The sequence below is a fragment of the Lagopus muta genome, chromosome 12 (genome assembly GCF_023343835.1).
Source record: "Lagopus muta isolate bLagMut1 chromosome 12, bLagMut1 primary, whole genome shotgun sequence".
Classification (NCBI taxonomy): domain Eukaryota; kingdom Metazoa; phylum Chordata; class Aves; order Galliformes; family Phasianidae; genus Lagopus; species Lagopus muta.
In genome coordinates, this window is record NC_064444.1 from 13,129,998 (window position 1) to 13,237,254 (window position 107,257).

The 107,257-nt window shown below is 42.3% G+C and overlaps 3 protein-coding genes across 3 annotated transcripts; all 3 read left to right on the forward strand.

Moving 5' to 3' along the window:
- The first annotated feature begins 34,614 nt into the window (after positions 1-34,614).
- Positions 34,615-39,340, forward strand: CNEP1R1 (CTD nuclear envelope phosphatase 1 regulatory subunit 1). The gene is made up of 6 exons (XM_048958385.1): positions 34,615-34,755; positions 36,370-36,441; positions 38,309-38,382; positions 38,685-38,794; positions 38,928-38,982; positions 39,237-39,340. Exons 1-6 carry the CDS (start codon positions 34,731-34,733, stop codon positions 39,276-39,278), a joined length of 378 nt encoding a protein of 125 aa, XP_048814342.1. The 5' UTR covers positions 34,615-34,730; the 3' UTR covers positions 39,279-39,340.
- A 1,495-nt stretch (positions 39,341-40,835) lies between these two features.
- HEATR3 (HEAT repeat containing 3) lies at positions 40,836-64,066 on the forward strand. Its single transcript, XM_048958364.1, has 15 exons — positions 40,836-40,996; positions 42,135-42,307; positions 42,424-42,511; positions 43,558-43,670; positions 45,325-45,434; positions 46,153-46,293; positions 47,078-47,361; positions 48,041-48,131; positions 51,125-51,282; positions 52,332-52,414; positions 52,669-52,805; positions 55,691-55,779; positions 56,469-56,612; positions 56,710-56,886; positions 57,768-64,066. Exons 1-15 carry the CDS (start codon positions 40,877-40,879, stop codon positions 57,885-57,887), a joined length of 2,028 nt encoding a protein of 675 aa, XP_048814321.1. The 5' UTR covers positions 40,836-40,876; the 3' UTR covers positions 57,888-64,066.
- Positions 64,067-64,593: 527 nt separating this feature from the next.
- TENT4B (terminal nucleotidyltransferase 4B) lies at positions 64,594-101,409 on the forward strand. The gene is made up of 12 exons (XM_048958363.1): positions 64,594-65,300; positions 82,642-82,765; positions 87,588-87,634; positions 90,264-90,384; positions 91,380-91,487; positions 92,629-92,757; positions 94,046-94,259; positions 95,140-95,266; positions 95,365-95,468; positions 97,237-97,424; positions 97,986-98,150; positions 99,422-101,409. The coding sequence occupies exons 1-12, from the start codon at positions 64,747-64,749 to the stop codon at positions 99,599-99,601; spliced, it is 2,061 nt and encodes a 686-aa protein (XP_048814320.1). The 5' UTR covers positions 64,594-64,746; the 3' UTR covers positions 99,602-101,409.
- Positions 101,410-107,257: the final 5,848 nt, after the last annotated feature.

Below are 107,257 nucleotides of genomic sequence, written 5' to 3' on the forward strand. Positions count from 1 at the left end.
AAATTACAAGTTGCATAAAAGCAGCACAGCTATTTGAAAGCAAAAATAAAAGCTTCCTGGAAGCTGGGGTTTTCACAGAGGATCTCGGTCCTGCTGGTCCTGGGCTTTGACACCCAAGAGACTGAGCCCACTCCAAGAAATGTGGACCCTAGCAGGACCTAAACTTGCTGAAGTCATAAAGAAAACTGTTTTCAACACATAAAAGAACCAATCAGCTGGATGCTCAATGAGTCACCACACAGGGATTATCTTAATCGTGGAGTGCAGATTCTACCTTAAAGAACATATCATACACATGGACATAAGAGATGCTCATAATTCCTATGAGAAATGTGGCAAAATGCTGACATCCCAGGAGAAGCCCTGCAGCACATCCCATCAAAGGGTCTACACACAGACAAAAAGACTGAGCAGAGGGAGCCGATGCCCAGCTCAGGCCCCAGCAGCATGAGGGGCAGGAGGCAGCGGCCGGAGGCTGCACGGAGGTGGGTGAGCACCTGAACTCTCCATGGCAAAGGCAGGCAGGCACTGGGAAGCTGTTAAAGGCTGAATTAGTTCTTAAAAGAGATAATGTTTCCAAAACACACGGCACAATGCGCTCATTCAGTCGAGAGTCAAATGTCACCGTGGATACAGCTGCAAGACAGTGTCGCTCTTTATTTACAGTAAAATATGTCAAATGGGGAACACAAAGGCATCGTCGGGATAAACGCTGGATTGGAGCACACAAAGGCAGGCGGCATCCACAGCGCATCAGACAACCTGAATAAAAGCCCCGACTACAATACCAGCCCAGTTTCTATGGTGTTTGTGAGTTAATGCCTCCGAACATTTTACATAAATAAATAACTGGCATCCCCCATTTCAGCCCTAGCAGAGGACTGCCACAGCCAGAATTTAGGCCACCGGGAGCGGGAGGGGCAGGAACGCTGCGCAGAGAGGAGAGACTGCACATGATGGAGGGCTGCAGGCAGGACCCAGCAAGAGCAGTCATGCCATGTTGTGCTCTGGGAGCTTACAGCAAAATGGGATCGAGCTGCTATCCCAGAGCACTGAAAAACAAAGAGAAAGTTCCACTGCGAAATGTATTTGGCCATGCACAGAATTACATTTGCTGCGTGCACCACATTAGCACTCACACATCTCTAATGACAGTAGTGATTTCAAATTTTTTTCCTATCGTCTACTTGTGTACGGCACTTACTTCTATCAATCATCTTTCCTTCTATTAAAAAAAATAGTCTAAAATCAAGACAGAGTAAGTGGTGCAGTTAGTGACACTTTCTGTAAAATACTATCATACACCGGAGCTGAATTTAGCTCAAATGTCACAAAATACCCATCTGTAGAGGAATCACACACACACATCCCTGCACAGTTCCAGGAAAACAATCATTACTGATAACTGGGCTAAAGACACAGGCCGTGCAGTGCCCTGCAAACACAAACAGGTATTTTGTCCTTTCCAGCACTCGCTGAGCAAACTGTTCATTGCAGCTTCTTCCAGTTAGGTGCCCCAGGAAGCAGTGTGGGAGTCAGACAGAGGATCTGTACTGCATGACCAAGTCTCCTTTAGGTCTAAGGATTTTCCAGGTTCTACATCTAATTGCCTTTGAATGTTCCCACAAAGACAATTTATAGCATTATAACGTTACTTAACAACTTATGATGCCTATTACAAAAAAGTGCTGTTTCCACATACCTAATCACAATGCAGAGAAAGTATCCTCTCTGTCATCTACTTACTCTGGGTCCCTTTCATTACAGTTGGACATGGTTCTGCAGTGCTTCTCAAAGGCTTTTTCTAAAGGAATAGAAAACACGTTCAAAGTTTGGTTCATGAAAAAGGCTGGAGCTCCTGTGCAAGGCTCCAAGCCACCACTCTTCCTTACACCTGTCCTGTTCACACTAGAGCAGGGCTATCTCCTTTAGCACAAGGTGCGTTGTACCTCCTTGGAAGTACAGCTGTTCAACCTGGTCTTTACCAGCAGGTTCAGTAGTATTACAAGGTGCTGGGAGCCCTGAAGTGAGCTCACCCACCTGCGATCAGGCCTGGCAGCACTCCTGCCACAGAAACCACCCCAAAACGCCACACCAAACATCACCAAACGCCAGCTGGGCAGCCACGGTCTGGACCATTCAGTAACAGCAGTCAAGCAGCAGCCTGTCCCCAGCATCTGGGCTCCTACACACAACTCGTCTAAAAATATGTGTTTGTGAAGGCTTCCACTCCTCTGGAAAATCCCCAGTACAGTAAAGGGAGAAGCAACGGAAATGAGAAGACTCCTCCAGCACTGCTGTCTTGGGGCATTTAGCTTCAACTCTCCCCATCTCTGCATCCTTATAAACCAAACAAAACCACTAATCCTGGACCATACTTCCATTCCTGCCGGTGTTTGTCAGCTACTACCTCTTTCTAAGAAAGTGTGCAGCAAGCCAAGATGCTGATCCTCCTCATCAAAACCTTCTCACCATCAATACCATCTCTGCTGTGAAAATCATCACCAAGGAGCTTTGGACAGCTGTTTGTGGTTAACCACAGCGGTGCACTGCCAGTACTCACCTCATACCACGGCACATTCCAGTGCTGGGCTGTGTGCTCTGCCCCGTCCCTGCCAGGGTGAGCGGTGTCCTCCCCTGCTCCTGCCCCATCACAGCTGCCCCAGAGGAGGAAGGCCAAGGCCAAGCCCAGGCCACGGCCTTGTGCTGCACTGAGTAACTCGGAGATGGGCAGACAAACTGTGCCGTCTCCTCCTCCTGCAGCCCCTTCACTTCGCACCAAAGAAAAGAAAACTGAAACACAAATCAAGTCTCCTTCTACAAAATTCATGGTTTCCACTCACTTCTTTCCTGCATCTGCTTCCATTCTGTAATCATGGCGAAAGGAGCAGCGCACTGCTCAGTGCTACTGACAAACACTCCCCACAGCTGCACTGGCAGACCCCCAGGCACTTTTGAAAGTGGCATTTTAAAGAAAGTTAGTTCTTTAACATGAAGGTATTTATGGTCCCCCCTCTGAATTGGTGTGATAGCAGCAATGAGCGTGTGGGGGAGCAGGTGGCACTGTGAGAACATGCAGTTATTATTCTCATGAAAAAGTTCTATAAGAATTAATAGAAAATTATCTTGCTATTGAATACTGTCGGATGATGCAAAAAACCCAGGGAAAAGACTTTGTCCTCTATTAAATTCACTAAGATTCCTCAAGCAGTTACTATAGAATCTGATCACATTTTTACAGATTTCTCTTCGTTCCATTCTTCCATAGGGTTTCTGGAAGGGTTATGGAACATTTTCCTATTATCAGACCCACTGACATTATGTCCCGTTTAAAATCCCCTTGTTGGCAGTATTTGTTCTGCTCTTTTCAGGATCCCTTCCTATCTATCAGCCATAAGACTTAGAGTCAGCTGGGCAGCAGGGGATATTAAGAGTGGATTTTGTTTACATCTGTTAGGGATTTTTAATTTTTAATTTGTTTGTTTTTAACATCCTAAAGCACATTTTTAAACAAAGTAGTGCAAATTTTTAAGATGTGCTAACATGCTACATTGCCCAGAATTCCTGCTGTACCCTCAAAGACTACAGGCACTGGGGCATGGTGCTTCCCAGCAGCATGCAGACACCAAAATGGCTGAGGAGAGCTCCACACATGCAGTGTGTGGCTCTGGGAACAGCAGTGCAGCCCGGGGCAGCCCCATACCCTGGGAGCAGCCTTCCAGGGACTGCGGGTGGCATGGGGCCTTCGTGCCCAGCTCACTTCCTGCCCACTGCTCAGCACTGTCAGAAGGTCCTTGCCAGGTGCCAGTGTGGCCAGCCTGACACAGCACAGCACAGCTGCACAGGGCCTGTCTGAAAGCTATCCCTCCTCTCCCCAGTGCATGGGTGCAGTGAGGCTCCAGACCACGCTGGTAGTCAAGCCCAGAGCAGTCCTAGTCTCAGGCTGGGAGCCACCTCCACTAGGGACCAGCCTGTGACCGAGCAGAATCTCCGAATCTCCTTTTGAGAGAGGAAAAATATATCCCAGTATGACAGGCCGCAGGATGGGAGCTCCTTCTGGCGTATTTGTGTTTTGAGCCTGCCAGGGCAATGGGGGGGGGAGGGGGGGGGAGAGGGGCTTCAGGGCCAGCACAGCAAGGAGCAGCCGGAGGGGCATGAATTCCTGCCAGCGGCCAGCCCAGCGGGTCATGGCAACGGGAGCCAAGGGAGGAAAATGAAGCAGCGGGAGCTGTGAGAAAGCAGTGGCATGGCAGGGGGTGAGGAGCACACAGTGCTGGCAGCTCAGCCCTGCAGCCAGTGGGAGGGAGCTCACATGGGCTGCACCAGGCCATGCGTCCACTGCTTTGATTCATGCTCCAAGCACAAAGAGGCTCAGGGTTTCAAGCATCACACATGCCCAATGTTAGCAAAACCCAAATGTTTCCCACATTTTCCCAAAGAAAGCTGGTGAAGCCATGAGCCTATGGCAGCACTGCCTGGCACTTCATGCCCACACCAGCACCTTCCACACTCTTCCACAGGCACACAGCTGCTTTGAGGTGCGCTGGAAGCACAGCTGTGTCCCTGCCCTGTGTGCTGGTGCTGCTCCATGCTGGTGCTGTGAGAGGATGAACACAAGCTTTGCAGAAATATGTATTTTTATATCAGAGTAAAAAAGTCCTGTAGGCATTTCAGCCAAATGCATGTTATTAATGCAGAGCGATGTATTCAGCATGGGCATGCCTGATGCAGGAGGCTGAGAAGGAGCAATAGATCTGTGTGATCCCTACTCAGGGCTGGGGCAGAAGGGGGCAAATGGCAGTGAATCCTGCCAGCTCTGCTTGCGCCTGTGCTGGATTGACCTTAGATGCCTGTTCCAGTGCCACGAGCAAAACATGTTACAGGCAACACGCTTTGGATATGGAAATGGTTGATGGCAACTGCTGGCAATGTTTCTGCACACAACTGAAAACTGATGGGATTTAGCTGGCAGTTGCTATCTAGCCAGCGTGGCAGTGGTGCGAAATATTCAGTCATCCAGTGTGCAACATCAACTGAGTTCTGGATAACCACATTTCTGAAAATGTCATGAAATGAAATGAACTCTCAAGGAAATAAGCTTGAAAATCTAAAAACAAAGGCAAGTGCTGCATCCCTGATGGGGTACACATGCTGCAGGCACAGGTCCCTCCAGGATGTGACAAGTCGCATGTCCCTGCTGAGTCTGAGACCTCACACTGGGCAGAAACACATCTGGAAATGACAGATGAGGCTTAGACACCAACAGAAACCAAAACATGGGAGGCTGGCAAAGAGTGAGCTGCTACATGTTGCGAGTCCAAATAAAACCGATGTTTCATAGGGGTTCTAATCTATTATTCTTGTGCAAATTATACGTGCATCCTCTAATATATACATCTCCACAGCCATAAACACAAAACAGAAGGACAGAGAAAGAGAAATCTTGCTGAACAAGGGAGTTACACACTGTAGGAATGCAGGAGCCTGTGATCTGTGTTATTTCTTTGCTTAAGGCCACCTAGCAACAGCACATAGGTTAATCCTCCACAGACTGAGCAGACAGCATCAGCCAACAGGAAAACAAAACATCCCTGCCAGAAAAAAATCAGAACAAGAATTGCCCATTTGTGAGAGGGTTGTAGGAACAGGTATACACCACAATCCTGCAGAAGAAAGATTTCCTCATAAATAGAGTTATTGTCCACCTCGTTATTAAAAATACAAAAAGAGCTTTGCAACCTTCCCGGTACAGCCCTGTGGGAGCCCAGCTCTGCAGGGAGCTGGGGATGTGCTGAAGGCTGTTTGCCACCTCAGAGCACTGCTGCATCCCCTTCTGCAATGACCAAACCTCCGGAGACAACCCGCTGCCTGGGGCGTGCAGCACCCACACAGGCAGGTTCAGCTTTCTACAAACACCTCTTGGATGTTAACACATGCCATCACTTTCTTTAAACCACCATTTGCAGTAACTCAGCCCCCCCTGTGGTGGTTCTCTTGTTATTTAAGATCTGGGAGGCCTAGCCAATCAGTTTGTCCTAGCTAAAAAGGCATTCTTTTCCATACTGGCCCAAGACCAGTGCCACACGATATGCAAGCTGTAGGCAGCTTTGCTGTTGTGCCCTTTCTGCTGCCCACCAATAGATGGTAGCAGCACCGCTGCCATCACACCACACTCAGTGGCAGGAAGCAGCTTCTGTTCCCCACCTGGGTGCAGATTTACTGGCCTTGCTCAGCTGAGGTGTTCCTAGAGCCGCCCTGCAGATGGGCACAACTCCCAGTGCAGTGGCTCCTGATGCAAGGCTGTGGTGAGGGACGTGGGCAGGCAACAAGGCCACGGCTCCATGCACCCAGGTAGAGATGCTCCCACAGCTAGCATGGAGCCCGCTTTGACAGACTAAGCCCTAGCCAGGAGGGAGACTTGTGCCAGTCTCAAGGCACACTTCATGGTAGAACAAACACACCAGCTCTGCTCCAGGGGCTTTCCCTGGCTCTGCAGAGTGCCTGGAGGCTTGCTGTAATCGACAAAACCATTAACAGAAATGCAGCTACCTCTGATTAAAACAGAAATGGCCGCATGGTCACATCTCCAATGAGAGGCAGTTCTTTCCTAATGCAAAGTAATTCATGCTCAAATTGCAGCAATAAGGCGGACTTCCTTGCAGCTGTTCAGATGCCTTTGGAGGGTGCCGTTATATTTCACCTTTTTGATGCTTTATGTATTACAACTTTATTATCACCTAAGGCTGTGATCCTAAACTTCCTTACAGCATTGTCTACAACCCGTATTTCAAAGCTTAATTTTCCTTCCCCTAAACGTAGAAGAAAATAGCTTGCAAAAATGGCTGCAAGAAAGCTGCACGTTCTGTGCTTTCTCAGCCCCTCTTCATAAGCCCTGTACAGGTACTATTCCTCACGGAGCCAAAAACTTCCTGGAGAATGACTAGAGCTAGAAGATATTTCTTGACCCAGCGTAACACTGTCCACTCCGTCTGGTGGAGAGATTATGAAATTTTAATTGGTCTGAAAGCGAGATATCGCTATAATTGGAGCCCAAGCGCCGACGCGAGCCTGGAGCTAGCACTTGTTGGAAATCCTCAGCCCCCAGCAGCAGCCCCAGTGCCCGAACGTGCCTGTGCTGCTGAGCGGAGTTGATGCACACCCTCCCCTCTGCTTGCCTTGCAGCCACCGGCTCACTTCCAGAACAAAAGGTTCTGCAAAGGAAGGATGCTTGGGCTCCTCCGGGCTTCCACCTCCCTGCGGTGCAGCCAGCAGCAGGGACAATGAGAACATCCCAGCCCTGGGGGTGCAGATGTTCTTTGTCAAAAACGAGCATATGGGCAGAGCTGGTGGCTCAAAAAGATATTTTATTTTATTTTAAATACAGGATACACACAGATTCATTAAGGCAGAACTGGGAACAGCAAGCATGATCCCTAGCTATGTCCCTGTCCCACTCCACTCTGTCCCCTCCCTCGCTCCACAAGTGCCCAACGCAGCAGAGCAGGACACCCCAGCTCATGGAAAACACAGCAGGAAGGCAAACAAGTCACCAGGAATAAACACTTGGCACTGGCAGAGGCATTTTCATCTGAATAAAGCATTTTGCGAGCCATGCTGAATTCAATTACCGTAGCCTTTATTTCTTATTCATTAAGAAGCACAGACTGCTTTAGGATCTCATAATTGAAATCAAGTTGTAAGATACTGACTATATTAACTTTTTCTCCTTTGTGAAAAAAGTATTAAAACGAAGTATTAGAAGTCAGTCTATATTGAGTGTGAAGGGAAGGAAATCCTCTTTGTGGTTACAATAAGCTCTATTTCCACTAAGACTTTTTCTAATTGTGCCATTCAGGAGAGGCATTGCATGAACCTGAACCCAGGCCCAGGACCCTGCCCTGGAGAAACTCAGCACGGTTCCTGGACGGTCGCAGAGCTCTGCGGGCAGCACCCAGCCCGTGGGGTTGGGACAGCACAGGGCAACCCAGAGCTGTGCCAGGAAGCCCCAGTCCCCAGTGAGCACAGACCCCAACACGAGGGCCCCATGTTGCTTTCCCACTGAGGAACTCTATGCTACTGAGAAAATTAAAGGTTGGAAGTTCATTACTGGGACAAATAGAGCACAAACTTTTGCAAAACGTCTCATTAATTGGCATCATCTTGACCTGAAAGAGAAACTCTAAGGAGAGCTAGTAGAAGGCTGATTCCTGCCAGAGCTCGTTGTTTTTAAGTACTATTATTATTGATTATAGCTTATTATTTTCCTTTATTAAAAAAAGGAAAAAGGAGAAACAGAAATTCAATGGATTATCCATCAGACTGCCTTCAGGTAAGTCTATTCACATTACAAGGCAAAGCAGCATTGCACATGCAGGTGCTATTAATACTTCCTTTCTAATTAAATTCCACCAGAAATTGTGCAGGATATTTCTGTCCCCATACTCATTCTAGCCCAATCACCTCTTGATTAACCACCCTCACACACTAGGAATTAAGGTGTGACCTCTAACGTTTTTTTGAGGGAGATGTGCTGTTTTTAATATTAACAGCTCCATCTTTTCACTGTTCCTTGAGCAGGGCTGGGAGGAGAAATATAATTACACACAATGGGGGTATAATTCCTGCATTAGAAGTGACATTACAATGACAGGTAGAGAAATATAACAGTACAACAGCTTGCGTATCACTCCTTTATGGACTGCTGGCAGCCTACTGCCCCACTGCAAACCAGTCCTGGGAGTGACGGTGCTGAAGATCCTGAGGGATTAAACACAAATGTAAAACACTGCTGGAAAATGCATACCGGGTGATTCTGGAGGCGCTGAAAAGGCAGAGCTATTTGAGAAGAGAAGTGAAAATCCAGACAGATCCAGCCCGAAACTTTAGCACAGCAGCCCAGCGAGAGCCTGGCAGCAGGAGCTCCACCAGAGCCATGCTATTACCACTCCCACCAGAAGCCAGACTCTGACACGTTAATTACAGCAGCCATTGTGCCGCCGGCGCGGTGCAAAACCGCATGGCAACAGCCCCTCAGAAAGCACATCACCGCACTGTGCCTCCTCACGTGACGGCGTTGTGAGCTGTGAGGAAGAACTGGGTTTTCTTTAATGACAGAAATTTAAACCAGTTTGGTTTGTGATCTCCGTACGGAGAGCGCTCACAACAGCAGCCCAGGCAAGGGGAAGCTCAGTGATCTCCAGCCCCTGCCACGTCCCTGTGTTCCACGCAGGTTTCCAGTTCCTTGCAGAGCTCAAATGTAAGCCAGTTGCATAAACCAGCAGCCAAACCCCTCTGCACTGACAGCCTGGGAACAGTGAGCAAACATCAGCCTTCAAGCACACTTAGCATTAAATAGCACTGCTTTTGATGTCACCATAACTTTTAAGCAAGATGGCAAATTGTGATTATATAGAATAGGGCAGTCACAAATGTACACAACACAAATATAAAACCTAAAATGAATGGTTATTGCATCATAGAGTAATAGATGGCTGTCATTCTTTTTTGGAAACCTTCTAAGTCCCCAAAATAATGGACCCTTGGAAGACGTAGTACAGCTGGGGTTGCATACAGACTAAACATCATCACTTACAGCAGCTGTCACTGTGCACAGCCTTTGAGCTTCGTTTCCTTGATCTGCTGGTCACTGAGGCCCAATTTGTGCTGACCAGAAGCAAGAGGCACAGTGGTTCTCATTGTGAGCCTTCCTGGAGCCAGCTGCCTTGCAAATAAGGTGAACCAAGATAGGTGAGGATCTTATCCCAAAGGGCTCATTTCTGCTCTTTCTCTCTTTAGTTGGTTGGGGGTTTTTGTTTTTGTTTCTGTTTTTTCCCTCCCAGTTGAACAAACAGCTAGTGAAAGTATGGATATGATGAACCCGTTCCATAGCAGGAGACGGACTGAGCCGCTCCTGAAATCCCTTCCACATCCGCACTCCTGTGTTTATCTGGTCCTAAAGCTTCCCAAATCCTTTTGTGTCAAAGTTCATCAACAACAGCATGAGTTTCAAGTGGATAATTCACTTAGAGCTTCCAGGTCAAGCAGCCCATTTCGGTGAGTTTCAGGATACTCATCCTGTAACACGTGGTGCCAGCAGGTTTTTATGCCTGGGTGGCTTCACAGGGATGAGCTCAGAGCCTACTTGGGACAAACAGCGTTCCCATGCTGTCCCCTGCAGCCATCCCCATCATGCTACATCCAGCTGCAGCTCTGATTTGCCACCCACATGTGGCCAGCAGCAAAGCTCCTGGCTGGATCAGGAGGCACATGGATCCCGAGATGTGGGAGCATTGCATGTGCGACTGGTGACTGGCCAATGCAACACCTGCAACAGCACCGATAAAGTCTCCTCTGTGCAGGCAGCCTCATTTTCTGTGTTGTATTCGGAAGCTACAATACAGTGCTTCTCCCAGGCTGTACAAATTGGTCTGCATTTTTGTGAGGATCATCCCAAATGAGTTGAGAATCCAGAGCTCCCATGAAGGTCAATGGCAGCTGTGGGCACTTGGCTCTTCCACATATGGAAGGTGCTTTGCCTTTTCTGTTGCCAAGGCAAGAAGTCAACAGGGAAGCTGAGAGGAGAGTCCACACACACTTCGAAGTGCGTTGCAGCCTGGTGAGATGCAGTGAACGCAGAGAGCACTGACTGCTGGAGCTCCCAGCCCTGCCAAAAGAGGTGACATAGCTGTATGCCACTACCACAGTCCTGCTGCTGGAGAGGCTATGATGTCATCATGGCTCCATGCTGCTTCTTGGCCACACAGCCCACGGACAACTGCAGCCACAAACTTGTTGGACACAGGCTGTGATTTCTTCTCTTAAATTACTCTTAAAGCATATTTTCTCTTTACAGAACTGTTTTGTGGCTATAAGTACTTACTCTCTGTTATACTCCTTTCCACAGTTTTAAGAGCCAGTGGCACATGTTTCTACCACTCATCTATTTGAACATCTTCTCAGGAACACGTGCAACCAGTTAGGAGTCAGCACAAGCTGGGTGACTATGTGAAACAGAGGCAACAACAACTTGCCACAAGTTTTCTTTTTCTGCCTTCTTGATACAAGTTTCCAGAGCACTGACAGCAGTTTGTCAAAAAGCATTATTGTGAAGTGATATCTACAAGTGCTGATATTGACTTACTGTCTGGGCAAAACGTCTTCTTGTCTCCTTCCAACAGAGCTGCACACAGCATGGGCACTGTCTCTGGGGAGCAATCCAAATCAAGTTTTAAGCTGGCCGCCATCACGGCAGGAACATTTCCTCCGCCTTTTCCCTTGTCCTCTGTCTGCTGCGGTCCCTACTCGCTCCACAACGCGGAGGTCAGCCAGACCCATGCAATTAGAGAGATTGTCTGCAGCTGACCTCGAGCCTGCCAGGCCCTTTCAAGCACGGGCAGTCTTTATCAGCACGGTACAGAAAATAGTGGAGATGTGCGCATAGGCAGGAGGACGAGATTGTTAAGACGTTTTTCTCCTCACACTCCGCAAACTAAGACAGTACCTCTGCCACTTGGGTGAACTCAGGTTATTCCCACTCATATCTGGCAGCCCATGGCTTCCTCCTTCATCTCAACTGCTGCTATTTTTGTCCTGTGATGTCTGTACTTTGGCACTATTGGGAGTGGATTGTGTGTGGATCACTAACTTTTGGACAGGTCAGCCGTCTCAGCCTGAGCACCACTAGATGGATACTAATAAGAGGAAACAAATACATCAAAGATGAGACTCTCTTTTTCTCTTCATATCCTTCTCACAGGCACACTGCTTTCTTCTGCTCTTGTCACTGCCCTTTCTAGTTCTGTGTTCATGCTCTGATTTCTGCAGACGGTGCCATATCAAGGAGGGGAACAGCTGACTTTTCAGATCTGCTGGAACCATCCAACAGGCCCACGTGAAGCCTCCCTTCTAAAGGGAGGATGCAAAAAAAGATGACAGATGGGACAAACCGCATGCAAAATGTAACAAAACAGAGCCATGGCTGGCAGCGGACAAGCAGAGAGGCTGCAGGGAACCCTGGCGGCACCCATATGTGATGGTGCAGCACCAATGCAGAAGCTCCAGGGACCAGAGTCCCCTTGGCCATGCTGACCACAGCTAGAGGCATGCACATGTCTCAGCAGCACTGGCACAGCTGATTCCAGGGCCTAATGTGGACAGAAACGTCTTTGCTCAAGTGGCAGTGCCAAAAGAGAACTTGTTCCAGTTTGGCTGATGAGCAGCTCCAGTTGGGAAAAAGCACCTCTTCACTGGTGATCTGGCAGTTTTAACAAGGGATCTGGAGCTCTGGTCCAGCGGATTTAAGTAGATTACTGCCAGCAGTTCTGTGGAAGTGTTCTCTGGGAATATATCCCAAAGCAGGCTGTGTCACCTCCATGAAGTCAAGAATTCCCTGTGGAGCAAAGGTAGTGCCAGGCTATTGGGCATTTAGTAAGGCACAGGGAACAAGGTGGCAAACCTGCTTACTTGCAGCAGCTGAGTCAAACTGCAGGGTACTGAAAGATTCACAGCACATTTGCCTAACTGTCTTTGCTCATCCCTGGCTTTTACCTTTTCTTTTCCCCTTTTCCATTCCCAATTTAAGTATGACCCACAGCAGTGGCAAGGCAGACAGCGTGAATGCACAGCTCCACCCAGCCCACCCCAAAGTGCTCCCTGCACTCCAGCCACACTGCCCTGCAGCAGCTGGATGTGCCAGAGCCCCTCAGCACAGCCCTCGCCAGGACAACTTCACAAGGTTGTAATTAGATGCAGTGGGGAGAAGCAAACCAGGAGCGCATGGCAAATTAACAGCTTTGCAATTTGCCACTACAGAAACTCAGCAAGGTCAGCTCTGCAGACCAGTCTGGCCAACACCAGCCTCAAGGCTCACTGTGCAGATACCATATGTGACATGCTCTTAAAAGACAGACTTTCAGAAACAGCTTTCCAATCTGCTTTCAAAAAGTGTAACCCTACATTAAGCTAATTGTTTGAATTACTCATCATTTGCATTATCTCAGCAAACAAGAGAGTGCAGAAATGCCGAGCTCTGGTGCTCCTTTCTTTCTCCCCAGCTCCCACCCTCGCAGCTTCAAACTTTGCTCTGTGATCTCAAATCACGTTTTCGTTTTCAAATACGCATTTCATACAACATTTCAGAGACAAAACACTGGTTACCTCTGACGCTGCTTGTTTTTAAAGCCTCTTTCTACATTTGTATGTGGGACAGTATTTTCCCTCGTGGCTGTACCAGAAAACTACATTAGATTTCAATTCTTCCAACACAAATATTTTCCTGAATGCTTCTGCTAGATGAAATGTAGTACATAGGAGGAAAATAGAAAAAAATGCAAAATGCTCATGGCAGAGGTCACTGAGCACTTCCTGCATGGCACAGTACTCTCCCCAGTGCCCAGCAGCTCACAGCCACCCACTCCAGCAGACTTCCTGGCCCGGCCCTCTCAGTCAAACGTCACTGCAGCATCAGGTGGATGTACAGCTGAGGCAGCAGGATGCAGAACCGGAGATCGTTTTGGTGCAAGTAATAGGAACATTGGATGATTGGCCACCCCTGATTCCAGCAGTGCCTGCACAAAACACAACCAGCCTTGGCCAGATGCTATTGCAACCAAGGCAGACTCCCAGCTAAATGGTTCCCTCATTGTCCACACAGACAAGCCAGAATGATGGAAGTTCAGCCAGGCCAGGTGAGCGCAGAGGATTCGTACACCCATCTGCCAGCAGGACCACTCGAAGGGAACATAGGGGAACAGCACATCACTCCCACAAGCAGATGTTACCTGGGACTCATCCCCCACTCCACTGACCTGCACCAGTTCCCAGCAGATACTCTGGGAGGCAGTGGCTCTCCTGGAGTGGCCCATAGCAAACCCTCATGGCAGCAGAGCTCTCCTGCCTGGCCACCCCCATCTCACCCAGATCCCCATTCATTCACATTCCTATTAGTCAGTAATGAAGAACATTTAGAAAATACATTTCCTCCCACACACTTCCCGAGGGGTTTGCAAGCTGAGCCAGGAGCACACCCAGTGGGGACTGCTGTTCTCTCCAGGGTGAAGCATCGCTGTGGTGCAGGGTCCCCACACAACAGTGCTGCTCAGGGTCGTAGTGATCCCAGCTGAGCGCCGGGATGAGGTGCCCCCGCAGGGACACAGCTCCAGGCCACATCAGCAACTGCGCGCAGTCGGTGCCCAACGGGCACAGGGTGCCCAGAGTCACCCAGCACTGCAGGGGCTCTGCAAAAAGTCGGCAGCCAGGGCAAGCTTCTGCTGCCCTCCTAATTTTTCCTAAATGTCCGGCCATTTTGCATTTGTTTTGAATTTCTTGCCACGAAGTCATTACGCATTCAGGTGGAGAGGAAAGTGAGCTCAGCAGGAGTCTGACAGTAATTCTGCATTAGTTAAGCATTAGTTGACAGATGTACAAAGCAAAACCATTACTCCTGTCATACGTTGGGCCCTGACTTTCTTTTCCCCATTGTGGTTCTCCTCCAATCAACAGCTTCAGAGAGGCACACAAATGCCGAGACGAAAGCCCTGCAAAAGCTGTTATCGGAGGGGCTTTCAGCGGTAATTAGAGGTGAATGAAAGGGGGAAAAGAATTTTGTCTGGAACACAGTTTGGCAAAGTGTTGCCATTGCATTTATTTATTTTTAATGCTTTTCTATTAAAGCAAATTCGGAGACAAACATCTCTGAACACACGCCATTTACACACACCAGAATTGCTGTTCACAAACTTCAGGTTGCTGAATATTAATCACATTTGAATTTATTTGAAATTCAGTCCATTAATAATGATACTGTGAAACCACAAGAATTCCCTAGAAAATTTAGCCTCCAAATAGCTTTTACTAAACCACTTACTACATTCTAATTACTATTAATAGTGAAAGAAATACACAAAGAGATCACTGGGTACCTTGCATCGAAGCAGGCAGGATCCATAACTGCATAAAAAGATTGATGCTGCTTTTCTGCAGAGCAAACTTTAAAACACACGAAATACATAGGAAATCAATGCAAATTACAGTTTCCTATCATTACTGTTGTTGGGTGCAAAATCAAAGCTATGTGGAGCAAATAATTCCGTAGTGTTTCTGGGCAGCTCCATAATGAGCCTGCCCAAATGCTTCCCACCACCGCACAGACTCACCAGTTCACAAATACATTCAAGGCTGTTAGGAAGAAATTTTCAGGCAGATGAATGATACTGGTGTCTTGAACACCACGTTCCATGTAATTCCAAATTAAACCCAGGAACCTACACAGCATGTTAAAAAGTGCATAAAGATATCATAGGACAAAAGCACGCAGACAGCCTTCTATTCTTGGTTCTTATCAAGATGATGCTTGTGCATGTACAAATGGAACAGCGCAGGTAAAACAGGGCCTGCGCTCCTTGCACATCAGTGTGCATACATACTCCCACAAACCCAGCAAACAAGGTTCATGAAGAATTAAGGTGTTCCTCCCCACAATTCTGATGAGACTCAGTTGAGTATTTGTCAAGCATGTGAACAAGATCGGCTAAAGTCACGTATGCGGAACTCCTGCTATCAGCTCACACTGTCTGCCCCCATACAGACACTGCTGTGGGTTTCAGCCCACTCCCTCCCTGAGGACAATAAGTGCCAGCACAGAGATGCTGGCCACGGCCCCTTGCCATCACGCTGGGCAAGAATGACAAGAGCCTTTTTGGCAGTGGCCTTGTCCCACTAGGAGCCAGCCAAAGCTCTGGCGTGCAGTGATGCCTGGACAGCCATAAGCATCCAAACCCCATTGTGCCACATTGCCCATGGCTCTGCTCTTGGGATGCTTAGTCTCAAAACCAGCAGCCTCAGCCACACACAACCCTTTCTGGGAAGCAAGTAGCTATGGAGGAGAGAAATATTTTTGAGAACCTGAAACCTTCAGTTTTGAGGTAAAATTAATTTCCAGATGAAGGTTCCTATAAACCCATCATTTCCTTTAGGATTTGTATGGAAAGGCAGGGAGCAACAGTACTTATAACTGCTGGACTTTCCAGCAGTCACACTGTGCTTCTGATCCAGAGCTCGAAGCCCCTAGTTCCTTCTTCATCTCCTATCTTTAACTGCTCACCCACCTTTTATTGACCAGCTTTCAATATTTCATTGCCTTACACTGCTTTCTGTTACACCACCCTTTATTTTTCCCCTCCCACCTGTTAGATGCTCCCTGTTACTAAATTATGAAAGCATTTATTTATATCACAGAAACAAAGAAATTAGTTTACATTGATCCATGGATGGATTCTAGATACAAAGCACCATTTTGAAGGAAAGGTTCAGCGCTGCAGGAGACAATAAATGGAACCAACTGTTCAGTAAGCTCAGGTGAGGAGGAGAAACACCTGACAGGACAGGCAGGGAGATGCAGGCACAAGCTGTGACTGCTAACCAATGGGGAATTAATTGCACCACACCAGCTATTGCCACACATAAGTCCGAATCATTGGATTTTCTGCTCTGTCCACTCATCTGGATGATTTCTGTCAAGCAGTTAAGTCTCTGGACCCCAGCCTATAGAAAAAGCACGAGAGGAATCAATGTATCAATGGTGGTTTCAGCAAGTCCCAGCAAGGACATACAAAAAAGAGTTGTCAATTCACCTGTAACCCAGGGCATGTCACACCCTCGTCAGCTGGGGTAAGAAGCTTCCAATTATTAGATGTGTCTCTTCTGCCAATGTATCTGGGCACTCGTATCTCACCCAGTCATCTTCCAATGAGAAAAATCAATCTCTTAACACTTAACAGCACAAGGCTTGTTCTCACGGCCAAAGCTCAACTCTGCAGGCTCTAATAGGCTCCCAACATATTCCCAAATCTTCCCTGAAATATGGACTCAAAACAGGCAATTTTATTTTTTCTCTGAAAACGGCACTAATAAAAACCTTCTCCCTTATGCTAAAGGAACCAAAAGAAAGACATGCAAGGCTCGTATTTTTCTTTCACTGCAACACAGCACTCAGTCTCAAAGCCACATCTCCAAAGCAGCATCTCCCACCTGAAACACAACTTGCCTTCTTTGTACTCAGACACACAGCAAGAGCCAACTCCTAACACAGCCACGTTTGCCAACTGAGTCTGCTGAGCCAGACAGAAGCAAAGCCTTAGTTATTTACTACCTCTGAGCTTTGCTACTTGGAACTTTTGCCAGAAGAAGGGTTTCTGTCACTAAGTGCCCAACCTGTAGCACACAGGCTGTGCTCAACCTCTGGCAGACCAACTCCTTCTGCCCACAGCCTGTGTCTGGATCAGACCTTTCTATACAGCTGTCAGTGGCAGAAATTTCAGTAAGATTTAAAACAAGGACTTAACAGCTCAGAGTGAAATATGAAGATTGGAATCTCACAGCTTCCATAAGAAACACACTACACACTGCTGCAGTTTCAGTGAAGCTCACAAGAGGCAGCAGATACATTTCCAATAATTTCTACTTCCACTCATCCCATTTGTATGTTTGTCTTGCTTCAGCACATCTAATTACATTACACAAATCACACAGACTAGCACTGATCTTCCCTCCAGAAGTCAGACTGAAGACCCAAGCAGATGTTAATAAACTATTCTATTGCTTGCTTGCACTGAACTGCATAAGAAATTGCTACTCAATAAAATAAAACTGATGTAAAGCAACACAGTGGTGCTTCTGTTTGCTTTTCATATCTCAGGAAGCCTCATACAACCTGTATGAGAAGTGCTTTCCAGATGCAAGCATTCATGCAGACATCAATACATGCCTGAACTGGAGGCATGTGGCCCAGCACCACGACCCTCCAGCACCACAGCAGTATGGCACAGCCATAAGCCATGGGTTATGTGACCGTGTATTTCAATGGAGACACGGCACTCCCACAATTGAACGACTGCCTGGCTGACAAGGAGCAGTGTGTCATCTGTTTTACCATCCGCTTGCTTTGTTATTGTTGTTGGTTTTTTTTTACTGTTATCAAGAACAGAGAACTAACAGAGTACTTCCAGTCACCTCAGCCTCCTGTTTCCCTGGACTTTTCTCTCATGTTTGTCTCTTGCCATCAAGATCATAAGAGCCAGAGGATGCTGTGTGCCCAGTGAGGAGGTCCTGTGAGCTGCTGAGCGCTTTGCTTTATGTAACACCATAAGTAGTTTCATAAAGCAGGGCTTTAAAAATATACCCAAGCAAAACTGCACCAATGGAGACCTACTCTCATACATACATGCTTCATACTTGCACAACCTGCCACTTCCCAAAAAAGAAAACAAAAACAAACCCACAAACCTTCATACATGCATATCATGAAGAAGCCTTTACCTACAGCAAGACTTTTATCCCAGAGCAGGGTGGCAGTGTGCAGGTGGTGGGATGCCCATCCTGGCAGGAGGCTCCCCTGCCCATCACTAGCTGCCAGCTGGTGAAGCAACAGAATAAAAGCAAATACAGGTAAAAGGAACAGCACACTTATTTTTCTTGTGCTGGAAATTTGTCTGTATGGAAATAAAAGGCAAAGCTAAGGTAAAATTTCCCTCACCCTCATTAGACTGCAGCAACCGCTGGGCTCAGTCCTCCTGCAGTATTTTGATATGCTCTGCTTGGGAGAGAGAGCAGCTTTAGCCTCTTCAGGGCCCTCTGTTGTATTCAATCCCCAAATTCCAGGTGAAATGGCTGCTGAGCAGAATCGTGCTTTTCCCTCCCTCAGCAGCTCTCTAACCAGTGCAGCTGCTACCATGGGACATGGAACTTTCCCTCTCCTCAGTGCTCTTCCCTCCTTTAAAGACTCACGGATGGCACAGAGAGCAGCAGACTGATGTGCAGTTTGAAGAGCAGGAAGGTGGTACACTGCAAAAAGTTATGGACCATAAAATACATGTTTGAAATTATGAGGTCACCTTCTCAAGCCTTGATTACTCAAACTTCACTAGACCACAAGAACCCTATGCAAAATCAGCTGAATATCAACATCATTTTTCTTTTAATCCCAAAACCTCAAGTTTAAAGATAGGTCAGAGCAGCACTGGTATTTGTCTGAGAAGTACTTCAAATCTAAGCTGTCAGAAAAGTAAATCCAGCTAAAAATGCAGAAGCATAAGATAAAAAATACAATGCATTTAAAATCTGTCACTACAGGTGCTCCAAGGACAGCTAAATCAACTGCAGTACTGGTAATATGAAAAGCACTCAATAATTCAAGCACCCTGAGCCATATGTCAGCCTTAACTACACATGAAAGTTATCTTTCCTTTTTTTCCACTTGATCACCAGAGCGAGGTTCTGGTTAAAATCTCATCTGATGTGTTTTCCTCTTTGTAAAACGTGGCCTGGGTCTCAGGTGACTATTACAAAACTAAGCAGTTCAGAAAACAAACAGCATATTCTGGAAGCATGAAAACACTGAATAAAACTGAACAAACGATGCTCTAAGCATGATTAGGTGTCCATAATATATCTTCCACAGGCCTTTGAAAAGGGTGATGGTTTGTTTACTCTCATTTTCAGGTTTAATACAAAGCTTTAAAGAACAAGAGGCAAACAACTGATAACGTTTCAAGCTCCTCCCTCCAGGTGGCTTCAGTGAGGTGGATGTGTCACAGAGCTGCACAACTTGTTCCTCCTTTTTTATTTATTCATTTTGAGAACATGAGAATCTCCAGAAACCCATGGGTGATAAAAAAAAAATAAAAAACAAAACCAAACACTGTAAGAAGGCAAATTGCAATTTGGGCCCTTTTCTTCACTTTTCATAACACATGGCCTATTACCGTTTGCACTGTAGGATCCATAAACACACTTTTGATGAACTACCTCCTTTCCTCCCTTCACTCTTTAGAGGAGTCAGATGGCATCTGTCTTTGCCAAAGCACAGCTCCGTGTGATTTCTTAAGTTTAACACAGAGACAGAAGACCCACTGCACCATGTTTCATCACTCCTCTTCTTCTATAAGGAAGGCAATATCAGCTGTTATAAAACGCAGTTGAAGTTTAGTTTGTTTTTTTCCCCTCACCACCTGTATGGTTTGATATGCTGCACATCATTCTGCTCTTACACACCCTGCAGTACTATGAATGCTTGTTAAGGACCATTTGCCTTTTAGTCTGTTTCTGTGCTGATTACTTGACTTATACATGAGCAAACATCATATAACCAAAATCATTTACAGACAAATAAGCATTTTAGGTTATGATAAAGTTTAAGACCACTTTTGAGAGTCTGCAAACAGTAGGCAAAAGAATTGGAGCAACCATAAGTTACTCAGAAGTTTCTTGAGAAAAAGAAAATCAAATTTACTCTCTTTAGACAATGATGTCCTACAGGGAAGATTAGGGTTTGTGGTTTTGTTTGCGTTTTCTTTTTTGGGAGGTGGCAGGTTGTGCAAGTGTTTTCCTTTTTTTTCTTCTCATTCTGTTTTTCTGTTTCAAATGCTATTTCTTTCATGCACAGGTATGCAGAGTTTAGAGCTTTTCATTGTTGGTTCATTCGCTCTGATTAGATCAGTAAAGTTGTTAATTCAAACTTAATTCTCTTGACAGGTCAGCCTCCAAAGAAACTCTCCACTTGTCTCCAAACACAGTTGCTAACTGCTTTCACTTTGGTTAGCCTCCTTAATTTTTTTCCATTCTTAAAGCTGGGGGCTCAGAATGGTTCCTAAAATAGCAAGGTAACACTATTTTTTCCCTTTCTTTTATGCTCACTGCTGTTCCCAGCAGGGTGCAGGTATATGCACCACTTTCACCTTCTGTTCCCCGAGGATACTTAGATTTACCCTCTCCCCAGTGGCCCAGAGGGATCAGGGTTTCTGTGCCCAAGTGCCAGCTCTCCTGAGCCAGGGTTATACACGTTGCAGGGCTGGGGAAGGATGGCCCTCATCAACCCTGAACACAACAGAGCAGCACTCAGCATCTCACTCTCTGCTTGCCAGAGGAGATTTTACACTGTGAGAGAGAACTCTTTAGCAAAGTTCACCTCAAAATCTCAACTTGAGATGTTAGAAAAAACCTGAAATGATACAAGTTGTTACATTTAAACCCTTTGGGGGAAGTGGGGAATGATTTTGTGATTAAGGACCTACTATGGGGCTCAGGAGAATTAGTTCAATTCTGGCTTTGAAACAAGCTCCCAGGTTCCCATGGGAAAGCCTCCTGCTCTCTCCTGCTCGCATGGACACTGGCAAGGTAATTTGTAAGTGCTTGCAGCCTTCAGATGGTGTAGTACCAACAGCCACGTAAACATGACAGTGAGCTACAATCATTCTGAGATCAGCCTACAGGATGCTGCCACTGTACTATCACACTTATCACCAAACAAGCCAAATCAATATTTTTGAAGAGCTAACATTAGGAGTTGTGTTGACAAAGAATAACTTACATTTTTTCTTATATTTGGGCTGACAGATAGTTCCTGATGGTTTTAGTTAATGTGTTTGATGAGTGAAAACAGCAGCAAGGTAAAACAAGTTGACAGGCCTTGCAGAAAGACACCACTTTTCTTTGACAGCTTGCACTGCGGGGAAATTTTGCTTGTTAAGATCTATAATAGGTATTGTTTCTTGGAAAAATTAACTTTACAGATTGATTTAATTCATAAAATGAGCAAATGCCAAAAAGAAAGTTCATCTGCCAACATACATAATGATGAAGCAATCAAGCAAACACTATCAGAAAAACATAACACTGAAGTCACTGTGTAACCTAGATTAAGTTCCCTACTACAGAACTGTGAAAGCATCAAACAGCTTCTCTTGCAAAAACAAATAAACAAAACCATTATTCTGATATGCTGATAAACACACATGTCAGACAGTTCTTCTCTATTTACTACAAGCAGAAACGTATTATCTGGAGAGGAATAGCTGCATGCATCAATACAAGGGGACGACCTGCTGGAGAGAAGCTCTGCAGAGAAAACTGATTTTGTTTAAAAAAAAAAAAACAACCAAAAAAGCACAACAGTACAACCTGCTTTTGTTTGCACAGGATGCTCTTAACTACGAGTATGTGAAAACACCAGGCCTTAGTAATGCCCATCACCTGCCTGAAGTGCACAGAAAGCTGCGCTGCAGACAAAGCAGCTTCACCCCACGCCCAGCAAGGAGTGCCGTAGCTGTTATCATCCAGTGTCCTGCTTCAAAAGACACACAAGTACCGAGCTGCAGTACAGCCTTCCTGGGTGCATGTTACACAGAGCACACTGGCCTGTGGTGTTACTAAACTTAGCACAAGCATACTGTGAAGTAAATCTCACCCTGATACTAATGTTAACCTTGCACACAAGTTGAAACAAAATGACGAATTAATACAACTGTCGTGGAAAGTTAAAGTCAGATTTTATTTCTTACTGATTATCCAAGACAAACATTTTAGATGAGATCTGTGGGCTGTTCTAAGCAAGGTTTTAATCCGTGACCATAATGTAGGTCACAAGTTCCAATTCAGTATTCATGCCAAGGAACCAGACTCAGCAGTAATATCAATAGCTGTCAAGAGTGCACACGCTGTTTCTTTTTACACTACCATTTAATAAAAGAATGTAGTCCAATTAAGAAGATTCCACAACTTTTTAAAAACTGATTTACCTATTTATTTAAATCATGAGAGCAGTATTTAATTTACAACAAAGCACCGTACCCTAATCCTATGCATCTAAGAATATTCATGTTTAAAATCTGAACCGCCCTCACTGTTTCTGCCACGCTTTTGGTTTTCAATGAGCTTCAGTAACTCAAAAGAATTGCAACCAACTTGGTAACTGAAAAAGAAAGCTTTGTGGAACGGGAAAGTTCACAACGGGAGAAGAAAAAAAGCCTTTCTAAAATAGCCAGGTGTTCACCTCAACCCATACCAACTTCAAACAGATGCAAGGACAGTAGTTGAATCTGATTTCAGACTAAGGACATAAAAGATAAGCTTTATATTCTTATGCTTTCATAATGTTGGAACGAATTCATTTTTAGATGAAGAACAGTGTACTCCCCTACTCTCCTATCCTTTCACATAAAGTTTGCTCTGAAAATAGCATGGCTGAGTTCCAGTCTTTCAACTATTATTTGATCACTGCTAAGTATTTGCAAGTTCAGATTTTTCCAAGTCCCACTTATCGACTTGATGCAATTCACAAAGTATTAACCATGTATTGTTCTACTTTTACAAGCAAACGTACTGTGGCAAGTGATCACATTAGTCGTGAAAACAGAGAATGAAATACTTGGAAATACAAAGGTTCAGTGGTGTTGGAAGACCACCCCCTAACGGTCTAACACTCAGCAGTGCAGGTTTAAGCTGAGAAAGGGGTGATTGGCCTAAAACAGCATTCTTGCTTGGCAGTGGAAGAAAAGATGGAAGTTTGCTTAAGGTATGAGTGGCACTGTTTGTACATGGCCTTTCATATCCATCATAAGTTGTGTTATCAACTTAAAGGACCAGTGTGTTCAACAAGGCATGATTTGTATGATCAAGAGGTGAGCAATTCTTCAAAATACATTAAGAGCACAAGTAGAAACTTTTAAGAATCTCACAAATCCCTTGTCACAAAGGGAAGTTTCCATAGAGTAGCTACTGAGGTAAAAAAAAAAAGCACAGATATTTTAAGTCTATAATAAATGTATGATGTAGCTGGTTATAGTTTATCTTTTGGAGATGTTCTGTAGAATTCTAAACCTCATGAATAACTTAATACACCATCCAGTTACTGGACACTGTCAGAGCAAAGTTTCGTTCTGTTTAATGGGCTGTTGGATATCAGCAGCTTAAACACATACGTGTGTGCAGAGTTTTTAAAATTTCACTCAGTAGCATTAGCAGAAGATGAAACACCCACAAGAGCAATTGTACATTAGGGCATCTGCGTATGCTCTTACACTTCTTCCAGTTTTGTGAAGAAATGTATGCATCCTACTTCAGGACGTACATGACCATGAATGCTCACACTGGCATTCTCTGCACACGCTTTATCTTTACTGCTACAATTTATTTACTGTTTACTTACACAAAATCTATCCAGACTCGTATCAGATTTAAAGGATGCCTGAAGTTGTATTTCAGGGAAAAAAAAATACCTTCAGTCATACCTTTCCTGGTCTTTGCATAGTCACTTACCGAGCCCAAATCCTCCCAATTCAAGTATCTTTCTCACTGAACAGAAAAATGTCTAATGGCTAAAGGCACACCATAACCCTCACGGAGCTTCTGTGCTAGGCAGCCTTGTAGCCTTCCACCATATCTGTTGCCTTATGTAAGATCTTGGTATTCACAGTCAGCAGATATATTCCCAAATGCTGTAACTATGATAGGCAGTGATCCTCCATGGGCATATCATGATTTACTACAGAGAAGAGAGCATGCTGGCTTAATCAAGCTTGTGCTTTCATCTACTTCACACATTTGCAAAAGGATAAAAAAATACAGCTATTAAGTCTGTACGTAACAAAGCAGATTTTTAAAACCTTCAGTTGAGTTCTGATATAACATCCCTGCAGCTGCAGAGGTCACTTTGATTCAGCACAGGTCTACGAACTGCACTGGAAATATAAAAAAAAGTTGTATTTTCTCCTTCCTGCTCTCAGAGCATTACTGGTCACTCATGATTTAAAACTAAATTTAAGATGAAGATTTCCAATTCCATACAAACTTTCACAAATGCCTGCACTTGAAATTAGTTTAATATTATCACAGAATTCATTTAAATTCAGATTACTTTTTTCCTGATTGTAGAACAATCTACTTTCCAATCAGCAGAAAATGCCTTTCTACTACTGTGCTCCTGACGCAGGAAAAGATGCAAAGTTTAAGTGTACAATAAAGAGTTCTGAAACAAAGACAGACAGCCCCCCCAGTGTTATTCTATGTAAGTGGATCAATATAAAATCCACATGAGAAACATCAATTATGCCACTCCTACACAGCTTCCTACCACTAGTTATTACATCAGCCTGCTCTAGTTGCATGCGTGTCACGTCATTCAGAAAGAAGAAATCCAGGACAGATGTTTAATCACTCCATATACTATGAGTTATTAGAAATTAATTTAGTGAACAATTTCAAAGCTCTCTCATTTTAACTAGGTCAAATTTTGTTATCAAGTGCAGTGAATCAGTGTTTTACATTTCTTTCAACACATTAAAATTTTAACTGCAGTTCTGAATAGGGACTGTTTTAAGAGACATCTCTAAACCAAGCTAAATTTACTTCTGATAGAATCTTGAAGCATGGTTACAGAGTAAGAACAAAGCACTACACGTGACTTTTTAGGAACACAAACCCATCATTTTAACTTCTTGGTGTGCCTGTGCAAGACCTGACTCATACAAGGTGACTGCCTGTAACTCCTGCACACTGCCATGAATCAAAGAAGAGAAGCTGTTCATATTCAAACAGAAGCCTGTTGCCACTCTTGCACTGTTGTCACTTTCTTACACATTCTGCAAGTCACAAATATCGTGTCCAGTGTTGTGAGGTATAAAAATCAAAAGCAGCATGTTCCTCAGATCAGATGCACTTCCTAGGATATTAGGAAGCAACTGATCTTCCTTTTTACAGGAAAATAAAATTAACACATTTGCCAAAGTATAACAGGACATTCTCAACTACATATCCAGAATTCTATGTGCCACTCAGTTAAACTGCTAGAAAGTGTATACTTTTGATCTCAAAAAATACCCTATTTTGAAAACTACTATCACATTTCAGATCATAAATATTCAAAAATGCTTTGGCAAGCAAATATGATGAAAATGGGCAAAATAAAGCTTTACATTGTTTATTTTTTCCCCATGTTAGACTGGACAATAATCAGCTTTAACTGAATAGCTATTTGTTCATAGCATTACGAAATGTAATTGTCAAAAAATGGACAAGTATTTCATTTCATATGGCTATTCTTACATTTCAAGTCAAATTCTGAGTGACAGTTTGATCCAAGAAAACCCATGTAAAGATGTTAAGTCAAAAGAAAAACACTTTTCATCAGAGGTGAGAGTTCAAGTTGCAAATGGAAGGCCAACCTGTTAAAATCAGGTCAAATGCATGTTAGTTTTGTGCTCAGTACAATGATATTCCTGTCAAGCTGGGCATCTTTTTCATATATTCTTTTAAATAACTCCGTAGTAGTTCATTAAAAAGGTCTCATTGTTATCTTCCTACAAGAGCTGCTATAACCACAACAGTTCTTAAAGGACCACACCATCTAGTCCCATTCCAGCTTTTTTTTTTTAAACTGGATGAATATCACATTAAAACATGAAATTCACTGATAATCTGATTTAAAAGTGGTGAAAATGTTGAGAAATTTTCCTCAAGCTTGAGAACCAAAATGTTAGAAAATAATCATTTTCAGGTAGCTTGACTATGCACTCTGCTTTCCAGACAGCTGGGTTTAGAGTCAGCTTCCCTTATTGCTAACAGAAATAAAATAGCATTTAAGGAAATGGACAACTAAAACTATATAATCCCCAAAATCTGCAGGATTACTCCTGAACAGATAAAACATGTACGTGTGCATGTGGGGGAAAAAAAGAAAAAAGGAAAGAGAAGAACAGGAGAAAAGCCCTTGAAACAAAGCATAACATGGAGAAATACAACCATTTCAGAGATTAAGTATCCAGAATGAGGCCTGTACGCCACAAAAGCTGGCAATTCAAATCACTACAAAAGCTCCATCAGGACTAGCTGGAGAACATTCACTCTTCCCACAGACTTAATGAGAACTCAGGGCCCAGACACCCACAAGAGACAGTGCTCTGGAATTCAGTCTCTGAGGAGCAGAGCCTAGAAATTGGTAGGCTTCAAGGGACAAAATATTTTCTTTCCCTATTAATATTATACATAACATAACATAACATTATTGCATACACCCAGGTGAATACTAAAATTAATATAAATTTCTACTATAGCACTAAAAATAATTTTCTATCAAATACTTAGGTTGTTCACAAAACCAAGGAAGGACTGAAAGTTTCTTACCTATTCAGATCTTCAAAATCCTTTGAATAATCATCTTGGGAAGACGAATGACTTCTGGCCCGACTGGCAAGGATTTACACTAGAGGAAATAAGAAAATGATGTTACGTGTTACCTGAAGAGTCTTCTAAAAACTAAAATAATCCAAAATATTAAGCTATGATAAAAAACACACAACAGACCTTCAAAATTCATTCCCTAAGAATTATATACTTTAAAAATGAACACAAGTGGTGTACTTTTACTCCTTCGCCTCTCTTTAATTAAATGGCTCAGGGAGAAGTGAATAGGTCTTGTGTCTCTAATCTATTGACTGCCTCATGATACAACTATGACACAGTTCAGTCAGCTCCTCCTGATGTTGTTTAACGAAAGTCTAAAAAGGCATACTGACATCACATCAATCATTACAAAAGAATGCAACCCCAATGGGATGTTTAAAGCCAGGAATTCTGCTTACACAAGATCCTTCTAAAGCTTTTGCTTCATTTCTTTTCCCTTGAGTAAAGAGGTACTGAACATTTGGAAGCTCCTTCATCAGCAACCTGAAGGATCATATTTCCCTCTATTTGCTTCCCAAGATAAAATGTGGCACTTGTACATCGTTTGTACGCTCTAAATTAAGCATGCTTTTGGAATTACAGTATCTAAGCTGGATCTTACTGAAAAGCTGCATTATTAACTTGCCATAAGACCTCAACTGAAGTACATACTTGCCTGTACCATGAGATGTTGTCCAGAAGCACAACTTCACATGGAAAAAAGTAACAGTCACATCTTTCTGCTTTTTCCTCTTTTTATATTTCCATAGCAGTAATTGTGAGAATTCTCCAAAACAGAGCTATGCTGTGCTCTATTTGTACTAATGGTTGGACTTCCCAAAGATCCCACATTGTAGGACAAGTGATGTACAGAAAGTGATGCAAAAGACAATCTAATGCAAGCATTAACACAAGCAAATATGGCAGGGAAGGGGTGTTGTCACGCTTTTTTCATTTGTTTGTTTTAAAGAAGGTTTGATAGCCTAACTGAGCACAAATAATTCAAGGGAAAGAATCCATTTAGCTTCTAGGAACATTATATTTTTATTGAAAGATGATTGACTGAAAGCCTCTAGGGAAATTATCTCCTACTTCTCCGGAATAACTGCAATACAATAGAGAAGAGCAATGAAAGCCCTTCCCAGAGAAATCATGTAATTTCTGAATATGCTCTTTTGGAAGCAGGAAGAGAGCAGTGATAACCAGACTTGAGTGGGTTGGTCATTTTGTTTGTTTTTACTAAAGAGTAGCTGTGCTTAGAATGAATCTGTTTTGCAAAAGTGATATCAAATGTTCAGAGTACAGGACAAGCAGATGGCCAAATACAACCAACCCTCAAAGCAGCTGCTGCAAGCAGGATCTCAGACTGAAGAAAAGTATGTCCAAAATCATGGGTGGGAAACAGTAAGAAATACAGCATGTCCTGGCGAAGCCACAGAGTATATGGCCCATAATTTCAGAAGCTAACAAACTTCTTACTCCTGAGTCTAGCACTAAACAGACTACAAGCAGAGGAGCTCAAGTGATTGACCAGGTGCCAACATTCCAGATGCTGTCAGCCATAAGAGTACGTTGTAAAAACACCAGTACCTGTCCAGTGATGCTCCACATCCATCACCGCCACTGTCTGTACCTCTGGGCTATGCTACTCAGTGGCAGCTGCCAACCAAGCAGGGAGATGGGGACACACATACAGATGGAGAATTATCAGGCAGACAGGAACAGTGGTCTCACCTCCTCTCTTGGTCAACCGAGAACAAGAACATAGAACTTCAGCATTCAAAAGGTAAGAAACAAGTTTTGCTTTCAGCCTCAAGAATCTCCACTTTGACTGGTTTGAATGGTTTGGTTTTCCTACAAGTCTTTATTATGGCATAATATCTTTGTCACAATTCTATTATTTGTAAATAAACTACCTTTATTCTAAGCACTTTTCAAAGCTGAAAGTCAGTGAGAACACAACTCTGCCACTCAGCGTTATCCTACGAGGAAAGACACTCAAAGAACTAAGGCATCCCTCAAAAAAGAAAAAAAGCAGATAAATAGATGGCTTTCCTGTTAGCTGACTTCTGGGCATTGTTTTTTGCTTATTTGTTTCAGAAAACCAAACACAAAACTGTGGGAGATCACAAGGTGAGAAAACAGTATTTGGGAAGTATTAAATGAGGAGGATTAGGAACTGAAAAATGGAATAAATATTATTCAAGACTGAGCAACATTCTGTCATGGTGCAAAAACATGACAAAAAAGGCTTCGTGAAGCTGCTGAGGGAACTTTGTTTAATTTGATGCTAAATGCCTAGTGTCCAAAGATTCACTATTTCATATACATCTTCATTTCATCAGTTCTGTTACGTATTTACTCCAGAACATATGCAATACACCTGGATCTATGTCTGAACTGAAAGTCAAGAAAATATGGGGATTAAATAATATTGAAGACAAACAGCAAAGAAAAGACAGCATGGCTTATTAAAATACTGTGCTAATTAGAGAACGGTATTTGCACATCATGCTTTTAAGCCACTTTATGTGTTAAGAGAAATTATAACAGTTGTCTTGGATCTTCTTTCTGAAACACCACAGGAGATGGGAAGGGAAGTTGTACTACTGCCCTAAGTACCCAGAAGTACATAAGAACCTCACTTATTTCTGTTCTAGGGAAAGAAAATGTAATAGCTTCATAGAGAACTGCAATTCAAGCACTGTTTAGCATTTCAAGCCAAAGCTTCCCATGTTCAAGTCTCAAACTGTAATTCTAAGAATTAAAAATGAGTTTTCTATTGTATCAGGGCACAAATTACATTTTGTAGAGAATCCTGTGATTTTGCTCAGCTGTCCAAGCAAAAGGCTTCCTCTATTCTACTGAAGCTGCTGCAAATTGACAAAGTTATTCTTTCAGGATAAACTTCGGAAGGTAATGAGGACTAAAATTATTCTGATCAGAATTTTTTTGTTGCCCAAGCCAAGAAATTCTGAATATGGATTTTCTAATAAAAACAGAGTTCTCTCTGTACATAGCACTTCTCATAGAAAATGGGATTGAATGAAGGAAAGGGGGACAATTTTATGGTAAGATTTTAAGCTTTCAAAAAATATAATTAAAAAAGGAATATAAAGCATATAAACAATATCCTTATATCTAAGTGTAAGTAAGGATAACAATTACCAAGGTTGGGAGATATTTCCTACAATAAACTCATGTACAGAAGTGCCAGACCAGTACATTGAAAAAGATTGTGTTCACTTAGTATCTCTGAAATAACGTGATGCCTCAAGAGGGATGGATTGTTTGAGAAAGATAAGCAGGAGAAGAGATCGCATAGAGGAGAGTGTGCAGAACAAGGCTGGAAATGCAAGCAAAGTAAGAAACAAGTGACCCATCCTAATTATCTCTGATAGCAGATGCTGCTAACAGATGCTCTCACATTGTGCTGAAAGTACAGCTGTAAAACCAGAAATAGATATGAAAGATGCTAAGCTCAAAGATGCATCCCCTGCATCTCAAAAAGAGATACCTGAGATAGCACTCTAGGCTGACAACGTTTCTCCCAGTCACCTCTGCACTGTGAAGTAATTCAAATGTACACTCACTCCTTTGCTTAAGCAGTTAATTTTAAGGCTTCACAGATGCTGTCAGAAGATATCAAGAATTACTAACAGATGTACTAACCCTGAGTAATAGTTCATTCAAGTTATAATTCTAGTATCATGATGATTACTTTCTTGACTCTGATTTACCTTAGCTAATCTCCAATCAATGGAATTGTAAAGAAAAAAAAAAAGAGTAAAAGCTACTTAGAAAAAGAAAAAACAGAGCAATAAAAGCATTCTGAACTATTACAGATAGAAGTATTATAATTGACTAAGGGGTGTGAATCTCATTGCTCCTGAAACTTCTTCCCTTCCATAGGTTTAGTTGGTGTGCCACAAATCATGAAAATTATGAATGAAAACAGTTGTAAAATGTCTGCATCAGTTCAGAAGTAAACCTAATAGGTAGAGGAAGATAAAAGAGATCAGCAGGAGAGCTGCACGTCGACAAACGTATGGGACTACAAATAACTGCATGTTACAACTTCCTGAGGCTTTCAGGACACTAGCAATCTCCACGGGCAATGTAACTGTACTAAAAGGAGCCCAATGTTATGCACGTTTAATTTTGTACATCTACTTCCATCTAACTCAGCCAACTGGACTACTCAATTCATTCAGATAAAGAAGTTTAATTTTTCTGCAGAAGTGCAATTCATCTCAGAGGCTGTTCAACCAAAATTTAATGCAAGAGCTGATCTTTCTTGTAGTCCTATATAGAACCATTTCTAAAACAATAATTCTTTTTTTTTTGTTGGTGATGAAACTTAGGAACAATGACAGCAAAATGACCACAAATCATATTTTCACAACAACCTTAACATCCATAGAAAATTCTATAAAGATGAAAAGAAACCATCTTGAAACTGCTTCAGGTAGATTACAGCACCTTTTGCCATCAATAGGCTTTTAGATTTGACCTCCAGAAATTTTGATCCACGATGACATTTTAATTTCTAGGAAAAACACTGCATCGATTTCTATTCCAAAATGAATTGGGCAAGTGTTCTTGAAGCACCTCCAGAATACTTAAGCAAAGGAGAACTGGGTGCTTGAAAATGAGACTTTAAAACACATTCAGCACAGCTTATATGTTAAACAGGCTCCCTAAACTGGGCAGCAGACGATGCCTCTGAATCTGGCATGCGTTGGATTCTTAACTTTTTTTTTTTTTTTTTTTTTTTTAAGCAAGAGTAAAGATGGCATTTGTAGCCTAATCCTTTCTCCTAGAGGTAAGCACTCACACTATCATATTTGTTTATATCAATAACAAAAGAATCAGTCTTTCAGGACCCTGCATTTCCAGTGCTATTTACAAAGGCAGTGCAAGTTTTCTACATTTCAGTGCGCTTCACCTTTGAAACCCAAGCGTTGCTACAGGTGGCAAGCTTCTGAAGTTGAAACAGTCACACCTACAGCAGGTAAGGAATCATGGCCCCAGGAGACAGCAGGGATGGAAGGTGTATGTTTTAGTGCTTGGGAGCACCCTGACTCATTCAGGTTTGTCAAGCATCTCAAAGCAAAAACAGAATCTCCTTGAAATAACTACCACAGCAAATGCATAAATAATATTCTATTAACAGAATAAAGTCCCCATTGTAAAAAAAGCAGTGCTGCAGTTGCTTATAATGAGCTCCTAATTACTACATCCCCATTGTGTACAGTTTTGGGCTGTTACTCTCTTACATCTGCTTGAACTTTTCTTTGGAATCTGTGGGAAGAGCCAAAAAGATAAATTCTACAGCAGATTAATTCTTTATTACTGATAGAATCACTCTCCAGTGCAATTGTTACTATACTTTCCTTGTCCTTTATTTCAGATTCCTCCAATAACTTCAGAAGCTCAGTCCTACAGACCTACAGCCAGTCCTGCTTGCCCACTCATATAAATGTTATCATAAGCAGAACAGATGGGAGTAGCACAGTGTCAGCTATCACTACAGAATGCACCACAGAGAAGCATTTGCATGCACAAGCATTACACATTTTTTTCCTTATGCGCTCAATATCCATTGCCATCGGCATCCAATACAGAGAATCATGGAATGGCAAAGGTTGAAGGGAACTTTAAAAACCATCCAGTTTCAATCCGCTGCCACGGGTAGGGCTGCCAGCCACTAGATTAAGCTGCTCAGGGCTCCCATCCAGCCTGGCCTTGAATGCCTCCAGGGACGAGTCTTCCACAACCTCGCCGGACAACGTGTTCCAGGGCCTCACCACTTCCTGAGTAAAAAATTTCTTCCTAATTCTAACCTAAATCTTCCTTCTTCTAGTCTAAAGCCATTCCCCCTTGTCCTATCATTATCAGAACATGTAAAAAGCCAGCCCCCCTTCTTCATGTAAACTCCCTTCAAGTACTAAAAGGCCACTATGAAGTCTCCCCAGAACCTTCTCTTCTTCAAGCTAAACAATCCCAACTGCCTCAACGTTTCATCATAGGAAAGGTGCTCCAGTCCTCTGATCATCTCCATGGCCCTGCTCTAGACCCACTCCCACAGCTTCACATCCTTTGCGTACTGGGCATCCCCCGGCTGGACACAGTACTTCAAAGGGCCTTACAAGGGGACAATCGCCTCCCTCGCCTGCTGCCACCCCTTTTTGGATGCAGTCCAGGATACAGTTGGCCTTCCAGGCTGCAAGCGCACACTGCCGGCTCATGTCCAGCTTTTCATCCATCAGGACCCCCAGTAGAGGGAAGCAAGGCCAGAGATTTGGTGGCTTTTACAGAGAACGTGCAAACTCAGTTTATCTGCAGCTGTGCAAACCAACTGAAAGAGCAGCCTTTGTACTAATGTCCGGCCTTGCCCGGCTGCCTCCAGCACCTTCACAGCTGCACTTTTTGCAGCAGGGAAACCGTGTTCCCTATGTCAGGCTTCAATAGCAGGAGCTTACCAAGAAAAAGAAAGTAATTTGTGTATTACAAACAAAAGCGCAGTTTACCAAAGATAGCTTGTTTTTAATCAAATCAAGCTGCTTATACATGACGACCAACTTTCCAAGCAAAACAAACAAGCAAACGAAAAAAACAAAACAGCGAAACGCGGGAGCCAGAGCTCCGATGTGAGGACGGCTCGGCAGGGCGGCGCGGAGCTGCAAGGCAGGAGCCGGGCGGTAGGTGGCACCAGAAGGACCGGAGCTGAGCGCAGGGCTTTCTGTGCTGCGCCGGGCATCGGCACGGACCTCGGCAGCTGAAAACTGGCGGTAACGCGCAGCCCCGGGACAAGTCGCTGATCACGGCATTTAAAACTTGAGAAGCTCTTATCTCGGGAAATTTTACTACTTCAGCTACCTCAGCAGCCCGGCTAGGACAGCGGGAGGCAGCGGCACGGACCTAGCGATAGTGACTGCCGATCTCGGTACTACAAAAGACACGTTCACAACCTACCAAAAAATAAAATAGTGCCGCGAGCACCACGTACCGCTCAGAGAGCACGCACGGCCCGACACCGTCCCCACACGGCGCTGCGATGCGGCTCCTCGCCGGTAGGCGGGGCCGGAGCAGCGCGGCGGCGGACGTCGTGCTGAGGGACGGCCGCTGTGAGGGGCGGCCCGCCGCGGCGCCGTTCTGCTGAGGTACGGTGCTGCCAAAGGCACCCCGCTGACGGACGGTTCTGCTGAGGGCGACGGGAAAGCGCGCTGAGGGGAGCGGAAGAGCAAGAGCGCGAGGCGCCCCCCGTCAGGCTGCTGCCGCGTGCCTCACGAAGCGGCTCAGTTGGCTTTTTTATTTCTCAAGAGCAGGGCCTCATGTTTTATGGCTGTACTCGGAAAAACGATGGCTTCAGCCAATCTGCCGAGCCCAGCCACCGTTTGCCAGTGAAGGTTAATAAGTCTCGCGCCAAAGCCTCGGCAATCACTACTGCACAAAGCACAGCCACCAGCTCGTCCAAGCAGCGCTTCACACACTGCCGCCCTCTTAATGACCCACACACGGCCAAACCGCGCCCCTTGCCTCCCCGGGAACCAATGAGAACCGCGCTTGCTGAGGAGGGCGTCGAGAGTGGGAGGTTGTCCAATAGGGTGCGGCGTTGTTTGGGGGTGTGGCCGAGCGCCGCGCGGGGCGGGGCGGGCCTGGTCTGCCGGTGTCAGGGCTGTGAGGTGGGAGCAGGGCCGGGCTGGCGGTAATTGCCTTCCGCCCCGCGCCCGCCCGCTATGAACTCACTGGAGCAGGCGGAGGGTGAGTACGGCAACGCTGATCCCCGACGCTCTGCCAGGGCGTAGGGTGGGCTGCGGCCCTTCCCCGGCAGCCCTCGGCGCTGCTAGTCTTAGCGGACCCCGTAAGTAGGCCCTGCTCGGGAGCGGCGGCAGCCCAACGGCTCGGGGCGTGTTGGGCTCGCTGAAAGTCGCGTGCGCTGCCGGCCTTCGCCTTGCTGTGCTACTGGAAATCAGGGCCTTGTATCCGCTGAGCTGCAGCGCTGCGAGGATGCCAGTAAGCGGCCGTCGGGCGATGTGGCCCCGCTCGGGAGCTGCTCTTACAGCACGGGCCCCCAAGATAAGCTTGTCCCTGTGCCTGCGAGATGCTCTTTCTAAAGCTCTTGCTGACAGCACGTTTGGAGCAGGATTCCTGCCATGCCCTCCGTGCTGCAGTGCCTGGTACGGGGCTTGGTGCTGCGCGGGGAGCCCCGCTCGTTAGCTGTAATTGCCGGGCTGGCTGTAGCTGTTGGCATCAATTAGCGCAGTTAGCAGTTCTGTGGCCACAGGCAGGGCGCTGTCATCTTCTGCCACGAACTCGCTGCACGCTTCTTGGGAGTAGTTTGAACTTGGAAAAGTGCATTAGTAATGATTATAATACCTGTTCTTTTCTCCTTGTAATCTAATTGCTCTACAATAGGTTAAATAACTTAGCAGTAGCTTCAAGTTAAAGGAAAGCACTTTCAGAGTGATGTTAACTGAAACACTTCAGCTCAAAAGTGATGTGTTTCTTATTAAAACGCTTTTTAACTCTTGGTAGAATTCTAGCTTTGGCTGAATGTTGTCAAATACTGACCTTGTTGAACAGAGGATTGAATCTAAGAGGCAGGGGTTGAAACAGCTCCTTGACAAGCAGTGGTTGGTGAAGATTTTACACAAATTAGGAACATGAACTTGACGTGCTGTTCATCTCTTAACAGCAATTTAAATTGAAAGATCTTGAGAAAACAATGGCAATAAGGTGAAGCATCTATTTGGGGGGGGGGGGTGGAAAAGAATTGTATTAAGGTTACTGAATTAGTGTTTGCTATGCATGTATGTGTCTGTATCTCTCTGTATGACATATGGCATTAAGCAGTCTACAAAATAATGTCATCAGAACTATGCTGAAACATAACAGCTGGCAAACAGCCAACCTCTTTTTTTTTTTTTTTTTTTTCATTGTTATATCTATCTATATATATAGAATCTATATGGAATCTGTATCTATATATACATAGAACCTGAAGGCTTCTTGGTATAATTAATCTCTAAATATGTTATCTGTTTGTTGTGAAGGGGCTATTTAAGCTATTCTAAATCTAGGCTTTCTTAAAGCTGTTTAAAATACTTTGAGTTCTTAACCATTTCTGTTTTCTATAAGTAGGAATGTTTCTTGTTTAATGTAACGCCATCATTACACTTTTCATCTGGGGTTGGGTGGAGTTATTCTGAATGCTTTTTTTCATCCATGTGATGAATGCATTTGTTTTCTTCCTGTTTAAGAAAGTGGTGTGCGCGGGGAAAAAAGCAAATGCCTTTAATTCTTTGCATCACAGTATGATTAAGCAGATGAATTACACTTACAGATCTAATTACACTTACAATGTATCTTCCTTAGATCTCAAAGCTTTTGAAAGAAGGCTAACTGAATACATTGCGTGTTTGCAACCAGCTACAGGACGTTGGAGAAGTAAGTTTGATGTTCCAAGGGATACATTGGATTCTCTTTTATATGCTTTTTAGATTTACTGGTGTGAAGCTTTGATTTATGCTTGCCCAAACAACAATCTCTACTTAATGATCTTTTTACAGTTTCTGTGGTATGCATGCACTTACATGCTCTGCTGCAGGGCAGTAATGTGTTCACCTCAAGTTAAAGTGTAATACTTGCCTGGTTGTTATTCAAAAGCAATGTCCTGGGTTCCATTGAGCGTTCCCACCACTGTTGAACTCAAACTTAACAAATAAAAAACTGTATGAATTAAAGGAATGAGTTTGTATCTGGTATGCAGAATGGCTTGGGTGGTTGTCTAGTATATATGTTTTTAAAGCCAACACTGCCAGATGTCATTAGAATGAGCTCAAGGCTGAGTTATTCTTCAGAGATGGGATATTAATGTGTTAAAGATTTTTTTCTGTTTTGTTTTTGCTTGTTGCTGGGCTGCTTTTTGTTGCTCTGCTTTTTTGCTTGTTTCTGAAAGCTCTTATTGGCCAGCCAGACACTTCAGGTTCTGGAATCAAACAAGGCTAGGTTAGATAGTCCTTCAAAGTGAGGGTGAAGAAATTGTAGCAGTGGGTCCTGAAGAAGAATGAATTAAGAGCAGAATATATTTCCATCTGTTCTAATGGGAAAGCTTGAAGTGGCAGAGGAGGGAAGCAGAACGTACCCTGCGTGTGCTGCCACTTTTCAGATCAGTAGTCCATGGTGGAAATAGACTGCTTTTAGCTTCAAAGATTCTGCTGAGGTTTCCAAACTCAGAAACTATTTTGTTAGTTTTGTAATTCATATATAAGAGGGACTTTTTACTGTATGAGGAGGGTATTTATCTCAGTGCTATGTTTTTTTTTTTTCTCTTTTTACCCCAGAAGAGAAGTACTCATACAGAAAAGAAGTATATGCTTTAGGTAGATCTTTTCCAACCTTCTTTTAAAAATTAACTTGTTACTGTTTTTGTGTTGTTTTGTGTTTTAACTTTTTATTATCAGTATGGAATGTGCAACTCCAGGTTGTGTCTTTGTCTGTTGTTTTTTGTTCTCTTTGTTTTTTTTTATCATGGTAAATGTCTGTTTGCAGCCATCCGAGCATTACATTCAACAAAAAATACTCAGATCTGCAAGGCTGCCAGTGAAAGCCTCTGAGCTTTATGAATGTGCAATTGAACACAAGCTTTCTCTACTTGGTTCCTTCCTTTTTTCATCACCTGCTGCTCTCCAGCCCTTTATAGTCTCTCAAAGTCAAGCTAGTGTCTCACATTGCTATAGTTTGCATTTAGCCTTTTTCATTTACAGTGAGTTGATCATTCTTCTGAAGTCATTCTGTATTTGTTTTGTTTCCTGGCTCCTGTTCAAGTTTGTTGGTTCTTTTATTTCTTTTTTTTTCCTTCTGTGTCCACTTTCCTTGCTAAGTGTGTTGGTTGAGGTTGGAGGGGAGTATAATACAGCTTAGCTGTGCCACTGAAACTGTTGGTGCTAATTCTTCAGACTTTTTCCTACATAGAGGAGCTAGCAGGATGGAAGCTGAATACTGAATAGTTGGGACAACTCTAAACTGCAGTCTTCCAGCTCCTAGTTTTTCTAGCTGTGTTGTTTTAGAAAGTGTTGTTTCTTCAAAGCACTGAAATGCTTTTACTTGAAAGAAATTAGGTTTTTTGTTAAAAACAGTAGAAGTTTGTTTACATATCTTCATTTCTACTTTCCAAGGAGAGGTTTTTCCTCCCTCAGACATGGGAGAAGAAATAAGTGCGTAAGAGCCTCTGTTGGGGGAAAAAAAAAAAAAAAATGCTGCTTTTGATAGGAGTAAAATATCATACTCATATTCTTGTTCTTTCTTTTATCAGTGATTCTGATAGTGGTATCAGTCTGCACAGCAACTGGTGCTTGGAACTGGTTAATAGACCCAGAGACACAAAAGGTAAAGGTTGTGCTAGTCCTGTATGCAGTCTGCCCCATAGCCTGGCGTGGCAGTTAAGTGCTGTAGTATCTTGAAAGTCAAAAGGATTGTCCTCCCAAGGATCTCACAGACCACTTGTGCTCTCAAGCCATCTGCGCTCGTTCTGTACTGTGTCCTCGCACAGTGGCAAAATACTGCCACTTAAGGTGTGTCTAAAGAATTGTCCACTAAGAGCAGTGGTTTTTTAATTCGGTGAACTGGACAGCAGCTTTCTGTCTGTGTGTAGCAAGTATATGCTAAAACTAATGACATTTATTTCCTAGGTGTCGTTTTTCACATCACTTTGGAATCACCCGTTTTTCACAATTAGCTGTATTACTCTAATAGGGTTGTTCTTTGCTGGAATACATAAAAGAGTGGTGGCACCATCAATGTATCCTTTGATCGTGTTTTTTCAAGTGAGGACTTCAGTCATTAGTTAGTGTACTGGTGTATGCTACTGCTGTGTCTTCAGTGAGCTGTTAGTGTACAAATGCTGGCTGCTTTCCTTGACACGGTGCACACAGTATAGCAGCTCGATGTCGAACTGTTTTGGCAGAATATAACATGTCCTGTGATGATGTAAGTGTTAGTGGTTCATTCTCTATACATTTTTTTTTTCAAGATGCGAATATTTCAGAAATAAATGTGAAGTATTGTATTTTTCTGAGCAGCACTTATATACACCTTATGAAATTGTGTGGATGCACGCAAAAGTGGAATATAGGATACTTAGCGTTGTTTCATTTGTCGTTTTGAACTTAGCCTGTGAAACTGAAGTGCAGTTAGGCTCAGTGTTCAAGGTCTTAACTTTTTCATTGTTTTCTGTCTTGCAGACTGGAAAATTAATTTTGAAACCTAGGCCTCATGTTCAATAAGGGCTGTCTTCCTTCAGTTTTTTCCACTGCCATGGAAACCAAAAATGACCTTTTTTTTTGTTAAGGTAGTATGACAGCAAAAAAAAACCCACCACCACCAAACAGGACTGGTTGTCACTGCCTAGTAATGAAAGTCTTATACAGTTGACAGTGACAGTGTGCAATATTACTTTCTTGACTATTTATCCAAATTCTTTGTTATCATATCAGTGCTTTTGCTACTTCTGATTACCTCTTTTCAGTATTAATGTCATTTTTTACTTCAGCTAGAAGAGAACGTCCAGGCAAAGTATGTGAATTGGTTATGGAGTTGAACTTGAAAACCAAACCTCATTTGTGTTGTGTATTTGAAAGCTGTTGTAAATATCAGAGTAACACCAATGTTCAGGACAAAAACAATTGCTGTTTGAATTTTGTTGTCTCATGAACAGTATTGAAAAGAACACATGCCATTCCCGGGATGTTTTATTAGCACACTTACTCATTACAGCTGTCCTCATCTGGTCGCTGTTTCTGGAACTGGTTAAGAGGCTTGCAGAAATACTGTCTGTGCTGGAGAGAACTGGTCTTAATATTTAAGAACTTTGCAGCTATGTTGAGGATCGCGATTGTCAAATTGTGTGTGTATATATGTACAGTGCACCAGCCACTTTCCTTGTGCTCACCTGTAGCTCACTGATCTGGTTCACAGCACTGCTATTTTAAGAAGACTTTAATATTTTAAATATTGTCTTAAATACGCTTGCATCTTCCTGATTGTAAGACTGTACTGTATCTTGGTTCACAAGACCACACTGAGTGGATTTTAGGCTGTAATTAGTCTGAATATGAAACTAGGATTGCAAATGTGTAACTCCAGATTTGCTGAAGAAAACAAACAGTGCCACAATACAATAACAACGTGTTATTCCAAGTGTTAAAAACAGGCTGTGGATGTTACCTGCATAACTTTTTGGATAGCTCAACTGGCAAAGAATTTTAAGAGCTGAAGTTGTTTCAGGTGCCTTTTAAATTCCCAAGCTCTCAGTTGACTAAAACTGCACAGCTGCTGCAGCTTCTGTAGACCTACCTGCGGGCTGGGCTGGGTTGAGGCAGCCTATGGACAGACTGACCGTTAGGGCATCAACGTCGGTCCTCTGCGATCCTTCCGGCAGTTCTTCCGCCCGTCCATCGTTTTTAACCGTTGTATATTTTGTAGGTAAATGTGTATAAAATAAACGCTTTGTATAAACGGACGTTATCTTCTTTGTACCGCGCAAGCGCAGATCGGGAGAGAACGGGGAGCAGCACGAATCCCGGCTGCCGTCCGTTGCCGTCCGTTGCCGCCCTGCTGCCGGGCGGACCGTTTCGGTCGGACCGTTTCGGTCGGACCGTTTCGGTCGGACCGTTTCGGTCGGACCGTTTCGGTCGGACCGTTTCGGTCGGCACCCGGCGCGTTCCAGGCCGCCAGTCCGGCCGCTCCTGGGCCGCGTGCCGCTGCGGCGCGACTCCCTATCGGAGGCGGCTCCTTATCGGAGGCGGCTCCCGGGCGGCGCTGCGCCTGCGCCGCGTCTCACACGTGGGTGCGCCGGCGCCGAGCGGCGCGGTGCCGCGGAGCCATGGGCAAGAGCCGCGCGCGGCGGTTCCGGAGGGTCCCCTTCTCCCCGACCGGCCCCGAGCGGCGCCGCGAGGAGGAGGGCGGCCCCGAGGAGGAGCCGGCGGCGGAGCTGCTGCAGAAGGTGCGGGCGGGAGCGGGGGGAGGGCCCGGGCCGGAGGGGCGGCGGAGGCCGCGCTGGGGCTGTGGAGCGAGGGGCGGTGGGAAGAGGGAGGCGAGGGCTCGGCGCTGCCCGCCGCCGTCCGGCTGACGGCCCGGAGCCTCCCGAGTGCCCGGGGCTGGGCCGCCCTCCGCCGCCGCCCCCTCCCGGCCCTGTCCCGCACGCGGCACGGGAAGGCGGCCCGGCCCTGCCGGTGCTCCGCGCCCTGCCCTGTGCGCGACTGCTGTCTGTCTGTCTGGTCGGCCGGCGTGCTGCGGGCATCGAGACGCAGTGCTGGGTGTGGCTGGGGTCAGCCGATCGTCCACCACTCATTAGTTTGGGATTTAAGCGTTACACATGGAAAGCATAGTTGGAAACTTCTTATGTGGGTTGGTTTAGTGTTGAAAGTAAAAGCCCTTTTTCTTTTAGGTGAGTAAGTCCCTTTGTTCACTTCACTCAAGCGACATAGTGCTGCTTGATTATTTCTCTGGACTGACCTATCCACTATTTTAAAAAAGTACACCGATACACCCACGGCAGGGTGAGAGAGCTGAGAGATCCAATTGGTTTTCCTGAGGGAATGCACAGCTTTTCCACGCTGCTGTTTGGCAGGTGTTATCTTCTCTGTTGCATCTCAGCCATCGCTGTGCCCCTTGCAGCCGCTGGGTCATTCCATGGAGTGCAGCCCTGACACCCACCTGGCAGCAGGGCTGTGAGCACTGAGCAGGGCTGCTCCAGTTGTCCCAAGGCAGATATCTCTAGCCTAATGCACATGTGCAGCTTTGGCTTCTTCAGCTTTTCTTCGTGATGTCATTTTTTATGGCATTGTTTCTGGCAATGTTTCCCCCCCACACTTCTGCATGTGTTTTTAGCAACATAAGTCAGAGGTCCTACTGGTGCCAGCTGGCATCAAGTCTGTGCCTGAGCCAGTGCCTTCTCATTACACACCTGGAACAGGGTTTGTCTGCTCTTAGAGATGACCTCATAACTCAGGCAGAGATTTATAAACTTGCTCAGGAGCTGAAGGCCCTCGATTTACCTCAGAACTGTGATCTGGAGCCAAAAGGCCACATCCACACCAGACCAGCTGTGTGCCCGCTCCCCTGACTCTGTGTCTCTGCAGCTGCAGCACCCCAGCGCCGAGGTGAGGGAGTACGCCTGTGCCAGCATCTCACGGCTGCTGCAGCAGCAGCACGTCATCCCGGCCTTCCTGCAGAGGGACGTCGTCCGCTGCCTGGGCCCCATGCTGCTGGACCACAGCTTGGCTGTGCGTGAGACGGCGGCGGGTGCCCTCCGGTAAGCTCCGGTCTGCGTTTGGCACTACAGTGAGGGACTCCTGGTGTGGTAAAAAATATATGTTATTAAACGCTTCTAGAAAGTCTATCTGATCCAAACAAATGTATTTGTCCTAGAAATCTGAGTGCTTGCGGAGGATTTGAAGTTTGTGATGACATGGTGACCCAGGACGTCATGACACCCCTTGTGGCACTTCTCAAAGAGGTGTGTTTATTCTTGGTCTGTTTTTAAACTGATCTGGCCCTTTACATATCTTTCATTCCAAAGCAGTTCCATTTTTTGTAGCATTTTTAAGATAGATATTTGTGAGAAGTTTTTAGAAGAGTGTTTCAGATCTAATAGCCTCTCCTTATCTTTAGGAGTATTAACTGCTGTACGTTTTGAGTATCTCCCACGTGATACAGAATATATTGCTTTTTCATCATTAGGATTTGTTAGTAAACCTACAGTACTACAACTCTTGATATATGTAAATCTAAAACACTACAAAATTATGTGCTTCCTGAGCTGGCAATTTGGGTCCATGGTAAGGTGTGTTGCCTGCGTTGGTTTTTTCTTAAGCAGGCTGGAGATTTGGGGTCAGGAATGTCATTTAAGAGTAGCCTGTTCGGTCTGTCAGGATATTTTGCACATATTTATTGTAGTGAGGTTTTTTGGTGAACAGTTTATCTTAATGAAAGCTTAGATTAGAGTTGAGTAGTTACTGCTTTTGTAAAGCAGTGTGTACTTAGCACTGGTTTTTGGTCCAGGTTTGCAGTGCAGTTTGGACACTGCATTGAGTTCTGTCAGCTGCTGTCTTTGTATGAGCAACTTTGAGCAATACCATCATTTTCTGTATGTTTTCTGTGTATTTTAAATACCAGCAATAGTATTACTGTAGAGCACAGCAAGATGTATAGCTGAATGAGTCTTTGTGATTAGAACTGCTGAAAATTGCGTACAAGCTCTATTAGCAAGAAATGGCTTTTCAGGTTCTAAAATTGTTAAGCATTTCTTTATTAAAAAAAAAAAAAGTGTTCGTGAAGTCTGAATACAAAGCTACTACTGTAGGAGTCTGTTTCTACAGGAGAAAACAAATCAATCATTCAATCCCGCTGTGACCCAGTTTGCACAGTGAACAGAAAGCTAGTCTGGTTTTCTGATATTAAACATTTGATGAGAGATTTCTCAATTCCCTCTGCTTTGAACGGTTTAAGTCTTGGCTTTTCTCTTGGCTTGTTTTCAACTCCATTTTACTAATTTGGTTGTAGTGTAGCAATGGACTAGATGCTAACCAGCTCTCCCCGAAGAAACGCAGAGAGATGAACAAAAATTACATTGAAGATATAGCCAACGAGGCTATCAACTTGCTGTGGAATGTGTGGTGAGTTCTGCATTAGCACTGGCCTCTTAGAAAAGCTAAATGAAATTGCTGCTGAAAGAGCACGGTGGCTGAGGCAGAAAGGAAGCTGCTGTCCTTGCACAAGCAGCTGTGCTCAGTTGCCCACCTGATTTCTGCCTGCAGCTGCTGTGTGTGACATTCGTAGTCGTATGGCAGGTCCACATCTGAAATACAAAAGTAATCCATGATAGCAGATCAGCTCGTAAGTGAAGGAATTTAAAAATACATGAAGGTGGTCTTTAGTTTCTTGCATTGATCATCCTCAGTTGGGGTGCTGTTTTGTGAAAGTTCTGTCATAGACTCTGTGAAGACACTTGTACACTTTGAGTTGGGTGGTGCTGCGTGCAGCCTTGTCAATGCCTGCTATAAATACAGGGGGCAGATGTTTGAGCTTTGCTTTGCTTTTCCTACAGCTTACTCCATCTGCAGGTCTTTCCAAAAGTTAGTATTAAGTGTTGGAACAAACTGCCCCGTAGTGACTGAAGCACTCATAGATCTGCATAATTATGTGAGAATATGAGTAGCTCAGTGAGTAATTGGCTCTGGAACCACTAAGTAAATGGAGAGTAAATGCATATTTAAATGAAAATCTCTTCTGAAAGTTCTCCGGGAATTTTGTTTTCTCTTCATTTTGTAACAGCTGCACATCTCTGGTCCATAGAGAATCTTGTTTTGTACATTGCAGTATTGCAAAGGAGTTCCCTGTCTGATTGGATGCTGACTTGAGGCCTTATCTGTAAAATGTGTTTTTGAGGGGTTGAAAGTGGTGCAGGAACTGCTTGCTCAGCACCTTGCATGAACTATGTGGACAATTTTTAGTGGTTTTTTTTTTAATGACAGCTTTTGTAGACACCAGTGCTTTTTAAGAGGAACTGCAGTCATTAAGTGTGCTCTAAATCCCTTTTGTGTGCATTGAACCCTGTGGCTCTGACCATGAACTGCTGGCATCACTGCTAAGTGTGGTGCTGATCAAACTGGGGCTGGCTTTGATGCCCAGGCAGTATTTTCACAAGTGGATTTCTGAATAGCACTGTAGGTAGTTAGGTCCTGTGCCTCCTTTAGTTAGAATTTGTCTTGTTTAATATTTTAGTTGAAAAATTGAAGTAGCTGTGAAAACTTGAAGAGATATGAATTCCACAGTTGATAACAGAAAGAAATGACACGTTTAACACTGTTTTGGTGTACCTTTCTGGATGTCAGGCAGATGTCATTTTGCAGAGTAAATGACTGCAGTGATAGGAGGGGCAGCAGCCCAGTCTCAGTCGGGATGTGAGGGTGAAGTCATCCACGTGGGCTGGCCGGGGCCCATGGCTGCGTGCTGCCTGCTGTGTTCAGGCTGTCTCTGCTCAAAGAAGGATGTACTTAGCCTGATAAACTCCTGAATAATGTGTGTGAGGAAGCAGCTGTCACAGGGCAGCTTTCCTCAGAGGTATCCTGGGTATCCCAGCCCCTTTTCTTGTGTTTTGTAGGGTTGGCCATCACCGTGATGAGCTCTTTGGCTAATATGTCATTCTTAAGTAGGTCTTAAAACTATAAATGTGAGAAATACCAAGTATGTGTTACTTAAAATTTTGTTAGAATTACTTTCCCCTGGGAAAAGTGTTTTAATTGATCTTTTTTTTTTTTTATGCATTAGTGAATGCAACAGTACAGCAGTATCCATATTCAATAAAGAAGGGTGTCTGGAGGCTGTGCTGCATTACATTAAGAAATTTTCCACGAATGTGGATCTGGCTATTTCAGTAGGTAAGTTGTAAAAAGAGGAGGTGGGATCTGAAGATTTGTTTTTTTTCTTTACTGTCTGAATGTAACACTGATGTCAAATGCACTGCATAATGAACCTGCCTTAGTGTTGCTTAAACTGCACACTGGATAGAAAACTTTGAATTCCTTTCTGAACAATACAGTGTTCAGAAATCCAAAAGTGGAATGGAGCCTTGATGGTTACATGGGTGGAAAAGGTCTGTGGAAAGAAAGTGCTTGAGGGAGGTGTATTTTTTATTTTTATTTTTTTCAGTAGATCAAAGTAAATGGTCTATCTGGAAACAAAACAAAAAATTAAGTGGCTGCTATCACTGTGAATGCATTTTTATTAGTAGCACTGTAATTATGGTCTTATATAGTCTCAGTGGTGTCTGTGCTTGCAGCACTTTTTTTTTTGTATTTTCCTTAATCAGTATATGGCGCAGAAATTGGATTTCATGTAGCTGAAATTGATACAAGTTCTGTGTCCGACAGCACTCTCCTCACTGCCCTGCCTGCAGCATGTTTGCTGAAGTATGTCTGTTAACCTCAGCCACAAATTGTGAAGGATGGTGTCATGCTGCTACAGTATGAAGCTGCATTGCGTATTTTTCCCGTGTTTAATTATTCCAACTTTTGGGAATGCAGTGCTTTCTTGTTAGGAGACTGAAATTTACTATTGGATTTGTTAATTAATTATTGCTTTTTTCCTTTGCTGCAGCAAATTGCTTACAGGCAGTGACAGAAGATAATCCAGATCTCCTTTCTTCATTCAATGCCTCTATGCAGCAAGTCTTGGAAACAGTGATGCTGTGTCCAGAGAGCACAATGAAGCACATCCTTTTGAGAACACTGATAGCAGGTAGGGTGTCTGAGGCAGTCCTTCTGTTGTTCTGGGTGGCACAAGAGGTAAAGGAGGGTGAGAGGGCTGGAAGGCTTCCTCTTCTCACCTTCACATCCACTTGTGATGATGTGCTGACATTAGCTGTAAGCAGTGCTTGCAGAGTTGGTTCATGAAGTTATTTCTTCCTCTCAGGATTGTGTTTGTACTGAAGTGAAATGCAGACCTACATGTCTGTAAAGAATCGTCTCCAATGCTTGATTCTGAGTTTGTTACTCTGGTCATCCACTTTAAATGTTTGTTTGCTTTTCACAAGTCAAATGAGTCAGTAATAAGTAGTACAGGAATTGTTTTGATCTTACCTCAAGTACGGGGTTTTTTTACTTCAGATTTTCTCCCTTGTTCTCTGTACCTCAACTGCTCAACCATGGTGACTTTTAGTACTGGAGTGCAATAAATGAGTTTAATTTTGAGAATCCTCAGAAATAATTATCTTGTGGATTAGAATTTTTTTTCCTAAAGGTAAAAGTGTCAACATAACTTCTTATAAATACTGTGTGCATTCTTACATACTGGAATTTCCCTGAGCTTCAGGCGTGAATATTGGGCAGTTATTACATAGCAGTGTATGGAGTGCTACAAAAGAAATGCAAATCTGCGGAGAAAAGACTTGTGGACTCGTACAGAAATACAAGCCGTAACTATTGTAACTCATGGAGGCCGTGTCTTCACAGAACATACGGCTCTAACAGAGCTGGGATTTGACAATTTAATGCATTTTCGTGTTTCAACATTTCATATATAGGCACCATCTGGAATATCAAGGAAACCATTCCACCAGGCAGCCTGGGAAGCATGGTTAATGCAATCCTGAAGATTTTCTCGGAATCATTAGCAATAGATGCTGGTGAAACAATTATTCGTATGAATGAAGCTGAAAAAAACAGATTAAAAGCTGCTGCAGAGGCAGAAACTGAGGAAAACGTGATTGATGTTACAAACAACTGTGCTATAAGTGAAGATGATGGCATGGAAGAAATATCTAAAGGAAAAGGCGGTGGAGAACATGACATCTCAGACCTGCTTCCAGTAAGTGCGGCTGGCTGGCTCTGGGAGCTTTGTGCCTTTGCATGCCTGTTGCTGTGTAGTGTTTGCCAGAGTAACTAGCTGCTACAGTCACTAATCTCAACTCCCAAATGGCTTGTCTGTTTTAGTTAAGACTTCAGAGCTGAGCATGGAGAATTTCAGCACAGGTTGTTCAAATGTGGTTAAGTTGAGCAACACATAAGGAAAGCACATTTCCATTTTGTTGGCTAGTGGGAAGTGTAGGCTTATCTGACTCTTTTACCTCTAGCTAGTGCAGGAAGTCCTGAGTCCTGCATAAGGTGAGTGTGATGTTTAATGGCTTTAAGTGTTCGGTGGAGATTGCAGAGAGATAACAAATGCATTCACTGTTCTGTTTGTGAAAAATAAAGTAGAAATAAATATTTCTGCTAGGACTTTAGGTGACATATTAGTAATCTTTTCCATTACAACTTTAGTTCAGATGAAATTTTTAAAAGTAACGTTTCATCCCTAGTAGAGATGGTCATCTGAAATATCAGTCAGAGAGATGATAGGCAGATAGATCTTAATGTTTTTTCAAAGCTTTGCTGAGGGGTAAGAAGAGGAATGGCTGGGTTGTATTTCTCACTGGCAGTCTAGATGCTGTAAATTCCACTGATATGTTGTTTTCCAGAATTAAATTTTGCATCTTTTTTTTCTTTAGTCTGATAAATGGGAGCTGAAAGAAGTGACAGCCTTATTGATGGCTCAGCAGACTGCTCTGGAAATCATTGTTAATATGTGCTGCAGCGAAGGTTTGTAGGAATCTTCCCCTCCATTGCAAGTGGTGGCGTGGCTTTTGTTTCTGGGATAAGTCATGTTTAGTTTGCCATTTGGTGATCTTAGCCTTTAAGGGGAATTTGCATAGAATTGCCATTCCTGCCTGATGCCCTCATCTGGCTGAGAATCACAGTAATTAATTCTATTACTTATTTAAGTATTTTTGTCACTTAAATAGCTTCTACTACTTACACATTTTTGCATGTTACTGCACGTACCGTATGATTTAAAGGGAAGGCTTTGTTCTGAGTGCTTGTGCCAAAGATATATTTCCTAAAACAGTCCCGCAACAAGTTCTTTGATTCAGTTAGAGCGCAGTCTGAGTGTTAATCTGATACAATATTGAGGTGAATCCTGTTACAGCAATGGGGTGTCTATTTTTTTTAAGGAGAGAATTCTTCTAGTTTTGATTAAATTACTGCATATCTTACATTTAATACTACCTGTGTGGCAGAAGAAGTAGAGGTGGCTTTTGCATGAAACTCTAGCAGCAGCAGTGCAGATGTAGACTGTTGAGAGCGCTGCCATGATCAGCTGCTTTTTTTTTTTTTTAAAGAAAAATGCTGGAGGGGGAGTAGGAAAAAGATACAGGAGATCTTTTTTGAACTCTGATAATCAACATGTTGATGGCTTTTCTTCAAATCCATGGGGAGACAAATAAGTGATTCACAGATTCTGTTTAAAAACAAGAAAACTATCAATTCTAGTCACTAACACAATTTGTGAGGCTGATGTAAAAGTACTCATATAGGAGATGTCTTTGTAGGTAAATCTTTTCACATCCTAACAAAATGCAGAGTAATAGCCAGGTATTCGCATTAGGGATTTTTTTCTTTTATGGCAGAAGGAAATTCTTCACCTTATATGTGAAGCTTTTTTTGTAACTGTGTTTCTCATCTAATGAGCTGTAATTCATAAGCTCTCCCCTTTAATTGGAAAATCTCTTGTAGATAAGTTGCATATTCTACCATTCGCTCAGTGTAAGGTAAAGTTGACTGTGTTGTATTTCACTGCAGAACTTCACCCATACATGGGCAGAGAAAACTGTAGTCAGTAGAAATTAAGAGGAATCCAGAGGCAGCTGTTGATTTAATTTTCAGGTTATTTGATGACTGAAATAGCTTTTGCCATTATGCTGGCTTGATGAAAACATTCGGTTTGCCACACAACTAAGGGAAATAGCCAGGTTGGCAAATAGGTGTTTTTTTTAACTGAGTACTGGCTGGCATCTGGGAGGAGAAACAGTACTCTCATCCTTAGCAGGCATGGAGGAAGCAGTCAGGAATCAGCATTGTTGTCCAGAGTTCACAGGTTGCCAGCCCTAGTTAGGATAGGATTGCCATAGGAAGTGCTGCTGTATTTCCGAGAACATTACAAGAAACCTGATCTTAGTTGTGGGTGATCCAGTTTCTGCTCTCTGAGCTGTGATACCGCTGCTGTAGTTTTTGTTGCTGAACTGCTAGGTCAGCTAGCACAGTGGTCATTTAATTTTCAGAGATTTTTTCCTTCTTTGCTTTAAGATGCTGCTTCTAAAAAAAAACCCAAAAAACCGCTTCCATCTGCAAGAAACGTATTGAGAAGGAGGTGTCAGCTTTATCTGCATGTTTGCTCTTGCACTGAGGCAGGGCCTTGTTGGTAGAACGTGAAAGATGACGTGTTTTCTCATGCAGAAAGTAGTAACACCAGTGCATCGTAGGGGTGGAATTATCTGGGTGTTACCATAAGCAAAATAATGACCATGTGATCAGGTGGTCACAGCCTAACAAGCTACTTTGCATCATGTGAACAGTAGTCATCACCTTTTAAATAAAGTCTTAGAAGTTATTGAATGCAGGTGCTCAATGGAGGTGAAGTACAATAAGAGAGTAAATGAATGTATTTTAAGTGAATGACTTTACTTTTTGCCACAGAAGTGCATGGCTACCACACTAGTCTCCATAGGGACTAGATGACACATTAGTCTTTTGTCAAACAAAATTACATGAAGGTAGATATTAATATGTATAATTTTGTCACGTTAGTTAAAAATCCTGACCTTTTAACAGAGGCAGAAATTTCATCCCTCAGTGAGGAGGATCATTCCTACTGGTAGACTTGGAATTTGTGTAAACACCAATTGTGCACTGGTTAAAATGTAACCAGATCTGAAACATTAGATAGCTTACTGTAAATGGATGTGGATGTAGGAATACCGGGTTAAATGTAAGTGATGGACTTGTGCTCATCAGGCCCAGGCTACTTTTTGCCACGGACACATTATTTACTTTGTTGTAGCTGTGCCCACTGATATCCTTACTTCAACACCTCTCCCCACAGCTGTTCCCACAGAAAATATCAACCCAGTTTAACTTACATATTTGTACTTCTAATTTACTTAAAATATGTTGTCTGAAAAAGCTGTCAGAGGTTGATTTAGATTGCTTTGGCTGGCTTTGTTGTCATGATTTCCTTTTCACTAGCTTTCTGTGAGAACAGCACCACCTTCATCCAACCCCATTAGTGCCCAGTCAGAAGAGGTCTTTCTATGACTTAAGCATTCTTAGAACAGTTGCCTTAATCTGATTACAGGTATTACAAAGGTTAAACGAATGTGTGTGCATGGTTGAATCTATCTCAAAAAGCAAATTGGTGCAGTCCAAGTTACAATCTTAGTAAATGTTTAATGTTTCTCAAGAAATGCTTCTTTTTTGCCTTATCTGATATCTTTAGGTAAAGCATAGTTAACACCTGACGATGAGGTGTCTGTGTTTGGAGAATCTCCTTCAGAAGAGGAGTGAATATAAAATAAATAATATTTTAGTGTCACAGTTTAAACAAAAGTGGTACCACGTTTGTAACTGTGGCTTAATGGTTCTTGGGCTACGTGGATTTCATTAGGGCACTGGAACTTAAGACTTAAACCAAGAACTGGAGCCAGGTATAATTCAGTAGTGGGGTCACATTTACAAACTTTTCTTTTTGCTTTCAGATCCCTCTGATGATGAGTGGGAAGAGCTCTCCAGCAGTGATGAAAGTGACCTGTTTATGGAAAACTCATACAGTGAGGGCAGTGGGCTGCTGATGTCACCCCTGTGCCTCTCTGCTGAGGTTCACTCAGCATTTCTGAACAACCTCATTCCAAAGAAGGTATTTTCTTTTGTTTCCAATATGTGCTACGTTCTCTCATTTGTTTCCAGTTTCTCTCCTAAGTTAGGCAAACTAATCTCTCCACTCCACTTGGAGAAGATGAAATTCATTTAAAGACAGTTTAGCTTTTTTGTTATTTTGGTTTTTGTTTTCTCCTGGAGATGTAGCAGCATTTCATGGGTTGTCTTTGTCTGAATAATGTAAGTTGGAATAGAAGATTCTTTGAGAACCTTTGTGCTTTGTTGTTTCTTGTTTGGTTTTTGGCCATTTTGTTGTGTTATAATTAATTTGGCTTTTTCAAAATACAAAGGTTATTTCTTGATTTGGTTGTGAAAGAGGTGACCTGCAAAAAGAAAGGGAAGCTTAATTAGAAGCTTGGCTGCCAAATGTTCATGTTAGCTGAGGGAACTGGAAGTAACCTGTGTGAATGACAATAGTCAGCACTGAAAAAATGCACGTTCCTCTTTTACCCTATTTAATACGTGCTGTCTGAAGTACAATATCTGACACTGACAAAAATTAAATTGTTCTTGTTCCAGAATTGTTTTGGTCATTGCTATATAGGGTTGTAAATACAAAATCCCTGATCTCAACCCAATTATTAGTGTGATTCAGCATTCACTTGAGGTGAAAACTTTCAGGGCTTTTTGTACTCAGTAGCAGGCAGTGTGAGCTTCATGTTGAGGTATTTTAAATTTGCAGTCATCTGAGAATTCTGTAACAGTTTGTGAGAAGAGAGATTTAAAAAAAATGAGAAAGAATAGTAGAGATCTAGAAGATCACCTGATGCACAGTACAGTTAGATACTTAAGAAAAGCTGTGCTAAACCTGTGTTTGATTGCTCGTTTTTGAGTGACTGAGGAAGATTCTAGCATTTTTAGCATGTGAGTGCTTGTTACCCTCAAAGCTCTGAGGACAGTCAAGTATGAAATACATTTACTTGAGGTATCTGTTTGACATTAAGCTGAAAATTCAATCTTCCCATCCCCATGCTGTAGAGAAGAAAAACAAAAGCTTTCTTGCTAAACCTTTTTTTTTCCCCTCCCCAGATTCTTGAAAAAACTGCTTTTCCGAACAGTGTTGCTCTAGACATCTGTATGCACAATCCGTCTTGGAAACCGTTAATTAAAAAGTAGGAATTTCATTGTCTCTCTTACTACTTTTCATATATACTCAGTTTTAGAGCTCTTAGAAGGACTGTTCATCTTTGGGTTACTTGTAAGATCTGGAAAATGGCAGATCTGATGCTTCATTTTCAATGAAGAGATGCAGATCTTTGGGTAAACCGCACACCAGATCACATCCTTACTTAATTCAAGATCTTTCTCTGCATTTCTGCGTTTATTTACAAAGGTCTGCTAAGTGCACTTTTTGTTTTCGTTTCAGACTGAACACAGTGCAGTGTAGAGCCTTAACCTGTCTTCATAGCATTTTGTTGGTGTCAGATGTGGATTGCCTTGGAGGAGCCTCAGCACTTCAGTCACTTGCACAACATCTCTCACAGCTGATCTTTTCTAAAACAGGTAAGGTGTTTAGAGGCTTGCTGGCTTATCATATAGGTCTAAAGTAGCCACTATGCATATTAGGTTTTATTGCCATTTTATTAATAATTGTATTGCATTAATCTTTCAAAATAAGATACTGAGTATCAGAAACATGCTGATAGAGCAGTGTACAGTGGTATAGTGTGTTTACTCAAATTGAATCTTGAGCAATTACACTTCTAATGCAAGACTGCATTATGTCTATGTGTGCAAGAAGAAAATCACGAAGTTAGCGGATGAATCTTCCCTTGCTGTGAGACCAAAACTGTTTGCTTGAATATATTAGTGATAATAGCAGTTGTTCATCAATCTGCTGTGTCATGGGAAAGATGGGACCTTTTCCCTTTCAATGTGGAAACGCTCATGGGGGGGGAAGAGTATCCAGGACAGTCTGTCACATCATTTTTTCTAGGAATTTTTTGAAATGATGGTGAAAGTGGCTGTTGCAAAGATCTCCAGAATGCATGTGCATACTGCAGTAGGAAAGATGGCAGCCTTCTTGTCTCCAGGACATGCGTTATGCATGTGATTGCACAGCTTTATTGGAACCATTTTTATAGTAAGGAAATGTGCGTAAGAAAACGACTTCATGTTATGATGGTGGTTCAGTTTGAATGGAGAAGTCAATAAACTGGATAATTTAGTTTTGCTAAAAATGATGCTGGTTTAGAATATCAAATATATCCTGGTGAATACTATCATGTATCCACTGCAATTCATCCAAGACATGTTATTTCATAGAGATACTGTGATGGTTTCCCTGTAGATCTGCTAGTATCCACACTGGATAGCCTAGTGCAGGTACATGGCAGTTAGCATTTCCAGCTACCTCTTGCAGTCCCTTAGATCAGATCATAGTCATTCACATAGTACTGCTGGACCACTTACTATATGATTTCTGTTACTAATAGTAGAGAAGCTGAACCAAGACTTTAAATAAACAACTGGTTCCAACTCAGTGATCTGGTTCCCTGGTAAGCTGCTTCATTCAAACTGTTCTACTAATGTGTTTTTAAGGTCAGTGACATGGCTCCTCAGTAAATCAGGATATTCTTAGAGACTGAAGGAACCTGCCAAATCTCAAAACTGACAGAAAATGTATTTCCTAAGATGGATCTGAAGTCTAGCATAGGCATAGCCTTTGTCATTTCTTGTCTTTTAAAAGCTTGATCAGTTTTCCTCCCTTCCTTCAAGTGACTTCATTTGTAACCACAAATATGGTGTATGCAGTCCTTATTTGTTGTGTAGTGTGATGCTGCATTGTTGTTTGAGGATGCATCTGCCTGCAAAACACACTTTTTTTTCCTTCTAAATGTCATACTAAAATATTTTTAAATGTCATATTAAAAGCATGTGATATGATTACAGTGCTTGAAAAAAACAAAATGCAGGAAATGACAATAAATGTAAAACATACGCAAGATTTCACATTATAGTTGGAATAGTCAGGACGTTCTTAAGTGAAACTGGAGAAATGACAAGCTGAAGACAGAGGGTCTGCAATTAGTTTAAATATTTTGTTAGTAATTAGATGCTAACTAATGGAAGCTGTTAGAGCTGATAAGTCACCAAGTGCTTAGAAGGAATTTTGTGGTTTACAAGTTGAAGAAAGGAAATAAGGATCGAGGTGCTTAGGTGGGAGAGGTGGAGATGCATATTAAGTTAGCAAGAGCTTCTGCTTCTGGAATAGTCCAGAAAATTGCAACACCTTAAAGAAAAAATAAAAAGCTTTGAAGAAGCAGAACGTGCACTGAAGGTGATGGCTCCTACTGATGAATTTGTAGTTAACAGGAATAAATGCACTGTTTGATTTGTACATTTCTGAAAGGTTGTTAAACCACTGGAAAGCATGCTCTTTACATGAGTTGGAAAGAGCCCAGTGTTCTGAGTGTCTAAAAAAGCCTATTTAGAAGAAAGGAGTTAAAGAACTCAGTCAGCTTCTGTAATTTTCTCAGTTCCTGTAATATGGCCACGTGACACATGGTTTTCAGGCTTCTATTCTGACTGCGGTATCAGAACAGTCTTAACAAGCATCTTAATCAGGATGTCCTGAAACACACTCTGCACCTTCAGTAAGGGTGTGGGTGACACCGAGCTGTGTGGTGCAGCTGACCTGCCCAAGGGGTGGGATGCCATCAGAGAAACCTGGATAGACTCCAGCAGTGGGTCCAAGTAAACCCCATGAGGTTCAACAAACCCAAGTGCACGGTCTTGCACCTGAGTCACAGCAGCCCCTGTATCAGTACAGGCTGGAGGGTGGAAGGGTGGAACACAGTCCTGCGGAAAAGGACTTGGGTGGATGTCAAGCGGGACGTGAACCAGCAGTGTTCCCTTACAGGCCAGAAAGCCAACTGCATCCTGGGCTGCATCAAAAGAAGAGTGGCCAGCAGGGCACGGGAGGTGATCCTGCCCCTCTGCTCTGCACAAGTTTTAGATTTGATACAAGAAAAATGTTTTTAAGAGAAGAGTGAAGCACTGGCACAGGTTGCCCAGGGAAGTGGTGGGTGCTCCATCGCTGGAGACACTCAGGGTTGGAATGCATGGGGCTCTGAGCACCTCATGGAGCTGTAGGTATCCCTGTAATTGCAGGGGAGTTGGACTAGATGGCCTTTGAGGGTTCCTTCACACAAACAATTCTGTGAAAATAAGTGCCATGGAAGAACAATATATCTAATTTTCAGATAGAATTACTACTGAATCTAAAAAATCACTGTGGTTGCAACTACAAAGATCAGTTACTGAAAATCTAGTTTTTCCTGGTTTTGGTAGAACCTGAAGGAAAAAGTTAAGGATTAAGGAATTCATGCATTTTGTATCCTTATCTGCTCATTTAACTTTTGGCTTTGGGTGCAATTCTTTAACAGAACTCCCTGAAGATGCAGAATTCTTGGAAGCCATAACCAGTGCTTTGAGGGCTCTCCTACAAACAATGGCATCGAAGAACATATCCCAGGTAAGAGGTATCAAGCTCAAATGTTCCAGTAGGTTCACAGACCTTACAGGAATGCTTTGCTGTATAAACAGGTGAAATGTTTAAAAATTAAAATAGCAATAAAAACTTTGGGTGAGATGGTTAGAATGACAAGTACATTGTCTGCTAACACCACCTGGACGTATGGATTCTTTATTTCCTGATGTCACCCAGTTGAAGCTGGACTTTCTAGAATGTTTGTTGGACTTGAATTAAATATCCAGCGTTGGGCATGAGCTAAATATAGAAATGAAGCCTAGTGATTTGTTATACAAGATGTAATACTAGGTGGGCTGCTGGTCCTTTCTGGCTATAAACTGAAATACGAGCTTCTATAAGTTGTAACGAGCTGGATAGCTAATGAGCTGCGTAGATTTGTGAAAATCCCTTTTGGCTCAGAACTTTTTTCCTTCAACTTCATAAAGCTTTAGTTAAGTTCTGAAAGAAACACCTTATGAATTTGAATGGGAAAGTTTAACTGTTCTCTTACTGATTAGACTTCCAAGAATCCATGTACCCTTCATAATATAGGAATTTCTGTTTTCCTATTACAGATTTGTCTGAGTGTTGTGTAGAAGCACATTACTTACATTTCATATTTTAAAGTTTCTCTGGAAATGTTAATACATATCTCTTTTTTTTCCCTTTCTTTCTCCTCCCTTGCTGATCAGTGTATGACTCCTGAGCAGCTCCTGGCTTTATGTGAAGCAAGTATTCACAGCAGCAATGCCAGTGTGAGAGTGAACGTAGTGAGCATCCTTGGAATTTCTGGCAGCGTCTTGGCCAAAGCACAGGATACAGCTGAAACACTAAAGGTGAGAAGGCCTTTGTGTGGCAAGCCTGAAACTTTGATACTTTTAAAAATTTTCTTATGCAGCGTTTGAAAACTCAATTTGTCTTTCTTGTATTTAGATGATCGGAAAATTTCTTCTTGAGGTGGCTATGAAGGAGTCTTCGCTTGTGGTAGCAGGGGAAGCCTTGGATGCCCTTTTTGATGTATTTGCAGATGGTAAAGAAGCAGAAAAAGCAGCAGTGCAGATGAAGTTGCTTCCAGCACTGAAAGAATTTCAACCAGTGTTCAAAATGAGGGTAGGCATCAGATGCAGCCAGCTTGGTGTCTCAGCTTGCTGCGTGGGTTCAGGTTTGTGATTTAGGCTGCTAGGAGAGATAATTAAGCAGAAATGTGTGACTTTATGAGATGATGGGGAAAAAAATGAAAGCAAATAATTAAATTCATGCTATTCTGCTTTAGAGAAACCAAATGCACTCACCTTGCAGTTTACAGAATCATTAAGGTAACAGCATTGCATTGCAACATCTATGATGTGCAAATGATTATTTTTTCTGAAACTCTTGTGGAAATAATCCTTCAGATGTCTCTGGAAAAGAGCAGCTAATTTGTTGGGAAGGAGAAGTCCCTTCAGAATTTACATTCACATCTCCTGGTTTTAACTTGCAGTAGTTGCATGTGGATTTTTCTTCTGTTGTTGGTTAATTATCCTGTATTTCCAAGAACTGTACAGCTAAAATCGTAAGCTGTAATTTTAAGTGTAGCTTTGACTTAAATAGAGAATGGCTTTCAGTGCATTATTTCTTAGTTGGATGAAGTCTGAGGAGTGACTTTCATAGTCCTATCACTAAGCATGTATGGATATTTGACAGGACTACAGTCATTTGATCAGTTAGCTGTGTAAGATCTTTAATATGGAAAGCAGTTAGTAAGTGCATGTTTTAGATTTAGGAGTGAAATAGGATCCAATTGTAGCCTAGTTTTAAGCAGAAATGTACTGGAGTGAAGTGACTTGCAGAAATATTTGCTAGTGGTGAATGTGCACACATGAACGCATTGGTGTTGTCAGAACACATGCACAGCATGGCTTGTTACAGAACCTCTAAATGTTACCAGCTTCTGGGGACCTGATAGGAAAAGCTTCTCCATTAATGAAAGTATGTGTTTTTTGGTTTTTCAGATACGAAAAGAAGGCAAGGGACAATATAGTACAGATCAGCTTTGTGTTCTTGACAACGTGAAGATGAATTTGAGAAGATTCATTGCATATCAGGAGACATTAGGCAAAAACCCTACTTGAAACATCAAGGAACTTTAAGGTTTCTTTATCGAAAAATGTTTTCCAAAAATATACTAAAATGTATTGAGAAAAGCAGTTTTGCTTTCATGTTAATATTAGGGTTTTTAATGTTCAGTATTTTATACTTCTGGGATGATGCAATGTGGAGGTCACATCAGCATAAAAATGCACAGCATATTTTGAGTTCAGATGTTAGCAGTGATGATAAGTGCTCTTGCAGTCCTGAGATCAGCAAAAAGCACCACTGTCATTGTTAGAAATCTTCATGTATCCTGGCAGAAAACTACAATTGCATGACAAAGTAATTTAAGGAATATTCTCAGTTATGTGCCAGATTAAGGCAGGGAGGCTTAAGGTATTTTGAGGGAATTAAGCAGTGATGGGATGCTGGTATTTGCTGTTTGCCTTTACCTGTTTGTAGCTTTGCACAGGCACTTATGGCAAGCTTCCCAAGGAAAGTGTGTGATAAGTGTGTAGATTACTTTCAGCACTTGGACCTGTTACTTCTTGAGGCTTGTCATGGAGGGAACTGTTTCAGATTCATTTACGACAAATTTGGTATTTTGGCTTTTTACTGTAGAAATCAGTCTTGAAAGGATGCTGCTCCATCTTTGTGATTTGATTGCTATTTCTGAGAATCAAGTCTCCCAGTTTACATTCTTCCTTGTAATTCTGCATCTGGGTGAATTTGATTTCAGTGAAGTAATGAACCTAATAAAATATTTTTATACTGAAGTATTATCTAGAGTAATTTTGTATTTACTGAAAATCTTTTAAAATATTTGTGATAGAGATTTTTAAGCTGTACGATACTGAAACTATTTTCAGAAACTGTCATAGATTCATGAAGGTTTTATATGTACTTCCATGTATCAAAAGCTGTGGTTTTGTTTCTGTGTACAGGATGCCCTCAGACACTTCTTTTTCTATCTACTTTTTTAAGAAAAGCATTTTGTTGTGCTGATTTTTGAAAAGGGACTTTTTATCCCTCCTCCACCATTAGCATAACCATCTAGATTTTGACAGAATTTTCCCCATGGTGTTAAGCAAGGAACTGCAAAGACAAGATTTGCTCAGCTTGTTAGACTTCAGTCTGTGAGGCTGGAAAGCAGGCTCTGGAGCTGGATGGATAACTTGAAAATTGATTTTACAGAATTCTGACACACGATATTTGGCCAAGTGCAAGCAAGAGGATGTGAGAAATGAGTTTTAAGCAGCTGCACTGCCAGAAAGTCCCATTGTTGCTGTTTCTTTTCAGAAGTTCAATTAAATGTGTGATGTGATGCCTGCTAATGAAACGAGTGAGGGTGTGTGGACAGCTGGGGAGTATCTAGGGCAGTGGGCCTGGCCTTCAGAAGTTCAGAAGTCCTGAGGAAGTGGAGCCGTTGTACAAGTTGTCCTGGGGGTTGGCAGGGCTGGAATGTAGCAGCTGGGTGGATTAGGGGGTAGGGCTGCGCAGTGTGGATTTTAATCTCAATGTTAATAATATGTGCTGTATGCTGAGGATAAATATAATTTTAGCCCGGTAAAGGGCATTAATAATAGTTTGAAGCATTTTAAAAGAAAAACTTTCATGCTTTCATTTTGAGGGTGCTCCATTGAATTGCTGGCTGATCGTGATTGAAAGGCTCTCTGGGGGTTCCCAGGTCCATCCCTGTGCTCGAGGCAAGGCTTTGTCTAGGGTCTGATAGGTCGTGCTCAAAGGGGTGAAAATCTCACAGCTGTGGGGGGACCTTTCCTTTGCTTGACTGTCCTAATTAAGAACACTCCCCCACTTCTGCCACTTACCTAATAGGAACTCCCTGTGCCACAAAGCAGGCCTCTTGTCCTTTGGGTGCCACCAAGAGGTGTCTGGCTCCATGTTCCCTTCAGTGCCCATTTTGTAGCTGAAAATAGGAATTGTATTGCCCTTTTCTCCAGGCTGAGCAGACCTGGCTCCCTCAGTCTCCAGCCATCTTGGTGGCCTTTGCAGCCTCGCCTGCCTCAGTGTGTCTTGTGCTAGGGGCCCAAAGCTGTGCGCAGTACTGCCAGTGTGATTTCATGAGTGCTGAAGAGAGAGAAGTGTCATTTTCTGCATCTGCTGGCCATGCTCCTGTCAATACTGTGCAGTATTCATTAGCCTTCACTCGCTGTGAGGTTGCACTGCTGACTTATCATCAGTTTGTCCGCTGTGACCCTGAGGTCCTTCTCTGCAGAGCTGCTCTCATTCAGTCAGGAGCATGCTTGGTTTTTGGGGCTGCTCTGTTCCAAGTATAGGACTTCACATCTTGCCTCAAGTAGGGCAGTCGGACCCTGCTTCCTGGAGACTGTTAGAACAATTACGTGTGTGTGGAGCAGGGGTTGTTACTAATGAGAATAAAATGTTTTCTCTTAAAATACAAATCTGAAAGTTGCAGATAAAGGTCTCTGCCAGAAAGCCTATTTTTTATTATAACCTGTCATACCCCATTTTTTTCCTGATAATGAAAGCACAGAATGTCATTTACATCTGAAGCTATTCCTGCAGTAGGAATTATTTTCTTTTGTTTGTTTTTGCTGTGCACTAACCAGTTAAGTGTCTTTAGAAAATCTTCCTTTTACTCACTATAAAGTAAGTTCACAGTATAGATTGTATCATTTGTAGATGTGTATGATTTAGTGCACGCAATACTTGCTTCTTTTGATATACTTTGGTATGCAGGTAATGAGGACATACGAAGACAGTTTCATGTAAGTTTGTACTAAAACTCAGATGTATAAAAGCTGAAATAGTCCCTTGTCGGCTTTGTTTAACCTGAGCAGATTGAAGCACTTCAGTGGGGCTATTGGGATGAGGATATGAAAAAAGGGGCAAGCTGGCTCTTCTTTCTGCTGCTCCTCAGGTGGGTTGCCTTTGATAGAGGGGGAAGCTGTAGCTCTTAGGAGGGTTTTGTTGTTGTTTTCTTGGCTCATTGCTCATTTTAAGGAAACTTCTGTAAGTGATTTCTTGGCAACTGGTGTTGTATGGTCACAAGCAGCCTATTGCCCTTATCATGGTACATAGCAAAATGGAGCCAGTATCTTCCTGCATAGTTTGATGTCCACACTTTCATTTCTCTGTTGAATTAAGAAAATCTCACTGCATTACCTGCCTAACTCCTAGTGTAGTGTAACTTGCTCTTGGTTTCTAATGGATTGCTTATGAGTGAATATGAGGGAGTAATTTTTTTATGTTCTACCTGTAAGGGGTGAGATAGAAGATAATATGACAAGTATGGAAGACAATGAAAAGGCAAATTGTCTGTGATTGAAAGAAGTGTCAGATCATGGCCTAATAAGAGAAGAGATTTATAGGTACAGAAAAGCTCAGCTGCAAGGTTTGGGCTATAAAAGTTGTTCTAACACAATTGAGGAAAATTACGGCAGTGGAAGAAAAGATGATGTGGCTCAAGTTAAATGCTTGATGGGCTCTTCTGGCACTGATTTATTTGAGTAGTTTTAGAGTAAGCAAGACAGAGAGGTTGACAGCATTGAAAGACAAAGGTCTTGGAGACACTTCAAGGGTGGGAAATAGTGCCCTGATCTAGTCAGTGTGCAGCCTAAGCAAGCAGATGCTAAAGAGATGTAAGGGATCTTCATCGGTTATTTAATCACGCAGATAAGACTGTTATCAAAGCAGGTATCTTAAACCGAATTTGTTTGCTTATCCTCGTCCCTAGAGCGTCTGTCTATGCTGCAATTTAAAAACTGCTAGTCTGAGGTATGAAGTACAGTAAAGGAAGAGGGGCTGTTGGCCCCTTCCTGCTCAGAAGTGGTGAGACGGATGGTGGTGGCTGCTGCTTTGGCCTCTGCAGCCTGCAAAACATTGACTCCACAGCTGCACAGATAAGGAATTTATCATTGCTACGTGGCTTGTTTTTAACTCCTTATGAAGATAAACAAGTGGAAAGATTTAAATAAGTATTTGTTGTGCCACAGCATTCAGATGTCTGTTACATGCCACGTTATGGTTAATTATTAACTACTCAAGGTTTGTGCTGTATGTTGAGGGTATTTTTTGTGTGATACGTTTTAAGGATCTTCTCTGTAGAGGAACAAGAATACTTCTTGCCAGTTACTACTTGCCTTGGTTCTACATGTGTATTTTGAATGTGGGGAAAAAAAAAATCAGAGCACAGTAAAGTTACAAAATGAGAACTGTAATCTGAGAACAAATTAATTTAAAATCAGTTTGTAGCTTAAGTATTATAAATGAAACGCATATCTCATGGAATAGTAACATAGAGCAACCAACCAAAAATGCTTATAAACTCAAGTTCTGTTTCCTTAATAAGTAATTTTCAGTAAAAGCATTCCCGGAGGACTGGAAAGAATTGTCTAGCCTTACATTTACTGTTGCAAATTCAAATTCAGGCAATGGTAATTGTAATTGAAAATAACATAATGGTTCTTTTTTGGCACAGATGAATTGAGCAGACAGTCTATATATAGTCTCACTGGATGTGCTCTTAAGATACGTAACACAAAGATAATTGGCAAAAACTGAGAACTCGGACAGTGGCAGCAGAGGAAGGAATTTGAAGTTTCCCAAAAGGGCTGAAGTGCTGTGCGTGGAGGAGGTCTTACTGAGCACTGCAGAGTTCTTGTCTGTTCTCCAAATCAATTCAGACTGTTTAACTTCTGTACCTTCCAGGAAGAATAACACGTGTTTAAATCACTCTAAGTTCATTTTGTTTCAGTATTATTTTCCTAAGTTCCTTGTTTCTGTGAGAGTCACAGACATAATGTTCTGTCAGACATAATTCAGTGACCACATAAACACAGCTTGAGACTTGCACACAGAACATGAGAAACGTTTTTTTCTTTCAAATCCCAGTGTCCTCACACTGCTGCTATATTAAGAACTTAAATCAGAATGCAGTGAGCTGAAATAAGGCATCGCTGCAACAGTCTGTGCTGTTGGAAGTGTTGTGGCTGCTGCATGGCTGTCGGCACACAGGAGAGTCCTGGTGCAGCCCCAGCTTTGGGAGAGGCCCTGAGTGCTCGTGTCAATGCCTCTACCACTTCTAAAGCTGTGCTGGGACTCGATATATGTTCTCTAGGCTTTGTGTTTCTTTTTGTGACAAAGGCCTCATCTGGGATTGTTTCCTTTCCCTTCTGATGGGATTTTTTTTTTTTTTACCTGTAAGGGAAATGGTCTTCATCTTTTCCCACCCCCACTGCTGATGGAGAGTAAAGGGCACTTCAAGAATCTAACTGTGGAATGGCCGACAGCTAGAAACTGTGTGGTGTTTCTAAATAGTCTTTTTTCTGAGAAATTGCCTTTTCAGTAAGGAAAAGCTAAAGTTCAAAGTCGTGACTAAAAAAGTCATGTCAACTGTATTCAAGCATGGCAGCTTTTTGCCTCTCTTTCCTAAAACTCAAGCTTGCACCCTGATCTCATGTGCTTGTGGTATCACACTTTTCCAAGACCAGATATTTTGTGACTGTTATCTCCTTAATGGTAACTTGAGTTTTTGTTACTGATGCTCCCTTTTCCTGCGCTGTTTAAATACGAAGTTTATGAATTGAAACCCTTTGATTTGTATCTTTGTAAGAGGGACTTTGGGCTGATCATCTTCTGGACAGCTTTTCTGGTATGCTTATAAATCTTTGAATTACCGAAAAATGTGTGCCTTGAAAAATAGCTAGTGGGGGTAGCTCTTCTCCATTATTTATTCCTTTATTCCTGAGCTGTACTCAAGTCCCACCACTGCCCACTTGGTGTTGGTGGTAATTTCAGGTGATTTTTAAAGCAATTAGTCAAATCTATCACCTCAACGACTGTATCCGGCCCTGCCATTCTCGCTGGGGTTGGTCTCTCTAGGGCCGTGCACATCAGTCAGCCCAGGGCAGAGCCTCACTGCAGAGGGCTCGGTGTTCCCCTGGGCCGTGTGGGACTTGGGGTGAAGCTGCACCGTCAGTCTGTGGCTGTCATCACCAAACGCGGCCGGGACACGTTGTAAACTTTCGACCTCACAGAATGCTTGGAACTGAAGCACACCTTTCTAGTTCCAAACCCTATCTGAGCTCCTGCTTCCTGAGGAGGAATCCTGTCCTGCAATGTGCTGGAACCTTTGTAGCTGGTATCATGCGAAAGATGTTTTAAGGCTGTGCTATGAAAGCACTGCAAAAATAAAATTGAGCCCGATTAGAAGCTGTGCTACTCCATTTTGCTGTTTGCTGCGCCGCGTGCGATGTGCTTTTCCATCTGCGGCAGCGGTGCCCGTACAAGCATGGCAGCCAGGCGCTCCGTTTCTCTCCTTCGGCGCCGCACGGGGGGCCGGGCAAATCCCCTCAGCCCTCACGCAGCTGCAGGGCGCGTTACGAGAAGGGGGACGCGGCGGCGCGGCAGTTACCGACGCCGGCACGCCGTGCCTCGCGCGAGGGGAACCGGAGCGACCGCCGCTCCGCGCCTCCGCCTGCGGGCGCCGCACCCCGTGCAGGGCGGCCCCGCGCACCTGCTGCCCGCCGGGAGCCGGCGCCCCTCAGCGCGGGGCCGGGGCCGGGCGAGCGGGGACCGCGCCCCGAGAGAAGCCGCGGCGGCCGCCTCGCCTCGGAGGGCCCCGACGGCGGCCAAGAGGAGCAGAGCCGCGCGGCGCACCGGCACTGACAGCTCCGGGCCGGCCTAGCCGCCGCCGCCCCCCTTTATTGCGCGCGGCCCGTGTGCCGGCGGCCCGGCCGGGCCCCGCCTCGCCGCGCTCGCCAGGAGGGGCGGGGGCTGTGGAGCGACGGCGGCGAACAGGCAGGCGCGGAGCTGCCCTTCCATAGGAGCCGCCATTAACGCTGGGACCCGCTGACAGGGTCTCGGCGGCGGCGGCCGGCGCGGGGAGCGGAGGCGGCCGGGGTGGGTCCCCGTTTGATGGATCCCCGGATCGCCTGGTTCCAGCCAGAGCAGCTCGGCCCCTCGAACCGCCTGTGGATGCAGATCTGGGAGACCACGCAGGGGGTCCGCAACCTCTACTTCCAGCAGCAGCAGCAGCAGGAGCAGCAGCAGCAGCAGCAGCAGAGCGCCCCCGCCGGGGCCGGCCCGGCCTCCCCGCCCGGCATGTACCGCGCCCCCCGCGCCGACCCCCAGCCCGACTTCCTGCCGCTCGAGAGCGCCAACAACCAGCACAACCGCGGCCACCGCCAGGCCTCGCCGCCCCCGGGGGCCGCCGCTTGGGCCCGGCCCGCGCGGGGGGTGCCGCCCGCCGCCGCCGCCGCCGCCGCCGCGGCCGCCAGCAACAAGAGGAAGCGCGATAACAAGGCCAGCACCTTCGGGCTCAACTACAGCCTCCTGCTGGGGCCCCCCGGGCAGGGCCGGGCTCCCGCCCTGGGAGACGGGCCGGCCGCCAGGGCCCAGGCCGGGCCGGCCGAGCCGCTCTACACCGGCACCCCCTGGAAGAAGAGGAACTACAGCCAAGGAGTCGTAGGGTGAGCGCCAGGCGGGCGGCGGGGAACGGGGCCTGCGGCCGGCCGGGGCCTCGGGGAGGACGAGGACGAGGAAGCGGGGGGCGCCGGGCCGCGACACCTGAGGCGGGCGGCGGGGCGCGGCCCGGGCCCGGGGGCGGTGCGGGGCGGCCGGGCGGGGCCGGGCCGCGGTGGAGGGCAGCGCTCCGCGCTCCTGCGGGTACGAGGCCCGGGCCGGAGGGGCGGCCCCGGTGCGGGTGCTGGAACCGGGGAGGGGGAGGAAGGAAGGAGGCGTTCGCTCGAGGCCGAAGCGGCGCGTTCCGCCGGCGGCCGAGAGGTGTCCGTGTGCATGCTAATGGGGCGGGCACGCCTAGGTGCGGGGACGGGATCTTCTCGCACGCTCGTCTCGCTGTCACTGCGTGTGCACGTGGTGCGTGCTACACACGGATCGCCCGCGGAGCGCTTGGAGATCGCGCGCCGCCGCAGAGTCTCGGCGTGGCCATGCCCGCGCGTTCCGTCTGCGCGGGTCCCCGGTCTCGCTTTTTGCTCGGTCGGCGGTGCGGCTCCGCACGCTGCGGGGATGTGGCACGGAGCCGCCCGCAGGCGAGAGGGCGGTGAGCTGTGCCCCGGGCCCGCTGTGCGCCGAACGCGCGCGGGGCGGCAGCTGGGACCTAAAGGTCTGCTGGTGATAAAGGAGGGCGTTCGTGGGGAGCGACGGTGGGGGCGGTGCGTTTTCTAAGAGAGGTGACAGAGAAGGTGCGTTCCTATGCTGCCTGCCGTTCTGAGCAAGGAACCCGTGTGTGTATACAGCATTATGGATTTCGGTATGGGATTATTAATGGTTTTCATGGATCTCTGACTGTGGAATGCGAGTGCTGATCTGAGGATTTTGTCCATATTGTTTCTCTGTTAGCTTAGGTCTCATCCCTTGGTGTTGTTGAGACCACAGAGATCGACAGCAGGCAAACACGAATCTTCTGTCCAAAGCCCCTCCTCACTCCTTTATTTAAACTTGTGGATGACTTCTGGTATGGGTGAATCCCTGGTTAAAATCCATTGATAATTTCTGTGGTTTTACTTTTTATTTTTAAAGTTCATGCTCTCAGAATCCATCCTTTGGCTGTGACCCATTTCTCCCTCCTCCCCAGCAGCAGTACACTGACACGTGTTTGTTAAGTGTGGATTTGCAGTGCAGGGTGTAGCGCCCTTTCCAATCCTTCTCGCTTAGAAAACATCAGGCCTCGTCCCAGGGTTCAGCTGGCCAAGGTGTGTGGTGACAGGAGGGGTGGGAAGGACTCGGTTTAGAAATCAGTACTGATGTGAGTGGGTTGTGTTGGTGCTCCCAACTTGTGCCTACGGGTCCTTCTGTGCCTCCCATGGGAAGTGCTGACCTCCTGCCTACTGAATACTGCCCTCCTGTAAGAAGTGTCAGAACAAATATTCAAAGTTGTTGGTTGCTTTGGAAAAGAAACTCTTACAGCCCCAGGCTCCCTGTTTTCTTGCCAGCCACTCTGTTACCTTTACTGCTGGGTTTATAATAATTTGTAAAGTGACATTGCAGAATTGTGCAGTTCTGAATTCTGTGGTCACTCTCTGTGTTAGAGCCTCCACGATGTCCTTCACAAGACTTACGGGTAGCACGTTCCAAGCACACTAAATCAAACATTTTTAAAGTTAGTTTTTGGACTCTAACACCTTCCAGCTTGTCATTTATTTACTTGGTTGTTGAGGATTGCTTTTAGAAGCCCTTCTTTCTTGTAAATCTATAAACCTTTTCTCCACGTTGAGGAGACAAAGTGGAAAAAGGGGCTTAGCTTCATCAGAAGCCACAAGGTAATAACTGCACCCAAGTGTTCAAGGCGATGTTGCAGTAGGAGAGTTTCACCTGAATCACTTTCACACTCAAAGTTGGATGCCCAGTGAAGTCTTCTGTGTGTACTGGGCTGTCAGGTTTGTGGTGCGCGGTTATGTGATGCTGGTCCTGTTTTAGCTATTTCCTTTGTTCAGGGTGGGGTAAGGTCTTTAGGATATGTCCTTAAGATATACTCCTACTTGTTAGGTTTTTTTGTTGTTTTTTTGTTTTTTTCTGAAGTGCTGTGCTCTTAGGAAAGCACAGACAGCCCTTGGGTGTTTGCAGGGTGCCTGCCTGGCTGCCAGTGGGGCATGGTGGAGCTCTGCATTACTGCTCGGCTGCGCACTGCATCGCTGCCCTGTGCCTTCTTCGCCAGCAGCTGCTGGTGGGCTTCTGTCCCGTGTCCTAGAGCACCGTGTGGCACTGATGGACAGAGAGCTCTGTAAACCAGAAAATGAGGCTGTTGCTAAAGTGCATATTTTAAATTACGTATTTGCAGTGTGGGTTCCAGAATTTGTGTTGGTTAGTCCTCGCATGCACTGGGTAAAGGAAGATACGTAGTTGTATTGCAAAGCCTTACACTGGTGTTAAAAATATCCTTTTTCCCCTCTGTACTTGGTTCCATGCAAATGTTACAAATAATCTGGGCTTGCCGCTTTTCCTTGAATACCTTCCCTTATTTTTTTCTGTTGATCACTTTAAATTTTGAGTCTGTTGGATGCTCCCATGTTACTGAGCAGTCGCATTTTCAAAAGGACCGGGCCTGACTTGTTCACATACACTGCTGGGAGCAGACAGTGGAATTCATGTTTCCAGGGCAAGGATGTCACTTGCGTGTCCGTTGGCTCTGAGCACACAGTTCTATTGATCAGCTGTCTGGAAAAACTGCCCGGCAGTTCTTAGCTAGTTGGGCAGTTTATGTAAACATGTGGCAGACAGCATGTAACTTAACTATCTTGCTACTGAGCTGCCAGAAGCTTTAGATAAATGTTTGAGGCATTTCCTTTCACTTGTTTTTATTTTTATTGAGAAACAATATTTTCTCAGCTCATGCAGTCTGTGTAAGGTGATAACTGAGCAGTAACCCACCACTGCATGGATTTCATATCAAGACAGTTCTCTTACAGAGCGTGCACAGTATTTGTGAGCATTCGTTGGTGCAGAAATACTGGCTGTGTTCAACATGTGGCCGCTTTGTTTCACTGAGTTAATGGCACTGCTGTGCACATCTTATTCTGGCATGTCTTTAATGCTTTTCCTTACAACAGTGTTCAGACCTCTTGTTCTGTTGATAATGTTTGTGTTATTCATACTCCTCTGCTTTGTGCTGGCACTCTCAGCTTTGAGACATGGGAAGCAGCACTGTAAAGCAGGTGTCCAGTGCATCTGAGTTGCTTTGCACTGTCGGATTCAGGCATGTGTCTTGTGTCCTCTGCTGGCATTGTCAGCAGGCAGTGGTGTTCCAAAGAGCCAACAGCACAGAAAGCTGTGCTGGACCTGGATGATGTTGCTGTAGATATAATATGTCTGTTTAAAACTGTCACTGAATTTACCTGGATCTGGTTCTCCTAGCAGCAAAGGTCAAGGGTGTAGGTAGATATGTGGTTTGGGGCGTGGGGGGATTCTGTGTTGTTCCCTTCCCTCCAAGGACGGCAGTAAATGCTGATAGCACTGTGTCATAGCTATAAGGGCACAAAAATCATCTGGGGTGCTAAGATAGGTCCTACAGCTCCTTCCAAATAAGGCTGAACCTGTGTAAAAGAACTGCATAAGGCAGAAGCTTTATGTGAAACAACAAAATAAAAAAAAAAAAGAAGCTAACCAAAGAAAGCCATGCACCTCATTTTGGCCTGTCCCCTGCTGTTTCTCTGATGCTTGCACTGAAGAAAAGAGCTCACGAGCAGCTCCCAGGATGTGGGTTTGGGGACTTTGTAGGGAACTGGATAATTTTTACTACAACATGCAGTCACATAGGAAAACCTGACTAATGTGTGAGTTTAGGAATAAAAATGTTATATGTAGTAGTGAGGGAGAGGCTGGGTTATGTTGAAGACTTGAGTATTTTGGAGTACTGAAAGCACGCTGATAACAGTGACTTGGACATGAGAGGGAGGCTCCCAGCCCAATGGAGGTGCAGCAGGCTGGCACGGCACAGGGCTTCCCTGGGTGCTGGTCAGGAGGAGGGGATGCTGTGAAGTAGAACCGTAACCACCTCAGGAAGAAGTAGCTTAAAGCTGTATGTGCTTACCAGAGAAGTTCTAATCTGCTATTTTCATGTGGCATTTGTCAGCTCTTTGGGCCCCTTAGTGTCTTTTAAGGCAGAAGTTCAGTGTGCAGGTGTGAGCACCGTGCTGAGCCTGAGCCAAGCAGTGCGTGTGTGGCTGCAGCAGGGCTGTGGGCAGCCTGAGCCAGCGAGCCCTGTGTCTCACAGCTCTCACCTGTGTGTGCTGTCAGCCACAGCAGCAGTATTGCCACATGAGCTGGAGCATGGGCAAAGCAGCTGGGTGTACTGTGAGCACAGCAAATTGGTGTACCTGTACAGCTGACTTGTGTGGCTAAGTGCCCAACCTGGGCAAATGTAATGTCATCCTCATTTGCTGTGCTGCTTTTCGTCGTGTACTCTTCAGTGTTTGAATCTAAAGCATGGGCGATACTTGGTTTGCTTGCACTAGCTTGGTGCCTACAAAAGCTTCATGTAAATAAACCAGTGCTTGTTGTTCCGAAGTGCTGGTAAAACAGCAGTGAGGTTTGTGTGTGCCTCTAGATGTGTCATTGGAGTAGTTGCTCATGTTATGGAGCTCATGAAGAAATGTGCGTCAAAACATGGGTTGCACTTGAATTCACCATGCACATCATGCTCAGAAATTCTATCAGCCCTCTGAAACAGTCTCCCAGAACTGTGCTGTCTCATCACTTTGTACCCACGTGTGTAAGCCTTAAGGTAGAAGTCCAGGGATGTGAGTTGAGTGCGCATCATTTTCCTGTGTCTGTCAGATGAGATTGCTGTTAGTGTCAGCGTTGTGCTGAGCGTGGTGCTGGCAGGGCCCCCGTGACAGCTTGTGCAGTTCTGGAAGGCGGGCAGCTGGGCTGTGTGGGAGTGGGGTCAGCTATTGCCTGCAGCCTCAGGTAGGGACGGGTTGTTATTCTGGAGGGAGAGCGAAACGGGCTTACTAGGAGGTGCAAGTATTAGACTAAAGGCAGTTTGAGGAAACCTGTAGGAAACACACTGTAAATATTATATAACAGTATTGTTTAGCTTGCAGAATCTTGTGCTGGTGCCAAAATTTCAGCATGTCGTTTAAACAATTTAAGGAGAACTCTGTAGACCTGCTGGCTTCTACACATGCAGGGAAAGAGCATTTGAATGCATTTTTGTGAGCTGTTTTGTTTGCTCTGATTCTTACATTCTGCTTGTGACTTGGGCACCTACTTACCTTGGAGCGGCTATATAAGGAACAGAAGTTCGGTGGACTTCTTTGGTGGATGGGGATGCCTATATTAAGTAATAGGAAGAGAGTGTCATTCCCCCTTGGGTGTTTGCTGCTTCCCAAGAGCTGCTACATGCTCTCCTCAGCAGCGTGCAGTTGAGAAAAGAGTATCTGCTGGATCTTTATTGGAGTTGCCTTAAACTGTGTTTGAGTTCTAGCTCTTATTTTTTAATGGGCAAGCTGTTAGCATGAGATCAGTTTTAGGAAGCGTGAGAGTGTTTTGTTGGTCCTAGACCCATGCCATCAAAGCATAGTATTGCATTTTTCTCTGCTTTGTTGTTTTTTAACCATCTTAGTGTTACATTTTGTTCCAGGGTGTTCCCTTCTGTAAAGCTGGAGAATGAGATCTGGTTTTCACTTTGGAAATTCTTAATGCTTTGAAATGCCACTTTGAGAAGTTGTATACAGAACACCACCATCAAAACAGTACTGTAAAACTTTGTGCTACTTCCTATTGACTTCATAATGTGATGATTCAGAATACATCTCTCAATACAGAGTATGTACTCCAAAATAACAAATGCACTGAAGTTGCAGAGGTGGCTTTTGCTCCCAAGTCTTTTGTTTATATTGCATGTGATGCATAACAGTGTTCCACTCTCTTTGCTGGATGCTGGCAGTGGCAGCAGTAGCAGGATGTGGCCTGGAGCCACGTTACATGTTGTGTGGAGATCCCTGGTGCACGTGGCCTGAGAGCCTTCCTTGGTTCTCCTTTTCCTATCAGAAGAAAAACAGAAGGCTGTCTGAAGCAGACAAAGTGGAAATCTTGCATAGAGCATATTATAAGCAAATGAATGCTACTGCTGTTCTTAGTGAGCTGTTTGCATTCTAATTCAGTATTTGAACATGCTGTGATTTCTGAAATTATGAGAGTTTGTTCCTTTGAATTATCCATGCAGATGAACTTCCAAGGAGTGACGCTGGTTGTATTTGAATATTGCTTTCTGTCCTCAAATCTAGAAATTGGGGTGAAGAAAATATTGCTATCAGAAGGAAAAGAGTGTAAACCAAGAAGCTGGATGTTGGCTTTAGATATTTTTCCAAATGCAGGTAATTTTCCAATTCCAATGCAGGTAGCATTACTGAAGTGATTTGAACTTTAATCATTTTGAAACTTTAACCTAGAACAGATAACGCAGCAGGATTTTTTTTCCAGGTATACTATGGACTTCTGATGTCAAAGCAAGATAGGTTGGATCTAGACAACAGAGTCCTTATTTGTAAACGTGTCCAAAAACCTCTCCTATGGAGTCTTTGGAGTCTATTTACCTTTTGAATAACTGTCTTTGCACGGGTGGTAACTGTTGTACCGTAACCATGCAATTAATGTATTAGTATTGCTGCATTCAGTCCAGGTCTTTTGCAGTTAGCTGTCCCTGGCAGTTACTGTTCTGAGCCTCTAAGTAGTGTCACAAAACCTATGTGGTACTGTGTGCTTGCTGTGTGCCTTAGGGCTGGTGGTGGCTGGGAGGCAGCAGCAGCGCAGAGTGAGGGCAAACCACCCCATGGCAGCACCTGAGGATGTCTTGTGCTGGTAAATCAGCAAAGTCTGTTAATTTCCTTCCTCCCATGGTGACAATTAAGATTATTTGGCAGACCTCGTTCCAGATCAGCCCCGTAATGTCCTCCTTGGCATGGGAACTACATCTGAATTATTCAGAAGCAGTGCGCAGCTAAAGAGACACAGTCTTGCCACAGTTGCTTGGAGAAGGCTTTACAGTATGGCACGCTCCATCGCCACACTGCTCTGTCTCATCTTGCATTTTATTTCTTCTGCTTTGGTTTATAGAGGATTTTTACTGAAAAATGGTGGCAGTAGGGGGCTTAGGGACAAAGTGTGCCTATGTACACCTACTCTTTTATTGGTGTGATTTGAGGTTAGGGTTGAAGGGAGGAATGAGTCAGCCAGCATTACTTTTTAAGTGTTGTTGAGCAGCACAGGGGAAATGGTGCTGTGATTCTGCAAGTAATGGGATTTAATAATGGGTGGATGCAAACGTTAAAGTTCTTCACAAACTTCAGTACTGGGAAAATGAGGGTGCTGGAGAAAGGGTTGCGCTTCCAGGTCAGCAGGAACTTGGCTTGCTGCCTTTGCTCAGTCTAGGTTTGTTTTTTTTCTGCTGGTTTGATTTGAGTGCACATGTGTAAAATGTTGCTTATTTTCTTGCCGTTTGTTTACAGACTCAATAAATGCTGAGAAAACTTGCATTGTCACAAATACAGCGTAGAGATAAGCCTTCATAAAGCGTCTTGCATGATTAGTGTGGGAGTGTTGCTGCAGTACTGCAGTCTGAGGAGCAGTGTGCACTCAGAGCGGGCCCAGCCCAGCCTCTTGGTCTGTTAGTGGTCCCGCGCTGAAGACAAGTGCTAATGCAGCCAGCCCCTTCCTATAGGTTTTTCTCTCACTGTGTTAACTTTGAAGCTGTTCAATTCCACTGTTACTTCAGAAACAGCAGGCATTTTCCTATGTAGTCCAAAAAGCCTGTGCCTGGGCTCTGCCAGCTCTGTGTCAGGGATTCCCAGCCTGCAGGCGCCCAGTGGCTGTCAGTACAGCAGCTGGGCTGCACAGCATGGGGTGGGAGCTGCCTGGGCCCGAATAGTGGCTGTGGCTGCAGGTCATCCAGGCCTGGGTTAGGACTGAGCTGTGCTGAGAGAGTGAGATCCTGATGGGTTTTGTTATTATTTGCTTGGCTATGTCATGCTGTAGCTGGGTGATTCAACCAGTGTTTGAGGATCTTCTGTTTACTTGGCGTTCTGGTTGTGTTTTGGTCTCATTGTCTCATTCCCATTCATCCATGAGGATTCCTCCTTGCTGGAGTCATACTTGGCAGGTACTCAGGAGAACATCGTCATGTTGGTTTTTGCCTTGAAGAGCCAGTTGTCTGAGGTTAACAGCTTTATACCTATTTCTGCTTCCAACATTGTATGCAAGAGAGGTTTGTCTCACTGAGCTGTTGGGTTTACCTCTTATTAGATATTTTTTGAGATCAGATAAAGAACATTGTCTTGCTTTTGTTTCTGTCTTGTAATTGTATTATACATCAGCTGTAAACATTTTCTTAGCTAAAATCTATGTAAATTTGAATTAGCTACTGATCTTCTGAAGCTGCTCTGGTTACAATTTGGCCAAATGCCACAGTGCACCTACAGGTAGTAAAAGATACTCTTTCAGTGACAATGAGTAGCAGTGTCAGCTCCTGGGATGGCAGTACCTTGAAGCAAATGAAGAGTGTAACAGTATAATAATAAACTTCATCTCTCATTTCTTGTATAATGCAGGATGTGCCTGTAGGTACTAAGTCATTGAATGCTGAAATAGTTCACTTCAGCAACTGCTCCTCTGGGTTGTACCAGCTGCAGGGGCTCAGGAACACACTGTCCACAACCTCAGTTGACTGAGCAGTGTGTGGAGAGCTCAGCGACACACTGAGTGCCGGCCAGTTGGGCTCCTCTGCTGCATCTTGTGCTCGCTTCTTGGTGTGCTAGACAAATTCACTTACATTTCGGTTTATTAACGAAATTATTTTGAGATGGTGGTTTCAGTAAATTAGTTGGATGAATCTTGAGTGCGTGGTGTGAGGGCTCTGAACAGCCTCATGTCCATTTTCTGCTTCTGTCAGAGCCTGCACACAAATTAATGCTGCGCTGGGGATGTCCCGTCCTACAGAGGGACCCAGAGTTCAGCTGCCTGCTGTTATGTCTGGCCCTTTGGGAGGGTTTGACTCTCCAGCCGTTAGGATCCTTGTTTTATCACCACATCCAGATTCTCTTGTCCTTGTGTCCAAGTAGAATTCAGCAGTTGTTGCAGTCACATTATGTCCTTAACAAGTCATTCTTTAGCATATAATGGTCTATATGAGTTCTAAGATTTTATGACTTTGGAAAGTATATTCAGTGAAAGGTGTTTTCTAGGCTCATACTGGTAGCTTTCTGACAGGTGTACCAGCTCAATCTTCGAGAAAGAAAGGAAAAACCATGATTTGATCTGCAGCTTTAGTCAGAGATTTACTCTTCTGGGTGCTGTGAGGAACATGTCTGATAGCCCGCGTGGGATGAGGAAGTGTTTTTTCCAGTTCTCACACTGAAGCTCCTGGGTGTGCATCTCTGTCATTGAGAAGGGACCTCAGGAAACATTTTTCTGTGAGCTACTGAAGTATTGTTCTTTTCTGGCTGTTACTGTTTGAAGCCATGTAACCCAGAGCAATTGAGCAGAGCAGAAGGCGGCTGCTGACTCCCTGGAATGCTGCAGGTTGCAAGTGTGGCACACAGCTTTGCACATGTTCTTTCTGGTGGCTGTGCAACTAAGCGAAAGCATCAGAATGCCAGAGAGCAAACTAGAATGTGAATAGGTAGCTCATAATACATACCTGTAAGAGAGTATATTATTGGTTAAATGGGCCCCCAAATGAATACTCAGTTGTTAATCTGAACTTAGTTCACTTTGCACAGCCTTACTGTAAAGATAGCAAGTGATAAAAGAAAAAAGCTACCTGAAATGTTCCTTGTACCTTGCCACAGCACGTGTAGACCTTCTGCCTCCTCCTCCCTCAAAATGCCTCCTTGCACAAACATCTGAGCACTTGTTTCCAAATGCAGTCCCCAGAGCCCTCCCTGATCCCCCAGGTAGCCACCCAGCGCTGTATTAACAGCTACAGGGCTCTGCGCTGATTTTTTAGCTGGTACACTCAGATTTGAGATTTTATTTGAAAATGTTCTTGTGCTGGACCTGATAAGTCCTGTACTGCAGATGTAAATTGTTATTGGATGCAATATTCTGACATCAAATTATTTGCAAGTTTGATCAAATGCTGTGTTACTGAAATGGAGCTGTCTGGAGTTGAGCTCTGTTCTGAGCAGTTCTTGCTGAGCAGCAGAGCAGTGTGCTTGTTGTGCAAGTGGCCGTGAGGGAGCTGCGTGCTTATCGTGGCTGCTGCTCTGCAGCCAGGTGTGTCAGCAGCTGCTGCTGTGGGGGGAGCTCAGACTCGGCCCGGCTTTCTGACTGACTTGTTGTGAGCGGGGGGGGTCCAGGATTGCCTCTGCTCATTGTAAGGCTGCTGTGGGTGTGGAGTGGAGTTCTGGAAGTTTAAATCAACTCAGATGGAAGGAGGCTGAAGTGAGTAACTGTGTTGCTCTCCTCTTCGTTTAACTGATCTTCCTAGTGAAATCTGTTACGAAGTGATAAGCGAGGAGAGCATTTACCAGGCAGAACCCACTGTGTGTGGGAGAGCACACAGTTCTCTTCAGCTTTCTTCTGTTCCAGAGCTCTGTTCTGGGTCTGCATCAGGCTTGCTCGGCCCCACAATGGACTTGACTCTCAGCTCAGAGGTGGCCTGGTGGTGTATGTGCTGAGGAGAGCCTGTGGTGTGAGTTGTAGCTTGGATCCCAGTCTCCAGGAGGAGAGCTGTTGTCCATCAGAAGTAGTGGACAGCCTTCAGAGAGTGCAGTGATCCTGCCTGTGCCCTGGCAGCATGCGGTGTCACTTACTGGCACACCTCACATGGAGCACTTACACGAGAATATTTCCCACACTAACAAAATAGTAGCAGTGTGTTAGTGGTGTGTGAAGAGCTTGATGTAGTGTTGTGTCTGAAGATAAATAGAAATGACTATAAGCTGACCTACTGGATCCCTCTGATCTATTTTAATAGTAAACACCATGGCTGGCATTCGCAGAACTGATCTGATGTGGTTGTTTTTTGTTTTGTTTTGTTTTAAAAAAACACCTTTCTTCTCTTACCTGTTGTGTTGATTCAGGAGGTGTCAGGTCTAATTGCAGTCCTTGGGGAGATGTCCCAAGGGTGACTTCTGTTACAGTGCTAGCACTAACCCCAGCTCACTGTGTTGTTACAGCGTTGCTGGGAAAGTGCAGCTAATATACATTGAACTGCTACTGATAAGTATTTTACTTCTCATTAAAGCCTCGTTTCAAATATCTTACAAACCAGTGTTGGCTTCTCCAGGTGAGAGCTTTTTGACAAGAGAATCTGGCAGACTGTGGACTTACTGGTTCCTCACTATGGGAAACAGATACCTTTAATGTTTCAGAAGTGCTAGCTGTTCAGAATTCTACCTTGTTGCTATTGCAGAACATAGAATGTGCACACCAATAGTCGTGCTCTGCATCTAAAGGCTCTTTTTAATATAAATCTGTTTTCCAAATTATGAATTTGCAAAATGTGGAGCCGCTTTATATATTTCACTGTATTCCAACAGACTGATGCTTTTCTACAAGTGAGCTGAAGAGAAAGGCCTTGCAGTATTTTACGTGTGCTCACCAGAGGGGCTGCTGGAATGAGAAGTGTGTCTCAAGACATTAGCTGTTACTAAAAGTTGAAGCCATTTTGACACAGTGAAGAAAAATGCTCACTTGTGTGTTGTCAGAAAAAGTCAATCTCTTGTGTTACTTTTTGACTGTAATAATGCACTTGGAGTTGTAGTTAGAAGTTACTTGAGTCAGCTTAAAGAAGAGACTATAGAAGAGACTGTTCATCTGCTTTGAAGCAAAGGATCTATAAAATAAACTAAAAAAAAAAAACAAACTGAAATGATGGTGATAATTTAAATTCAGTAATAGAAAAAGCTGCCTACAGTGCTTTCTTTTCCCTCCTGTGTTTTAGTATGTCTTGCCATTGCCAATGTGCAGTTATTTTAATGCTTTTTATGATGCTGTTAAACCAATAAGTTAACGTTAAGTTTGGGACATCACTAAAAAGCTGCATTTTTTTTTTTTTTTTTGGAAGGTCCTGGGGGAGTGGTGTTTATTGGGAGAAAGGAGGAGAGGCTTCACGGCATGATTTCAAATACTTGCACAGGACAGGCATTATAGGCTTTGTAATCTAAGTTTTTGTGGCATCTCTCTTTGTTCCACTGCATTTGAAGAAATGTGATGATCAGTCAACCATGGCTTTTTAAAGTGAACAAGCTCCATTCAGGGAAATGTTTTCAAATTTAACATCAGAGTATTTAGATGAATCTTGGAACACACTGGTCCTGAAAGCAGGGTCTGGGCTCCTGCCTCACTTACTTATTTGGGGAAACATTGCCTGCCCTCAGTGTGAAAAGGCAGTTCTGTGAGTCACTCGGCAAGCTGGGGGTGCTGCTCAGAGGTGTCTGGCTGTAGGTGGATGAATGCAGAGCACTGCCCGTCCCAGCAGTGCAGCTCTCAGCAGCCCCGTCACACCTCCTTACGCTTTCCTATCTGTTACCTTACTAACAGGGAAATCTTTGGGGATTTTTCATTGTGAAGTTCCCATAAGACATGCGTGGCCACAAAATCTGGTTACTGTGTGACCTGTAGTACATTGATGTGATCCAGAGATTGAGGGTAGAAAACGATGGCCAAAGTCTCTGTGGCTTTTGGAAGTTGTTTGCTTTGTTCAGTGTAATTTTAGTTTCTTATGAGGACTGATTCTACTCGTTGTCATGAAGCTTAATTGCCTGTTAAATCACCTGCAGATGCACTTAGTTGTTATTTCTGTAGCTTAAAACCTAGCACACACACACTCTGCTACAGAGACGCAGGTGGTAGGGACAGGAGCTCAGCAGATGCTGTGTATTTACTGCTCCCTTTGCTGCTCTAATGCTTGGTTTTGCTTCAGATTGAAGGTAGGCAAAATGATTTGTGGTCTTCATGTTGTCTGCTCTGTCCTGCTTTGTTACTGAATACGTGATGATGGTGATAATGATCTAGAAATAATTTTTTTAAATTATGAGCATTAAAACTGAAAAGCGAATTTGGGATGCTGCTAGAGAGTGCAGTGTTACTTCTGTATTTAAAAATACTGGAGGAGGGAGGGGTTTGGGCTCCCAGTGCTTTTCCTTTGCCTCAGTTTTGTTCAAAGTCCCTTCAGGACCAAACAGCTCACAAATGGGAGATGGACAAGCTTTGTTTGGTTCCCAAAACTTCTAAAGGATCAGAAATTTCTGCCATAATCCTGTTTGTTTCTTTGCTTTATAGTCACAGAAACAGTGCCGTCTTTTTCATAGTCAAGTATCCTGGGAAGCTTCAAACCGAAGTTGTTCTCTCTCTTCCTGTGCAATCCTGGCTTTCCTAATGAGTGGAGGGATGGATGCATCTGTGTTGTTTTCTTTTCCTCCGGAGTAGATACGAAATGGTGAGGGCAGCTGAACACTGTTGCACAGGAATGATTCAGCCAAAGAAAATTCGGATATAAAGACTTGTTCAGTGGTACAGAAGTACACTGTAAATATCCCATCCAGGTGTGGATATAAAATCAATAAGCTCTGAAATCAGAAGTGATTCATCTTAAAGCATAGAGTTTGGGGAGGCAGAAGTTGTGTGTTCATTCCCTGTTTCTGCCCACAGTCCACAGAGGTTCTTAATAATTTAAATTTTCATCACTTTGAAAATGGAGCTTCCATCAGAACGTCCTGTAGGATAAATTGTAGAACATGAGCACTATGGAATTCTGGATCAGAAGCTGTGGGTAACACCCTTATCGGGGAAATTAAAATGTGTGCCTATGTAATTTCTGTTGTGAAGTGAAAGGTGAAGAAGAGCAAGAGCAAATGGATTTATAGTACAATTCTAAAATGACAAAAGCAGGAAATTTTCAATTACAACTGATTTCTTTGGTTAGCATAGAACTGTACTTCAGCACACAGTGACAACAAGCTGCTATTCTGTTATTATCTCTGTCTCCCTGCTCTGCTTAGGAATATGGCAGCTTGCTTCTCAGCATTTGGTCTGCACCAGCGTGTCTCCAGTTTCACGGAGCAGCATGGCTATAGGTAGCTCTCCTGGGCCCAGTTTTGAACCTGTTGGAGTGAGTTGTGCTGCTTCATACATCAGGCAACTGAGTTTGTGTCTGCGTGCAGAGCATTTCAAGCAGAAATCGCATTTTGTTTGTCCATGACTGCTTTTAATTGATTGGCAAAGGTGTGGTAGGGTTCATCCTCCAGAATAACAGCATCTTGGCCACGTAGTTGGAGAACCTTGGGTGGTGCTTTTAGAGCCCACAAGTTGTACTGTAAAAGAAAGTAAGGTCCTATTTCCCTATGACTCACAGCTTTCTGCCTTATTGCTGAGGGTCTAACAGGCTTTGTGTTCCTCCCAGTGCTGCTCCAGGCTGTTGCAGTGTGATGTCCTTTTTGTCATTACAACTTTTGTGACCATCCTTTACTTTTTTAATGATGCATCATTGTCACTGTCAGGTAAACATAACAAACACTGCAGTCCGTTGTATTCACGGCATGTTCTCTGTAACTTCGGTTCTGTTTGGTCTGTAGAATTGTAGTGAGCTCATCTTGACACAGTTTGAAAGCAGGACACAATACAGCTGGTACTTGCTTTTAAGGCAAACTCAGAGCAACTGTAAGATTATTTTTTTCTCCCCACATGTTAAGACTTCCTTGGATACAGGACAAAGACACGCTTATTTACGGCTATTTACTGTAATAAGTAAACTAATGCTCTTATGCATTGCAGACTACTCTCATGCATCCTAAGTAGCTGTAGGGTGTTGATAGCTTCAGTGTGACTCTAAAGCCAAGTAAAATAGCCCTGTGTGCTGTCATCAGGTTTATTACAGCGTAATTTCCTTTCAAAAACAAGCCTCCTTTTAAGGACTTTTATCTTAAATAGCTAATGAATGTAGTGGCATTCAATAACAAAATACTGTTATGATGCCAAAAATAACTTATTGGTCTCTTTGATCTTCATTTCAGCTGAAGATATAAAATTCCACTAGAGACTTTAGACAACAGGCTCCATTAATCTCAACAAATTGTTTCAAAAAACTGCAGCTATAGATGTTGATTAAGACAGTGAATAACCTTGGGTTTTAATTTTCAATACAATTCGAGTTAACTCTGTATTAATTGGAGTCACGCTACCAAGTCATGCTGTTTTGCTCTGAAATCTGCATGTTACTGCTTCTGTTTATCTTGTCTTTGATTAATCATTCTCTCACTTGTTGGCAGCAGTTGCAGTGGGCAGGGAAGTGCGGTTCCAGGTGGAGCTGAGGGCTGCGCTCTGCAGCATGGCGCTCCTGGGGCTCGGGAGGTTTCCACCTGGCACACTGAGGGCTGCCTCTAGTACTGTTAAAGCCAGTCTTCTGTCACTGACAGAGTTCCCATTTCATTCTTGCTGTGTCTATGTTGTGTAGCAGTGTTTGGTGCAGGTGTGATGTGTCTGTTTGTGTCCTGTTTAATTTCTTCTCTTCACCATAAAAACTTGCACGGCTATCTAAGAGTAAGAGCAATCCAGATGTAGGCAAGCATGATATTTATGTGTAGCACCTCAGTAGTTACATGCTTCCCAGGGATGCACCAACTGATGTATTTATCTCCATAGGAGCGTTGTGTGGGTGCGTTAATGGAGAAGGCACTGAGACCTGCAGTGTTTGCACGGCACAGACCTCTTTTGGCTTCAGGGACTTGGCGGTGTTTCCTGAAGTTGGGCTGAGGGAACAGCTCGGCCCTGGAAGCCCAGGAGCAGCCAGGGCCACCAGCAGCTGGCAGAAGGGTTGTGCTGTGCTGCACCTTCACATCTCCCCAGGTCCCTTGGTTTTCTCTCGTGCTGGGCCTGTGCTGTCGTGTGCCGTCTGACAGCAGTGCGCGCTCCGTTCTGTCTTTTAAAAACATCACTGTGGGCCAAATGGCGCTGTGGGGGTAGCAAGGCTGCCCCAGGTTTGGGCTTGAGGCCTTGGCGAGATTCTCTCTGACGGTGACCTGGTTATATCCCTGTGAGGAGCTTTTTCAGAGGCGTTCTTCTCTTTGCATTAGCCATAGAGAGCCTGTGGTGATTGCCATCCCAGGCTAATAGGCTGTTGGCACAGTTGTCTTGCAGATGTTGGATGTAATTCCAGTAAATGCTGGGTAAAAAGTAACATAGATATTTCATCCCTTGGTCTCTTACAGAAAGAAGCTTTTGTTGTTTGTAACATACAGTGCTGAAGAATGCAAGACAAGTCATGGACTGAGTTCTGTCCGTGCTCTGATTCAGTCAAATACACCCTTTGGATGTTTCAGTCTGTTTTTTTGACACCTTTGTACAACTTGCAGTTATCAACATGTGATTTATTTAAACATGTGTGCAGTGGGGAAGTGTTGGATCCTGTGTCTGATCTAAAGATGTGCTTCTGTGAATTACTCCTTTTTGGTGATCCCCTGGAGCTTGAAGGGAGGATGTGTGCGTACTTGGAAACTAGAAACAATATATTTCAATAAAATAACTGTTACTGTAATGATCATTACAGAGAACAAATGAAATTAATTTCACTACTCTGTGCCAGGGTTCCTCTGTATTTTGTTGGAATTAAGGGTTTTTTTGTGTCTGCTTTTTTGAATATGATGTTAGTCAAGCTGATGATGTGTGTATGATACTGTAGAAGTCTCCACATCAGTGGCACTGTGTGAAGACTTTGTTATTGCAGGTCTAGTAAAGGCAATGTAAATGTAGCTTGCTGACTGCGAGCAGCACATATAACAGGGTAACTCACATCTGCCAAGTTGGTTGTCTGCTTGTCAGGCAGTTTCTGAGCCACAGCTGCTGTGTGCGTACTACTTACTTTCTTGTTATGGGGAGAGAATGCATATTCAGTTTGTGCCTTGTCTAAACAGTAAAAGCAGCAGTTTTTCTCGCTCTAGTACTGGCACAATTACTATAAACTTTTTTGAAAGCTTGGGGCTGGATATAGACTGATGCCTGGAATTCCCTTGCTGGTGCCAGGGGCAGGCTGGGAAGTGCTGGCTGAAAACCTCCTCTTGGAGCTTTTGAGCTGGATGTGCTTTAGGCTTACAGCTGCATTCTTAGTTGAAGACTGAAATGTTCTGTATAATGCTGACTTTACACAGTGCAACTTCTGATGTGAAGGTACTTAGGCTTAGTGTTGCTTCCATACGTATGGTGCAAGTTAGTGTAAGGAAACTAATGGGAAACTAAATCTTGCCAAGTGTTGCAAATCTAGATTTAAAATATATATATATTTTTTATTGTATGATGCTCATAGACTGGTCCTTAACTAGGAGTATTTGTTTTGTTTTGTTTTGTTTTTTCTTCCAGTCTTCATGAAGAAATCATTGACTTTTATAAGTATATGTCTCCCAGACATGAAGAAGAGAGAATGCGAATGGAAGTGGTGAACAGGATAGAAAACGTTATAAAGGAACTCTGGCCTAATGCAGATGTGAGTAGGACGCTGTTCTGTTTGTTAAAATATAAAAGACAACATTTTGTGCCTGCTTAGTCTTTGAAGTTCTGAAAACACTGTTTATTCTTCTGTTTAAAAATAAATAAATAAGTAAGGCTTTCTAGTCAAATAAGAGAGGTGGTGTTTATTTCTATGGTAATATAGGTCAACATTTTATATCACACCTAAGAACAGAAAAGAACAAAGACAAGCTAGACCTGTAGTCAAAGAAAAGATGTAAGATATGGCAAAATAATGTTTAATCTCATTAATAATTATTGAGATGAAGGTAAATTTATCAGGCAGGCAGACATGCTTATACTGTACCACGTTTAAAAAAAAATAAATGAATTCTGAAACCCATAGCTTGACTGAAAAAGTCTGCAGCAGGACTTCTAGTCCAAAGACCTGCAGTCTGGAATAAGTCTCTGAAGGTGGAATGCTAACAATGCCATGCTATGTAGACCATAATGGGCAGTTAAACTGAATTGAAATATCTTACAAATGTAAATTATCCAGGTTTCTGTACAGAAAAAAAACCAACTCTGCAGATCTTTTTACTATATATTGAGCTTTAAATCTCTGATGCCACTTTCCACTGAAGGTAGGTTTTTGCCAGTGCTTCGTTCAGCTGAAGCAAGTTTCTCCTCTGTATTTATGAGCTGTGTATTTATGGTTTGTTTTGTTTATAATAAATGATGGATTGAAGAGAAACTAGAAAAGCTTCTTTTACATCTCAAGAAATTTTTGTGGAGACACTGTTGGGTTTTTAGCATAATTGTTTCTGCTAACATGGTGATCATTTCCAGAATGCAGATTTGTAGCCTTAGTCATTTATCTACAGATAAATACAGATAACAGTAGCTGAAAATAAGGACTTGCTAACCAGAACAACAAACCAAATTCAGACAGCAAAATCTTTAGTTTAAGGAATGCACTTTGATCCTGCCACAGTAGAAGGTAATGTTATGACATGAGTGACGTTAACCTGCTATTCATTTCAGATCTTCCTAACATTTTTTTTTTGGGAAGTGTTTTCAGAGATTGGCAGAGTGACTACTGGAATTCAGTGTGAGCTATCTGTATGTGTTTGTTTTAGTGTGTAAAATACACTGCTGTCTTCAAGGTAGTTCACGTGTTACAGACAGCATGTTAGTGATGTATATAATGTGGAAAGAGCACATCAGCCTCTTGACTGACTGTCATCAAAGCCTACCTCAGAACTTCAGGGGTCGGTGCAGTCAGTACTACACATTGGGTAATTTTCTCTTTGAGGAAAAAGCAGTAATTTTTCTAATGGAACTGTGCCAAACTGTGGTATATCTCACAGTGTTGTGTAGCTCTCCACTAACAGTGAGGAAACAAGGATGTGTATCCTGTTCAAGAGCAGGAGTGGTGGGATGCCACCGTGACAAGAAACACTGCTGGCCTTGAACAGTTCTTACTGTGATGCACCTTACCAGAGTCTTGTAGTGGTGAATTTCACTGAGAAAGCACATTATTTTCAGCCTAGAAAAGATGCCACTGTTGTCCAGACAAGTTTATGTGCTGTAGGCTTACTAGCTTAATGGTGTGGGTGGATTTATTACTTGGGGATCTTTCTTTGTTACTGCCGGACTTTTGAACGGTGCACCAGAATTTACTGCTTTCCAGGGTGTTCCAACCATTTGTAGGACAGACGTAACCTGTGGAAGCTAGATCGTTGATTGATTGATTGATTGATTAGATATATGATTTTGGGTATTGAGAAAATATTTTTTATCTATCTAACATACTGTTACTGGTTTTTTTAAGCCATAATCTGGAATTGTGCCAGCTTATAACCTGGCAATTACAGTAATGCCATTTTTCTAATACTTTACAGACCTGCTTGGGAACTAAGTGCTGAGCTTGACTTTTAACTTTGACAGCCATCTCTGATTTTCCAGTCTTTTCAGTTAATCACTAAACTTTTGAAAATCTTACTGGTTCAGTACTTCCAAAATCTGAGTACTGAGTACATGCTCTGAGAAGGTGGAGTGGCGTCTGGTCCAATGTCCTCTGCTGTAGCTGTAGTGTAAAGTGATTAGTTAATGTTTAAGCTGTTCGCTTTGACTGGTAGATGCAGCAAATCCAGCTAAAATAAACCTTCAAGTTAAACATAGACATTCAGCTTTGTGTATGTTGTAAAAATCTGATACCACGGGAAGTAAAATCAGACTTCATGAATCTAATTGTATAGAGATAGTGTGGAATGTGTGTGCACATTTTTTTTTTTCCCTCCATTTTCCTGTTTCATGTCAGAAAAGGCTGAAAAAGCAGATGAAGAGGGGTAAAACTAGGTATCCTGAACTGTTACTTTATTTATAGAAGTTAGCAATTGTGTCATTTGCTCTCTTACTCAAGGGAATGTGCTTAGAAGGAAACATTCCTAGTAAGTGAGAACTGTTCTTGGCATCGGCAATGCTCTGACCATAAGAAAGGCTTTAATTACACTGGAACTGAACAACCCAAAACATTAAATGAAGGCATTTAATGGAGGCACAACGGTTTTTGAGTAGTTGAATCTGAAAAGCTGAGTATTCAACAAGTGCTTCAATGGAGTTTAGGATGCATTTGTCATAGTGCCCTCAGCTTCATGTCTGAGTGTGTGGCCTCACTGAGGCAGTGTTGTGTACTTCATGCGCTTCAATTATAAAAATACTACGACTGGAAATAGTAGGACTGTTTATTTTTGTAGACTTCAGAAAACTCATATTTTAACTTAATGATGCAGCAGAAAGAGGAATTTGAATTGGCTACGGATAGATTTGTTCTTTGTCCTGATGTGGGGATTTTGACAGGACAGAGTTCCCCATGTTTTGTGGGTTTCCAAGTTCTGCACAGTGAGGACATATTTGGACATGTACTGTTGTGAAAGCTCCTTCAGGAACTCTGGAATCTGACTCGAACAAGTTTATGGCGATAAATACTGACAGCAGTAGGAGTCCATTGCAGTACTACAAAGTGCTGTCTTATGAAGGCGTGTTCTTACCTCTGTCTACACAGAATAAAAATAAAGTGAACAGTACTGGCACAGTGTAAAAACCAACACGTCTCTCATAATAGCATCCTGCATTTGGGATGCTTTTAATGTGAAAATGGCTACACAACTACTATGGATTAAATTCTCCTTTGATAATAGATCTGAATCTTTTAAAATATCTGTTCTGATTTCCCCTCTCTTCCTCTTCCATCCCTGTAGTTTTGATGGATGAGAGAGGGATTGGAGTGTGGGTGTGGGTTTCTTTTATAATAGTTCAGTTTCTCATACTCCAAATTATTGTACAAGAGCAGATGTTCTCTCATTCCTTTCAGCAAAGGTCATATACGTTGTATCAGTAAGTTTATGAATATTTTCAGGGTTGTTTATTTAACAAGGGCTTTCTTTGCTGTTGAGTGGAACACACTCCTTTGTTTAGTAATGTGAAAGCATATTTGGACTTTCTTAACCCATCCACGATGTTTGCTTTATTATGAAAAAGTACTTTTCAGACTTCTTTAGTGGTGGAATAAATCCTGATCTGCTGGCCCCAAACAGTTTGATAGAGTGCTTTTTTAAAAAATTATCGTAAGTTTAAAGTTATTTTCATTGCATTCCTATCTTTAGCATGTCTTGTCTTTCTTCTTTTGTCAAGATCTGGTAAAATATTGATACTAGTGCAGTAACATCTCTTGCAATCTTTTGTACTGTGAGCAGCTATGGACTTTGAACATTAAGTTTACTGCAGTTGCGTGCTTTTTGTTGGCCTTAGGAATAAGAAAGGTTAAAGAGTGAGGTGATGCAAAATAATCAAGAGGAGGAATTTGTGTTCTGCTTCTTAGCCTTTTAAAGTGTAAAAGCACTTATTTACAGAACATCATCTTTTCCTGTCTCCCTCTTTTCTTATCCCAAAGGGAAAAAATATGAAAAGTGGGTCACTTGATATACACATAGGTGTATCAGGCTAGTTTGTGAGACTCATTAAGGCAGAATATGTAACTGTAAGGTGGCTCCAGGAAGTGCATCAGAAGACAGTCTAGTTGAAAATTAGTCCAAATGTGTAGATAACTTTCCTTTGAAGTCTCCCCAGTCCCCTCTGAGACTTGGATTGTGAGTCTGACCCCCGGTGAGGCTTGGTACATTAAAGAGATTGAGGTTTTGGACAGCTTGCAATACATACACAATGTTTTAAACGTACAGTGCTAATAAAAATCCAGCACAGTGAACTGAATCTGCATGATCATGTGACAGTTCCTGAAGCTATTTTGTTGTTGCTGTTTTAGAGAGAGTTGTGCTACCTGTATTTCAGGAAAAAAACCAACAACAAAAACTATTAGGTTTAAATTTTTTATTATTTTAAGTATACAAAGCAACAGAAATATATAAATCTAAATTCTGAATATGTGTTTAAAAACAGAAGGGTATACTTAAAGCAAAACAGAACTGATCTGACTGTTTTTTGTGTTGTCTTTTGTGTGTGTGTGTTCTTTCAGTCATCAGTGTTTGAAAATCATCTGGTTTATGGCTTTTGCCAAACTTGGTTATAGTAAAAATCCTGATATTAAGAAAAAGTTTACTGGGAGAAAGGTTGAAGTCGTTAATGTTATTATCTGTGCTTATGTAATCATTAACTATTTATACTACGTTAGGTATGTAAATGCTCTGGCAGAAGAGTGCTTTCTTTCATAACGTACCTGCTAGCAATACCTAATTCTGCCAATGGAGGGTAGCAGCAATCATCCTGTACAAGCAACTGTAGAAAATTTGTCTCCTGAAACCTGTAAGTCTGATTTCTTACGCACTGTTCTTGTGTTCCAGGTGCAGATATTTGGAAGTTTTAAAACTGGTTTATATTTACCTACAAGGTTAGTAATTTTGCTGTATAAATTTCATACAGGAGAAAGGATATCCTGTGGAATCTGTAGCCCTGTAGAGATCTATCCAGTATCCCAGTATCTGTTACTTGTGCATACATGTCCACACACTTCTTTTAATAAGAAAGGGTTGTGCTATTAATACTCTGCAGAATGTGCAGAAATCCAGTTGCAGAAATCCAGTGCTACTAGCTGTAATACATCTGTATAGGCTTCACATTATCAGTAAAAGATCTGAATTATTACACTGTGGAAAAAAAATCACAATTTTCTTTTCTTTTTGACTTTATTAAGAAACTGAACCAAAATAAGAAGTCAGCCTTCTTATAGAAAAGCCAAATTTCATCATCTAGAGATGAAAACATGTAGGGCTACCTTCTTAATGTTAGCATTGAAGATTAAAAATGTATATATCAATGTTGTACCGTTTCTTTTCCTTGATCTTCTTTTGTGAAATCTGTATAGTAGTTAACCTCTACCTTTTCAAAATCTGTTACTAGTTTTCATAAAGAAAATCATTGCTCTGTGACTTTATTGTCTTCTGTATAGAAATTTGTAAGTATTTTTGGCAATTAAATAGAAATAGAATCAAAGGCTTTAAACGGCTGCAGGAAATAAAGACATTTATGTAGCGTAAGTCTGAGATTAACATTTTAATTCAGTTCTGTAGATATTCCAAAATATTCTTTGGGAACATGAGAAATTAATATCCAGTACTGATGTGAGTGATACCTGAGTCATCTCACCTTGTGATGTCAGATCATGAGGGTTACAACGTGAACTGTTGGAATCTAAAGAGTCGCAGAAACCTGAATTGGTCCTTTTTTTTTTTTTTTTTTGTAAGAAGTTAGAAGGCCTACAAATATACATTGTTTTCATTCTTGGCCTCATTCTCGGCCTTTTCAAGATAGATTTTAAATGGGCTTAATTAAACTTGATTGTACACTGGAAATGCAAGAGATTCCTATCCACGTGACTAATAGCTGTAGTTCTGTATGTATTTGCTTGACTGTTTTGAAGTTGATGGAATAACAAGAAAAGGTTTGTTGTTTTCTACAAGATTCCATATACTTTGTTTTCTCCATATTGGTTTCAACTGAGTTTTTGGCAGACTGTGTTTTTAATTCTGTTAATCTGTGCTAGAATTTCTTTAATATCCTTTTACTTATACAAAATCTTCAGTATCAGTTATGTGATTGTTCTGCTGCTGGGTCTTTGTATTATCTTGCAGGTAATATGTTTCCTCAAGTGATGAGAGGGCTGCCTTTTCTTTCTTAATGTACATAAGACGTCTCCTACTGCCACCATCAGCATCACTGGTGTGTTAAACACTAGTTCAGTTAAAGTAAATTAGAAGAGAAGTGTTCAGCACCAATTCCTGCTCTCCAAGCAGGTTTAAACATGGTTATTGGAAACGTGCTGAATGCTACCTGTCCTTGTCAGCTAAATGGCATGCAGTTGAACTGGTGCTGAACTTGCCTGTTGCTGACATTAGTTGTTGTCAAGAGATGTTTCATCTAGTGCAGATGTAGTTTCTTTGAATGCCTTGAGGATGTTGAAGCATTGTTATTTGTGAATGAGCAAAGCTATGAAACCTACGTGGAGTAGAAGGGAGAAGGATAGGGGTAGTGTTACTACTTTTTTTTTTTCTTTTTACTGTGTTCTGTTATGCAGTTCTCCATCTTCCTGAAATGACCTTAGTTATACTTAACTATAAGGTTATACACTTGCCTTCTTTGCATAGGAAATCAAGAAAAAAGACAAGAAAAAGAGTAATTAGGGTTTCAGCTCCTTACATGGCCAAATGAACGTCAGCGTGCGCTGGCAGGAAGTTAGAGGGATGGAGATACTTCTTCAAGGAGCTGAGTTAATGAGTGAAGTTAACTAGAAGGTTTGATCTTATTTAACAGCTTGTTGCTTCCTGAAAAGTTGCCACGCTTTTCTCTCTCCTTCCCTGCTCCCTGTTGTTAGCACTACATGCCAGCTGCTTACCAAGCGCCCACTTCGGTGCTGGGATCATCTGGAAAACAACCTTTGAGTTGTGAGGAGGCAGGAAATTACCCTCAGAGTGTGGGGTTTTGTTTTGTTTTGCATGTGGAGGGAGAGGGGTTGAGTGGGTTTCTGCCAGGCTCATTAGTATATGGATTTGCTGTAGGTTAGACAAATACCAGACTTGGACTAAAGAGGACAGGACTGTGCATCCGGGAGAGGAAGATGAGGAGCAGGGCTTTCCCTTTCAGTGTCTAGCTGTTAAATTGACTTTAATGATGAATGCAGCCCTTATATGATTCACAGTTATTTACCTTCTTGCTCTAAATTACTCTGGAGAAGCTGATCCCTCTCTGCTGACTGTGTGATGTGAGGAGATTCATGTCTGACTTGGGCAAGCCAGTTGATTGTACGTGTGTCAGCCCTCTGCTCTTGGTAATCTGAAATGTTCTTTATCTTCCCAAGCGTAAGAATTCACCCCCACCCCTTTCCAAAGAGTATAAAGAATAAATTATTTGGCTAAGCTGCATTCCATCAGCTTACTTCTAGTTACATGTGGGTATCAATTGTCTGTCTTTTTGGTGTATTGGTCCTTTAATTTGAATGTATCTATGTCTTCTTTTCATTTCAGCGATATTGACTTAGTTGTGTTTGGAAAATGGGAGACGTTACCCCTTTGGACCCTGGAAGAAGCTCTTAGAAAGCACAATGTAGCAGATGAAAACTCAGTAAAGGTTTTAGATAAAGCAACTGTAAGTTTGGGAAAGAAGGGTATTTCCTTTTTTAAACCAAATTTCTAGACTAAGGAGGATCGTGTTATAAGGATAAATACTCATAAGCAGAAGCTACTTCACATCAAAATAGAAACTTTTTATTTAATGATGGTTTAAGTTCTGACAAAATAATTGGTGGTGTTCCAAGAAAACATTTCGTCTATTGGGAAAAAGTCTTTAGAGTTTCCACACAGCACAGCATATGCTTGCTTTCAAGTGTGGTTATGCTAGTCATTGAGGTGAATTAATGAGATCAAACTTGTAAATTTCTGGACAGAATTTGTAGCAAGTAAGTGAAAGATATGTATTTTTTATTGTAAGTAAGCAGACATAATATGCTTTCATATAGAATTAATGAGTACAGTATAAGTATTGCATAAATATTTAATGGTATTTCTTGTGCAGGATGAGATTAATTCTATTCTGACTTCCTCCCTTTTGCTTGTTGTAAGACTGTGGTAAGGGTGTTGAAGTTTAAGCAGATGTCTGACTGCTGTCATTAGTGAAAGACATAATTTAGAAATCATGCAGGTGGAGATACAGTAGAGTGCTCTCAATACCTTCTGCTTCTGGTTTAAAGATAATGTTGCTGAGGAATCTGTGTGTTTTCTTAGGAGTATGTCTGTTACCATTTATTTCTTAAGCGTTTGTCTCCCTCTGCTGTTTGTTTCTCCTGCTAGAGCTGCGCTGCACCAGAAACTGGCTAAAACCAATGTAAAGTAAATAACTTTGAAGCTGCAGTGTTATGTTTTGTTAAAACAGTGTAGTGAACTGAAAACAACATATATGAGTTAAGAAAAGCAAAATGTGAACAGGTAGGCAGTGTGTGTTCATAACTAGTTAGGAGACCTGTTTTTTTTATTTGCCTTCTCCATGAATTCATAAGATATATCGGTTTTATTGATGCATAGCATTAAGAATGAAAACAAACGTGTGTTGGAAGTGTGTTGACTTAATCTGTCTTTCTTTTGCAGGTACCTATTATTAAACTGACAGATTCCTTCACGGAAGTAAAAGTTGATATCAGTTTTAATGTACAGAATGGGGTTAAAGCAGCACAGCTCATCAAAGATTTTATCAAGGTTAGGCAATACTGTGATAGGGCTATAGAGCTCTATATTCATGTGATGACTTAATTTGTTTTACTTCGAGCTGCATCCTTACTGCAGATATGCATTCACAGTTAGTTTTTGTTGTCTGGTAGTACTGCATGTAATTCTTAGGTTTATTGCCATCAAATACATGAAAAGAGTAAAATGTACAAAGGGAATACATATGGAAATGTTACAGTGGTACAGTGACTAATGAAAATGCACTAATACTGACTTGGAATGTTCTGCTCTTTTAACTGTGGTTCCGTGAACATAAAATCAGTAGTGCTCTGCAGTCTTGTAGCAGGTAGGAATAATCTTGGTCTCGATTGAATATTGTTCCAGTATACAAATGCTGATAAAGTTAGACACAGCGAGTTATGGTTCAGGAGCTCCCTGATAGCTGTCTCATGGATCCTATTGCCTTTTGGCTTTTTTCTCCATATGTTGGATGTATTACAGTATCTGGATATTACAGTGTCTTTATATACTTCTTGCTATTTGGTGTATGGGACGCTTGTGGTAGGTGTTTTAGAAAATGTTACTTGGATTTTCATGTTCTGTGTAAGGATATGAAGTGCAGTCTCATTTTGGTGATATGGTATTGATTTTCTACTGCTAAGTGCTTTGTTTTGTTTTTAGCCTAACAATAAGAAAAAGTGTTTCAGTAGTTAAATAAGCAAAACTCCTTTGGGAAAATCTGTAAGTCTGAGTAAAGCAAGCACTTCAAATCAAAATGATTAGAAATCATGTACATCTGTCTTGATAATGTCATTGAGTTGCAAGGTAACTTCCAAGTATTGGGGGATTTTCTCAGTTGCTGATGAGCTAGATGTATGGAGTTCAACTTGTTAATTGTTCATTTTTTTATGTATATATAGTAGTAAGTATGAAAGTAACTCAATTTGTTTCTATGCTGTCTTCTACTTAAACCTACAGAACTTTTATAGGAGAAAAAAAATCTTTATTCTTTGCTCAATTTTGGCATAATAGCCTTGAGTACTTGTCTGTCTAGTCCTGTCTGTGTGTGCTTACATAAACCTTCCTCATAAAATTTGTATATGTGCAGCTTTTTAGCATCAGCTGTTTGTATGCATCAGGGTATCCTGAAACTTTTGTTCTTCTTTTTCAGAAATACCCTGTATTACCATATCTAGTTTTAGTATTGAAGCAGTTCCTGTTGCAGAGGGACCTTAATGAAGTATTCACAGGTGGAATTGGTTCTTACAGTCTTTTTTTAATGGCTGTCAGTTTCCTTCAGGTAAGCTTAATGAAATCTATTATCTGTTGATGCTAATGGGCATATATTAAAGAGTTTAATTGCTAAACTTAATAATTTAATCCCTTTTGTTTGTGGTTTTGCACTCCCTTTTCATTTATAATAGTCACATCGCAGCTGTCTTCTCTTCTGTCTTCCATACTGCTGCTTCTGGAATTAGAGGAGATGTTTGGAACATCCATTAGTGTATTCATACCAGGTCTGGAGCTTGGTACTGTTAGTGTTAGGCACAGCTGTTCTTCGTAACACTTGGTTTCAAGATCATACATTCTGCATATAGTTAAATGAATACAACAGAATTCTATTTGCTTGTTTTGGTTTTTCACCTGGAAGAGAATAAAGATTTTACTGTCTGTTAAATACTAGAGAACAGAATACTAGAGAACAGAATTCATAAGCTAAATCCATTTTGTTATTTTGGGCTGAGAAAACACTTTGCAGAGGTACAAAGTAGCAAGTTCTCTCTTTTAGCCTCATTTTTTTTCTTGTGTTTAATCTTACTCTTTAACTACGTGTGTACACTATGTGTGTGTGTATATTTGTACTTTTTCACACTGTAGTTACTTCTAAACCTGACCCTTGAGCTGGAGATCAGTGTTTGCTCGCTGCAATTTTCACTTGACAGCCAAGCAGAAAAGAAATGAACGTAACAGGCATATCTTTGTGAAACAAACCCAAACCTCTCCCTTTCCCATTTTTTAAAAACTGTAACTAGTGGCGTCTCCATTAGCAAAAACTGATCCAGTCAGGTTTTATAACAATTACAAAACCAATCTGTAATCTCTTAGGCTGCGTGCCTAACAGTAAGGGGGTTTATTTATATAGCTTTGTAGATTGAAATCCTGTATTTGTATTAAAAACCCAGGTTTTTGAAGATCAAATTGATTCTGGAGCATTCTTTTTCTTGTGTGTGTGCTCTGCCATTGGCACTGAAGTTGACTTACTGAACTGAAAGTTCAAATACAAAGTATATAAATGTTAGAAACGCCTTTAACATTCAAATATAAAGGCAGAAATACTTGCCAGCCTTATTGTAAAGAGGTAATGAGTTTATAAAAGCTTTGATTACATCTTGTTTCAAAGAGGCAGGACAGCTTTATCAAGAATGGTTATTACATTCAGATATGTCTGCTTTATTATTTATTATGTGTTACTTATTATATTTCAACGTGCTTGCCTTGAATTAGAAAATAATATAAAGGTAAACAGAAGAGGACTTGCAGGCATTTGAAGTATTAAGAACATTATTTTTTTCTTCTCTTCTTAATAGCTGCATCCCAGAGAAGATGCCTGCACACCCAATGCCAACTATGGTGTTCTTTTAATAGAGTTTTTTGAATTATATGGACGTCACTTCAATTATCTGAAGACTGGAATCCGAATAAAGGATGGTGGCTCTTACGTTGCCAAAGACGAAGTGCAAAAAAGCATGCTAGATGGCTATAGACCATCCATGCTGTATATTGAAGATCCATTACAGCCAGGTATCCTCACAAACCATGCTTTTCTGTGTTGACGAAGAGAATGCTAAATTCAAGAGTTAAACCAAGGAATAGTGTAGTGACCACCAAAAATCTTAAGAAATTGCTTGTGTCTGAGAACACAAGATGCACTCAATGTTGTGATTTTATTTATTTATTTGTTTATTTATTTTAAATGCTCCTAGCAAATTCTGTCTTGCTATCCAAGAGTGTGCCTGTGCTTCTGTCAGGAAATATAAGTATAAAAAGGCACACCAAACAACTTTACGGTCCTCAAGAGTTGTGACAGCGATACAGCTACAGGAATGCAGGCACGAATACGGGTGGCTGTGTGTGCATACCTCCCTTCCAAGCCTGTGCCTGCCTCTGTCGCAGTTGCACCTTCCTGCTTCACAGTATATGCTTATGCCCATTCTTCTCATTCACAGAATCACAGAATTGTAGGGCTTGGAAAGGACCTCTGGTGATCATCTTGTCCAGCCCCTTCTCTGTGATTCTTTAGCAATTATAATCTGTCTCTTTATGTTAAATTCAGTTGTTAACATGAATGCTGGACTCCGAAGTGGGAAATGAAGTGCTGTTTTAGAAAAGAGTGTACGTTCGTCCAATCTGTCACCCAAGATAGCACTGTTACATTTGTAATACATGCAGCACCTGATTTTTATTTCTATTTGTATTTTTATTCCTGTATTGAGCTTTTACTCTTTTTGGCTTCCGTACATGTAAATATCTGTAGTAGTCTTGTACTGTAAACGTTTAACTGTAGTGAGATGGAACTTAAGGACAGTTAAAAAACAAAAACAAAAAAACGTAACTGTCCCCTGTCGGAAAGCAGATAATCATGGTTTCAGTTTCACATATTCATTTATATTCTTATTTTAAGGTAATGACGTTGGCAGGAGTTCATATGGTGCCATGCAAGTGAAACAGGCTTTTGATTATGCCTATGTTGTTTTGAGCCATGCAGTTTCCCCAATAGCTAAATATTATCCCAACAACGAAACTGAAAGGTAAATTTTATGAGTCTAAATCTCAGACATTGATTGCTTATGTTCTTGTGTACCTGAAATTAACTGTTTGGAGTTTTTTCTTTTCTCCTGGTTTACAGTATATTAGGTAGAATCATTAGAGTAACGCAAGAAGTGGCCACCTACAGAGACTGGATATCAAAGCAGTGGGGAATGCAAAGTAGGACTGACTCTTCGTGTAATGGTAAGATTTGACTAAGCATACAGGATAGAGTTCCTGTACATTTTGATTATGTGCATTTTTTTGTTGCTTCTGCTCCACATAAGGTGATGCATACATCTTAATATAAGTTTATTTGCAAAGTGGAGATGGATTTTCTTGTGTTTTCACCCAGAGAATTTAAACTTCTGCAAGAAAGGTTGTATCATAGCATCACTATTCTACAGTGTTAGATTTGGTCAGTATGGAGGTCTGTAAACAGTGCTGGCTTGTGAAACTAAGCTCCTGACAAACATGAGATTTAAATCACATGTTGTTATTGTCACACTTCCTTTGTGGATAGTGTCTGAAAAGTAATTATTAGGAATGCTAGTTAAAATCCAAATCTTTACCTTTTGTTCAGCTTTTATTTTTAATGTTTAACATAATGTCTATCTACAGAAGCAGTATTTAAACAAGAATTGACCATATAAGTAAAATAAGTCTTTAAAACAGAAATAAGACTTGCGATTGATGTTTTGTTATTACTAACAAATGGAAACACACAAGGTCTATATAGAGATCTTGTTGAAAAGTGTATTTTAAAATAATGTTTGTTTTCATTGCCCAGTAACAAGTTGTCACTCTCTTTGGGTGTAGGTGTATGTGCTAGCTGGAAATTTTCAAATTAATTACAGTACTCTACAATTAATTTTAGAATGTTAGCTACCAGAAGTCTTCTCCAGTTAGCCATTAAATCAGAGAAGACACACAAATACTGGTCTTCAGGCTAGGCTGGGGTTTTATTTGTTTTTAAAGATATTTTTAGTGATTTCCCCAATGGCCCCCAGCGGGCCATTTCTGTTTTACCTCTCTGTAGATCTCTGTGGCACTGCTGTACCACTGGCAATGGCAGTCAACCGCAGTTTGGTCCTGCAAGCTCCGTAGCATGACTTATCTGCCTCTTGAGACGTATGAAGCTGTATATAAATAAAGCTAGTGGTGCAATAAACGTGTATTACATAATTCTATTAGAAAGCCAGTTCAATATAAGTTGTCCAGAAAAGCCTGACAGCCTTTAATGTGGATACTGGTTACTGGGAAAGAAGCAGAGGTAACTCCAAGGTGCAATGTATGGGACAAAGCAATTATTTAGTAATTATACCCTTATATTAGGAAGGTAATGGTGACAGTTGCAACGTTCACCTGGCAGGTTTAGTTTAGATTAAAGTTCTGATTCTTTTTATTTATTAAAGTAGAAGTTAAGAAATAAGAGTTCTTTGTCTTGTATTTTCAGTTGAGGGAGTTATACAAAGCGAATGAGAGTTAGTTGAAGTTCTTATGACCCTAGCAGCTCCAGTAGGAGCTTCAACTCCAGCTAGGAGTTGCTGAATGCTGAGTGCATAGGAACAGTATTTAGACCTAAAATAAAGCTAAATATAGAGTGCTGTTTAAGCATGCTGTAAAGCACTTCTATTAATCCACACATCTGGGCTCTGTTGACTTCCCTCTTCCACGCCTCATCTCTCCTTCATCCTGCACTGTGGGTAATGCCTGGTTGTTCTCATAGTGTACAAGAATGGATCTTGTCAGTAATCCACCGTAGTCTCTGCAAAGTATTTTTGCTGCATGCAGTACACACACACAAACATACAAATGTGCTTGCATGTATTAAAAGTATGTACAGACAGATGTGTGTCTGTGTCCTGCTGGATGTAATAGATACATAATACCTGAATGGGTGCATATATTGAAAGAGATAATAATTAATGTCACTTAATGTATATTGATGCTTCTGTCTCATTTTTAATAGGTAACGGAGTAACCCTGATAGTAGATAATCAGCAACTAGACAAATGCAACAATAATCTCGCTGAAGAGAATGAAGCACTGGGAAAACCTAGAAATAAAACTTCAGAAACACTTAGTAAACATTCTTCAAATTCTTCATCAGGTCCCTTATCATCGTCATCATCTACACTGTCCAGCTCTAGTGATGTAGTAAGTTGGAGGTTTTCTGCATTTTGATTTTAAACTGTTCTCTTTATTGGTGTTGCCACAGAGGACGTTTGGAAAGCATAGAACCAGAGTTCAGTATTTCATCCAGAATCCTAACCTGCGTAAATGTCCCCTCTTATGCAGTTCTTGGACACGTAAATTGCAGTGTGTTTTTTGACACCTTGCATATAAGGAAGTCAGTGCAGTAGATACAAAGCTTCATAGCCCTTTTTATCTCTGTATTTTTTAAAAAGACTGGTAGTTCTGATCTGTACACTTAAAAAAAATTAGAATAGAAAATGTCTTAGAAATAAATCTGTTTGAATGAGATTTCTATTAAGAAATAATAAATGAAAAATATTAGATTCCAACATTGGAATCATGAACCAATATGCTTTAAAATCAGTCTGTTTAGTCAGTAAGAATTCTGAACTGAAAGTTTAATAAACAACATTTCAAGTTTCATCCATTGCTAGCTTTATTTCTAAGGGAAAACTCACTCACTTAAAGAAAAACATATTTGTTCTTAAGAAAAACTCACTTATACTTTACATTTTCCTGAAGGATTCTGATGGAACACCTTGCAAAACCTCTAAGCAATTGAGTTGTCGCCAGCCTACAACAAACAGAGTGGGGTCACAAGAAGTATCACTGGAATCCTCCCAGTCAAGTGGGAAAACACAAAGCAGCCAAGCAGGCAATACATCCAGCAACACGAACAAATCTCAGGTTTGTGAAATGTTTAAATGTTATAGCACACACCCTCTATGGAGGGATAGTTTGTTCTGGAAAGAAAACATTGTGTTTTTCTCCTTTGTTCCACTAGAAAACACTGAGTACTGTTTGCATTCAAGTCACCCAGTTGTCTTTCTAGCTTAGTTTTGTGCTTTTTCCAGGCTTAAACATAATGACAGTAGGATTGACTTTATTTTGGGAAGTCTAGACTAGTTAGAAGTACGTGTTTGTGTTGTAAAAATCTTCTTCGCAAAAATTTTGTCAGTCCATTCTTAACTGCAAAGCATGAGAAATAATTGGACTTGTGTGTGCTTCAGTAAATAACAGTAAGCAAAAATGTGTGTGTAAAACAATGACTGACTGCTGTGTTAGCTGTTGATCTCTGCTGAAATGCCTTTTGGTAAAGGAGATGCTTGCTGGTACATGAAATTCCTTCTCCTTTCCCCTTAAATTCAGATATCTCTGTGGTGAGACCTAGCAGCTTATGCACCAGGGGATTTATCTTTTTGAAAAACACTTTGGTGACAGCTCAGTAATCTGGAAACACAGTGTGCCTCTATATTCAGTATACCTCTGAATATATGCAGTTCAAATTTTTCTACTTCTTCAGAACTTAGGCCTATTTTAATGAATGAAAAATAGTCTGGAACCTAGTGTAGTGTTCCTGAAAAGTAAATTTGACGACTTGCTGCCTCCTGTTTGCTGATGTTCTCTAGCTAAGAATGAGACAGTTTAAACAAACAGGCCTTAGACATACCATTCATGTATGTTTGTGTTACTGCACAGAGCCAGCTGTGGTACTGGCAGGTGAACACACACAACCTGAGGTATTGTACATCTGCAGAAAGATGTGATGTAAAATTAGTCTTGATCTTAAAGGAATGTCTTAATTTGCACCGATTATGAGATTTGAGCAATCTTCATCTCTTCTCGGATTATGGAGTTCTGTTTCTATATAACACGTTTCTGATGGGTGCACAGTGGGTGAAATAGAGCAGTTCTATCATTTTCAACATTCAAAGTGCTGTATTCTTCACTCTGTTGACGTGTGGTTTGGATCTAGAGATGAGATTTGTTTGCAGTTGGCAAAATGAAAGATTTGTGGTTTCATTCTGCCGCTCAAACAATGGCCCAGCTTCTGCCTTGCCAGTTCCTTTGTGGACTCGTTTTCATGAGCTGATGTCCTTGTTATCCCCAGATAAGTTTGTGTAATCGCCACGCTTTCTTCTTACCATGGACTTACTGGGCCCTCTTTCTCTTTGCAGCATGGATCTGCACGGTTATTCCGCTCGTCTAACAAAGGCTTCCAAGGTCCAGCAAATTCAAGCCACGGTACCTCAGTCACAAACAAACAACATCAAGGCAGCAAATCACACCATCAGTATTTCCATGGCAAAAAGAGGAAACACAAGAGGGATGCAGCCCTTTCAGACCTTTGTAGATAGTTGCCTATTTTATGACTGTTCTTCTGTGTGCAATGATCTCATGCTACAGGATAGTTTGATAGTGACTCCTTGGATCTCTTCCGGAGCTTCAGACTGTTCGGACATTGATTAGCAACTGCATTTTTTTTTCCCAGCTCGCCACGGAACGGATCATGAAGATTGATCACTGCAAAAATAAAAAATAATAATTACAAAAAAATAAATAAAAAAAAGAAAAATAGAAAAAAAAAGAAAAAAATTAAAAAGAACAAAAAATTTTAAAAGGAAAAAAAAAAAAAAAGGAAAAAGTCTGCTCATTTGATAAGTCATATGCTACAACAGGGTCATTTAGGATATAAAAGCTTGAATGTAAAATAAATGTATTTCCCATCAGCTCATGCTGACCTGTAGGGGTAGTACTCAGTGTGTCTAAGGGGTGGTTAACAAAACACAGAAAATAGGAAAAGAATAAAAAGGCAAAAATTGTATTTTGAGGGAAACCCAGCCTTTAAACGTGAAAGTAATTTGTGCATGATTTTTTTATTATTTTTGCATATACTTACCATTTTATTGTGTATATATAGATGACCATATAGGAAAACTGACATTTGTAATAGTGGATTTGTTAATACTTTTTACATAACATTACTGTTTAAATTGTAAACATAAATTTTTCTCAGGATTAGTTTGGAAAATAATCTGAATTGTCATCTTAACATCCATATAAAGAGACATTACTAGTTATATTGCTCAGAATTTCTTTTCTTGGCATTAAGGTTTAATAGAACATTTGATCTGCAAAAGCTGTTCCTCTGGAAGAAAGTTTTATGGTGACAAATGAAACATTTCATTTGTATAAGTGTAGCTGTACTTTGTGTAGACACTGAGCTTGTCATCTCGGAGAAGTAACTTTCACCTTGTTTTCTAGAGTGCCATCATTTCAGGGCAGTGGGGTTTTATAGTTGCACCCTTCTCTTCCTCCCCTTAGTGGTCGTCCCTCCCTCCCTCTTTTTTTTCTTTTTTTTCTCTTTTTTTTGATGTAAGCCACTTTGGGGAGGGCTGGTTGGTTGGTGTTGGTGATTCTTTTTTGTTTTTTTTCCTTTTTTTTTTTTCCCCCTTAGTTTAAAAAAACAAAACCAAAACAACTCGGTTTGCTACAGGCCGTTTGCATTCCTGGGCTGCTTGGATCCCATGCCTCTTTGTTTGTGCCTTCCCTCCCCATTCTAGGTCTGGTTTTTTGTCTTTTATATTTTTGCTAACTCCTGTAGGAGATGATAACTGTTGAAGCTTTAAGTAAATTTTACAATTAAAGTATTTTTTCTCACTCCCCTCTAAGGCATTTTTGTATTTACACTTAATTATTATTAAAAAAAAAAAATCAAATGATGAAATATATTTTGTATTGCCTTAAAAACCCAACCCTTTCATATCTCATAGCATCTCTTCGTTGAAGTAATGATCACTAAATTCAGACTCCGCATTTGTCTGGTTCAGTCACGTCAGCCTCGCTGCAGTGAGCTCCATGCCACGAGCGCCCATCAGATGCGTAACTGCAGGTATCGCTTGGAAAAGGGGCTGGGACACTTCAGTGCTAAAATGTTGAGTGGCATTTACTTTCACACGTTTCTTTTAAGAGGAAAGTTTGTACCCGGCGTACGTGGCTGTATTTAATGCAGCTGTTCTGGAGATGTTGCTTTTATAAAAAGTAGTGTTAGCTTTTCTTTTTTTAGTACGTATACAGTTGTGGATTCTACAGACCAACCTGACCTTTGATGGGCACTAATGAGTGCAATGATTTTTAAAGTAAAAAAAAAAAAAAGCACAAATAAGACCAGAACTGATGTCATCACTTAAAGGAATAAACATTTTCAATGTTAAAGTGTTTTACTTCAAAAAGGAAAGAATACATATATATATTCCAAAAGTGTGGAAAGTCCTAACAGTTACTCAAACACTAAGCTTAAGTGATGTTAATTTGACAATATTTAAAAAAGAAATGAGATTCATATTTTAATTTGATCAGATAATTTTATCCACAGGACGTTGAGCTTTTATTCATAGAAACTAGTAAAAGTTATTCCACATTATGCATAATCACAGTATTTATTTTGTTTTAGATTATTGTGAATGTGTAGACTTATGTTCACCGCTTAGGGAACAATTATTTATAAATTATATTAATCCAGTATTGTTAGCTGCTATTAGCAAAACTGTTCCAAAACTAAGTACCTGCAGAGATCTGTATCGCATTTACCACACTGAAGTGTTTTTAAAGGAATCACCCTCATTGTTGAAAGCAAATGTACTCTTAGGGTGCAGATATTAGTGTTCCAATAAGCATGTGATAATTTTAAGGTGGTGGTAGCGGGAAGATAATCTTGATTCCATTGGGAATCTTAGGTTTGCCTCAATTTATGGTTTTCATAAATTTAATGGAAAATAGCTTTTCCTGGACTGCTCAAGTTTCTTTTTGGTAAACAGTATCTTTCTAAAAGAAAAAAAAAAAAAAAAAAAAAAAAAAAGCATGAAGGAAGAATTGAGGTATTTTACATTGCCTCAAATGACCAGCATTGTATTCATAAAATACTGTATATCTTGCAAATCTTTATTTAAACAGAACAGTTGAACTGTTCATTTTTCAATCTGAAGTAAAATACTTTCAAGACCTTTTAGTTTGCCTGCTCATTTGTCTTGTACATTTCATCTCTGTATTTGACTCAAGTCTAATTCCTTTTTGAGTTTCAATACTTTTGTGAAGATTTTGTGAATATATGAAAAATAAATGTTTAATCTAACTACTGCAGTTTATCACCATTCTTGGCACTCACCGTTTTTCCCTTCACAGTACTGAAAAGAACAGTGTTCAAAGCTCTTTCAGGTTTTGTAGTGTCTGGGTGCTTCACCCGCTGGTTGCTGGGCACCTCTACCTTTTGCAGAGGTGGGCCTGCCCTGCAGCTTTTCGCTTTAAGAGAGCCGAAGCAGAATATTCTGAGAACAAGTTGTAAGGATATACGTGTATACAGGTTTTTTTTACTATGACCTTTCTTTAATTCCCCTCCGTTCTGAATGTAGGCAACTTGTCCAATCTTGTGTTCCGTTTGGAGTTGTCCAAACCTTGCATTCTGAGCAGGGCATTGTGGATGTACACACAAGTTTAATAGCAGTTGCCTTCGGTGGAAACTTTGTTAGCACAAATCCTGAAGCATGGCTGATTTCTATGAGTTTATGCTCTTAATTCTATTAACTAATTATAACATAATTATGCAATTCCTTGCATAAATCAGTAGGAAGACATATACATATTTACGTATTGAATTCTTCCTTGCTGTGCCAGTTTGATAACACAGGCCTTCTAAAACACCTAGAGATGCTGAAATGCTTGTACATCCTCCTGCTGGGACATCGGATTGGTGGTTTGGTTGTTGTTTGTTAGCATTTTTAAAAGGTAGCTCAGATTGTTTTTATTCTTAAAAAGCTGTGTAGTATTATTTATTTTACAGCCATTCTTTTACAGTGTGGCAAAAAAAGAAGCTGAAATGTAAGTCAAGCTTTGTTTGTGACTCATGACATGATTCTCTTTTCTCTTTATCTCCACGTTCCTTGCAGGATTCTCAGAATTTACAGTTTGGATTTTCAGTCTTGAAGTTGTAGGAAAATGATTTTGTTAATCTTTTGAAAATAAAAAGCTTTCCAATTGGTGGCAAACTTTCCTTTTAAATGTACTTCAAAAATGGAAAGTTTCCATTTCATGTCTGGAGTCCCCTTGTGTGCTTCCTAAATGTAATGTGAGCAAGTGGTTAGACAATGGTCTTATCATGAAAACGGACATCAAGTTAAAGAGGTCAGCATCTTGACATCTGGTGGGTGCTAAAACTCATGTGAGATGTTACCATGTGACTCCAAAGCAAAACAAACAAACAAACTATGCAATTACTTTAGAAAGAGGAATGCCCCATTCAGGGGCTGCAACAAAAAATACATTTAATTATTCCAGCCAGTGTTAAAGTGAAAAAACTAGTGACTACTTACACTGCTGGTTCCTACAACTTGATTCTTTTGCTTAGAAATGCAATTTTCTAGAATCAAATCTGCTATGTCTTGCAAGTTTCTCTCTCCTGAAAGGGAAAACATGAGAGCTTTATTTTCTAATCTGTAGTGCTTCCGTGAGCTTGTTAAATAGCTTCTCAAAAATGTTTTCCAGTTGCAGTGACCAAAGTGTTAGTGTGTCTTGTCTCTACATCCATGAGCTATTGACCAGTACTTCTGATAGACAGCTATTCGTGGCTTCACCTGTAAGTTGAAAGCAGCTTCGTTACTTCGTGGTCCTAAAATCTGTCACACTTGCAGAGCTCCTTCTGTTGAAGTTAATGGTCTTTTTCCAGTAATAGTTTGTTCTGAGCCTAATTACTGATCTTCAAAGGTTGGTGATTAGGATGTTTGAGATAACCCCAGAGAAATGATCCAACACATAGAATCCTCTCCAAGTTACTTAATGGAATGCTGTTCTGAGTAATAGAGGGAATAGAAGAATTAAGAGTTAGATAGCCTTATTAGGTTGACAAGCCCAAAATTTGAGCATCTACTTGAAAAAGGAATAAAGTAGCCCAAAACCAGTTACTTGTGCATTTTAGTATGATAGTGCTAGATTAATTTAATCTACATTTTAGGTCACAGAAAAATTTAGATGAGTTAATTTTCAGTAGTTTTGATGTTAACTCTTATTATCTAGTGACCATGGCCGTTTTATTAATTTCTACCAGAAGTGTGGTGCCTTTAGTAGACTTCTCAACCACAGACACGGTTGGGGTACAGTTCATACGATTCTTCCATTGCAGTAACTACTTCAAATAATTGCTTCTTCCCATTTGTTTGTTCTCCTACGCACCAACCAGTGGTGAATGTGAGTATGAAGCGGGGCAAGAGAAAGAAAAAACATACATTTTGTTTTCTGCAAATGAGTTGGTAAAAATTGATGGGATCCTGAAAGTCGTTTGTGTATGCAAATAAGCAAGAGAACACCAAGAGAAAATGAATAGAAGAAATCTTGGAGATAGTCCACGTAAAAGTCTTATAGAGGAATGCCATCTTTTTGCCTTCCAAGATGAACAACGATGAGACACCACAAGGCTTCCGGTGAGTCAGTTTGCTTGAGCATTCCTTATCAGGTACTGAATGAGCTGAGCAGTAAATCTCACCACTGAAGTCAGTTAGATTCCTATGCTCCCCAGCAGCTATAAACAGCTACAAAGGCATTTATTAGCAATCAGGCTGATTCTAATTTGTCTTGCTTCTGCTTTCTCCTGCTAGGTGGCTTTTAAAAGATGCCGTTTTAATCCTTGGTTGCTTTTAAAAAAAAAAAAAATAAACAAAAACTTGCTAACTTGAGTCTTATAATCCTTTTTTTTTTTTAAATATTTTTATTGTTAAGCCAACCTTCAGTTTTGTGGTGCGAAGTCTTGGTAGTGAATGTGGTATTTATCAGACCCTGTCCAGCCCTCTACAGAGAGGCAGGAATTGAGGTGAAAATTGATAGAGTTTTGAAAGGAATATTTGAAAGGAAGATTATCTTCTCTGAATGTAATGTTCCCACCTTAAAAAACAAAACAAATCTGCTTCACTGGTCTGTACACAACAGGTTGTTTCACCTGAGAGTGTGAATGTATATATATTTCTGTTTCTTTATTTTACAATGATATTGTAGTTTATGTGAAGCACCATGTAGTGGTTACTGTTTGTATTTCCCTTGTCCTATGGCCTTTCCAAACAGGACTGCTGTCATTTTCACAGCAAATAAGGCACGGTGAAGTTTGAGGTGCTTGTTTCATATTTTTCTTCATTGCAGTAGATTTTGAATCAGACTAATTTGTGGTTGTCTGCTAATCAGTAACTATGAGAAAACCATCCTCAGAAAAATCAATGGCTGATCCAACAGCAGGTGGAAATGTTTCTTACTTTCTTCCTTCATTGCTAGCTTGTTTGCCTTTTCAAAATTTTTAACAGTGCAAGGGAATAATTTATAAAGTAATGTAATATAGAAAATATTTTGTACTTATAGAAAAAATTTTACTTATACCAAAATGTGTCTTACTAAACATATGTTATGATGTTAACTTGTATCCCTAAAGGTGACAAAATAAAGCAGTCCAATTCCTGAAAACCTCAACCACGTCAGAGCTGCAGTGTGTGCCACCTGCTGAATGACTTCTGCGCAGTGTCTAAGCAACATACTCCATCTAAGAAAGGTAGTTCAAAGGTTTCTGCTTTATAATGTTTGTACATAGGTGCTAGGAACTTAAGGTAGTAGGAGTTTGTCTGGTACTGCTGAGTTTCACCTCCATTCCTCATACATCCCACATCCCAGAGCTACGGGGATGGATGAAAAAATCAAACTTTGGTGTTTGGAGGAAAAAAAGTTTAGACAGTATCAGCAGGGTTCAGAAGCCAATGGGCAGGAGCTGCCGGCCCCTGAGAGAGGAGCTGCTGCAGCAGGGGCTGTGCTTGGCCTGGCATCTCCCTGTGTATGCAGGGACGGCCATGGGCGGCTCCGCTCACCGGACCTGCCTTCCTAGACAAAGAGCTTTATTTAAATGCACCTAGCAATTAAGGGTTTCTCCATTCTTGAGAGGAAAGTCACGTGATGCTTTATCAAAACCAAAACAAACTTCTCAGAGTACGTTGGCAAACACCGAAGTTAGGAACCTGGAAGCTGAAGAATTAACATAAAAGGGAAGGAATTCAGACTTTCATAGGTACAGAGGGTGCTGGTCAGTAGAATAACAATAGAACAACAATAGAAAACAGCAATTCATTAAATAATGCCAATTCTCTTTCTGCAGGTATCAACAGGCAAAAATCCCATGAAAAACACAGTACTTGGGCTGTGTGATGAGGTACTGTGTCTGTACCTCTGGGAGAGTCTGAATATCCTAATGTGGCTTAGTAAGGAAGTACTAGTTGATAGTGTAGTTAATAGGAAAACTACAGTTAAAATTTTGATGAGCTGGTGCATCAGTAAAAGGCCATAAATTAGAATTGATGTTTACTTTCCTGATCTCACTATAGGAAGTTCTTCCCTTTCTTGTTTCACGTCCTCTTCGATATTTCAATTTTTACACACTTCCTGTAGTTCTGTGACACATCTGGCCTGTACAGGAAACCTCAGCCATCGTCCATTCCAGCTGCCAGTTGGCATCAATTAAGAATTTATGTAATCCATTTTCAACACAGTCATAGTTTTTGATACAGCAGAACTCTGTGATTTCAAAATAACAAAAAACTAAAGCATCTATCATCTTAGTTCCTCTCAGCTTTGAGATAATCGTGATATTAAAATGCTTGAAAATGCCAAATACTTGCAGCAAAGCACAGGTTTTTCTCAGTATAAAGGATAAAGGGGAGGAGTATTGTCTATTAAAATCACAATCACCACCTAAATCTAGTGTTCAAGAAGTCAGCTATTTCCTTAAAACTCCATGTAATGGGGCTATGTTGATTTAACCAGATGATTTTGCCCACGCTTTCTTTTTTCAATTGTTTCAAAACTGGCTTTTCTTTTTTTTTTTAAGTAAAACCATATTTTCCAGTGGAGTCTCTACCAACTTCCTGTTCTAGGACAACTCATGCAAAAGCAATTTTCCCTGATAATACACATGGTCTGTTTGGCCCTTAGTAATTTAC

Excerpts from the sequence above, each read along its gene's own strand:
- CNEP1R1 (XM_048958385.1), top strand. The coding sequence starts at position 34,731 with ATGAACTCACTGGAGCAGGCGGAGG. Across the intron at positions 34,756-36,369 it reads CTCACTGGAGCAGGCGGAGG|ATCTCAAAGCTTTTGAAAGA; the intron begins GTGAGTACGGCA and ends TATCTTCCTTAG. Across the intron at positions 38,795-38,927 it reads AGAGTGGTGGCACCATCAAT|TATAGCAGCTCGATGTCGAA; the intron begins GTATCCTTTGAT and ends CGGTGCACACAG.
- HEATR3 (XM_048958364.1), top strand. The coding sequence starts at position 40,877 with ATGGGCAAGAGCCGCGCGCGGCGGTTCCGGAGGGTCCCCTTCTCCCCG. Across the intron at positions 48,132-51,124 it reads TAATATGTGCTGCAGCGAAG|ATCCCTCTGATGATGAGTGG; the intron begins GTTTGTAGGAAT and ends TTTTGCTTTCAG. Across the intron at positions 51,283-52,331 it reads ACAACCTCATTCCAAAGAAG|ATTCTTGAAAAAACTGCTTT; the intron begins GTATTTTCTTTT and ends TCCCCTCCCCAG.
- TENT4B (XM_048958363.1), top strand. The coding sequence starts at position 64,747 with ATGGATCCCCGGATCGCCTGGTTCCAGCCAGAGCAGCTCGGCCCCTCG. Across the intron at positions 82,766-87,587 it reads AACTCTGGCCTAATGCAGAT|GTGCAGATATTTGGAAGTTT; the intron begins GTGAGTAGGACG and ends CTTGTGTTCCAG. Across the intron at positions 87,635-90,263 it reads GGTTTATATTTACCTACAAG|CGATATTGACTTAGTTGTGT; the intron begins GTTAGTAATTTT and ends TTTTCATTTCAG.